Here is a 144,179-nt window from a genome sequence, read left to right on the forward strand (position 1 = left end):
GAAGGAAGGGGATTACCAGATTAGCAGGGACTTCCCCTCCTCACTTCCACTCTGTGTCGGTGTTGAGGAACTGTTGTTGCACTGGAAACTTTTTCACTACACAGTCAAAACTGTACTGTGTATGAATAGAACGTCAGAGCCAGGTGGTGATTTCTTGTGTAATACTAAGGCTATAATTATCTGCTGTCACTTCTGATGAGATCATAGTAGTGCTGATGGCTTTTTGATTAACAACAGTGCCAGCCCATCACAGATTATTAAATAAATACTACCTGTACCAAAAGGCCCCCATGAGTGGAATCACCCTGAATAATGCTTTGATTGTTATTTCCCATGGAGATGTCACTGGTAAGGCTGCTTCTATAGTTTATCAATAGAAAATAAATAAATAAATAAAAAGGGCTACATGACTGAGTGGTTAGCACTGCATGGAGTTTGCATGTTCTCCCTGTGCATGCATGGGCTTTCTCCGGGCTCGCCGGCTTCCCCCCACAGTCCAAAAACATGCTCAGGTTAATTGGTAACTCTGAATTGTCCAAAGGTGTAAATGTGAATGTGATTGTTTGTCTATGTGTAGCCCTGTGATAGACTGGTGACCTGTCCAGGGTGTCCCCTGCCTTCACTCTAAATCAGCTGGGATAGACTCCAGCCCCCCGTGACCCTAAGGATGATTAAGCAGTATATAGATAATGGAGGGATGGATAAATAAATATAAAAACAGATTTCATTAGAAAATAATGCTGCAGATTAACAATAAATTACAAGAATATATTTTCATTAGTCAGCAACAGTTTTAGTTACTGCAGTCAAATTTGGATAGTGTCATGGTAGTTTGATGTGTACAACTGTCAGTTCAAAAAATCCTGCTACTAATCTCACTCATTGTGTTTTATGCTGTTTATACCCTGCATTGTCAAAGGCTGCCAGTCAAAATATTACCTGCCATTTTAGACCCTGTTGTATTTTTTTCTGTCCATTTGTCACTGTTGGATTCATTTGCCTGTTCTGATCATGTGCCTGCCCCTAAAGCCTGCTTCATCCAACAAACCAGCAAAGATTGCTGTATCCTTTCAGTTTTTGTTATGCATTACCTTGTTTTACTAACATATTAAATACAATCAGGTGTATATGGACTCTGTATAGAAACCCTGTCTACTTAAACTAGTATCATTGACTGACACAAGCAGCAGCTTTCAGATGTTACTAGATGCCTAGAGGAGATCTCTTTCTGATTTAAACCCATCCTGGTATCAGCACGCAGTTGGATCCAGTCAGTGTTTTAAGCAGCAATCCTCTGGACCAGTTCCTTGTTCTTCTACAGTGGTTGAATTTCCCTTTTTCTTTTGAATAGTACATGAGATCAGGTTTTTGTTGCCTTATCCTCAATCAGTAATCCATCATTTTTAAACCGTGGCAAATTGTTGCTTGCATTATGTCCAAGCTATGGGAAGGTTGGACTGATGATTGAGGGCAGTACAGCATAAACATAACCTGAGAAGAGATTGTTGAAAAAGAAACTCGGTTCAAGAAAGCAGCTTCAGTGGTTAGTACTCAATTCAACCTTGCCTTACCTTAAGGCTTAAGGTAAGGCAAGATAAAATTCTCAACATGATAGTATACGGGTTAGTGTGGGTGAAGTGACACATAAAAGTGAAATAGCAATTTTTTTGTGTGTTTCAAAGAAACATACTACATCCGTTTTTACAGCGCACAGTGAGAGGCTGTAAATGCATTGTGCTTTATCTATTAAATGCTGCACATCACCCCCAAAACCACCACCCCACTGTCCTGATTTCTTCCATTTGCTCATATTGTCCCTGTAGGGGCTTTAGCAGTTGAATTTTACATTTTTTTGATTCTCCATTGTATATGTAATGCAATGAGCACAACTCTTGCAGACTTACTTTACCTTGCAAAATGATTTTAATTCAATTTCATAGCACCACAAGCACCACTGAAGTTATAATAAAATATTTTCGAATGTCAACAAATATTCCACAGACCAAAAAAACCCCTAAAAACTATTAAACTGATTATCAGTTACAATGAATAATTTACCACAATTTCTGATAAAGACATTCTTTGGAAAAACACATGAAAACACACACACACACACACACACACACACACACACACAAATATATATATTATTGAATAAATAAAATAAATATGACAATGTTATGTTAAATAAATACATAAATAAAACCACTTCTACCTGTTTCTGTCAGCCTGTAGTTACACATTAAATATGCAACAGTCATAGTAAAATTCATACAAATGCCAAAAGTGGTGCAAACTCAGCATGGGACTACAGCAAAATGTAACAACAATAAGGCAGTAGTACATAGTACATAACATTATAGACAAGCATTAAATTGCTTATACATTCTTTTAAAGTTTGGGTTTAAAGCCTACTCTTGGATATCGCACTGACTGGATAATACAGCATAAGGCTTCTGTTAACCCTAACATTCAACAATGTAAGTGAGTTTCAGTGGGGCAGTAGGCTGCAGGCCTTACAGTATTTGATGGCTAGCTATGTGCCTTCATATCTGTTACCTGTTTCTCTCAGTCACCTTTCCTCACAAGGCAAACACACCAAAGAAAGTCTTGCCAGGCTCGTCCTCCAGTTTCTCCAGCATCTCTTCCTCCATCACTGTCTTCAACCTGTCTCCTTTCCTCAAGTTGAAAACAGCTCCCATGTACACAGCAGAGAACCAGCTCCCATCCTTATCTGACTCACTGATGGCTATCTTCTGGCAGGCAGTGCGGACAGAGTGTAGGATAGTTTGATAGGACTTCTTGGCATCATCATTCCCATATGAGCTGGACCAGCGTTTCACAGTGTGGCTTAGGTGGACCATGGAGGCAGTGTCATCAACATTGTTACTGCTGCAGCTGACCCGAAAAGATGCTTGACTGTAAACAAAGTAGAGGCCATTTTCTGGAATCACAATTTCATTGTTATTGAGTTCTAGACCCCCTTGAAAGTGAGACTGATCCACATGATTCTTCCATTCCACTGAGGTTTTTATGTCAGCATTGTATTCTCCTGTTAAAGAGGACAGAAAGATCACGATGAAGTTTTTAGAAGTGGAATAAAGTTAAATTGGCTGTTAAAAAAAGAGTGTGCCTTTGGCTCTAAAATAACTGCAGGAAATTGCCTCAAATGCCATAAAATCAAATAAAACAATTCCTTGAATTTCTCTAACAACTTGAAGAATTTTTTTCCAAACTGTCTGAAGAAGCTTCCTCAACAAACCCCAGAATTTACTGAGGGACCACTAGCTCTAATCCCAACCTGCTAAATGTTCCTTGAATGGCCTTGTGGCCACAGAGAAGGTTGTTTTCAAGAACAGTGGGAGTTTCAGTCAAAGTATGTGTGGTATCTTTTTTCTCACTAATTAAATGTGCATTTTTTTTAAAAAATGTTGAATGGATTCATTGTTTTTACCTTCTAAATGAATGGCTGCTCTCACATTTGAAATTTGCCTCAGTGTATGACGAAGATCTGGAAAGAAAAGAAGAACAGACATATATAAAATCTGGTGTACCACAATATAGCCAATATTTTCTTAATAACTTTATGTTGAAAATCCATAAAACATTGGGTGCAATTCATACTAAAAGTGTTACTGTTACAATGACTTGACAACAGCTAAAGAGAAAGTGCAATATGAAACTTTTGAGAGAATCAAGAGAGAGGTATTCACCAAAATTGTCTTCATTTGGTCCTGAACCCTGTGTCAAGAAAAGAAGGATAAAGAAATGTAGGGTTAGGGTTAATGGTTGGTTCAGATGAGCTGGGCCACTCATTATTAGAGTCCCCAGGGCCCCTTGAATAGTTTCAGAAACCACTGTGAATTGTGTTCCCACCTTGACATCCTTGTTAAAGATGAGGGCAGCAGCAGCTGTGGCAGCAAAGCAGAGTGTGAATGCCAGCAGGGCTGTGGTTAGCTTTGAGCTCGGTTTGACACTCTGTGCTGCCTGTTCCCTGGCGCCTGTGTCGACTGCGGTGTCCAACATTACCTTGCATTCATCTTCCATTGTTTTAAATGAGTTCCTTCAGTCCTCTCAAGTCAAGCTGAGCACTTAGTAGCCTTAATGAGAGCTTTTCTCTTCTTCTGTTACTACTGGTTTGTTGACTGACGCTGAGAGTGGCTCTTTTTAAAACAGTTTCCTCCTGGGGGGAAACTCCACTGATGTCATTGTCGTGAGTGGAGATTTGATGAGGAAGAGAGACCCAGAGCTTGGGAGGATCTTACACACCACATACTCCTACACACATGGCATCTCTGTGACTGAGTTATCCCAGTAGTACATCAACACTTGTGTAGTGATTGCACCTCAGTGTGCACACACTCACACACAAGTCAGTAGATACTCCCACACTGACAGCGATACACACAAAATTGCAGAACAGCATACTCTTAAACCCAGATAAACTCACATCCTGCTGTACACTTGCAAATCAAATCACACAGACAAAACTACAGAAAACACATCTAGTCCAATATTTTAAACTAAAAAAGCACATATTTTTTCCAATAACACACCAAATGCTACGTGGTTACATATGTTGTTGTTTACCACTCATCTCTATGTGGGCCTAACATACTGAAACATTATGAAAGTGTGGAGGAACAAGCCATTAATCAAGACATCTATCAAGTTTGACAGCATTGCCAAAAAATAGTCACACTACTATGATAAGGCAGAAAAATAACTGCAAATGATGTGTCATTGTTAATGTCCAAACTGTACTGTGTCACACTTCCTTTTTATTTAAAGATAGGCAGGTTGTAAACTGGGGCTAATAGGGGCTAACATGAAGAGTTTAAGTGATTACATTTCTAGTACAATATCTGGCATCCTGATGACTGTGGAAAACAGAAATGAAGTATACTTTATTGAAACTACATATGATAGCTAACAAACACTGTAGCATTTTCCTCACTGATAAAACAATGTCACCAGAGGATTCTTACCTCATGGCCCATTTAGAAGCTGTTCATTGCTATCATGTGATCATCAGCAGATGGAGTTTGTCCAGTTGTTGTGGAATTGGAGATGTTAAAATTTCAGCTTTTTCAGTATTTATTCTTTAATAGCTTTAAAAATGTATGTTTTGTGGCGACTTGTGACTTTCTTTTGTCAGTATCAATAACTGCAAGCAGAGGGTAATGACCTGCAACAAAAATGCCTGGCTGAACTTGAAAAGAACACATTATGCTTAACAGGAATATATATATATATATATATATATATATATATATATATATATATATATATATATATATATATATATATATATATATATATACATATATACATCAAATACAGTACAATGTAAAGAGGAAACTGTCAAAACATGTTATTAATGTTAAGAAGTTATGTTAAATTGTAATTTGGACTCTTTATATAATATATGACAAAAACAGATAATTCATAATTTATTACAAATTCTGTAACTGTTCAGGTTAAACTGGTATCTATGAAGTCTATGAAAACATCAAAGTTGGATGAGTCAGAGTGAGTGTTAATGTTTCACGTCTATGAGCAGAAGGGAGTATGGGTGTGAGGGTTAGTCAGCAATCCCCCCAGATAAATGGTGATCAATACTAAGAGGAATTTATTCCCTTAGATCTGAACACGATGAAAGCTTGAGTGACATTGTGAAATGAAAAATGGGAATGTGCTGAGTCCAATAAAGTTGGTGTTTTCATCGTTACTGGCAACCCACACTCTGGAAAGTGTAACATTCATGGTGTGACAACAAATGTGCATTTACATTTACTGCCATAACTGTAAACTGCAAACAAATGACAATTTATATATTGACTTTTACACAATGTGAGAATAATACATACAAAGAATACATTTAAACCACAGTGCCAGCCCTTCAAAATCACACTGTACTAACCGTCTGTATATATTTATAGAGAGAAGAACAAAATTAGTAAACACAAAGACATCTGTGCTCCACGATCATTTCACTTTGAAGATGGCTTCACTTCTTGACAGTGCAAACACACCTGAGGATACAAAAACAAGTCTCTATCTCTGTTTAGTTTCATGTGCATAACAAACGATACTTGGTCGCAGGCAGACATCCCAAATTTCGATCCCTTACCCCAGGCCAATCTGCCAACATATTTCAGAAAAATTCCCTCAAATGAGCTTTCTATCCCAAAACATCTAGGCTAAAAATCCATACTTTCTTGGCAAAGAAAATATGGAGTAAAAGACATAATGTCACAACTGTCACTTTCTGTTTCAGTTTTACATGTAAATTTATAAAATTAGGTTTTTGCGAAATAGCATCAGTCACCAGATTAAGGAGGCTTTGTGGCTTTATCATAAATTACATATGAAACATATGATGCCATCATGGAGAAACAGGCTCTTTGTTCTTTATTAAATACTACAAACCTATAACAGACACGGCTCATTTCAAAAGGTGATTACACAAACTATATCTTAAGGCGGAGCACCACATTAAGGTGCTACATAGGCATCTATTAATAGAGTAACTGAATTAATGTGGGCCTGATCAAAGGTACCATTGACAACCCACACTGTATAAAGCTAAATCACTGTAAGAAGTTAGAGGACAGTGGCATTAATGTTCTGGTGTATACAATGAGCATAAAATGTAACATTGATAACATTTCACAAAATTTGCGACACATCAGGTTCTGCGACAATGTGGTGAGGGTAACTATGGCAAATATTAGAGGGATTTTGGGCTCAATTTGTTTTTACTTCTACCAAAGTATGTGGTTTTATTTTCAGAAAAATGGTGGTGGTGGTGGTGGTGGTGGTGGTGGTGGTGGTGGTGGTGGTGGTGGTGGTGGTGGTGGTGGGGGGGGGGGGTCATTATGGAAATGGTTTAAACAAATCATATAAATGTGGTAAAACGTTTGCAGTTGCAATACTGCAGAAGGTCATGATTTAGTCTTAGAATGAGGTGTGACACTAGAATTTTTAGCAGCTGCATAAAATAGCTGATAATATGTACTCATATGGTTACAACCAATTTACACTATCTTCTGTTACATGGATTTGCTACCCTGTGAAATAGATGTAGGCAAAATCCTAAAAGGTAACTGATCAGATGCTACATTTTGTGAATAGTCTGCATTTATAGCACCTTTTAAACTTAGATCATAAAGTGGTTAAATAATATGTTTTATTTGTGCTGATATAAACATAATGTGTTTTGCATTGGAGCATTCGACTTTTTTTTAATCACAAATAATTATGTAACTTTATCATGAATGAGACAGGATGGCATGTGGCAGCGACCCACACCTGCAGACATCATAGCACAGAAGAACAAATAAAATAGGAAATATTTTAAAAGTTAGTTGATTTTTTTTTTTTATTACTAACTAGCATGTTAGTAGTAAAGTGTGTGATAAGTGAAGGGGAATTTTGACAAACACATTTATATTAATGTTAATTATCACTTGACATCTCATTCGGTGAGAATGACTAGATCATGTGAGAAAGAGGAAGTCTTTCTAGAAATGGCCCCTCACATGGTCTACAGACTACTTCCATACAGAAATTTTGGCACCTTATTTTGCATTAGGATTTGACAAGAAAAAGTCCCCTCATTACAAACACCACTTGTCACATTTTTTGTTTGTTTGTTTCTAAAACTACCACAAGAACCAAAACACCCTTCATTTAAAGAAAATGACTTGACACTCTCCCCAGAGTTACTGAGAAATACACAGGGTTTTTGTGGACTCACCACTACTCAGCTTCCTCATTACAAGATGATATACAGTTGAAAAATGTAACTAAATAAAAACTCAAAGCAAAAACTCTCTGCTTTCAAGATCCTTCAGTAAGAAGAACGTAAACATACTTGATTACAGAACAAATATGTGAGCATTCTCACATAATTACATCTTGATTTTACCAGTTATATAGTAAAGTAACCTTTTAAAAGAATTTGACCCACTTAATAAAGGCAGACCACTGAACTTTGGAAAAGTTCAAGGTACTTCTTATTTCTCCCATATTAGGTTCTCTTCATTGGCTCTCTGTAAAATCCAGGGTAGAATTTAAAATCCTTCTTCTCACATATAGAACTCTTAATGACCAAGCTATATCTTATCAGACCTTATTGTGCCATATCATCCTAGCAGAGCCCTTCGCTCTCACACTGCAGGTTAACTTGTGGTTTCCAGAGTTTCCAGAAGCAGAATGGGAGGCAGATCCTTCAGTTATCAGCTCCTCTGCTGTGGAATCAGCTCCCAGTTTGGGTCCGGAAAGCACTACGATCTACTTTTAAGATTAGGGGTAAAATTTTCCTTTTTGATAAAGTATTAATGAGGGCTGCTCAGTTCACCTGATCCCTCCCTCCGTTATATGATTTTAAGATAATATGGTTTTAGAAACAGATGGAGGTCAAGCACAGAGGATCATAAGAGTAATTACAAGGGAGAGCTGTAGTTCTCAACTATGAATCCGGGAGGAGATCTGCTGGAAGTATATATACTGACTATTTATACCAAGGAATTAAAACTTTCCAAGGAGTTTGTCAAAGTCCAGGCAGGTCATTTAAACAAATTAAAAGGTGCGTATCACATAAGTATACAATGTATGGTGACCATAGTTGCTAGACCTAATTGTAGCTTTCTTTTCCATTATAGGGAAATTAAATATGAACTTCTCATACAACAAAGCCGACCACATGAAGCAGACAGGAAAGTTTCAGGTTGATGATGAGGCAGGTTATCTGAGGACTGGGGTGGGGGTGGGTGAACCGCACATCCTCCTTTATTGGTTTGACTCATTTTTCAAAGCAGAAACATTACAAAGTCAGTCAGTGAAATCTCTTTTGCTACTATAGTTTTTTGAACACCTAGTCTAGTTTTGAAAAAGACAGAAAAATTTGTAAGGTCACATATTGCAAGATCTGTATAACATGTTTCAGTCAACACTTAGAAGTGTACATTTGCACCTCATCATGGACCTGCAGAAGCAGCACCATGTCAAAAGTGAGGATCTCCATTAACAGGTCCACGAAAAACCATGATCACTGGTCACAGGGACTGGGTTTCTGGTTATGACCCAACAACCAAATGGTAGTATGCACACTGAAAGAGTCCAAAGTGTCCTAGCCCAAAGAAGATAAACAGATCAGCAGTGCAACAAGGACTTCATCATTTTTTCGAGATTCAGTTGTACACCGTGAATTCATCCTCCAGGGTTATGATACAAGGTGACTACTTATAAGGGAATGATGATAAAATTTAAATGAGTTATGCTTCTTGGGCTTTTTGTATTTGGACACCTGAACACTAAAGCCTTGTAGATTGTTGAACAGGTAGTTGAGACACATTTTGTATGTAATGCTGTAACAGCCCTCACTCCTCTTCTTTCAGGCTTCTCACCAAATACTGAACCTAAGGTGGACCTGATTTAGTTTGAAGCCACTTATGTTTTTTATATTTTACACTAAAATATCCTCTGAGCATACATACATTTAATCATGTCATCACATAGAGCTGTTGTTAAAGGTGACTCCTACACTTCACTGTTAAATGATAGTAACGTAATAGAATGTGTTCCATACTTCACAAACATTTTTCAATTTACGTAATTCTTACACATATGGCAAATATTAACTCACAGCCCTGTGCTGTGATTCACAGTCAGGCTCTTCCACTCTAAAGTGGGATGAACAAACCATTTCTTTATGGATCTGGTTTTGTGCATACCTGCCAGCTAAAAGAAGCGCTGTCCAAAATAGTAATTATAAACTGGAGCGTAAAACGTAAAACCAAACTAAACCAAATTACACGTGTTTGGACAAATCATGTATCTATCCTTACCCTTGCGCTTTCTTTTTTGTGTTTATGAGGAACCCACCTGAACTTAACAATAGCAGTGAATCCGCTGTTTTCTTTCCAATGAGGAAACGAAAATACAAATATTTCCAGAGGACTAGAAATGATTTTAGTCACATGGAGGACTTGTAACCACATGAATTTGAGATAATGCGATGTGTTGGTTTTGGAATAAAGGAAAGACCAAAATTATGCAACTGAGGCTGTATAATGAGGCAATGCTGGATTCCTTTCACACTTTAACTTTCTACCTGCCTGGGCAAAGCCAGTAGAAGCTCGGACGGAATGAGGTGTGTGTGTGTGTGTGTGTGTGTGTGTGTGTAACTGGATGAAACTAGGTACAAAGAAACTCAGATTGAAACTGGTGGTTTCCTGCCCCCTTTTCTAAACTAAACCACTAAGCTGTTGCGTATGAATAATGTTTGTTCCTGTTGCTGTAGGTTATTGCAACACAAAAGCATTTTCCACATTAGTGGAAGAGCGGTGTGTCACAGTTGTTTCATTTGTATTCAAAAGGTCACTCCTACCATTTTTGGACATGGATTGTAAATGCATTCAGTATTGCATGAATGTTTAATTGACAATGTTGCAATTGTAGAGCAGAAAATTGACACTAAAATTGCGTAATTGTCACCAAAGCGGAAAATCAAGACTGTCATGTCACTACTCTCCAATTAAAGCCAGGATTTTTCAATTAATAATACCTAATCAAAGACTACTATGACTACAAATTCTTTTGCTAAAATCCTAGCAGTTTCCAATAATGCTACAGCTAGTACTTGTTAAACATTAACAACAGTTTGTATTTGACTAAGGACTACCACATAAACTTTACTGTCCCAGAATTATCATCTTTAAACTGCACATCTTCAGGCTGTTCTTATCAATATTCATCATAGTAATGGGTCAGTAGTGGGGTAAGGATCAATATCAATATCAATATCTAATTTGAGGGCAGTGACTCTATTAAAGCCATAAAGTTGCAACAAGATTTACAGCATTCAGTGCTTCTAATTCAACTTTTGCTTCATTCCATCTTTCAACTCATTTTTCTCTGTTGTATATTTTTCAGTTAGTCTTGGTATTTTATGCAGATTATCCTGTATACAAAAGGCAAGTTTTGTTGCCAGACATTCTGTGCGGTTCTATTGCACTTATTACTTATTACTGCCTCCAAGTTTTCTAGAGAAACATCTACTGTTTAAACCAGAGCTGGGTGGCAAATGAAACACTAAGTGTGTTAAAGGTTGTTCGACATTGAGCCTCTAGACTGCTTCAGGAAATAGTATGTGTCTGCAGAGGCGGAGGCTGCACTCTCAGGACCCACACCAATAGGACCACACTTATAGGCCGGCACACTTCTAGGACAGCTGGACAGCACGTTTAGAGCCTTTTTTTCCTAGACAGCGTGACTCACGGATGATCACTGAAGTGGACAACTTGGGGTTTTAAAGGATGATTTCACTCAAAATATACTTAAAATTTAAAAGGTTTATTCAAGGTGTATTGGACTCGTCACATGTGGAATAACTGATAACTCAGTTCTATAAAGGTTGTTAGCACCGTTCCCTCTAATCTCCATATTATGTGTATATAACAGCCTATAGCTGTAGAAAGAGAGAGACAGAGATAAATATAAATTATTTGATTACCTTTACAATTAAATCTTTTGATCTAAAACATATTTTCTATATATGTGTATTTTTTTAATCTATCTATCTCTTTTTTGTTCATATAGCTATATATCTAAGTATTTACAATGTACATTTTACATTTATATATTTAATGGCTGAGCGTAAAAGATTCCCTGGCCTCTGCACCTAAAGAATAAGATAACTAAAATTGCAGGGTACATTGGTAGAAAGCCTTTTTCAGTTTTAATTTTTTTTAATCAAATGTTCTGTATTAATAGCACATGTTTTGACGTTGACAATAATTAAAACATGAACATGAAAATCGGTTGAGAAATGAACAAATTATGATTCATTTTCAATGTACATGGACTGCTTTTAATGGGAACGTTATGGCCGCCACGTAGGCACGTCGCTTAGCCGGCTGCTACAGCGCGCTAGCGTATCTAGTCTTCCATATATACACTGTAACAAATTGCTGTAAAAATACAGCATATTTTGTACAGTAATATACCGTTCTTTGTAAATACAGCTGAATACTGTAAATTCACGTGTTTTTCAAGAACAAAATATTAACAGCAAGCTACCGTACAATTTTACAGCAGATTACAGTATTTTTCTGGTTTGGGTTGATTTGAGTGTGACTGTTGCTGCAGTCCGATTGTTACTGGTCTCGGCAAATCTTCCTGCACATCACCACATTTAGCAAACAGTCAACACAAAGAAGTGACGAAATAGGTTTAAAATAGTATGTTTCGGGGATTTTACTCATTACTGAGGGAAAAACTGGGAGAAAAGGAAGAAGTGAGGACGACGATTTTCGGACCGGCTCAGACCTGCAGGGACCATCTGTAGCTGATCCATCCTGCTCTGGTTCACTTAACAAGGTAACTGTGATTATTAAAAAGTCAGCCTTATTTTTAATTCTGTCAGTCTATTTTATGTTTTATTCTTTGACAGTAACATAAATATAGCCAGGTTAGTTACTGCTTGGTGTTAGCCACGAGTCGCTAGCATGAATGCTAACGTTTCCCACACTGTTAGCTAGCAGCTAGCATGAATGCTAACGTTTCCCACACTGTTAGCTAGCAGCTAGCTAGCTAGTGTGACAGGTTAAAAAAATCGATTTAAAATAAATAAATAATCAAAAGTGTATTACACACAGGTTAAAAAGCAGAACTATACAAAGGTTTAAAAGCTGATAGAAGAATTCATGAGTAGTTTAAAAACGAGTTAAAAGGGATTTGTAATTCATAATTAACTTGTGGACATGATTGTTACATTAAAAACATTAAGAGTTTACAAAGCTTACAATATTTACAGATTATTGCGAGTTTGATGATGCATGATCGATTGCTTTTGTCTGGCACTGTGTTCCCGCTTGCACTGTCGAGCTCCGTGTTCTTTTGAATAAAGCCAAATGGAGGAAAGACGTGTGTCTCGTCTCTCTCCGGGTTTTTATCATAAAAGTTCCATAAACCTCTCCCAGACTCGTGGAGCAGAGGGCACAACACTAGCAGCTAGCATACTCTCCTTTGGCTGCAGAGTGGATAAAACTTTGGGTCTTTCTTTTAAACCAGACCAGGAAAATGAATTTCCAAGCAACCAGATCCAGCTAGGTTAGGTTAGCTATCTCTGTCTTTCGTGTAATTTTTGATCAACTATACAATGTGATGCTCCACTGATCTGTTATCAAATCTCCACATGTACTTGTCTGCATTCGACCATTTAGGTAATTTCATGTTTTAAAAAGGTTTGTAGGATGTGTCATGTTGCTTTTCTCTCCACTTAGGAAAGGTAAACTTGCTTGTTATGCAAACGGCTGCAAAAATTAGATTTAAATGTGTTCTGAACTAAACAGCTGTTATAAGTGGAAGCCTCTGTTTTGCTTAATAATTTGAGTTTCCTGTTTATTTTTGTTTGTATGTTTTTTTTGGATGAATGTGACAGAGTTCCATATTATGTTCAAGGGATCTTTGCCTACCACAAATAATATATTCTTTCTTTGTCATTTCGTTGTAGGCTCTTTCTTGGTAATCAACCCTGAGAGGGGAACAAAGGGCAGCCAGGAGAAGGTGATGTTCAAGAGGTCAGGAAGCTGCTCCAGAAAAAGACATCTACTGTAAATCCTCATGTAGTCACCTTTATAAAAAGACTCATGGACTCTGAGTGGGACTTCATGTGTTTACACAGCACCTCTCCACACAGAACCTCACTTTCACAAAGCAAAAGCCCAGTCTGCAACCAGATGTTCATGTTGTCATTTTAAGGTAACAAGTCTCAGTATTGTGTTGGGTTCAGTATAAAATACTTCAGTTCCAGGTTTGTTCCTTGACTAGGTGTTTATTGAACATGATCAAGAGTTATGAAAGACTGATTCTGAAGGCCTGAAATATTATATGCAATTTTTAAACAGATTGTTGACAACCTGTTAAACATCATTAACTGTTTTTATAGATTTTATTTTACAAGACTTGAATTACTTGACATTTGTTAGCTGCTGAATGTGTTCAATCAAACTCAGTGTACCTGAACTAGAACATGCACAATGGGAACCTGTTCAGCATGAGGAAATGATTGTATGTTACTGAAATTGAATGAGTTAGATAGGTCAGTTTTTGAACTATGTTTGATACAGAGTTGGCTTTAATAAAAGCTTAATGTTGAAAAGTCATCTCTTGTCTGAGCCATTTCTATGCTATGCTATTTCCTGGGGCTTTCATTTTGAAAGCCCCCGGAAATAGCTCTCTAAACAGCATAATACTGTAATATTTTTTACAGTAATAAACTGTTGTTGTAGAATACAGTAGGATTACTGTAAAATAACAGTGCGCTGCTGGCAACTTTAGCTGCCAGCTCTTTACTGTAAATTTACAGGGAAATTTCTTAGAGTGTATCTATGGGCGTCCTTATGTGCAGCCACCATTGCTCTAGCTAGCAGAGCGGTGTGATTGATGTGGAGTGAAGACACGCTGATGATGCTAAGTGTTGCTTATGTTGACCCTTTCTAATAATGGCAAAACGAACGAGCAGTGGCACATCCCCTCACCAAGCCAAAGTAAAAAAGAAATGCGATTCTTTTAAGATGGAATGGCTGTCGGAGTTAGGGTTGCCACCCGTCCCTTAAAATACGGAATCGTCCTTTATTTGACAATAAATCGTTACGTCCCGTATTGAATCAATACGGGGCGCAAACTGTTCCGTGTTTTCATAAATGCCCCATACATGTCTGTCACACAGTCATCAAAACTGTATAATGAACAAAATAAAACACAGGAAATATTAAGGGCAGCCAATTTCATCTTCGTAGGACCTTTGTAGCGAGGACCCGATGCCAGGTCCAGCCAGCGGATAGATATCAGACTTCTCTGTGTCTGGTCCTGCCCCAGGGCTGCCAACTTGTGACCAGACCTTAGAGTGAGATTTGGTTCGTGCAGGATGCTGACGGGGGTCTGGGGGCCCTCCACTAGAAAATTTTGAAAATTATTGATCCTATTCCCTGTATTCTGGTGTATTTTAAGAGCATTTTGCCTGTTAAAATCTTATCATAGAGATAACATTAACGTTTTGGCTAGGGATAAAAAAAAAAAAAAAAAAAAAACTGAGCTGGAAAAAAGCAGAAAAAAAACAGAGCAAGGGCAGGCAGTACTGAAAACGGTTCTTCATGTAAAATATGGATGAAAGTTCTGTGGCTGGATGTGCACATCACATTTCAGTATTTTCCATAAATATATGCATAATTGAAATAACTCCAGCAACCACTTTGTAACATTTGTCTTGGAGGATTTTAATGCACACAATTCAAATTGACCACATCAGCCAACTAAACAATAAAAAGTGCTTAAGCAAAAACAAAACATATCTTCATAACTTAAATTATCCATTTACTGAACCGAATTACAGTCAGACACTAAACTCTGTCCCACAGGAGCAGGGTGATATGAACTAAAATCAGGACTAAACCAGGTCTGACTTGACCTCACAGGAGCAGGGTGAATAACTTATTAACTAGGCCCAAAAATAAAAATTAAAGACTGTAAACTCAGAATAAATGGCACAACTGTAAACAGGAACAGGAAAACAACAGGAAAAATTAATTCTTGTGAGCCATGAATTACTCCCTGGTGGCCTTTTTTGAAGCCTTGATTATCTCTTGATTCTCATTTATGACATGGCTCCAAACCAGCCATTTTAATAGTCATAATAGAGGAGAGTGTTCCCTCTAGAGCCAGACTGTTCCTGGTCTTAGTCTTGTTCAGTCCAACCAGTGAAAACACTCGTTCAGCATTGAGTGGGGTACGCCGTAAAAAAAGAACAGTTGAGAAAACTTAGAATTTAAAGGCAACCTTCTGCAGTAAAATTTTTCAATTGTCTCAACAATTTGCTAGTTCATTGTCCTAAATCATATTTCATTGTTGTACCAGTTACATTTAAATTGTTCTGTGAATAGTCATTACTATTAATTCTTCATTTGGTCAATATAAACTTGTTTATTAGCTGAATAGTGTGATTCACGGAACTACCAAAAGCTAAGCAATCCCAAGTATTTTTTTCATTTACTTCTTTGACCTTTTTCTGGTTTTGTTGAGAGGCAGGACAGTGGGGAAAAGAATGGTGGAAGGACCTGCAGCAAAGGTACAAGCTGGATTCAAACCCATGACCGCGACATATAGCTCCTGTTTATGAGTTGTCCACTTAACCTGCTGAGCTACAGGGGATGGTAGCTAAGTTGTAGATCAAGGGAAAGAAATCGTGAGGACTTGCCCCTGCTGTGTATTCTGGGAAACCTTGTGGGTTTTTCCAACTGTGTTGTACCAACAACAAATTCCATTTTCAGCTTATTCACAATTACAAATTTAGACATAATGAGGTACACATGATTGGTCTGATGTGTATTTTCATGTCAAGTATAGCTATTTTAATTTTCATGTTCAAACAAATCAGAATACCAACTCTGCTGAACAGACTGTAGTTTTCTTTTTTTACAGTGTAGCACGAGCTTGGCAATTTTGGCAAGCCTTTCAAACTGGCATTGTCCTGTCACCTGTAAACAACAAACCAGAAACACAGAAGGAATAAGCTCTTGCAGATTTTTATGTTTAACATTTCAAATCCATCAAATTCTAAAATAAATAAAAATAAATTAACTTAAGCAGATCAGAGCTTATTTCCATTGTGTTTTTGGTGTATAAAAATGTTACCTTGTGTTTCCTGCTTGCCAATTCTGCACAGAAGTGCTTCATGTCAAAGTCTTCTTGGCTTTGAAGAGACACCATATATTTCATATTTAATTGTTTTTTTGTTTTTTTGTTTTTTTTAAATAAACGATGTAGCTGAAAATTAAACAATCAGATCACAATATCCAGCAGAATTCGAAACACAATTTAATACATGGAATGAAAGGGGCATAGTATGAAAAATGTTGACAATCAATGCTGTAGTGTAACAGGCAAATATTTTCACCCTTTAAACACCAACCTCTCAACAAAGTAGAGAGCATCCTCCAGCTCGCAGTCCAGTCTTTGACGCACATTATAACAACATTCTAAGCAGCTATGTGACACCAAAACGTTTAAGTATGTGACAGCGAGCAACCTTATAATTCTCCCGCTCGCGGGAAACAAATCAGTTTGAGACTACAAGCCCACTGACACAGCGATATACTTGTTCTAAAGCCTTAATACGTACCTGAAAAGAGGTTAATGTCAGTATGATGATCTGGAATCACTCCTCCACGATCATTTAAAGCTCCCGGGCAGCTACACACAGGCTTTCAAACACAGGTGCGTCACTCAGAGACAGCCAGCCTGACAGCCACCGCTACAGGGGACTGGGGAGCGTGTAGGACGGAAAATGCGGACCGGATTCTCACAAACCTGGCGTTCTCTGGAGTAAAAACGCGAACTGGATTTTCCCAGAGGTTACATATTCCCATAACAGCAAAGTGGAACTTTTTTTTTTTTTTTTTTTTGTCATTACATTTTATTAGTATGGTTTCACTGTTTAAAATGAGGCCACTTCTTCAGACAGAATCTGTGATCATAAAACAATACAATTTTTTTTGTTTCATGTTAATAAAGCACTTATAGCTTTAGGTATGGCTAAATGCTTTTTTCAAAATTAAACATGGTGGTAGTGGCCCAAAGTTCGGTAAAGTTGAAAAGATATTCACAGATTCAGACTTCCAGCATCAATAACTCGTTAGATATAGGTTGTCAAAACATAAACGATGCCTCTTTCCCATCGTTGTAAGGTAGACAATGTGCTACAAGCCCAGTTTGATCAAAAGTAGCCGTCTTTCAAGCTGCAGAAATAACACTGGTGTCTATGGAGTGAACAGGTACAGTCTGCAAATTGCAAAACCGCTGCAACAGCAAAGAGAGACACAAATATTTAATAACTTCACTCTTATACACTGTAGTGTCACTAAAATCACTGCAGCCTTCAACTGGCTCCTGTTGACAAAGTGTTTTAACAGAAATGTAAATGCTGTAATTTGATTCTTTTAATGAACCATGTAACTTGAATGGATGTGATGCTGGTGTGACCACAGTGCACACGTCTGATGTTGCTCACAGTGGTCCAAGGGACACTCAGGGAGTTTGTGTGTTTGCTCAGACCCATGAAAAATTAGAGGGAACATTGATTGTGAATAGTACAGTTTATAGAGAATCAACATTGATTTAGCTGAAAGTATGATCACATTACCTTGTGTGACAAATGTATCTGTATTTATGTTTTTATTTACTATGTGAATGTATCTGCACGCAACTGTCCCAGTAGAAGATACTTAATGCCAAATTACTCTTGCCACAAACATCTGATGACAGTCTAGCAGTCTGCATGGGCTCTGCAGGTAGTAATGAAATCAGTACCAAATCCGTAAAGTTGGTATGTGGTACCAACTTATTTGTGCCGATATAAAGACAATAACAATGTTATAGCCTTTCCAGGATATTAGCTTTATTAGTTTTTTCCAGAGATGCCAATTCACACGTTAGTTATCTTCAGGCAAAAAACTAAAATTGTGTGATGTGCTCATATTGGATCCGTCTGCAGTTAATATGGGAGTAAATGTATTTGTTAAAGAATGTTTCTTTGTTAAAAAGTGCATTTTAGTACATTTTAATATTCTTTTTTTCGCCTTTTAAATGAAGGGCTCGAATTTCACATGGATAGTTATTTTTAGCTGGTGTGACAGACAGACAGACATGGAACTATCCAAGTTTTCTTTTCAGTTCATATTACAGAGGACTGTGTAGTTAAATCCAGTGTAGTAGCCTTAATTTGCCAGCAGTCTCATGTAGTGAAGAGTAAGTAATGTGAGCTCAGTGACCCTGATCTACACATGCCTAGGATCAGAAGAGATGAGGACCTATCTTGTGTTCAGCTGATGGAGAAGAATTGCTGCCTTCCTTTGTGGCCATAGGTTGCGATCTTCTAATGGTGATTTCCAACAAGGCAAAACGCCAAAATGAAAGGTCTTCTCACAGTGGACATCAGTGGCCTTCTCTGTCATTACGACCTCTATATCAGTCTATATTGTGGAACTGTCCTGCAGAAGTAAAGCGCTGCAATAATATTTACAGAAACCAGAATATCTCAGGCTGTACCTACTATATGGCCCCCAAAAAAGTGCTTGGTAAGTGTGCTAGCATGGTTCACATTTTCATTGTGTGCACATTAGCATCAGCTAACACAGGCACTTCATGCAAAGAACAGCCTAGCAGACATGCCACACACATTGTTCTATTTCTTATCATGTCCCATTTAGCAACAAAACAGATGTATTTCTGTGTCTCCCCATGAGGATCTGAACCTGTTGTTGGAAACCCCTCTCTAAGGTGTACTGTAACTTCAAATCTGATATTCTCTGCAAAGAAAGCTGTTCAAAAACTCTGATTTAGAACTAGATTTATTTCAGTGACGTTAACAAGCACATAGAAACTGTTGACAGTTTGACAAACCTCTAATGACAGCAGCTGTGCTTCAGACAAACATCATCACAGCTTCACAAAGCTATGGCAGATTGCTGTGCTGTAGTGGAACACTAGGTAAACTACACTATCCATGTCTCTTGCTTTAATAGACACTCATGTCAATTATAAAGATAATGCTTTAAAATGCAAACTCGAACTAGTCATCAATGATTCACTGCAATATCCAAAGTTATAATGCTAAAAATTACAAATATGATGCCATGGACAGCAAGTTTGGATAACTGATTGAAACTGACAATACTCTATGATATCACTGCCCATTCACAATGCACAATCTGCACTCATTTACAATGTTGCCTTACACTAGTGTATCTAAAATAAAGAACATTGTAAAAAGTTCATTATTTCAGTGCATCAGCAGTCACAGACGTCTTCAGGAAAGGAGCTACAACTGTTATTCCCAATATTAAGCCTCCTTTGAACCAGAGACAATGTTTGTCAGATGAAAGTTTCATTTGGAAGTCGAGGTCCTACAGTCTGAAGGAAGAGTCAAGAAACAAATAATCCAAGCTGTCTAAAGTCCAGTGTGAAGTTTTCACAATCTGTGATGATTTGGGGTGCAATTTCAACTGATGGTATTGGTCTATTGTATGCTTTAAGTCCAAAGTCAACACAGCATCTACCACAAGATATCAGAGCACTTCATGTTTCCATCTGCTGATAAGCTCCATGGAGATGCCAAATTAATTTTCCAGCAGGACTTAGCACCTGCCTACAGTGCCAAATCTTCTACCAGATGGTGTGCTGACCATGATATTACTGTAATTGATGAGCCAAACAACTCACCTGAGTCCCACTGAATCTCATACTGAAAATGCCTGCTTGCAGTTGTATGACTGTTATGTGGGCAAGCATCAATGCAGTTTACATCCATGTTTGTCCAGACCTAACATTTGACCTATTAGATATAAAATTTCATCATTTTATCTTTGTAGATACTTCTGTGAAATTTTATCATAAGAGGTGTATGAAATTTTGAATTTTAGTTAAAAATCTGTTCTGTGAGATTACAGTGATCTTTAACCTTCGACCAGGAAAATCGAATGAGTTCACTGTTCAGGACATTGCTCAGTGGCACAAATTTACAAAATTTTTAGGGGGCTGACTTGGATCAAGACATACCTGAGATGTTGCAAGAACAGGGTGGACGGATGAATGCATGGACAACCAAAAAACATCAGCTGTGTCAGCTGTTGCCAATAGGGACTCAAAAAATAACCTAACTCACAATTTGATGAGGAAAAGACAGTAATATGGGAAAACAGTAATAGAACATCAAATGTCATGTTAATACAGTGGGCAGATTACATTGCTTATACATTATAGCATTTCCTGACAGTCCACACATTTATGTTCAGCTACAGCTCATATCTCTATGTTTGAGTGTCAGCAGTGTTACTGTTTACAAGACAAATAAAGTAATATTACCCCTTTTTTGCAACATTATAATTATCTTGTCATTGCTTTCCTCCTGATATTTATACTTGTCACAACAATATGACTTTTATGACTTTATTCTCAGAACATTAAGAATTGTATTCTTATATTTTCTATTCTTATAACAATACATAATTTTTTTACATCTTTACTCTCATGTTTCTCATAACATTTTAACTTTATTCTCAAATTACAACATTTTCTCAAAACATTTTGACTCTTCTTTCTAACAGTGATCCTAATACTACACTGTATATCCAGCTTTGGCACTTAGACTGTTTCAGAACTACCTAACTAAGAGGATTAGTTCTGAGATTAAGTCAGATAATTTTTATCATGTGAGTCTGTCCTCACTGACTTATTATATCTGTTCTTATGCTTAGTACTCTGACACTTCACTGATTCCATCAGTATCTTCTCAGATGTGTCAAAGAGCGAGAAAATGTTTTAAACATGATGTAATTCAAGTAATCTTAAACTATGTGCCTGTTCTGACTAAACTACAGCAGATAATGTAACACTGAAGCAGGAAAGGAGGAATTTTTCAGTGAGGTTAGCAGCTGTCATACTATCAGCCCATTTTCACAATGGGATGTTACCACAACAAATGTACCAGAGTTCCATACTACACTGTATATTCAGATTATTTCCTGTTCTAGACTAGTACCGCTCCTCCGTGGCACAGAGCTTCACAGAATTAGCAGTCTTCTGTTGAGAAAGCTCGGTGTGTGTTGGGGAATCTCTGGGCGTTGTAGTCTGGATTTTCTCTCACTCGTTCTTTGATGTCACTCTTTACCTGGCAGGGGGATGCAGACAGAGAGGATGAGCTATGCCTTAAAGCCAGTGAAGCAAATGCTTTGATATTAGAGCCACCAAATATGTGATGATTATATTGTGATGATAATATTGTTAGTCTATTTTGAATGCATTCTAAATCTGATCTAAAGAGACTCAGGTCACACAGTAATTCCTGAAGTGTGTGTGGAGTGGTGTGATAGCATTAAAAGGGATCAGAGTAGACAGAAGATGTCACTTAGTCCATTTTCTTAGCGTAATTGTTCGTAATTTCAGATCTTTTTAGTTTGTGCAGAGTCTGTGTTATTTTAAACTTTTGACAGAGCAGAATTATCCAATTTATGCTGTTAGTGTATGCTTGTGAAAAGTGGTGTGCAGAATTAGCGTTACTCCAGCCAATCATATGAGAGCTGCAGCTGCTGGTTTACACACTCCCCTCAGTTTACCTTTTTTTCAAACTAATTATACTGTTATCACAACATTAAACACTCCTCAGCCTAAGTCTGAAATAAGATAACAATCAACAAGGTCGCTGAAAGAGACCAATGTCATGCTGTCCTGGCCTAGTTCTGCAACAGCATATTACCTGTTTCGTGTACACTTCCTGCACCTCTGGCTTCTCCAGCTCTCCCTGCAGACTGTTTGGGGCCGTGACAGGCAGAACTCCAACAGCTCGTGCAGCTCGACTAACTGCATCTGACAGGGACAGGTATGGTCCTTCGCATTGGCTTGTCTAAGGATAGAAACACCATTATCACACTCCTCTGTGTGACAACAGCAATATTTGGAGTACCAGTTTGACATTTAAGGAAATATACAGGATTGCCTTCATACACAGATGAGAGACAGAGATAGGTCTGGGACCTGCTTAGCGGTAAAAAATGTTAGCTTAACTGTCTAGTCTCTGTCTAAGCCAGTGTTTCTCAAATAGTGGGGCGCGCCCCCCTGGGGGGGGCGCAGAGGCATGTCGGGGGGGCGCGGGCGACTGGGAGGAAAAGGTCCTTCAACACGGAACTAATGAGCAGAACTATTGTTTTAACGTCGGCCTGTTTTTCGCGGCGTCAAAAAATACTGAAATTGTGCTGACCCCATAGACTGTATATGCCATAGATATAAATAATAATAATAATAATAATAATAATGATCTTCTGTATATATCTATGGTATATGCACTGGCCGTTCAGACTCCGAAGTACAGACTCCTGAGAACGGGAAAACGCATCGTTAATGTGCAGTCGGAACACCAGCGTACTTGATCACGTCACATACTCGGCTCATCTCCTCTGATTATTTTTACTAGCAATGTCAAACATACGGCCTGTGGGCCAAAACCGGCCCACCAGACGGTCCATTTCGGCCCGCGGGACGACTTTACAAATGATAAGAATTACAACAACATTAACTGTAAATTGCAAATTTGTAAAACTGTAAATTTAAAATAATTTCTAGAACTTGACAAGTTGTTCACATCATGAAGTAAAAATACTAGATTGTTCAGTTCCAGATACCTGTGACTGAATATTTTGTGTTTTTGTAGATAAACTGTTATCTGGCAGTTACAATGCATGTGTAAATGATGAACTGAGGCATAATAGGCTACTGTTGAAATTGAACTTGTTTTCCTTAAGAAATTTCAGGTTCATAATATTTTGTAAAAAGATAGTTCATTAAATGTGAACATTTTTAGAATGTACTTTTTTTGAACTAAAACAAAGGGGAAAAGTTGGACTTGTGGTTATTTATAGATTATTATGCTGTGATTTTACTGGTGGGGCCCACTGGAGATCAGATTGGGCTTTATGTGGCCCCTGGACTAAAATGAGTTTGACACCCCTGATGTTTACTGTGAAAAACAACAAAGTGGAATCAGATAAAATAACACAGCCCTGCATATTCATGTTTTCATAGTTTATATATATATATATATATATATATATATATATATATATATATATATATATATATATATATATATATATATATATATATATATATACGCACAAAGTTATTGGGGGGGGGCGAAAGTTTTTTGTCCTGCGAAGGGGGGCCCGACAGAAAAAATTTGAGAACCACTGCTTTAGAGCAAGGCTGGCAAAAGCTAGTAGATACCCAAAGTCATGAGTCAGTTAAGTAAGACTAAACAGTTCTAAACAGCACTGCTCGCCTTCCTCCTCTTGGCAGGCATTCCATGCAGGTAGGCATCAGACAGCGGTGAATGGGCTTTGACCTTCCTCTGAGACACCATGTCCTGTCTGATGATGGGAACCCATTCCTGCCAAAGACATTATTATACAGCCATGAACCAGTGATTTGATATCCACTTTGTGTGCATTATTGCTAGGCAGCTTCATTATCTAAGGTGAAGTGAGTCAAAAAAGAAATTTGACTAGCATTGAAAAGTGAAAAAAAAAAGTAAACCACCTTTCAAATGGATGCTTTAAGTTCTTTCAACCTTTACATACTGTTCATATTTTATGCCTTCACAGTAAGAATTCCCGCATCGTATGTGTCTATACCAAATTTTAAACTACAGATCTATTTAGAATGTCTAAATAGCCAATGTCACATCAATAAATGTATGACTAATCCTTAATACCTTAATAAATGTTTCAAAGAACAGGGACAGTATATTTTTTGTAAGTTTTACAATACTCGTTTTTGCAGAAAAACATGTGCTATTACACAGCATCATGTCCTGTTTTACATAAGACATAAAAACAAAAAAGCCATATTGATGTAAATATATTTTTTTTGAATTTGAAAGTGGCATGAACATCATGGAACTGTTGGAATTTATAATATAACCATGTTTAACCACTGCAACCATTAAAGGCCCCCGCTGCTATATCATAAGAAATTATAATTATCAATACAAAATCAGGAGCAGGACAAGAAGATGGCTGCTCATACGCAAAGAAGGGGGTCAGATGTGTAGAAGACAACCAATCTGAAGAAAGACACCCTGAATGCTTACGCACCTCTGAAAACTAGATATAAGGCTGGGTCAGGGGAAGAATAGTCAGTCAGACTTCATGAACTGACAAGAACTCTGTTGTTGTCAGGGATAGGAAGTTAGACCCAGAGCTCTGTATGCTTTATTCAATCTATTTGTAATAAACATACTGAATGAGACCTAAATACCTTCTCCTATTGCTTCATTCAATGAATGCGCTGGAGCAATCTCACACATAGTCTGTTTATGGGTAGAATGAGGATCAGCTCCAACAAAATCTCAACCTGCTAATGTCACTTGACTGTTCATCATTCATTTTATGTGTTTGATTTTGTTTCCCTACCCTATTGTGGTCCCTTCCTGCAATGTTCTTGCAGAGTATAGTCATGTCTCATGTCTTATATGCCTGCAGTCAGCTGTTAGAGCCCAGTTAAGGAATAGGTCACAATTCATATATGAACAGTTCTGGTCAGATCAACAAAATAGTTCCATTTCCAAGCCTTGTGAATGCCAGAGTGCAGGAATATCATTAGCATTAGAACTATGTTGCTTATGAGAAAACCTGATTTCTTACAGGTGGAACAGCTGTCGCCCAAGGCTCCATCTCAGGAGCTGTATCCTCTGGTCCTTTTGGGGTCTCAGCAGGACACTGTGCGTTCTTTGGTGAGGTGGTGTTGTCGCTAGGAGGTGCTCCCCTCTTTCCAGTGTCACCTGATGAAGCCATGGCCTCCTTTACTGTGGTGGCTGCAACTGGGGACAAGCTGTCCTCCAACTGACAGACAGTTTGAGTGATCACATGAACTTCATTCTGAATACACTGATGAACATTTGTTCTTGAAATATATAAACTGTGTTGTATGAGTTGGTGAATTGAACAGAGAGGCCCTCAAACATTTGAAGGGCTCGGTGTTCCATCAGTGTTCTTTGCTGTTCCACCTCTGAACTTCATTTCACCTTATCTTTATAATCTGTGTGACTAAAATTGTGATGTGACAAAAAGAAGCAGCTAAAAGCATCCTAGAGCTACAAACAGTGACAGTAATGTGAAACAATCAAATAGACTAAATTTAAAATAAATTGGTTAATAGACAGTTTAAGTTTCCATGTTTGCATAGCTGATTTGTTAATGCAGCCCTCCAAAACATAGTCAGAAAGAAAAACTCAAGCTTTAACCATCTTAATTTGTAAGTCTGGTGCTATTGTATACTTCTCTTCTTGCCTACAGAGTTAAACTGACAATGAATGTACTCAACTAACAAGTATAATCCATATCAAAACCTGATACTGTATATCTCTGCCACAGAGATGCAATGCTGATAAAAAAAACTACAACTAATAAAACACGAGTGAAGTACATTGCTGCACGGGGTGACATGCTCCTTTCTTACGACAAACACACACTATTGTTTATTTGGACTTATTGTGACATACTATGCAGCCAGAAATACTCATTAAAGCATACCATAAATGCGGATGAAGACATCAATGAAAACAGTTTCCAACATATGTCCTACTGTCTGCTAATAAAAGCTATTCTGATCTATGTTCACAAGGTGTTCTTAGAGATTTACATCTTCAAAGGGAACCAAATAGCTGTTGATTTGAGAGGCATACACTGTGATCCAACCCAAATACCAGGTATACTGTACAATTTTGAACTACACGACTGCTGTCACAGCACCACCGCCCAAGTCAGTTGTGATTGGTCGAAAGAAATACAAACAAGTTAGATCATTTTTTTCCCTGAGGGGCTGCACAGTGGATGAGTGGTTAGCACTGCTGCCTCACAGCTAGAAGATCCCTGGTTGGGATCTTTCGGTATGGAGTTTGCATGTTCTCACTGTGCATGCGTGAGTTTTCTCCGGGTACTCCAGCTTCTTCGCACAGTTCAAAAACATGCTGAGATGAATTGGTAATTCTAAATTGTGTGTTTTGCACTGTTTTCCCCATATAGTATAATGATAATGAGGATCGGTTAGACCAATATGTACAACAGAATGAATTGGCTGAACGAGACTAAGGTGTCACTAACACTGTTTCTCTCAGATAAATTCACTTGCACAGAACACCTTTGTGGTTTTTTTTGTTTTTTGTACTATATTCTTGCTCCTGTACTAGACAGATCTGACCAAAAGGCACAGTGACTGCTCCCATATCGGCTGCTGTGATGCATTTGGATTTCTTTTTGTTAAAAGAAACCCAACCAAGTTTACAGTCTAAATTGAATAAAGTGAAACAGTATAAAAATGTGCTTAGTCAGAAAGCGGATCTACTAACACATACTACCAAGCTGATCCTTTACGTAGATGTATGGCTGGCAGAGATGAGAAAGAGCAATGGTAAAAAAAAAAAGAAAAAAGAAAAACTCACTTGGACACTGGAATTCTCTGATTGCACCTCAGTCTCAGTCCTCTGGCTCGACTCACCCTGAAATGACAGTGTAGTTTTCCAATGACAATTTGGCTCTCTTAGCAGAATCTGGACCTGAAAATTCAAACCTTGGATTTAAACTTAGTTAAACACTGTGCAGGCTGCATGGTGGCTTGGTTGTTAGCACCGTCGCCTCACAGCTTGAAACCAGGGATCTTTCTACATCGAGTTTACATGTTCTCTTTGTGGTTTTCAGGCTTCCTCCCCACAGTCCAAAAACATGCTGAGGTGAAATGGTGATTCTAAATTGTCCGTAGGTGTGAATGTCAGTGTGCTTGTTTGTCTCTATGTGTAGTCCTGGGATAGACTGGTGACCTGTCCAGGGTGTCCCTTGCCTTCACTTTAAGTCAGCTGGGTAGACTCCAGCCACCCTGCGACCCTAATGAGGATTAAGTGATGTATAGATAATGGATGGATGAACACTGTGTGGTCAGAGCAGGACACTATTGTGAAAGCAGTTTTACGATATGTGCATATTAATTCAGGACTTTGATCAGAGTTTGTTCCAGCTGACTGGAATTAAACTCTAACTTTCGAACAGAATTTCTTAAAAATCATATTCTTTTATAGTGACTTGATACTGTTTGTGTCACTTGCATAGAACAAAACTAATAAAAGACAATGTGGTTATAGAGGTAGCTGGAGGTACACTACCAGTAAAAAGTTTTATAACACTGCAATTTATGCAGTTGTTTATTGGAAATTATGCATGGTAATGTCTCATTTTACTCTGAAATTAAAGCATAGAAAAAATAAACAAATGAAGTTTTAAAAAAAAAAAAAAAAATCAATTTAGAAACCAAAATGTATTCTAAACTTGAGACATCAAAGTAGCCATTTTTAGCAGATATAACAGCTGAAAACACTCATGGAATTCTTTCCACAATGGAAATATTCTTCAGAAAATTCTTCCCAACTCTGCTGTAGAAGTTTAAGCCTGGAGACTGTGCTGGTCACTTCACGTTTTCAAGCTTACCATCTTGTTTTTTCCTAAGGTAGTTCTGGCATAGCTTGGACTTATGTTTTGGGTCACTATCTTGCTGTAGGATGAACCCCTGACCAACTAGGAACATACCAGAAGGGTACTGCATGGCGCTGCAGAATGCTGTGGTAGCCGTTTTGGTTCAGGGTACCTCTCACTCTGTACAAGTCACTGACCCTGGATCCAGCAAAAAAGCCCCAGACCATCACACTTCCTCCTCCATGTTCGACAGCTGATGCCACACACTGAGGAACCATCCTTTCACCTACTCAACGGCGTAGAAAAATCCTGCTTGATGAACCAAAGATTTCAAATTTTGATTCATCATTCTATAATACCTTCTTCCTTTCTTCAGTAGTCTATTCACGTTGTTTCATTGCTCAGGCAAGCCTCTTTTTCTTATTCTGACATCTTAGCAATGGCTTTCTTGTTGCAACTCAACCTGTCAAACCTGCAACTCCAAGTCTTCTCTTCACAGTTGAAACTGAGACTCACTTACTACGACCACTACTCAGCTGTGCTTGAAGCTGTTGTCCTGAGCCACCGATCAACAAACTGTTGACTCTCAGAAACTTGTTATCTGATTCTGTTGTGGCTTTGGGTCTTCCAGACCTCTTCCCATCAGAGTTTCCCCCAGTTTCCGAGTGCCTTTAAAAAACAAACAAAAAAAAATCTTTATTTTTCAGTTTTATCGGGTTTTTAGTGATGGGTACAATTCACGTGTGCCAACATGTGCACAATATTATCATCGTTCGTTTTTCTGAAGACAATTTCCCATCCAGAAAGTAAAATAAAATACAATACAATAAAATAAACGGAAATATGAACATATTTTTGAACAATAGGGAGTGACCATTACATTGTCTAAAAATTTGTAGACTCAAAATTAAATTGGGCTTTTTAATTTTTATGTACGCAACCCATTTTTCCCAACATGCTACAAACCAGTCTTGTTTTTGATTTACAAACACTGTCATCTCTTCCTTTTTATAAACATCCATTGTTATATCCCACCATGCTGACATGGTGGGAATATCCTGCGATAGCCATTGCTTAGTTATCGATTTGCAACCAAGAAAACACTCATCAGATATTTATCCTTTTTTCTCCAGTCCTCTGGTAAACATCCAAAACAAAGTTTTTATTCCAAATGGAATTCCACATTTAAAAATGTCTTGCAGTGCTCCATGAACATCTTTCCAATACTGTCTAATAAGTGGGCAGTCCCACAGGATGTGAAAATGGTTTGCATGTTGGTCTCCATACTTTCCCCAGCAGATAGGAGGAGTTCCATCATAATGTGTTTTTTGACATGGAGTGATGAAGTATCTTATCAAGGTATTCCATCCATAATCCTTCCATCTCTGTGAGTTTGTGCATTTCCAATGGAGTTTCCATATTGTGGTCCATTCCTCCTCTGATATAGTCATCCCTCCTTCTTTCTCCATGTTCAGTGGAATGACATTTACAATTCCTCAGGCATTTGTACAGAATTGAAATTGGCTTCTTATTCGTTTTCCCATCATATGAATTTCTAAACAGTTTCAGTAAGTCCGTGTTGCTCTCTGACACTGTATCTACTTTTGTTTCTATATAATGATGTATTTGTAGATATCGATAAAAGTCTTGTTTTTCCAGCGCAAGTTTATGTTTAAGTATATCGAAGCTGTTAACTTTGCCATCCTTAATCAACTTGCTGAAAATTGTTATCCCTTTAGAGGTCCATAATTTGAATCGTGAGTCTAATTTGTTTGGTAGGAAATCATAATCGTAAGCATACCATTTTAACATTACAATATTGTTTTTCGGGTTATATTCTTTAACCAAGGGTTATCAGTAGTGTCAATATATTTTTGAATATTCGCATCAGCCAGAGTAGCTTGTATTGGGAAAGGAAAGATTTGCTCCCCTATACTTTTCCATTGGGCATTTATATATCACACCAATTTATCAGTGCCTTCATCTGTGCTGCCCTAAAATAATCCCTTAGAGATGGCAGGCCCCATCCTCCCTTCTCTTTAGACAATTGCAACGTCTTAAAACAGACTCTTGGCCTTTTCCCCTCTCATATAAATCTCGATATCATCTTGTCCCATTCATTAAATTGAATTTGATCAATTTGTATTGGTAGAGTCTGAAACAGGTATAATAGTCTTGGTAAAACATTCAGTTTGTTAGATTCGATCCGAGAATATAAACTGAAGTAAGGCAAATTCCATCTTTTCAAATCTTCATCTATCTTTTCCTTCAGTGGAGTATAATTGAATTCAAAAAGACTTGTTGGATTTTTTGGTATACTAATACCCAAGTATTTTAAGGATTCACCCTGCCACACCATAGGGCACTTAGTTATCTCCACCGGTGAGTTATAATTATATGAGAGTGTTTGAGTTTTGTTTAGATTTATCTTATATCCCCGAGAGCCGACCGTATTGCTCAAATAGCAGCATAAGTTTGGGAAGGGAGTCTGTCGGGTATCCTAAGTAGACCAAAATATCATCCGCATAACAAGCTAACTTGTGCTCCCTTTGTCCGATAGTTATACCCTTAATATGCGGATTTTGTCTTATAGATTGGGCCAATGGTTCAAGATACAATGCAAACAGAAGTGGAGACCACGAGCAACCTTGTCAAGTACCTCTTTCCAAAGTGAAACTGCTTGACAAAAAGCCATTCATTTTAATTCTTGCAGTTGGGTTGGTATATAACGCCTTTATGGTATCAATATTTGTACTATGTAATCCAATCTTGTGCAATATTTTATAAAGAAGGTCCCAATTTACTGAGTCAAATGCTTTTTCAGCATCAACACTAATAAGTACGGCCTCAGTTTTGTTCTTTTGTATATGGTTTTTAATATGAAGAGTTCTGTGAATATTTTCTTGTGTCTGTCGGTTTCTTATGAAGCGTTTGATCATTGTGTATCAACTTAGGTAGGAATTCCTCCATCTGTCTGGCCATTATTGCAGTGAACAGCCTATAATCTATATTAAGAACTGATATCGGCCTATATGATCCACACTCCGTCTTGTCCTTGCCTTCCGTTGGTATTGCTGAAATAATTGCCTCTGTCCAACTTGGCGGTGTTTGTGCCTTTTTAAATAGCCAGTTAAGTGTAGGTAGTACTACAGGAATCAACTTAACCTTTAATTCCTTGTACCATTCAGCCGTATAGCTGTCTGAACCTGGTGACTTGTTTGTTTTAGCTGGCTAACGGCCTTTTTAAGTTTCACAGGTCTAAAGAATTTAGTAATCTTTCAATTTCGTTGTCACTTCCTACAGGAACTTTAGAGTATAATGATTTATAAAATATCTCAAATGCTTTGTGAATCTCTTGCAATTTATTCTTTATCTTTTTGGTTTTTGGGTCTTTCAGTTACTGTATTTTCTGCAATTTTCTTTTTTAATTTCCATGCTAGTATTTTCATTGATTTTGATCCACTTTCATAGTATTTTTGTTTAAGAAACATTAATTTTGTCTTAGTATCTTGCGTGGCTAGATTATTTATTTTGTTTCTAATCTTTTTAATTTCCTCAAAGACACTTGATGTTAGAAATTGTTTGTGTTTAATTTCTAATTCTTTTAATTTATTCTGTAAATCCTCCATTTTTTATTTTGTTTTTTTCTTATATGAGGCTATTGCTATAATTTCCCCTCTTATTACAGCTTTTATTGTATCCCAGAGTATAACAGGCGAGATCTCTCCATTGTCATTTATATCAAGGAAATCCTGTATTTCTTTTTTAATTTGTTCCTTAAAATTAGCATCTTTAAGCATACTCGAATTTAATTTCCATGTTATTATTTTGGGGCGTAAGTTTAAATTCACTCTTAAATACAAAGGTGCATGATCACTCACATCTATTGTCCCCATATCACATGTCTGAATTCTGTCTTTATCTTTGGCAACAGTTATGAAATAGTCTATTCTCGTATAAACAAAATGTGGAGCTGAGTAATGGGGTCTTGTCGACTGACTGAGTCTTGTCTACTTGGGAAAAGATCTCTCCAAATGTCAATCAAACTGACCTCTTCAAACTGTGCACATACTTTCTTATGTAAAGAACTTGAGTCTGTAACTTTTCTATTGGAACTATCAAGTTCCGGCCGCAAACGAATGTTCAGATCCCCACCACATATCAAGAAACGTTCTGTTTCTGTTACTATAATGTTTATGATTTTTTGGAAAAAACTTACATCGCTCTCTGGGGGTGCATAAACATTCATTAAAGTGATCAGATTACCATCCACTCTTCCTCTTACCAATATAAATCTCCCCTCTTTATCTTTTAACTCAAATGTCTTTTCAAAGTTTAATTTATTTGATATAAGAATCACAACACCCCGTCTGCGGCCAGATTTATATAAAGAGGAAAACATACTTGTAAATCCCATTCTCTTCAATTTCCCGTGTTCACTATCATTCAAATAGGTTTCCTGCAGATATACTACTTGTGCTTGACATTTTCTTGACTTTGGTTAAAATTCTACTGTTTTATTGGATTAGTTAACCCATTCACATTAAAGGAAATAAATTTTACCAGACCACTATCCATAATTTACTAACCACATGTATAAAGTGTAAGGATACAGAAATAACTGGTCTACTCCCTTAGTGAAAAGGAACATTAAACATAAGTGAACACAAACATAACAATAAAAAAAATTGAAAAATGACTCCAAGGTGGGGTCTCCCCTAACTGTCCCTGTGATCTGCTGGTAAAGGCGTCAGTCAGTAGGGGGAAGCCTCTTCTAAGAACCGAGGGCCCCTGTGGCAGTTCTGTGTGTCCATTTCTCAATAATGGTATCTTACCTCTCTAAATGTATTTCCTCATGTATTGGAAAAAGAGAAGCGTAGCATATTTACCCAACATTATTGGATAAACTTCTTGTCCTTAGTCTTCTGTGGTAAGTGATGTGGACCTCCTGTAGACCTGAAGTTTTTCCCGGATAGCGTGTTCCCGAGTCTCTCCATCGTCTCGTCGTTGTTGAGCTCCCACCACTGTCCATGCTGACCGTGCCAGCTGCTCTGCCAGGCCTTCCCTCATCATTATCTTGGTGACCGGCATTCCCCTGGCTATCATGTCTGTCGTTGCCTCCTCCGCTGATTGATACAGCCGGGTCCCCTTTTCATAAAACACCCTCAGCTTGTAAGGGAAGGGGGTCTGAAATCGAATGTTGTGCCGTTTCAAAACTTTTTTCGCTTCAGCATTTTCCTTGCGCTTCTGTAGGATAGCTGGGGGAAAATCCTGATCGAAGTATAGTCTCCTTCCTTCCCAGAGCACAGTCTTTTTAGCTCATGCTTTGCACAAAACATCTTCCTTGGTTATGTAGCGTGCAAATCTTATTATTATTGAGCGTTGCTTTTCCTCATCATCCCCGGATGGTTTGGGACCCAGCGCTCTGTGCGCTCTCTCGAGCCAAGGCTCGTACTCAGGGGAAAATCCAAACTGTCCCAAAGTAGTTTCTCCACAAAGACCACAGTCGACGATCCGTTTTCGGCCCCTTCACGGACATTATACAATCTTAAATTCACCCTGCGAGACCTACTTTTTTGGTCGAGTAGTTTATTCTCCTGCTCGCTCATGACTTTTATCATTTTGGTTAGCACTTGTTCCACGCTTTGGACCCGGTCCTCAACATTTTCTATTTGAGTTTCTGCTTCTATAATCTTCTGTGTAATGGTGGTTAGCTCTGATTTGAAGTCTTGGAAATCTTTACGAAAATCTCACAATTCCTCCAGCACCGGTCACTAGCGTTGTAACTTGGAGACTCGGGGCCTCGCCAGCGGCAGCTCTAGCATTAGCTTCTTCGCTAACTTCGTAGTTGCTCGATGTAGATTCTTCATTTGTTCTTTCTTCAGTCACACCTTTTGTCCGTGCATCTCTTTTACCCATCTTCGCACCGTTTATCACTTGGCTATTATTACGAGAAAATTTAAGGTCTGACACTTTTATGGGGCGATTTAGCAAAATTCCCCAGAGAGCTATCAGTCTAAACCCTCTAAACCCTAACCCCTAAGCTGCCATTCAGGTGGATGGCGTCACCGGAACCCTCTGAGTGCCTTTTAATGGTGAAGAAAATTGTACTCACTGACACCTTGACTTTCTTTGCAATTTCCACAGCAGGAAAGACCTATATTTGTGAGTGTTATGATGTTCTGTCTGTCTTCTATTGGTAATTGCCTTTTCCTCGCAATTTTTATAGCAACACAATACTTCTTGCAGTACAATACTGTTCAACTAGTGCTCTCGAAGGCATGGTAACATGGTGCGTTCCAACACTACTTTTATGCAGACAGAGGGGGTTGTAAGCAATCAAGAAAAGTTGGGACACTCTTAGGATTTGGTAGCACCAACTTTCAAGGCTTGATCAACCTCTGTTGTTGCAGAACAGCTTTAAGTTATTAACCCATTTTTTGTTCTATGAAAAACGCCATTTTTTTATAATTCTGAAATGTACATTATTTTTCTGTTTTGGGTAACCTTACCTTTGTTTAACCTCTGGCAGTTCACCACTTACCTTTGTACCATTTCAAGCTATTCATTGGACTTGAGCTACCTGAATTTAGAAAAAAAAAATTGGGGTGTTCTAAAACTTTTGATCGGTAGTGTACGTCTACAAAACGAAACATTTACTAAATGCACTGCAGTGTGTCCAGCTACAGTAGGTATTACTGCTCACTGACTGACTATGTTTATTACATGTGTAGAGATGACGTAGTGCTGGATTTGGTCCTCGGTAACTGGGTTCTGTTCCAGAATGACATGCAACCTTGTAGACATCATACTGGTTAGCCAGTTGACCAGACTGGGATTGACTTCTGCTGACATCCTCCTCTGCACACACACATAGAATCAAACAGTTACACAGTGCTATCAACTTTTGTCACGAGTAAAGCATGATTCCACGGTTCTAAGTGATGTATACTAACAATATGGTGGTTGATCACAGCAATTAAAGCGCTCTGTTCTCCTCTAAGGCAGTGTAGGTTTAGGGCCAGACACTCAAACAGGCCCTGAGTGCACAGCAACAGCAAACGGGGGCCAAACGTATGATCTGCAGGATGAAAAATCCAAATTACAAAACTACTCACATCTCGTCATCTTCACATCATTGTGATCTTACAGAACACAGCAGCATTCACGTTTTCTGCTTGCAAAATATTTTTTTTCACACAACCTATACCTACAATAAGTTGTGACAGCCCTCTTGCTCTGTCGGTCTGTCTGTTTTATGCTGCAATGTTTTACTCTTGTCTGCTCAAAAATGCTGAATAAAGCAAAAAGAATACAAAGGACTCTACATTTATGGGCAATTTTTCTCTTTTTTCCTGGGTTCCTGCATCTTCAGTAACTTTCTTCCTTTATCATTTTGGTGTGCTGTACCATATAGCATACGAAACACCATACTTTGACTGTTCCACACATGACAGACATCTCATAGTTGTTTAATTTTTGTGGTTATTGGTTATTTGGACTCAATTAATTACTGTTGGTATCTTATAGGATAATTTTGTGCAGAAGTTGCAGAGGTTTGAGGAAACAAGGAATAGCACCAATCTGCATATACGGTGTGACCAAAAATAAACACAGAAAAACAGTTGGTGATTTTGCTTACTGCATTAGGGAATTACGTGCCATAGTAAGCTTAGGTTGTTTGCCCTGGTTTATGATGTCTTGCGCTTCAGCTTCGCTCCTCAAGCCTTCATTCGTAAGTTCCTTATTCAGAATAAAATTGAACTAACTCTTGTTAGAATCTGAGTACACTTCTTATTACAATATGTGTCTACAAACCTAAACTGAACACTGCGGGGCCAAATATAGCAACTTAATCCAGTTAATAAAGCTTGAACCAAATTCGTATTTTCCTGATGTTTGGAACAGGAAGAGTCACATTACTCAGTTAAAAGCCCTCTCTGCAAAAACTTCTAGCGCTATGCAAGGGACCAGGTGGGTCTTACCATCCTTTATAACACTGAAATGTTCATTGTTTCAAAGCTGTAGCTTCCTTGTCACTGTTACTACTTTGCCCCCACAAAAAATCTAGTTCTTGAACCAGTGACAACCGGTCCATATTTTCACTGCTTTGCAGGAAAACCACTATGTAACAATACAAAATGGTCAACATGCTCAACACATATTTGTATCCCACACAAGAACTGCCAATATATATATATATATTTTTTTTTTTTTTTGCTAAAACAGCATTTTTTGATAAATTCTTTGATAAAAATTGGTCCCAAAAGAAAAAAAGCACCCACCTTCTTCCTGGAACTCTCTAAAGATTAAAGCATATTTGAATCATTTTGAGAAAAATAAAAGTGATAAAAAGTTTTTAATCATATTCTGAGAAACTCACTGAAACTCTGAGCAAGTGTGGGCCAAAAGCTTTGAAAAAATTATGACATAAAGGCTACCCGTTGCTCAAACCATCACCTTGAGGATCACTGTGCCATCAGCCATGCTAGGCAAATGATGACTGCTCTGTCACAGAGGAAGCTGAATATTGAAACTTTCTGCTGCCAAGGAGCAAAGGGGGATTGAAAATCAGTTTACTCTGGTAATCAGCCACTAGCTTACACTCTAAATGAACTTACCACTGCAGCGCAGGATATGTGAGGCCATCTGAGTGAACTGCTGTCTGAGGAAAGATAAGTTGGTCTGAACGATATCCACTCCCTCGCGCACGGTCACTGTGGCCTATAGACACAATACATATAGCTCTTTTATGTCCATCATTACACTACATACCTAACACTAAGCATAGTACATTGGTGCAATGGTGCAGTGGAATGATGCGGCTTGGGTATGTTTGCGCGTGAAAGTAGTTGCACTTACAAAACTCTCAGCTATATACTCCTCCAGTCCATTGATGAGGTCTTCAGCAGCCGTCTGCAGAGAGGACAATGTGTTTATGTTTTTATTGTGAAAAATCTATTCACACATATACAGATCAGACACTTTGCTCCCATATAGATAGTCAACAAGCAGGTGTCACATCATGGTGCAGTGACACAGGAACTGTGGAACACAGGACAGGAAACCTGACCAAAACTAAACCGATACACCAATAGCTAACAGCTGAAATACAATGTCTGAAGAATGAAGAATATGATGTCTGTTGAGTTCTTCTAGATTTCATATTTTAAAAATATTGGACTTGATAAACACCAGCAGATGACATGGAACTGCGGACTGCGAAAACTTCACACTGGATTTCAAACACCTTGAGCTCTGTGCCTCTTCACTCTTCCTCCAGACAAACACTTGGCTCACTGAGCAACAGTCCAGTTCTTTTTGTCCTTAGCCTTGGTAAGATTCTTCTGGCTTTGTCTCTGATTCAGGAGTGGCTTAATATTAGAAATATCACAGATGAAGCTCCTATTCTGAAGACGTCTGTTAGTAGTGGATTTTGATGCACTGACTCCTTGTGAAGCTCTTCCAAGTTCTTGAATTGACATTTCTTGACTATCCGCCCAAGGCTGTGTTCACCTGTGGTGCTTGTGCCCATTTTCCTACTGAACTTTTCCCTCCCAGTCAGCCTTTCACTAATATGTTTCTATTGTCAGACAATAGAACAAGTATGAAACAATGACTGAAACGCAGCCCAATAACACTACAGGTGAACAGGCAGTCTCAATCATGGATGATTGGCCTGGAGCTCCAGTCCTCGTTCTTTTCCCCACCTACTGCCCTGCTTAACTGGACCACCACCCAGTTGCCTTCACCAATCAGACTGCAGCGATCATCACATCTGCGTCTAAATCTGCAACCAATCACAATCAGGGTGGCTGTGATTTAATGTGAGCAGCTCAGTTTGATTCCTCTTGATGTCTTGTCTTCAATGTGAACTCCTAATAGCTTTGTATTTATGCTTTAGGTGTTACTCGTCCCATGTTTCTGTAGCCACCAAAAACGGTTACTAGCAGCTCTAAGCTTATTGGTATGTGCTCTGAGGCACTCGTTTGTAAGCCATCTTTATTAGCATGGGGTGTTGCTGCCTTGCTTTAACTTTGGCTAAGGAGTTAAACTGTTTTTCTTCTTTTGTTATTTTGCTTTAGTTAGTTTGTAACTCTGTTAGCCCTTGTTTGGTTTTATTTGGCTCTTTGATTTAGCAACACACAGCAGCTGTTTTTTTTGTAGTGTTATCACCTTTTCTTTTGTTAATTATGTCACTAAGCAATAAATTACTTTACCTAACCAAGCCAGGATTTTGTTACTTTCCTTGCTCACCTTAGACAGCTAGACTGTAACAATACCAAGGGCTAAAAAAAATCCTCCAGAAGGCCATCATTTGTTCCATTACAGCTTATCAAAAAACAATCAAGCAACACAATCAATCAATCAATCAATCAATCTAGTATCTCCACTATACTTACAGCTATGTTGGCATCGGTGGGCTCTTGACCCTGGAGGTAGTGTTCAGTGAAGAAGTCACAGAGCTGGGACTGGATGCGGCTCAGAGGTTGGGCATTCCCATGAAGCAACAGCACCACATCCACCAGAGAGATACTCTGACACACCATGGACAGCAGGTCTCCAAAAAACCCTGCCGGGATGAGATTCATTTGTTTACTAGAGATGTTAATGACTTAATGGCTGTTAATTGATTAATTGCTCTTAATAATTTACCAGCTTAAAAATATGTTAACCAATAAGGCAGAGGAGGGACAAGCAAGCCACAAAATGTATTGCAGACTTGCTGTAGTACCTGGTTGCAGCACCAGGGGTGCACTCCTACTGTTCAGTGAGATGGAGGACAGCAGCTCATTTATGCTTAATACTGTAGTGAGCTGAGGAAGTGGTCACTCGGACTACAGGCAGTTCAGTGTTGGCAAAAAGAGAGCATTGTGGGAGTTTAGCTGGCATGGGCCACCATAATAAAGACTTTTGTGGTGATTAGAGGCTTCCGGCCAGAGCTTACATTCTCAATAGAAACTGGAATCCACACAGATAGTGTTGGTATGGATGAATGGCTGATGGAAAAAAGCCATTTAATCCACAAAATGTATCTGTTCATGGTTAAAAAAAACTGTTTTATCATATGGAATAATGTTCATTGTACTCCATTCACATTAATTATCACTATTAATTTATAATATTGCCAACTATCTCTTAAGAAAATTATTTAAAATTTGCATCCCTATTTATCACACTAACAACAGCAATCCCTGTAATCAGTGTGAACTATGAATGGTAAACTCTGTTTAGAATTTGTTCTGAGAGTGGTGATAAGATGTCACTGTTTTGTTTTTTGAGGTTCGCGCTGAATAAAAGCAGCAATTGCAATCCTTCTCCAGTTTTAGGACTTACCCACAGCATCTCCAGAGCCAGGAGCAAAAAGGTTGCTGGTCTGAGACAGTCTTTGGATGAACTGGGCAATGCTCTCTCCACTACCCTGCTGTGCCCCAAGAGCACTCATCATGGTGGACAAAACTCCCTGTACAATGCCAGTGAACAGCTCCGGGCTCAGAGAATTTCCACCTACATTGCTGCCAGCCTGAAGCGGAGCAGGGCCAGTGGACTGAGAAGTGCTTGAGGCACCAGGGCCAGGAACAGGTGCCTGGTCAGAAACAACACTTTTTAATCATTGAATGACAAACAGCAGTTATGTTGGCTGTCTTCAATTTGCTGCAAACCTTCCCACATCAAGAGCTGTTCTAGCGACAGAAGAACTTAAAGTTAACCCTGAATCTGATGATTTGACTTCTGGTTGTGCATTCAACCAATTGTGACATTGCGATAATCTAAAAAGAACACAACCAGATGCCAGATAGGGCTGCATCTGTGGACTGTATGGTAATAGTGACCAGTTGCTTTTAAATGTGAAATTATATTTCTCTAATTTCTAATTCTAGTTATTTTGTCACTTGTCAATGTTACCCCATTGCATTAGCTACTTTAATCTAAATTTAAAATGTACAAAGTAAACTGTATTTTTATGCCAATGACAGAGTAAAATATTTAGCTTTTTTTTCTTTTACAAACATTGCTGGTTGTTTTATTTCTCTTTTCTTTTTAATTATCTCTTTTTAGATAGCTGCTGACACTGATATTTTGTAATAACTCAGGAGATAACTGAACTGTGAAAAGTTTTGAATGACTCTTAGCACAGACAATTTTGCTTATAGGAAGGTCAGGCTGATTTTGAACAGCAGAAGTTGGAGTTATAGGGTAAGCATCTTATCCACTAGGCCACCAGGACCTTGAAACTTAGGAATAAACTTCTTGAGAACATTTCAATGTTCAAATGTGCGCTATAGTTTAGAAGTTTGAAAGAATTCTCAAAGACTATATAAATAACTGCAGAATATTGCTTTGATGTCCCATGATTCTTCTTGTACAAAAAGAACAATCTGATTTTGTTTGTTAATTTGTCCATCTATTGACATAAGGTACCAGTGTATTTATGCCTAACTAACATTTAGTCTCTTGGAATCAACAGCAACTCTGCATGGCACTATATTCTGGCATTATGTAGCACTATAGAGAACTCACAGGTGTGAAGTCTGACATGCCGTGGAAGAAGCCAGGCGCCTCTGGCAGTGTCACAGTGATGGAGGGAGCCAATCCAAAATCAGGACCACTTGGCCCAGCTGCTCCCAGTAGAGAGGCCAAGAACTGAGCTACATTTGCCTCAGGACTGCCCTCTGCTGGCTGGCTTATGGAGGTAGAACTAGTAGTGTGGGTTGGTGTCTGTCCAGAGGTGTTGGCAGAGGGAAGAGGACAGGACATGGTAGAGGATTCAGATGACGAAGAGGAGGTAGAGTAGGAGGACTGAGGGTGAGTTGAAGAGGATATGGACAGGGGATCACCTGCAGGGTTTAGAACAACAGAACAAAAGAACAAAATTAGTATAGCCCAAACAAAACAGTCTTTTAGGGTAATGCTAATTATATTGGACAGCAGTTTTTTACATTTTTTATCAACTGTGACCAAGATATAGTCAAAAACCCCATCAGCTTTGGCAAAGGTATTCTGTGTAGATTTCATTCACTGATTTCAAAAATATATTAAACAGATTTTTTTTTGCCATTTAACCTACACTCAATAACCCATAATAACAACCTAAAACTTGAAAAACTAAATTATCTCATTTCAGAAAGTATTCAGACACTCTGCTATGGCACCCCAAATGGTAGTCAGATGCATTTGCTTTTAAAATCTGAGCCATGAAGTCCAAGGAACTCTCAGTTGGTCTCTCTGATAAAATTATGGAGAGGCACAGATCAGGGCAAAGGTACGAGTCAATTTCTACAGCTTTGAGTGCTCCCAGCAGCCCAGTGGCCACCAGAACTGTGTTTTGTGATGTTTTATTTCTTTCTGACAAATGGATTGTGTACATGGGCTTAGCATATGACCCAAAGAGAAATTTGGTCAAGTGATAACTGGGGGTTGTATCAAGGAAAGAGATTGAGCAAAAGTTCCATTTAAAGACTAAGGATCATAGTCAAAAACTCTACAAGTAGTTAGCAAGTGAACTCTGAATATAAAATATTTTGCCCCATACTATCATTAGATGATTAGTCAGTAAGAGTTGGTTCATAAACATAATCCTGGTCTGGTTTTACATGCATCTGTGTACAGTGATATGAAGTATGAAGCCTTTTTCACCAGTACTGTCTAACTTTTTATCTGTGTTACGGTGAAAACAGTGAACATTGTTAGCTGTTAGAATGAGTTGGCACAGACCTGGCTGCCCTGGCATCAGAAGCTGTCCAACCATACCACCAATCATCTGGGTAAGGGAGGAGGGAGCCAGAGATGTGCTCTGCTCATAGAGGGGAAAAGGAGGCAGATATAAACCAGCAGCTGTATGCTTACTGTACAACTCTGCTTTGACCTGTATTATTAATTATACTGTAGGATGCAGCTAGAGCTCCATCAAGCAACAACTGCTTGATTACTAATTAGGGTGTCAATAGAAATAAACTATTCAATGATATATTCATCTTAGGTATAAAAAAGTATTTCTTTAAGAACATGGCTGCTGTGCTTCTGTTCAATGTCTTAACATCATTCATTTAATATTTTAGTGTTTCAAAGTGTTGGTTGGATAAAATAAGGTGTTTAATGTCAGATGAGCTGTTAGAAATTTTGGTATGTATTTTTACCTGCTGGAAAATGGTATTATGAAAAAAGTCGCTACTTGAAGCCACAGGTGTCTCTAGCCACTCTGTGTTTGTATTACCTGTCCTGGCTGCTGGCCAGCTGTGGGTACTGTAGCCCTCAGGTTGATGGTTGTTCCTCTGGTTGCCACAGGCTGAGGGATGCGGGGTGAGAATGATGGTCTGGTGATGACCATCCTACCCTGGGGGGACAGTGGGGAAGCAGCTGCCTCGGTGCTGGGCATTGAATCAGCACCAGACATCATCTGTGCTGGGTGGCCTGCGGAGGCTGCAGCAGCCATGACAGGAGCTTGGTGAGACATCTGGTGCACAATGGCCTGCATGAACTCAGGTGGAAGTCCTGGAAAGTGGGCAGGTGCTGCTCCTGGATACAGATAAAGGTTTGTCCTGAAAACACATCTTTGAGTGTATCCATTTGAAGTTCTTCTTGCACGAGGTGTTCAAAAACATTAAGGCATCGTTAAGAATAGGGCAGCTAATTTGACAGCAACAGTTCACCCAATCACAGAGCAGCACTCACCTGGCTGCCCAGGACCTGCAACATTTGGCTGCCCTGGACCACGAGAAGCAGCAGCTGACTCACCTGTTTAAAACATCAATAGCCATCAGGTTTACAGTGAGAGTAAAGAAGACTTAGGGCTGTCTACAACTGCTGCTTTAAAAGCGATGTACGCATTCTAACCGTAAATTCAAACTAATTTTTATTCATAGAATCATATGCACCTTAGGTCCCATCATTTTATCCTAATCAAGTGACAGGACATGTTGGAGATCACTGCATTACCCAGTAGAGGTAAACTTGGGAAATTTAGCTTTTGCTATTTGATATAATCACAGAACCAATACACTAAAACATTTAATTGTCATAATTACTGTAATTGCACTGTTACATCTATAAAGCGAGAGAGTCTCCCCATGGCTAAGTGATGTTTTGATCAAAATAACATTGATCAAAATTAATGAATTACAGATATTGTTGATCATTGAGATTTTTGTCACTGCCATGACTGGGTTGTGCTTTGACATACACTACAAGCCCACAGTCTGAGTGCCGCCTTTGTCCTTTGTGAAGGTGACAAAAGCCTCAGTATCTGTGAGCTTGCCCTGCTCTATGGGTGCTGGTTTAGCAAATATTGCCACCTGCTGGAAAAAAATAAGAAGTGCAACAGAGCTCAGACATTTCGAAAAAAAAGTTAAAAAAGTTTTCTCAAACGGCACGTCATTAGACATCCTACTTGTTCATTCATTCATTTTGGTGACACCCAGTTTAATAAAGGTCTCAAATATAAATGAATAGATACACTGTATCTTTATATTTATTTCTGTATTTTTTAATCCAATTTTTATATTAATTTGTCTGAATGTATGCCCTAACATACATTTCACCACTTTCTTTCATTTGTACTTCCAGTATATTACAGATGTCCAAACGTTCCATTCTCAGCTCATTCACTCATCAGTTCATGCATCCAAAATAGTATGATACCGTTAGTTTAAGACCAATCACAGAAGTTCATGTGACCACAGCAGTAACATTTATAGTCAGCTTGGTGATGACACAGCAACACACATACCATTAATGTTCATCTGCATCATGACTACAGGCTCCATGGTCTGGTGTGTGATCCGGATCACTCTGGGTGCTCCCTGTCCTTGATGAGTGGTCCCGTTTGAATGAAGAGGTAGACCCTGGCCTGTAGCCTGCTGATTAGATTGGCCAGTATCCTCAGAGGGCTGGCGTTGTTCCTCAGCTGCTTGTCTCACATTAGACGTCATGGTTACTGTTGCCCCTAAGTTTATCTAGAAGAGAAAGAGAAAATTAAGTGCAAGATTGACTCCACATAATACCAGGTGTAAAATACACAGTGGCATGCAAAAGTTTGGGCAAAACTTCTGTAACCGCTAAAGGTTAAGTGAGCAGAAGATTACATGAAAGCTACAGATCCTTCATTCTTTTAAACATGTTACGAGTCTGTGGTTGTTGATTTAACCTCTTAACCTCTAACAACCCATTTGAGTACCAAAGCTACATATTTGCATTTTTTTTCCATGAAAATAATCCCTTTCTGCCTTAAAATGGCTCAGATGTAGCTCTACATCACTGCTTACTCTCAAGTACATGGATATATGCAGTCCTTGCCTCTCTTTACTATCACCGCACTTGGAGCACACTAATCTCTTGGTGATACCAATCAAACACTGTGAAACGTCTCTGAACTACACAATGTAAAGTTGTAATTCTGGAGTAATTATGCCATACTCCAAAAACTGATTCTGAAGAAGAAGATGAATACAGAAAGGCCCACCCTGCAAAAATACTGGATCGGTTTCTTAGGTTTGTTACATTTGGAACTTCAGAAGTCTGAATAAGTGTTTTTGAGATCGTCACGCCACACCACAGTTTCAAAATGAAAATGTAAAGTGATGGCACTGACTGTTTATTTGAGTAATGGAATATCTTCTAGCATTAAAAAACAAAACAAAACAAAAACATATGGCCATGTTAACAAGGTAAAACCCTTGATTTTTACCTGAGTGTCTTTCAGCCAGAGTGTTTTAATTTTTGTTTTATACAATTTTCAAGTGAAAACTAGAGGAGTCTAGGTCTAGAGAGATTTCATAACTCTCAGGTAATTTAATCACAGTCTCGGGCCAAGCAAATTTCAAAGCTTTCTAAATTCTCTGACTCCTCTGACAATCTGCAACCCTATACTACAGCAAATCTACAATACACTACCCTCAGATGCAGCCCTGTCAGTGAATGTATTATTATTTGGTTAAATGATTTCATTAATCATTAATCAGCAGCGCAGGAAAAAATTCACTGGTAGAGAGAAGACTGGATTGACATCAGCAACTGCAAATCCTGAAAGCAAACATCAGTGTCTGTGAAAAAGCTGGAGAAAAGGATGGCTTCAACAACAGGATTGTGATCCTACATGCACCTCAGAATCCACAATGGACTATCTCAAAGGATTTAAACTGAAGATTTGTCATGATATTCACAGTGCCCGGACTTATACATTGAAAATCTGTACATAGACCCAAAAAGAGCAACGTGTGTGTTAAGCTGCCCAAGAATTTCACAGAACTACCAGCATTTCTAAGAAAGGATGAGCAAAAATCCTTCATGGAAGAACTGTGGGACTCTCAGCTAACTAAAAAAAGTTCTTCTAAACTGATACTTGCCAAAGGGGCGTTTACTAAGTACTAACCTTGCAAAGTACCTAATAAACCTTAGCTAGGGGCCTTTTACTTTAAGTGTAAATGATTGGAAATAATATTTTCTTTAATACTATATATGTGAAATGCGTCATCTTTACTTGTTTTTAAATCAGGTGCACTTTTAGTGGTTTAGCTATTCATGTAACACAAACTTTGACCAAACTTTTGCATGCAACAAAAACAGTGGATTCAGCTAAATTCCTTCTGCTTGGAAAAAACATTGGTGTTTTAGACATGAGGCTTAAATTATAGTCACTTAACCAATCCTTGCACAACATTCTACCCTGGGGTAAACTGCTCTTTATGTGTAACAATATTAACATTTTCCCAACCCACTAACTTACAACAACTTACAGTCATGCACAAAAGTTTCCATATACTTGTAAAGACCATGCTTATCACGGCAGCCTTGAGTTTCCAATGACTCCTACAACTCTGAATCATTTATGATGATATCTCTGAAACACATGCATCTTTGGCACAAAAAACAAACAAAAAAACAATCATGCATTTTGGTTCTTTCATAGAAATATACATACAGCAACTTCAATGATCACTTTGGTGACATAGAAAGCTGAGGTAATCAAATTTTTGTAGTGGCATGGCCTCCTAACCTTATGAGTGATTAGGATTAACTACAACTGTTGACTCCTCTGAGACAATTTAAATAGGGTCTATTTTTATAATCTCATTAGATTCAGCCAAAAACACTACAGTATGAAAGTTTGTGAAGCTCAGCAAAGATCTGAAAAAGCAAATCACTGACTTGAACAAGTCAAGAAAGTCAGTTGAAGCCATTTCAAAGCAGCTACAGATCCCAAAATTATGTGTGCAAACAGTAATTTGTAATTGTGACATTCGTGGCACAGTTGTGTCACTGCAATTAACAGGAAGTAAAAAAAACTATTATCGGCTGCTGAGAGAAATCTGGTCAGAGTTAACCAAGAATCACCAAAAAATAGGTCTGAAATTAATTAAAAACTGGAGGAATACAGGTGTCAGTGTCCATAGTCAAGCTTGTTGTACATCATCATTGGCTGAGGCCCTGCCATGCAAGAATGAAGCCTTTCCTATAGGAGCAGCTTCACTAAAATTTGCTGCTGATCACATGGACAACAAATGGTCTTCTCGAGAAAAATATTGTGGTCAAAAGAAACAAAAATTGAGCTAGTTGGAGGAGAGCTCAGGTTTTGAACTGAGAGTGATGTCACTCATGTTGACATTTAGCTTCACTATTTTTGCATGTTTAAAGTGCTAAGTTTCATAAAAAAGGAAGTGTAGTCTATTGAAGTGAAGAACATTGATTGTTTCATTACAATAGCACCTGTGAAAAGGTATGATATATTAGACTGCAAATAGTCAGTTCTTTAAGTTCATGAAATAAAAGTAATAAAAATAGACAGTGTGACAATCTGAGAGACTTGAAATTGTGAAAGCTAGATGACTGGGTCAGAGAATCTCCACAGCAGCAGGTCTTATAGGTTGTTGCACAATGCAATGGTTTAGAGATCTTGTGGAATCCATACCTCAAAATGTCAGAGCTATTTTGGCGGCACAAAGAGGATCTACAGAATCTTAGTTAGGTGGTTTAAATGTTGTGGCTAATTAGTATATTCCATAAGATATATCTCATAAGACTCTGAGTACAAATTAGTAATTGGTTTAAATGATGAAATCCAGTAACAAAACACTGACCGTCAGACAATACCTTCCATGAAGGCATAATTCCAGAAGTGGTAACACTAACAGCACTACTTTAACTGTAGCAAAGTGAAAGATTTGCATGTGTGAGAAACTAAACAGATGTCAGGATGAACCCACCAAATAACTGATACATTCTCTTTTAAATTATAGCAGATAAGCAAAAAATAAATCCACAGAATTCCAAGCATATCTTGTTGCATGAAAGTTATTCTATTATCACTGTAACTTCTTAAGTCTTTGTATTTCTCCATAGCAGAGAGAAATCATTATCTATTCTACTCAGGAGATCAAGAAGGCGTGAACTTACTGGAATGGGCATGTGTTGCAAACCAGCCTGAAGCAGAACCGGGTGGGTGTAGTGGGCTATGGGGCGAACCACATATAGATGACGTGGGGGAGAAGTCGCAAGGTTACACCGTAGGTCACCAAGGACAACAAGGGTGTTTCCTAGGAGACGTACAGCATCTCCAACTAGGTTGAGAATGCGCTGATCCTCCTCTCTTTCCTGCATCTGTGAATAAAAACAGACCGTATTATCAATCAGCTACAATTACAAGAACAAAATCTTATGCTTTGTTAGACAGAAAAAAGAACAGACAAAAGAGAAAACACAATAGCAATTTGCCTTTTCTAATGTGTCTATAAACACCTAAGGATAACATCAGAGAAAAGATTGTGGAGTCACTCAAACACTCAGGAAAAGCTCAGTAGTTCATGTGACATGTCCACAGTGTCACACAAAGCGCTGTATATCAGAGGAACTCTGCTCACATGTAATATTATTACAGAAAATTATGTAAATTAGTTCAATAAATGTGACAGTTAATTTGCAGTAATTATCAGTGGTAATTTATTTTCCACTGACAATACCCTAAATGGATGCTATAAGTTACATTTACACTATAAAACAAGTAAACAAAACAGTAATCATTTTATGTAATTATTTTTGACATAACAGCTCTGAAGAGTCAGTGCAGCATTACTTTTGTAATACATTTTTAGTGTTTGTACACATGGTTGTGTTTAAAATGTCTGACAAACATCTGCACAGCTACTCAAAGCCCACACTGTTGATATACATGATTACTGTGCTCAGGATAGTCTTAACCACACTATTCAGATGCTGAGGGCATGAGTTATAGCAACTGCTAGTTAACACTTAACTGTCAAAACTATGCATTACTGTAGTAGTCCTGGTCAGGTTTGTATCAAAAGAGCTGGATGCCATCTGAGTTAAATACATTTATCCTGGTCTAATCTGAGACCACAGAGGTGATGTTATGCCACTTCTGAGCTGTGTCAAAAACTCTGTGCCAAGTCCAAAGCAAATGCCTTATTAATGGCTAGATGATGAAAATAGCACTTTCTGTGGCATCCTTTAAAGAAGATGACCACGGTGGCTCTGATTAGTGGTACTACGCCTCATTCTGTACCTCTTGATGCTGCAACCTTGTTTCCAGTGATCTTCGATTGGTCACTGATCTTATTGTTTATTTTTCCAACTATGTGAAGTTACACAAAGTCAGATTTTTCAGTCTGACTGGTAATTCTTTTTTTTTTGGTGCCATGGTGCAGACATGCGCACAGACTGACACAGTCATTCTGCAGTTCACACCTCATTTCACAACCATATTAATGCAGTTAGGCTGATTGAAAATCACAGCTGTACTGGTCCTGTCTTTTCAAGTAGTAGTCTTTCTTAAGTATTTGTTGTTGTTTTTTCATAGGAGGAAAAATTCTACTGGTCAAGTTAGAAATTATAGTTATTTACAGATGATGAAATTTTTAGTCATGACATATTTAAGTGAACCTCTATTGCATACTGCTGGTGCACCAGCAGATAATTTAGGTGCATCAAATTTTCCACCACACTGTTTGGTAACAAATAATACATTTTATAGATTACTTTTTTGTGAGTACCCACTGACATTAGTAATTTCGAACATACTATGTATACAACAGGAAATAAAGGTGCAGATAAATTTTTTGTTTTTCACGGAGACGATCTTAGACTTAAAGTAAGGAAAAGGTAGCTTGTCATTGGCTGTTTTAAAGCAGTGTTACATTTTATTGTAATCTCTGACTCCTCATTGCTTTGACTTGCCGTTGCTTGGCGCTGAAACACTGCATTGGAGGTGACCTGTTCTGCTGGCTACAGACCTGCCATAGCAAAGGACAAGTTCATGGAGACATTGTGAGCTTTAATGTTTTAATTTAGGGCGTGGATGGTACGACCTCAAATGTACCGTTCCCAGTCATGCTAAGGCCTAATGTTTACAATAAATTGGCAGCCTCTCTCCCACTCTCCTTCCCCCTCCCTGTCTCTGTGTGTGTGGTGTACCTAGTCTGTAAGTGGCTGTGCTGATTTCACTCATCACAAGATTATTGATTTTGTTACACAATCAGTATTTTCCTAGTCATTTACACATTCTGTAGTCTTCCATGATAACTGTGCTAAGTCATGTTTGCTCTGCCTGCAGTGTACCTGACTTTCCTGTTGCTTGCCCTGTCACCAAAAGACACACCATTCAGCTTCAACATCTACTGTGTCAAAAAATGTACTTTGGTATTTACTGCCTGGCCAGTGTCTGCGTTTCTGCACTTGGGTTCCTAAATTAGCTCTAACAAAGAAACACTTTCTATAACCACAGTCACTGCATGTGTGTAAACAACATTTAATTTGAAGAGTGAAATAAGGTCCTCATGTAAGATTTACCAAAGTTGAAATTGAATAATTTAACTGAACTGAATACTTAATCATATTTTCATTTAAGTATTCTATTAGTTATAACTGCGGAAACAATACACCATAATACAGTTTAGCCCAAACACAGTAATGTGAAATACAACTAGAGGAGTCTGTTTAAGAGCAAACATTATTGGAATAATCATAATCCCTATTTGCTTTTCAGTATACAGTGATGAGAGTTTTCCTGTTGAGCTGCAGAAGTTTGTTGCATGAGCATCAGTGGACATGTTTTAATATGCTCCTTCACAATTTTCTGAGGGCTACTACGGTAATGTTTTGTGTTGTAGCTGTTGCACTATCCCTTACATTGTTGTTGTAGTCTGCTGAGGTGGCAGCTCCGAGGATTGAGTGGGTCCTCTCTAAGAAGGGATGTAACCGCTCCTCCACCCTCCTTACCTCAGAGAGAACATCAACAAACTCAGCTGGACTTGGGTGGCTGAGGACAAAACAGTGGACAACAGGGGTCAACACTGCAAATACCCTGCTGACTCCTAACTATGCTGTTTGGTGACACCTGCAGTCAGTCATACTTAAGCTAAGAAACAATTATCCGCTGCAATCTGATGGTGGCAATGTTAGAAACCGATTTTGGTGAAAAAATTGTATGTATGCAGTGACTTGGAATATGCTGCAGATGTTTTTGGATATAGTGAAAGGTAATACCCAGATGATAAACAGGGCAAATTAATTTAAGTCTTTATAAAGTGGGGTCCAAAAGACTAAGAGTGTGTGGAAAGTACAGCATATTTTCATGCAATACTGGAAATAATCAGAAACTTTGAGGCTTTAAGAACACTGAAATACACAAGAAGTTCTGACATGTTAAAGAAAAAAGAAATATTTCAAATTTTGTATGACAGAGCAGCATTTCACAGTGATGTTAATGTTAACCGTATTTAACATACCAAATTCTCGCATGTTCTTTGTACTTTGTGGAAAATAACAAAATGAATTAAACATTAAATTTAAAGAGAATACTTATAAAGCTGTAATACATAACTGCACTTACATGCAGTCTGGATCTGGATATGGAAAAATCCATGCTAACTCAAGGTGGAAATGTGGCAGAATATATTTAGATCCGACTGTTACTGGGCAAGCCACATCTGGAGGTGGTCTTCTTCACACTGCGATCAAATCATCAATCTGTCATCTTTACCAGAGATAATCTGCCCAGCAGGTTGAAAGTTGACATGTTTCCACCTTTTTCCCAATCAATTTCTCTGACTCAGTCTGTCAATAGCTACAAGTAGCGGCTAGCAACTCTTTGAAGTGTAAATGAAACCTGGGGTTTTTCCTTCTATGAAGGACTTTTTAACCAGTTATATTAATTTGGGTTTCATTTTCTCAAGCATAACAAAAAAACAAACAAAAAAAAAACATTTTTGTCTATCAAATGGTCAGAAATAACAGAAAAAGGTATAGACTTAGGTTAAATAAATTAACACAGACTCATTGCATTTTTGTAGGCAAAGGAATTTTACTGATGTGTAGCCACCCCCTCCTCCAAAAGGCCTGTTCTGAGTCAGGAAAAAGTCCTGACGACACCCATCTGTGATACTGCTGCCTACTGGAGCGATTTTTGTACTTTATGAAGGATTATATGTTTGTGGTAATTTCCTCTTTTGCACAGTAGGAGGTATGCAGAGTAAACGGAAAGCATGAATAAGTCTGGCAGTAATCACAGATCAGAGCTGCAGATTAATGGAAAAGGCAATAATTTTTTGGACTGTTTTTGTTGTCTATCATCCAGTCAATTTTTGTTCACATGCGAAGACAAGAAATCAGTAAGGCAAGTCCTGTACGGTAGCCCCCAAGTAACTCATGTTTTTTTGTTTGTCAGTCCACAACTGTGACTTACTTAAGCCCAGTGTTGGCTGATCTCTCAGTTTGGCTGGAAGTGGAAGATGTCGCTGCAAGAGGAGAGCTTGTGTCCATGGGTTGTGATGCTTCAGCTCCTCTTAAAGAGGAGGACGATGGTGGTGGGGAAGAAGAGGACTGAGGTACCTCTGAATCGAAGTTGCTGTCGCTGGACACACCCTGTATCACATAAGACATGACTGTGCATACAAGTATACATAAAAACTGAGTACTATTGTCTGCAAGAATGAACCTGATCAATAATTTATATGAAATAGGATACATTTTGAATAAAGTTGCTAGGGCTGCAACAACGAATCGATAAAATCGATAATAATCGATTATCGATTCGTTGTGTCGCGCGATTCATGCGTCACTCGCCATGTCGCGGAGCGTCTACTTCACCTGCAGAGCTTTGTCAATGCTGGCTGACGGAAATAAAGTTTTTTTTTTTTTAAATAACTCCACCTGTAGAGCGAGTTGAATAGAACGAGGTGGCGGCAAAGCGAAACTAAATTCAGAGTAATTTCAACGAAACATGACCGACACGGAGAAAACAGTTAGACCGAAGTCCTCAAAAGTGTGGCAGCATTTCACGCTTCACAAAACTAAAAACACGCGTAACATGCAAGCTTTACAAAAGTGATATGATGTACGGGAGCACCACGATGATGATGCAGCACCTGAAACGGAAACACGTTGGAGTCTCCGATGAGGATGAAGGAGCTCAACAGCAGGTAAGTCACTACATTATCCTACGTTTGTTCTGTTTTACAGTGAGGAAACGTAACGTTAGTCTCTCTGGTAGCTCTCCTGATGCTAGCGTTTGTTAGCTGATTAATGACAGTGATAGGGCACGTGTGTGTGTGTGTGTGTGTGTGCGAACCTTTTTATTTCACTTTAATCAGCTTAAGCAGGGTTTGAATATGCTTTATAAATAAACGTAACTTGCCCACAACGGTGATAATAATTTAAAGATTAAGCCTCAAGTTTTCAATTCTCAATTTTCTGACAAAGTCTGAGTGAAGACACTGGTCTGTTTTGGAGTGAGGCAGGATGAACTGCATTTAGACCAAACAGGGGTTAAAGTAACTTATTACATTTACTCAATTTATGTAATGAAGTATTTTTTTATGGTGCTTGTCCTATCTGGCTGTCTGTCTGTCTGTCTGTGTGTGTGTGGGGTGTGTGTGTGTGTGTGTGTGTGTGTGTGTGTGTGTGTGCGCGTGCGCGTGCGTGTGCATGCGTACTTTGTGTTTTGCTCTTTGGACTACTTACATGCCTTAACCTAATACTGCAAATAAAACAAGATAATTACTGAGTTGTTGTAAATTGTGCTATAATACATACTCAAACTATACTATCTTTCTCATTTCATCAACAGCAAAAAATGACAGGCTTCATGATGAGAAAGACATCATGTCCACCACAGCAAGCAGCTGTTCTGACTCCTCAACATGATGGTCACTGACACGAGGCCTCTGTCGATGGTTGAAGACGAAGGCTTCGCTACAATGATCTTATTTGCTCTGTCAGTCCAAATCTTCTCTTTCTGAATAAAGCGGCGGAAATTAAAAATGTGTTGTTTTTTTAATCCGATTCATCGATTAATCGAAAAAAATTATTGGCCGATTAATCGATTATTGAAATAATCGTTAGTTGCAGCCCTAAAAGTTGCAATATTAAAATCCGGTGATGATAAAGTCAACTAAAGTAAAAAAAAAAAAAAAAAAAAAAAAAAAAAAAAAGATACAAAATTTAAGACATAAAGAACATTTTTCCACAATCAGGTCACAACTGTTAAAAGAAAGCCTTTCTGACATCAGATTCAGTTCTACTGTCATTATGCAATGCATAATGAAATTGCAGGACTGCTCTCCCTAAATGGAAAAACAGACTAATATGAAAGTGTAAGAGATATTATTGACATGTATTGTGCAAGATTGCATGTGAGGTAGATGAGTAAGGCGTGTAGATCAGTCCGAGTCGGTATGGTCCTACACAAGGTCTGGTGTGGGTAGGAGCATTATGATGAAGTCATAGTACTGTGAGAAGATGGCTATTTTGTGATGTACAATCAGGTCTATAAAATTTGGACACTGACACAATTTTCAGCATTTCTGCTCTGTACACCACCACAGTGGATTTGAAATTAAACAATTAAGATGAGCTTTAAGTTCAGACTTTCAGCTTTAAATTGAGGGTACTTACATCCAAATTTGCGACGAAATATTAAAAGTGTCGATTTGATTTATGACTAGTTTGTCCAATTTCTTTTGGTCCCTTAAAAAGGTAGAGGACACACAAAATTTCCTTCTGGGAATTAATAAAGTCAGTCTAAGTTGTAATTCCTACACCGTTCACCTGATTTGGATGTAAATACCCTCAATTTAAAGTCTGCACTTAAAGCACATCAGACGTTAACCTCTCTGAGAATGACAGCGACTGTAAGAGACTTATCAGTTTGTCTCCTCTTCTGCTTTGTTCATCTTTCTCTTTTCTTTCATTGTTTTTGCACACCTAGGCCCAGACCTTGAAGCATTATTAATGATTGTTTTCCAGACTCTGTTTTGGGATAATCTGTGGCTACCACCTAACTTAGCTGTTAGCATAGCCTTAGTCACTGTTAAAGTAGCTAATGTCCTGATTTGTGGCGATAGCGGTTACAACTGTTCTCGCAGATGAGTCCAATCCATACACAAAAACATCTGCTTTAAGTGTGATTTTGCCTCGCACCATGTCTCTTCACAGAAAATTGGTGAGCCACAGGTCAGGAGTAATGTTGCTGCATCAGGTTCCTAAACTGAGAAGTTATGCTTCCTCTGCCATAAGTAAGATCATTTAATCACTGAATATGCAGCTTGGAATTGTAACAACAGGGTCAGTTTTAAAATAGCCTAAAGATCAAAACCAAGTCTCCTATTGTTCACTCCACTGTTTAGAATGTGCCTGTTGACTGTTTTAAGCCATTCATTTTCCAAGGCTTTGTCTCTCTCACAGGAAAGGTTCAGATAAGCAAAGTTGCAGGTTTCTTGCTGATAGGTATCCGATCTAGTTTTCTTACTGATGGTGTTGGGGTTTGTTTTGGATAAATTTGAATATTGACAGTTTCACTAATTACTGAATGTAACTAAGAAAATAAAATTTCATAATTAACATTAATATTTACGCAGCACCACCCTGGAATCAGGAATCAATAATCAAAGTATCATCAGTCTCAAAGGAAAAGGAATTAAATAACCTAAGTTTGTTAATATTTGTAAAAAATATCAATACTTAAAGAAGGTGTGAAATTGAGCACTGTCAACCAGCTGCAGTCATAATAAACCATGCACCAATAAACACAGAATCTTCTTTATTAAGCTAACAAAATGTTGATTACAAAAATGTATTTACCAATGAATTCATGCAATAAACATCTGCTTTAACTATTACACAAGTAATAATAAGTAAATAAGGACAGAAGAACAACACAGCGCAAGCCTGTGTGTGTGTGTGTGTGTGTGTGTGTGTGTGTGTGTGTCTGTGTGTGTGTGTCTGTGTGTGTGTGTGTGTCTGTGTGTGTGTGTGTGTCTAGAAAGAGATGGGGAGCGCAAGATGGCGGATGTAGGTGCGTCCGGCCACATGTCAACCTCCAGAGATGGCTGCTAGGTTTGAATGCTTGCAACACCGCTGGCTCCACGTGTTCTTCTAAAGTACACAAGATGGCACACAGCTAAAATGAACACGTGTGTAGGTACACTACCTGGAGGACACATATGAAAAATAACTACGAGGAATCTCCTTAGAAGATTCGCCCGGACGGTTATTCTTGCTGCACAGCGTGCTCACTTCCGCTTTTGATGCTGTAACGTGCATGAGATACAGACAGACGAATACTCAATTAATCAATAGCTGCAGCCCTAAAAGCGAATATTGTGAATTCCGTCACGTTGTCAATCCGAATGCATGCAGGATGCTGTGGCATCCTACAGCAGTGTGTTCAGCCATCCTTTGCAGGGCAGGAGATGATCAGCAGCTGAACTCAGCTGAAGAAGCGAGGCCTCAGCAAATCAGTCTTCTTCTTTCGAAGAAAGGATTTTCTATAGCTAGAAATGTCTAGTGTCTAATAAAGAAATGTCCAGGTTGCTGAGTGTTCCCTGGATCCCAAAAGTGTGTTAAACACTTGAAACAGTCTTTTACTCATCCAAGCAAGTCAGGAACTACGGCCTAGGTTGGAAGCAGTGCAAACATTTAATTTGAATTGGTCCCTTATGGCAATGAATGTAAAGAGGTGGCGCTGCGGCTTCTCAGGGGTGCTTTGCTGTGTTTGGGGGTCACGTCCATTAGTCTGGGCATTAACAGAGAGCTTAGTCTGGCCAGGACTTCTAGCATTTGCAAGCTTACTGTTAAGACATGTTTATACTGAGGTAAGCAAATAAAGGGTACATTTAACTATACATATAACCTTAAAATTAAAGATCAACAGAGGTGAGAAAAAGAAATAAAAGAGCAAAACTTGTGGTGAGCAAAAAAAAAAAAAAAAGGTTAATAGGCTTTCTCTAATCCTCTCAGGGGATGAGGGTTAGCCTGTCACAGTAGCAGAGCAGGCGAAGGCAGATTGAAATTAAAAAAAGTTTTATTACAAACCAAACGAGATACAATTAAGGCTGAGGAACGAGCGGAACAAAACAATACCAGGAATCTAACTAACAAAACAAGGTGAACCAAAGCCAGGCTAAGGAATGACTTAAGTAACTAAAAATAAATTACGGCTTGACTCACTAACAGGGAGGGAATGGGGCAGGCACGCTCCCAAGGACCGGAGGTCTGGAGGCACACGTCGGCACCCACGGCGAGGGCGGAGAGTGGTGGCGGCAGCCTGCAAAGAAGCCAGGTCCTCTTGTGTGGAGTGGGGGTCCAAATGCCTGGCAAGTGGCTGGGCCGAACAATGCCGTTAAGGCTATCCAGGGCTTCTTCCAGAGGCAGAATGAAATTCCAGTCAATGGCTGGATCCTTAAAGTCCAGCCTGTAGAACTGTGGGCAGAACAAACCAGAGTTACCACAAAATTCCTCAGGTGAGACAGGTGAGGATATGGCCCTGAGCTCCTCCAGGACAGGCGAGGTGACATCAACCCCCTCGGAGACTGGTGAGTCGGCATCGACCCCCTCGAAGATGACCAGGATGTGGAACTGAGGTGGGAGGACCTCGGCTGGGGAGCGGCAAGGTCCGGCGCCTTCTGAAGCCATGCCTCCTGCGGGAGAGCTTCCCCAGAGGCTGGGGGGTTGGTTCAGGCTGGTTGCAGTGTGGGAGACTAGCAGGCGGGTTGGCAGGCAAATGGCAGGTTGGTTCTGTGATGGGGAGGTGAGGAGTCTGACAGATTAATGGAGTGTCCAGAAACTGACTCTCGCAGGTGATGAAGTAGCCAGGGCTTAGTGGCAGCCTCCTGACGTGCCAGAGACAGATAGGCCTCCGCCAGCTGAGGGTCCATCATCCCCCTCCGCAATCCATACCAGTGAATGAGGCCATCCAGCAAATCACTGAAACCTTAAAAAAATTTGGGTCTAAAGGGGAAACCAAACACTGGGGTCGACTTCGACAAAACTGTCCCCCCTGGCTGGCTACAGCCTGTTGAAATTGCAGGGGGGTTGGCACAGGCTCGGGTGTTAAGTCTGTGTGTTCTCTGGGTTCATAGTGGCGAGATTCTACTGTCACGGTACGTAGGGGGTGAACCCAAAGGGAGAACACACAGAGCAGACATAGCCAGTGGCATAGTTGCAAAACACAGCGACTCCAGGAGTCCAGTCTGACCTATAACTGTAGAATGTATATGTACACCTGCTGTCATGGTGATTGTTTGTGGTGTACTTGAGGTGTATATGTGTATTACCCCCAAATCCCAACATTTAAAACAAACTTCAGGTGGTAGACATTCTGCCTTTCAATAATCAGCTGCCAAGGCTGTATGTCAGATGTACCTGTTTAGGGTTGCACTACTGTGGTGGTAGCAGTTTTGAGAATTTGCTCTGCAAGGTTTAGTGGACCAGGTAAGATGGAAGTCTCCCTGAGGCTGCCGACTGAAGATCTAACTTCTTTGACCACACCCGATAAGGTCTCTAAGTCATGCACAGTGTTTTTAATCAAGAGATAGAGAAATTAAAGAGACACTTTATGACCCCTATCTGATTCTGGTGGAGGTAGGAGGTATCCTGTTGTCTCAAAGAGAGCCGTTTGTGGTCCTTTATTAGCAAACATCCGATCAGCAGATGTTCCCTTTGGAGGTGAATTTTGGGTTAGCTCTCTTCTGAAATGGTGTCTTACCAAATTTACAGCTTTGGGAAAGGGTCTTTGGATCTTTGTGGGTTGCTCTGGAAGGTTCTGCTCCTCAGTATGCTACATGTGTGACTCTCAGTTTGCTTCTGTTCTGCTAGAGGACAGGTTGCCCTCTGTTGCTCAATAGCTGAGCTCCCTTACAAGGGAGCCTAAAGGGTCAACTGCATTTGTTCCTAATATTCAGCCAGGCTGGTAATGGGTTGAGTCATATTTGTAAGTAGTGTAACTTTTAAAAAAAAATTGTCTATGACAATTCATGCAAACACTAACATGCTTTAAATAATAGCCCACATATTAAAAACAGACATGCACTGTACCTCCAGCCTGTGAATTAGAGCACAAGCATCTCTGAGCAGGTTCTCAGCCAGCTGCAGCCTCACCCTGGGCTCACTCTGCATTGACTGATCCAAGTTGATCTGCACATCCACCAAGCTGTTGCTCTACACAAATATGCGTACAGGAAAAGTGAGACAAAAAGGCTCAAACAGACTCATTAAAAACTGCTGATGAATAACAAGTCTACCTCCAAGCTGGAGCTCACCCTGGCACTTGCTCCAGCATCACCTACTCCTGACATCATCTGCTGAACTGACATCTACAAAACAAATTTTAGCTGTCAAAAAAGTATTGAACTGTCCTTTCCTTGAGAACAATATAGTGACATTTTAAATTTGCATGCAGTCAGCTCATTCCAACCTGTATTTGCTGTGGATCCAAGATGTTGACTGGCAGGTTGAAGGTCCCCAGCATTACGTAGCTGTTGCTATTTCGATCGTGTGGTGCACTTTGGGAGGTGGCGTGATTGCTGCTAGTTCCAGGCTCTGCCCCTCTGGTGTAAGCACTCATGCCCCCAGGGCATGTCATTGTGGCCTGAGGTGGAGCACGCTCCACCAGGTGGATTACCTTCCCATCTACGTCTAAAGCAAAAAGAAAAGGACAATGTAGAAACAAGGCACTCTCAGGTGTTACTGGCAGACCCCAGCTTATGTGGGCACTACTGCATAACTTCTGTCTCAGTTTTGGAGTGTCAACTGCATGTGTCGACGGCCTTAGAAGCTTTTCCCTATCTCTCTGACACAGTGGCAAAGCCCAGCGATAAGCCCACCACTGTTCATGCTTGCTGGGGGGGACATCAGGTAAAGACCCAGATGAAGAATTTCGGTGTTCATTGCAATCCACACTGGACTCACATTTACTCATTTCCAATCTCTGAAAATACAAATTCAGAACGTTTGGTACATAATGTTCTGTTCTGATCTGTTCAATCATATGACTTGCTCATTTTGATATGTCTAATATCACACCATTTCATTTATGCTGTCACTTGCTGTAGCAAGTGTGTCAAGGAGGCCCCAAACCTCTGTCACGCAGCGGATGTTAGTGGGCTTGCATATTTGAATGATATTCTCATATATGCTATACCAGCAGGGCATTGGAGCAGGTTTGAGATATGTATATATATATATATATATATATATATATATATATATATATATGCATATATATAATTACAGAAGAAATACACGTTAAATAAATTTCCACTTCTTAATCGCACCTTTCTCAATTTCCGGCACACCAGTAACATTGATGAACACTCCAGACCAGTAGGTGGCAGTAATGACCCTAAATCCTGTCTGCAGCATACGGTCTATGGTCTGCAGTGAAGATACACAGCACACAAGGAGGTTTGGTAAAGCTCCTACCCTCGGGCAGACGATGTAGACTCCCCAACTGCAGACTCAACCATTTTAAGAATTCATTTGTTCCAACTTCCATCAAATTCCTGAACAATGCTGCTTAGGCTGAAGATTGTGCAATTATTTTTAATAGTGTTTTTACTATGGTGTATGTATGTGTTATGTGTAATGTTTGGGGTATGTGCAATACTGTTGTGTAGTTGTTCAGATGGCATGGATGGCACAGCTTTTGAGTCCAAGATAAATTTCCCCAAGTAGGACAATAAAGTATATTGAATTGAAATGAATTGAATTGAATTGAATTGAATTGAATTGAATTGAATTGAATTGAATTGAATTGAATTGAATTGAATTGAATTGAAACAGTGAAGGAAGATGAGACTTATTGTGCTTGTTGGGAGAAAAGTTTTCTTTTAAAAATCTTCCTTATGTCAGCTTGGATAAAAGCGTGGCTGTTTGCAAATTATGCAACAAAGTTTTCTGATCACTGCAGCACTTCTAGCCGACGGCATCACTTCAATGCTAAACATGTTGGTGTTCACACCAGAGCTAACGCTACAACGGTCCTGCTAACGGCTAACGGTGTAGCCATCCCATAATAGACCACTTTAGAAGACATTGAAAGTGCTTTAGTTTACAAAAAGTCGTACAATGTTGAATATAATCGCTACAATGGCATTTTGAGATTGCAGTAATCTGTGAATGTAGTAGACAGACGAAAAATGCAGATAAATACAATACCTTTATTAATCCCCGAAGGGAAATTCAATTGTCTGGGGTCTCATCTGTTTACTTTAGAATTAAATAGCCTAACTGCTGATGGTAAGAAAGATTTTCTGAATCTTTCTGTCCTGCAGCGCAGGGATAGGAGCCGTCCATCACCGATGTTTCGTTGTTCATTGAGGTAGATATGAAGTGGATGATCCATGTTTGTCAGAATGGCCTCCATCTTGCTCAGTGCCTCTCTCTCCACCTCATCCTCCAATGAGTTCAATCTGATTCCAACCACAGAGCCAGCTTTTTTAATCAGTTTGTTCAGACGCCTTGTATCCTTGTTTTTCATACTGCCTCCCCAGCAGACTGCAGCATAAAACAGGACACTTGCTACCACAGACGCAGCATCTTACTGCAGATGTCTAATGATCAAAGTCTTCTGAGGCAAAAAAGTCAGCTCTGGCCCTTTTTGAGGATGAAGTCTATGTTTTTAGACCAGTCCAACTTATTATCAAGGTGGACACCTAAATATTTATACGATGTCACCACCTCGATGTCCACGCCACAAGTGTTCACTGGCTGAAAAGGGGGTTTGGATCTGCAGAAATCAATGATCATTTCCTTTGTCTTTGAGGTGTTGAGTAGCAGGCAGTTTTTGTGACTCCAGTCACTGAAGGCACTTAGCAGATCTCTGTATTCAACTTCATATCCATTTCTGATACATGCCATGATAGCAGTGTCATCAGAGTATTTCTGAATGTGGCAGGACTCAGTGCTGTATCTGAAGTCTGATGTATACAGTGTGAACAGGAATCGAGCCAGGACTGTTCCTTGCGGAGCCCCAGTACTGCTCATTAGTGTCCCAGAAACACAGTTCCCCAGCCTGACAAACTGTGGCTTTCCTGTCAGGTAATCTATGAACAAAGAAACACAGGAAGGATCCACTCCCATCTCTGTGAGCTTGTCTTTAAGTATGGTGGGTTGGATGGAGTTGAATGCATTTGAAAAGTCAAAGAACATGATTCTCACATAAATTCCAGGTTCCTCCAGATGAGACAGGGCACGGTGAAGTATGATGAGGATGGCATCATCCACTCCAATGTGTTCTTTGTATGCAAACTGCAGGGAATCGAGTCTGTCTTTGACCTCAAGCCTCAGTAGGCGTAGAATCAACCGCTCCAGAGTTCTCATGATGTGTGAGGTAAGGGCAATAGGTCTGCAGTCATTTATTTCAGCCAGACATTTGATTTTTGGTACCGGTACAATATATGATGTTTTCCATAGAGCAGGCACCCGTCCCAGCTGTAGACTCAGGTTGAAGATCCTGTGGAGAGGTTGACACAGTTGTGCAGTACAGTCTTTATGCAGCCTTGGACACACACCATCTGGGTCAGCTGTCTTCCCAGAGCAAAGTCTCCCAAGCTCCAACATCATCTCTGTCTCTGTGACAGTGCAGGGTACAGGTGCTAGAAGGGAAGAGGCTGCAGCTGTGGAGAGGTGTAGGAGACGGAGAAGGAGAAGAAGGAGCTATAGTGGGGATTTCCATATGTCGAGGAGAAGGAGGAGCAGCAGTGGAAGTAGGTGTGTCCACAGTGTCAAATCTGTTGATCAGGTTGAGTTCATCAGCTCTTTCCACATCACCCACTATTGGCTCCCTTTTCTTTTTATTGTTATGTCCAGAGATGGTACTAATTCCTCTACACACATCACAGATGTTGCAGTGTTGAAAATTCCTCTCCATCTTCTTTTTGTATTCCATCTTTGACATCTTCACTCTCCTCTTCAAATCATGTTGTACTTCTTTGAGTCGTTCTTTGTCACCATCTCTAGAAGCTTTTTTTTTCTGGTTGAGGACTCCCTTCATGTTGCTTGTGATCCATGGTTTGTTATTGGGGAAACAATGAACAGTTTTTGCAGGCATGACTTTGTCTCTACAGAAGTTGATGTACTCAGTAAAACAATCAACCTGTCTGTCAATGTTGATACTGTCCTCATCTCTTTCCAGCAGCACATTCCAGTCTGTTGATTCAAAACAGTCCCTTAGAGCTTCACTAGCTTGAGGAGTCCATCTTTTGATTTTGACTTTAGTTGCAGGCTGTCTCAGCACACAAGATTTGTAACAGGTCTGCAGATAAACCAAGTTATGATCTGACCTGCCCAGTGGTGGTAAGGCAGTAGCTCTGTAAGCTTCTTTTACATTGGCATACAGCAGGTCTAGGGTTTTATTTTCTCTGGTAGGGCAGTTAACTGTGTAAATCTGGTCAGGTGAGAGGAGAGGCTGACATGATTGAAATCTCCTGATATTATTGCAAGTGCCTCAGGATGTTGCGTCTGTATCCTAGCAACAGTATCATGCAAAACATCTCACGGAACCAAGTCAGTTACCTTGGCTGGGATATATACAAGTATTGTTATGATATGACTGAACTCCCTTGGAACATAATATGGCCAAAGGGCAACTGCCAGCAGCTCAATATCTGGACAACACAATTTCTCTTTAACAGTTATATGTGAGGAGTTATACCGTCTCTGGTTAACAAATGAAGCCAGACCCCCTCCTTTCATCTTTCCACTAGCTTTAGTATCTCTGTCTGACCTTATGAGAGTGAAGCCAGGTAGATCCATAGTTGAGTCTGAGTTGTTTTGATTCAACCAGGTTTCAGTAAAACACAGGAGACTGCATTCATGGTATGTTATGTCAGTCTTCACCAATGTCTTCAGCTTGTCACTTTTGTTTGGCAAAGAGTTGACGTTTCCCATGATGACTGATGGAAGAAAGGGCTTGTATCTCCATTTCCTAGCCTTCACCTTTGCACCAGCACGACAACCACGAAAACACCTCAAGATGTCAACTGGAATTGGATGTTGCTGTTCAGATTTGTTCTGTCTCAATGAAAAAAGCTCCTCTCTTGAATAAACTCTTCTCCCAGCAGAAACCTCCATCAGCAGCCGACAAAACATGACACAATATGGAAAAAAAAAAAACAACAAAAATACAGCAAAAATAGAAATGAAACAAACATTTTTGTGGTTTAAGTTTTTACACTGCCAAAGAGGCGGAGCCTCGGTGGAAAAATAGTTAAACCAAAAAAATGTCTATCTTTTAATAACTTAATTATAAACTTTTAGTTCATGAAAAAATGTTTTTGTTTATAAATAAAAATTTATATTCCTAAAAAAAAAAAGAACCATTAAAATGACACCATTTGTCAGACCCAGAAACTATGACAACAGAATGAATCTATGGATTTTCAACTTTTTCAAGGTCCTTGAACTAGTTATGCTTTTGTTATGTGCCATACAATGGGAAAACCAAACTAAATCCAGGCTTTAAATCATCCAAATCACTTTTTTTCTATATGTCCCATTTTATAAATTTTAAATTATAAATACATATATGTCTATTCATTGATTCAACTGTCAACCAAAATTTATTTGAACTGAACATAATTACCTATTGTGTCAAAAATTGCTGTTTGACAAAATGCGATTAATTTCGATTAATTAATTACAATGCCTGTAATTAATTTGATTTAATTTCTTAATCGTGTCCCTCCACTAATACACACACACACACACACACACACACACACACACACACACACACACACACACATATATATATATCAATAAAGATAACATTAAATCAATCAGAGACACTGTCTAGACATTGTTAATGTGGTAAAATATCTACACAGGGGTACAAGGCCCATGTCCAGGAAGCATCACTCCTGTGGTCTAATGGTACATTGTGTTAGCGAATCATGTTGAAAGGCTAATTAATGATTACAAAACCCTTGCACAATTATGTTAGCGTTTAGTTGAGCAGTCATTTATTTTTCAACAGGACAATGATCTCAAACACACCTCCAGGCTGTGTAAGGGCTATCTGATCAAGCAAGGGAGTGCTGCGTCAGATGACCAGGCCCCCAGTCACCTGACCTGAACCCAATCGAGATGGTTTGGGATGAGATGGACCGCAGAGTGCAGGCAAAAGGGCCAACAAATGCTCAGCATTTCTGGGAACTCCTTCAAGACTGCTGGAAAATCATTTCAGGTGACTACCACATGAAGCTCATCGAGAGAATGCCAAGAGTGTGCAAAGAAATAATCAAAGCAAAAGGTGGCTATTTTAAAGAATCTATAATACAGAACATGTGTTGACTTATTTCACATTTTTTTGTTTACGACATAATTCCGTATGTGTTCAATCAGAGTTTTGATGCCTTCAGTGAGAATCTACAATTCAATTCAATTTTATTTATATACAGTCAAATTGTCTCGAGACGCTTTACAGAACCCATATACCTGACCCCCAGAGCAAGCCAAAAGGCGACAGCGGCAAGGAAGACACCCTTTTAACAGGGGAAAAAAAACCTCGAGCAGAACCCGGCTCTAATGTGGGGGGACCCATCTGCCTGCTGACCAATGTAAACAGTCATGAAAATAAAGGAAAAACCTTCTCCCATAAGCTGACTATTGACTTGTCAATATGCATTTTAGCAAATTGCAGTCTTTTTTATGAGTTGCTTTCAATAGTGATGTGCTCCTCAGTCATCTTCCATTAAGTCCACTTTGGCTCAAACAGCGACAGATGGTGCGATCTGACACTGATGTTCACCTCTAATCTCTTTGGAAGTTGTGCTGGGCTGTTTGATTACCCTTCATGTATTCCTTGTCTAACAGTTTGTCATCAATTTTCCTCTTGCGGCCACGTCAAGGGAGGTTGGCTACAGTCCCGTGGACCTTAAACTTCTGAATAATATGTGCCACTGTAGTCACAGGAACATCAGGCTGCTTGGAGATGGTCTTATTGCCCTTACCTTTAACATGCTTCTCTTTATTTTTTTTTTTATCATCTCCTGAGACAACTCTCTCCTTAGCTTTATGTGGTCAGTGTTGTACATACCATGACACCAAACAGTGCAGTGACTACTTTTTACTCTTTAAATAGGCAGACTGTCTAATTACAAGCTTGAAGACTTGTAATGCTGATTATAGGAGACACCTTAGTTTAACATGTCCCTATGGTCAAATTATTTTCAATCTTTTCTAGGGGTACCATCATTTTTGTCCAGGCCAGTTTCATTAGTTTTTTTTTTTTTTTTTAATGATTCTGCTGAACCACAATTCATTAGTTAATTTTCAGTATAGTTTTATTTATTATTTCTTTACAAGTTATTTTAGTGACCAGTGAGTATCAGCGATTAGCACCAGGGCCGCAAGACTCCTATGTGCTCATATGCAATTGTCTGCCGCTTCTGAGGAATTATCATATTTTAATCAGTAAGACAGCAGTTGCTTATATAAACTAGCTCAGGGGCAAGAATCCATAAAAGAAATTTCACAAAAAATATCACTGTGTATCCCAAATGATGCTGCTCCACTATGTGTACTGTAGCCCTCTGTGTGTGTGAATAATATACTCCAGGTTACCAGGTGTCTTTACTCACTGTATTCAGTCAGCGTTCTGTCATCTTGCAGCACTCTGCCCTGATAGATGAGCCTCTGCTTGTGTACTGGAATGTCCACGGAGGATGCTATGTGCTCCTTAAACTGCTTCACTGTCAGCTGAGGGACACACATACACACAAGCTGTCACTGAGAAGGGAGGAGAAGAAGAGAGCCTAAGTAGTCACTGTTTGCATCTGGGAGTATTACCTCACTCCCGACCTTGTAGATCCTGCTCTGTGAGTCCAGAGTCTTCACTGTTACTTCAATCACACTGCTCGACTCAGTCATAATTCTGAATGTCCGAAATAATTATAGCGCATTTAATGTTTAATAGTGTGCATTGATACTTGGCTATAGTATTTGAAGCAGGAAAGGAACCAATCTGCAGCCATTTTACAAACTATTAATCTCTATCCGTCATCAAACTAATGATTGTGGTGAATAATTAGGCTGCAGCTAGACACGGAAAGCCCCACTGCCTTGTTGTTGTTATTAGCTTGTTAGCCAGCTAGCTCATGTTAGCTAATCACAATTACCGAGAGGGAAACAGTCCAATTTCGCTAATCTTTCCTGGGAAGACCGTTGTCAGCCTTTAGTGGAAACCCGGTTGGACGGCTTGCCTTTGAGCTAAAATCTGCTGAACTGCATCTTTAAATAAGAAATTGGTACTTTGAGTGTCAGCGCATTCAGGTTGATCCCTTAGCTAACTGGCACGGCAATAGACGCAACATTGTAGGACCCCAATGACGTACCACGAAAGCGTCTATTTCGTGCCTGAGCGCCTTTTCATTCCTCTCATTTTGCTGGTATGCAGTGTGTCGAAAAACTATTCAGTTTAACACATGCTAATTATGTCTAATTTCATCTAAGCATCGTGTGACATACCTAGAAAATTCTTGTTTAGTACTAGTAGTAGTATTAGAAAACGCCGTTGTAGTTGTAGAATTTGTTGTTGGGACTCTTGATGGCGGAATTTGATAGTAATGCTTGTATAAAGTCTTTTCTGTACATAGACGGACTAGATGCTCTTCTCTCAGGCAAACTGTAGAAAGTATCAGTGAGTTTCGCATGTGTGCGCGTGATTAAGAAGTAGGCTAGTTGTGTGGCGGACAAGTTGAGGCAGAGGTGAAGGTGTGGCAGAAGTCATGAGGAGGAGCCCCGTGTGTGCCATTGAAATGTCACGAGAAGGAACTAGAACATTTTCCTGACGGCTGTCCTCCTGCCGCGAGTATTTTTCCTGAGTGTCAGCGAGAGTTGACGGAGGAGGCAGACCTCACTGAACTAAGAACAGATCTGGAGCTAGCAACAGTTGGTCAGATTTCACTGTCTTTTGGTTACCTGAAATCTGCATTGCTGGGTCCGGAACCCTCAGTCCATGGATATTTTGCCTTTACAATCTGGATTCACCTAACAAACTACCATGGAGTAAGCTTAACAACTACTGAACGAACAGGTAAGCACGCACTGGCGTCCTGTAGTCACAGAGCGCTGGCACTCTGGACACCTTAATGAATCCAAATGTCAGGCCAAGTGCTACTTTTCCAAGAGCTGTGCCGAGCAAAGGTCTGTGAGGGTTGGAAATCATGAGCAAGTAAAACGGCACAGTGGCAATTCTTCATTGTAAGCTGACAGTTTTACTGAGAAGTCCGGTGAAAAGTGACATGTACCGTCTCTTCTTTAAGTTATTTTTCACTCCGTATTTATGGAAGCCTAATTCCACCAGGAAGACAGAGCAACTATTAGTAATGACAAAAATTAAGATACAAACATTCGAATAAAATACAGTGCAAAGGTTGTTGAGTTTTAAATGCAATATTAAGAGCCTCAAAATTGTGACTTGAGAAGTGGCATGAGAAATGTGTGATGATACAATAGATCTGTTTTAACCAAGCCTAAAGCATGACAAAGAAGTGAAAATGTAATCTATTATTTCTGAACAGAAATGGGCTTTCCTAGCTTTTGGATACGAACATGTTTTCTAAGTTTTGAATGAGAGGAAAGTCATTGCTTATCAAGATCTGTCTGGAGAAAGTAATAGATTAAAGGGTAATATGTGTTTGTGTATGCTTGTGATACCACTTGTTGGTATAGAATATTTAAATTATATCCCTTGAAATGCCTAAACTTCTTAAATTAAGGTAAGATTCTTGTAAAATTTCTGTTCATATGTATAAAATTGAGCGAAGTTAAAATGCATTTATAAACAACTAGAATTGTTAATATGAAATTGTCTACCTAAACATTTTTTAAATGATTTTCCAATTATATGACCTCTCCTAACCCCAGTCTTCTCTGCTTTTCTATTCAGGCTGTGCTTCACGGCAGCCCTGATCTCTGCTTTAAACTTCTTTACCTCATTACTGGCCTTTGACTGTCTTGTCTTTTGCTTTTTTACAGTACTGTCTTTCCCAACCTTTTCTATTATTTTTGGTACAGCTACCATGCGTAGATTCAGCTCTGAGGGCTCCCTCCTGGATCTTGACTTCCTTCCATGGAGGAGGGTGGCAATCAAGAACCCAGATTATGGAAGAAACCTGGAGTCTGGCACCTACACCCCTCATGTGGAGGACAGTGAGCTGGATGGGATTGTACCTGGTGTGGCTCCCACTATCCAGGAGCCCAGTGCAAGTCCCAGCCAGGTGGGGAGGAATGAGCTGACAAAGGAGCACAGCATCAGTGTGGAGAACCTGAGCGAGCTGGAGAAACTAGACAAGAGTCACCTTAGAGTTGGTGTCATCAAAGAAGGCTGCAGGGCCTACAGTGACAGTCAGCTGGCACCAGCCGCCCAGGGCAGCACTGAGAACATGGAGAGAGATGACCTGCCTCCCCCATCTCCTTCATCCATTTCCAGCCCTTTCTCCTTTAAATCCCAGCACGCACACCTGCATAGAGCCAAACTGTCAGCTGCCAAACTGTCAGCTGCTAAACTGCACCTCAGGAGCCTGTTTGGACAGGTGGGAAGCAATTAAGTTTCAGTCTCCACTGTAAATAAGCATATAAGCAGGTTTTTAAAAAACTCCTATCTCTAATTTTGATGATACATATTGAATGTTTGACAATTATTGCACTACTTTGGTATCTTCTACAGAGGTCCTAGACTTTTGAGCCTTCCCAGCCTTTAGTTTTTACTTGACTTGAAGAGATTTAAAACCTGTTTGAGGGATGTGATGATTTAGGTCAAACAATGATTTAAAGTGTCTCCATTGCTCTACTCAATTTACAGTGATAACTTGGACTAAAAGCAGATATTGTATTCTAAAATATTGCGATATAGACATTGAAATATTACCACATAGTTAACTATTTACACATTCAGCAGACACAGAGCAACATCAGCATTTATTTGAAGTCATGTTTCTGAACTAAAAACTGCTGCCTGCTGCAGATGATACCAGTGAGAATTCTTTATGTATGCATGACTACAAGCAGCATGTTCCACATTCCTAACAAGAAAAGCACTCAGAGAGTGCAGTACTCCGACAAGGCTGCTCAGTCTTTGTATCATTTCCAATGGATTCAATATTTAATAAAAAATTACCTTGTGCTGAGCACAGGTGTGTGTTATGCATGTGTACATTATATACAGGTACCAAATCACCTTACCTAAATATGTAGCAGGTGGCAGGAATTGATAGGACTCGGAAACACCCCTACAATTTAATCAATTGTTCCTTGTATCCTTAACAAATCCGTGGATCCAGACTATAAGCCACATCACTGACAAAATCTAATGAGGTGGTCCATGTGTCATTTCTGACCTTCCCTGAAAATTTAACCTAAACCCATTATTCTGTTTTTGAGTAATGTTGTGCACAGATAAATAGACAAACATACGCCATTCGTCACTCCCCTGCGTTCCTTGACGGAGTAATAATTCTTTAAGGATTTGATCTGTTGTTTATGTGAAACGCTGATTATAAATACTTTAATCGAAGTGGTTTAACATAACTCAACCATAATGTTTAACATTTTAACACACGCAGACATGATTTCCTGAAAATGGATGAATGGGCAGACTGATTGACCTATTATTGATCCAGCAGTGGGGAAATTTTCAATGTCACAGCAGGAGATGGGGAGTGGGGGGGACAGTACAAAGAAAAAAGCAGCATACAATGCACACAGTGTGCATATATAAATAGTCACTTTCTCCTTAGAGAAGAAATATAAATGTTTGTAATGTTTTATAGTTAATGTTTTAAACAAAGCGAAGCCTGGAACAATTTTTATTGAGTGCTGTTCTTCCATTTCATAAAGGGGAATAAGAGAAAAATTTCTGCTGAAAATCATTTGCCGTTTCTGTTTTAGAGTCCTCATTCCTCAAATTCCAACCTGTTTAATGCAGAACAGAAAGACAGGTAAGAATTGTTTTTTGTTGGTAATTGTTGCTAATTGATTGATGGTGTTGTCTCATAAAATAATACACATACTCACTGTTGTTGGACAGACACAAAGATGTCTTAAGTTTCAATCCATGATTGTGAAGGTAAGCCAATAATGTGAAATCTTGTCCTCATAAGACTTCTGTGAAGCTACACTTGGTTTTGAGGTGTGTTTTGATGACAGCAGTATCTTTAGGTATGATCTGTCCTCACTGATATATGCTTCGTCTCTCTCTCTCTCTCCTTGTCTGTTCTTCTACCACAGAGCTACAGACAGAAAATCTCGCTTGCTCTTCATGCGTCAGTGGAGTCAGGTGGGGCACAGTAAGAAAAGGAAGATCAGTCGAGATGAGCTGGAAAAGTGGGCCGAGTCTTTGAATGCCCTGCTAGCCAGTCAAAGTAAGTCCTGCTCTGTTCTGAAGTTGGAGCTTATGCTGAATTGGTGCTGAAAAAGCATGGAAATGACAAGAGTTCCCATTGGAAAGAGAAGTGAGAGAAATGACTGAACTTTTATACTAGAGCTTTATTTATGGTCCAGTGGATGAATCCCAATATGTTACTGAGCCCTTTCTTCTACTGCCACTGCCATTGCAAATTTTTACTTTTGTACTGAAATATTGAAGTCCAATGAACAGATTACATTTACGATGTAAAGTGCCTTGAGATGACATATGTTGTGAACGGGTGCTATATCAATAACTTTGAATTGAACTGAATTGAATAGATTTGCTTTGTGTTGCCATGAAGTTTACAGACATGAGCCCAGAGGATGAGACTTTGTATATTGTTCTTTCCTCAGCCTTTTCCGGAGTCCATACATCAGGACAATCTTAAGTGTTTACTTTCTCAAAAAATGCTCAAAGGTTCTTTAATGGATCTGAGGTGCTGCAACATATAATGAGCATTATAGCCATAAGTGCAAAATATACTTAATTCATGTAAATTCATGTAAATCATGAGCTTATGCCATCTGTGGTGCAGCACTGGCATTGGTTTGTATCTCAGTATTTAAGGCCCTCATTGCTGAATCCAACCAAAACAGTAGCAAAATTAATTTGTGCATCTTAGTAAAGATGGTGGTGATGGAAGTTTGATGGCATTGTGACTGCCTGTGCGCTCAGTTGCAAACCAGACAACAAATTATTAGCTTATTCAAGCAAATTAATTTACATCATCTAGTCCTCACTCATGAGCCTTGTCAGGATAGTTTTCAATTGATCCGCAACATAACTCATGTATTAAGGGTCACAAAAGTTTCAGATGTACTCAGTACTGTGAACAAATCCACTGGTCATAGTGAATTCCATTCAATTTGATCTGTTTTGCCTTAATGTCTGGTGGTTATATGGCATTGTAAGCAGGTTTTAATGGCTGCTCTTTCAGTTTGTCGCCAGACTTCTAAGTTTCAAGTGACAAATTATCTGAGTGGTTAGGACCCACACCCCTAAGGCCCAAATGCCTTCAAGCAGCAAATCTGTGGAGCAACCAGCCCAGACCTTTACTGCATGTCATTCCATGCTTTCTTTGCCCACATTTCCTGTGTCACCAACATTCTGAAAGAAGTTTCAAAGCAGCAAAGATATGAGTCAACACTTCTAGCCAAACTTTCAGAACAGAATCAGAGCAAAAACAGGATAGAGAGATTGGTGTGTATTAGTTAAAGTGACGGGCTCAGTGTACAGGCAGCCATATAAACAACTGACCAGTGTGATCACGGGTTCAGCTAAATTTGGAGGAGAGTTGCATTTGAGATCAAGGATGATGATTCTTCCCCATTAAATGGTCAAATGAACTTTTGGCCAGGTTGTCTACAGTTCTGTGATATTAAATGAATGATGCAGAGGTTTGTTGCACTCTACAAGTGAGCATATGAATACACAGTGTGTATACACTGCCTGACCAAAAAAAAACTCACCACCTGGATTTAACTAAGCAAATAGGTAAGAGCCTCTCATTGAATAATTACTGCAGTGATGAATATGTTTCAGCTGGCAACAACTTATTTAACCCATTGTTTAAGAGAAGCTTCTCATTTCTTAAACAGCCAGGTCAGAAGACATATCCTGTGGTCATGGAAAGGATGTTAATCTGTTTCAGAAGGGTCAAATTATTGGCCTGCATCAAGCAAAGAAAACAATTAAGGAGATATCTGAAACTACAAAAAAACTGGATTAAGAACTGTCCAACGCATTTTAAAACCTTAATGATAGTGGTGAACCATTCCTCCAGGGAGAAATGTGGTCAGAGGAAAATCCTGGAGGATCATGACCGATGAGCACTTAAACATTTGGTGAAATCAAATTGTAAAAAAAACAACAGTACAACTTAGGGCTATGTTTAATAGTGAAAGTAAGAGCATTTCCACACGCGCAATGCAAAAGGAACTCAAAGGATTGGGACTAAACAGCTGTGTAGCTCTAAGAAAACCACTGATCAGTGAGGCTAATCAGGAAAAAAAGGCTTCAATTTGGTATGAAGCATAAAGATTCAACTGTGAAGCAATGAAGGAAGGTCATGTGATCTGATGAGTCCAGATTTACCCTGTTCCAAAGTGGCCAGGGTGTGGCTCTACACACCTACCTGAGCCCTTCTGGTTTGGAGAGATGATTGTGCAGTAAAAAGTAAAATCTGTTTCAAGTTCGTTCTTCCTGCTTTTATCCAAACTGACTTGTTTCTGGGGTGATATTGGCATCTGAGCTATCACTGCTCACTGTGTGTAGTGCAATAAAGCTAAAAGAGCAGCACTTGTCCTGACCCCGCTGTGAGTATTAAAGGAACAGACATCAAGACTAATATAAATCACTGCTGTAGCAGTGATTGTCTAAACATCTCTCCAGCTTGAGAATATTTAATCAGTCTAATATGGCAAGGATTAGGGTTGCAAAAGTGTGTGATTAGGAAACCTAGTAGTACCTGGCACTACCTGGTTGTAGATTCCTTAATTTCATCTCCGTTTCCTGTTAGTATTGTTTCTGTTGGTATATTCTAGCATTCTCTGGTATCTAATGACACAGTAATGTTCTCATCTATATCAACAAAAGCTGGACAGACCCTGATAATAAAAAAAAAATCCTAATAGCACAGACAGAACTCAAGGATATTTTGAATGTCCTGAAATGTTCATGATGAACACATGCCTCCAGGTATGAAGTTGTGAAACCAGGTCGTCCACCACCAACAACAACAATCATGGCGATGGAGCTGCAAGTGTACACAACAAAAGATGTGAATCTGGCAAGTCAGGAGTGACTTCATACGCGCATGGCTCAATACAGGAGACCACATTCTCAGGAGTGAAGAAAGCCATCTATGTCAAATTGGAACAATCATCTCTAAACAGAGGAGGGGGTTTGCAACACCACTTATCAAACACCTATAATATAGTGATAAAGTTTCTCCCCAGAAAGTTTCACCATCAGTAACGTCTTGAGTCACTCCTGACTTGGATTTTGGAATTCCCCATTTGTCAGAACTGAAGAAGCCTCTTGGATGAGAGGTGAAATGTCTTGAAGAACCTACAAAAATACCTTCTTTGCCAATCCCTATGACTAAATTATCAATTTTATTTCAATGTTTTATGGTTTTATGTTATTTGAAGTTATAGGGGATTTCTAGGGAATGTAACTCTTTGCTGTGATTGTACTATACAGAGCTGGCATCAGGACCTCAGCACTTTGTGACTTGGCATCCTCATCAGTGCCATGCTATTTTCTGTTATTTTGGTCTGTAAAATGATACTCAGAGGTGCATTTATAAACTAAATTAATTATAAGTGATTAAATTTATTATTTCTTTTTATTTGCACTTGATTCATTGCTACAATCAGTATGAACACCTTAGATAAATCATCGATCATCCTTGCAATTTGTTTAACAGTGACTGGTGCCCAGTCTTAGTTCTTTTTGCTATTGTAGCTTTCTAACTGCCAAAGCTGGAAAAGTGTGGGAGGTTTCTGAAGCCTTTTTATTATCTGGCAGGCACTTCAGTGGAAGCATACTGACTTTCAGTGCTAATACATCTCTTTGCCTTGTTAGCCATGCTATTTTTCAGGACTGACCTCAGCACTCTGTGACTTGGCATCCTCATCAGTGCCATGCTATTTTCTAGTGCTGTCCTCTGTAGCTGACATGTGTAAACTGTATCATACTGTACATGTAGTGTCAGTACTTTGAATCTTTATTTTGTACAAAGCGGTCAGACTAAAAACAAATCTAAAAGGAAGGCAGCTCGAGCAGAGATGTCTGCTGAGGTTTTAGAGTGAATGTGTGGATCTTGGATGTGTTTGGCATTTCCTTATTAGGCCTGAGGAATTGTTGTCAGTGTTCTGTGCCTGGGTGTCCTCTTCCTGTAACATGCGTAATCTAATATTACATGGTGAGGTAAGCCCCACTTATTTTCCTCCTATTCCTGTCAGCTGGTGCTTCAGTGTTTGGAGCATTCCTGCGCTCTGAGTTCAGCGAGGAGAATCTGCAGTTCTATCTGGCATGTGAGCAGTACAGACACTCATCCAACAACTTCAGCCTGCAGAGGAGGGCTAAAGACATCTGCGCTACTTTCATTCAACCAGGTTCACCCCGGGAGGTACACACCTACTTTTATCTTCACTCTCAGTGCTACAAAAAGTTAACAAGAAGTACCTCTTCTATGCTTCTTTTTTTCCCTTGCAGTGCACTGTCAATTGCTTTGTTGCTCAAAGTATCCCTGTGTTTTTAAGAAGCTTTTTTTGGTGGTTCAACTTTGACCTTACAGCATTCCATTAATAGCTGCGTTCTTGTGGTGCATTTTTCCACTAATAAGACTAGAAATGGGCCACAAAGAAATAACACCCCAATTACAAGAATTTCATATGTAAAATGGCTTTCACCAGGAGAGTCTGTTTTATATTGCAAAACAGTTTTAACCAGGCTAAAAACAGCGAGTTAGAGAAAATAGCAACATGTAACAGATACTAAATAGGACTAATTTGTCTTATGCAAGATTTGACTGTACATCAAGTAATGTATAATAGATAATAATGCACTAATTAACAAAATTAATGGCAAGTTCATCAAAAGGTCCAAATATCTAAAGGTCTAGTTTATTTCTGATTTTGTAAACCAATACAATTCTGTCCATACTTTACTAACAGTGAAATAAAATATCCCAACAGCTGTGACAGACCTCAACCTGAGGACAACAGCTATGTAACAAATGACATAAATGGAAGTTTTCCCCTTTTGTTGTTTTAAAACATTAAATCATGGACAATTGAATAAATTTAGCTTTTTGACAAGATTTATTTTTTAATGACTTTTTAAGTCAAAATGAAAACAGATTTCTACTAAGTAATGTCTAGAAAAAATACAAAATGTAAAATAAATGATTGCATAAGTATTCTCCCCTTCTAAAGCAACTTATGTAATTCAACACAGGTGTGGTGCTAAAAGTCACACAATTAGTGATGTGGAGGTTGTACTAGTGCAGTAAATATGTCTCAAATGATCATAACATGCAGACTTCTGTGGAAGGTCTGGTCACTGGTGAACCCCCACTTTTGGTTACAAATACACCACGAAGACAAAAGAACACACCAGGAAACTCAGTGTAAATCCATTATTGAGAAATGACACGATAGGTCTGCTTAGAGCAGGCCGTGCTCCAACATTGAGTGAGTATGCAAGAAAGAGATGAGAGAGAGAGGCCACCAAGATATCTATGACTCCTCTGAAGGAGATAAGCTTCAGGGACTGAGCTGGAAGTGAATGTTCACACAACTGTTATACTGGTTCTTCACATGTCAAACCTTTATGGGAGATGGCAAAGAGAAAGCCACTGTAGAAAAAAGTTCATATTTAATCCCTACTACAGTTTGCCAGAGGTCCTGTGAGAGACTCAGAAGTCATCTGGAGGAAGTTTCTTTGGTCTAATAGGACCAAGCTATACGCTGTATTTGGCTGTGCAAATAATGCACAAAATCACAAACACACCATCCCCACCATTTAGCATGGTAGTGAGAGTGTCATGGGGATGCTTCTTGGCAGCAAGCTGTGGAATTCTTGTGGAGGTAAAGAGTAAAATGAATGCAGCAAAGTAAATTATAGTCTGCAAGACTTTGGAGAGGACTTGTTTTTCAGTAAGACAGTGACCTGAAGCATACAGCCAAATCTACACAAAAATGGTTTAAAGACAACAAATGTATGTTCCTGAGTGACAGTCAGAGCCCAGACCTCAATCCAGCTGAGAATTTGTGGCTGGATTTGAAAACAGCTGCAGACTCACAAGCCTATGCAACCTGAACTTGAACAGTTTTGCAAAGAAGAATGGGCTAAAATGGCAGAGTCCAGATGTGCGTGACTGATTGAGACCTATTTACACTCGCTTAATGCTGTTAATATGGGCAAAGATGCATCGACTAAACACTGACATGAAGGCGGTGAATACTTATGCTTTCACTTATTTTACATTTTGTATTTCTCATGAATTGACATTACTTTGTAGAAACCTGTTTTCAATCTGACATGTCCAAAAAAGGCAAATTATAGTCACAGCTGGTCATTGTTGAAAAGGAACTAAAGCAGAAACTTCTGAGTCTTTTGTTGTCTTTTGTCAAGTGATTTCTGTAAAATTTTTAGCTCTTCCTTTGCAGTGTGTGTAAGATTTCATGCTCAGTGGGTGAGCATATATTGTACTGCAAGACAAATGTACTAATTTAATGACACAAAGCAGAAAACTCGCCACTGTCCACATCTTCCAGTATTACACTCTGAGCAAACAATGAATTAAAGTGTTGCATGCTCAGTGCAGGTCAATCATTTTTAAAATAGTTTTCTCATAGAGGACCTCTGGGTTTACTATATTGAACATGTAAGAAGTGTACTTTTCTTAATGACTAGAGAGTTGAATCTGAATATACCCGTGTAATTTTACAGTATTTTTTTTCATTTGCTGCATTATATTTTGCCCATATATACTTACCTAAAAACAGTTTCTAGTAGACTTTTAATTTTGTCCTACTGTTCATTTAAAATTTTCCAAATTGTAATAGTTTGCCTTTTTTCAAGTAATACTTGAATTGATCTGAGTGCTGTGGCATTGCTGTTGTCTTGATGTAGGTGAACCTGGATAGTAAGACCCGAGATCTAACCATCCAGCTGCTGCAGGCTCCCTCTCACACCTCTCTGTCCCATGCTCAGAAACGCATCTACTCACTTCTGGACACAGACTGTTACCCACGTTTCCTCCAATCCAACATTTACCTGTCCTTACTCAGAGAGGCAGACTAGCAGCCACGCCTGCACTCAGGAAGAAGAACCATGCTCAGTCGCTTCCAGGACTTGCAGGACTTCCTAAACATGGTAGATCATAAAGATCTACGACGTCTTGAAATGATGGAGCTGCTGTGTAGAAAATGTATGTTAAAATATATCTGAAACAGATGTTGATGTTAGCTGGCATTCCAACACTGTGTGTAGGAATGTAAGATTCAATATCAGTTTAATTATCATTACACAAAATTGTATGATGAAATTAGAAATGTAGTCATTTTGCGCTACTCAGGAAAATACAAACTAAAGAATAAATAATCAAGCAATAAAAATAATAGCTGTTATAATAACTGTTTTGGTGTTTAAGTGTGGGAGATGAATGCCTGAGGAAGGCAATGGCCAAAGTTGGTACAGCAGGGGTAACCAGACTGTGGCTGGGGTTGGTATTCTTTAGACTCTGAGCAAACACATTGTCTCTTTGACATCACTCATGCTCAGAAGATGGATCCTGATGATCTTCTGGGTGGTTTTACTCACCATTACAGAGCCTTCTTGTTTTAGGCTGTGCACATTCGATACCAGTTTGTAATATTTCCAGTTTGGATGCTGTTACTCTTTTGTAAACTTTAACTAGAAGTTGGCACTGGAAACACGTAACACACATTGGCATACATGCATGGTATGAGAAACATAGATGATTCATACAAAGTGATGCATAATTCAGACAGAGTGACTGGGGACAGAAAAAGCCAACAATGAAACGGACTCATAAGTTTACTGTTATGGTGTAAGGCTATGGTATTAAATATACTACATATATAGCTGGTAGTAAGATGCAAACAGTGTGTAGATGAGCATATCAAGTATAATAAGGGCGATGCAGGACAGATTGGTGGAAGTGGGCAACTGGAAGCAGTGTGCTGGAGGAAAGTCAGCAGCAGCGTCCCACAGTGGACATGATGGAGACTAAGCCAGTTGGTGGGACAGCAACCACAGTTCAGGAGCATCCAGCTTTCGGACCAGGGACACTCGGAGAAGGGACTCAAAGTGAATGCAATGCAATAATGGTATGGTAGTATAGGTAACATGAAAAGCACTCTGAGAATGCAGTACTACCAAGACTGTTTATTCCCTGACTTTGCGATGAACACCGGCGCGTGTTATGTATGTGTACATTATGTATAGATACCAAATCACCTGACCTAAATATGTAGCAGGCGGTGGGAGTTGATGGGATTCGTAACACCCCCACAATTTAATTAACTGTTCCTTGCATCATTTCAGATAAGCTGGCAGGTGGATTTGTAGTAGGATTGCAATCATGTGATCATCAGCAGGCAGCTGAGGTAGCGTTCACTTGTCATAGTTACAGTGACGCCGTGCCATTATCTTGACATCCCTGACAAATCCGTGGATCCAGACTACAAGCCGCATCACTGCCAAAATGTAATGAGGTGGTCCTTGTGTCATTTCTGACCTTCCCTGAAAATTTCATCCAAATCCGTTAGTCTGTTTTTGAGTCACATGCATAGACGGAAGGTCGTCACATCCCCCCGCTGCGTTCCTTGGCGGAGTAGTGAGGAAAGGGCTCATCGAGAGAGGACCCCTAGCAGCCTAGGTCTGTAGCAGCATAACTAGGAGCATAAGCAAGGGACGTCAGAGAAGTCAGTTGTGCCCCGTACATGCAGACTCCCACTGACCCCCTGAGGGTCACCCGAGTTAGTCCTAACTATAAGCTTTGTCAAAAGGAAAGTTTTAAGCCTGGTCTTAAAAATAGCGAGGGTGTCTGCCTCCCGAACCCAAACTATAGACACAGGTATGTATTTTAGCTTCCTTTTTACTAAAATCCATTATCATCTCATTGGTTTTGGTAAGGGCTGCACAGTGCCTCGGTGGTTAGCACTGTCGCCTTGCAGCTAGAAGATCCATGGTTCACGTCCCGGACCTGGGATCTTTCTATGTGGAGTTTGCATGTACTCCCTGTGCATGTGTGGGTTCTCACAGGGTTCTCCAGCTTCTTCCCACAGTCCAAAAACATGCTGAGGTTAGTTGGTAACTCTAAATTGTCCATAGGTCAATGTGAGAGTGCTTGGTTGTCTCTATATGTAGTCCTGTGATAGACTGGTGACCTGTCCATGGTGGCCCCTGCCTTTGCCCTAAGTCAGCTGGGATAGATTCCAGTCCCTCCACCCCACTTTGTTGTGGTGTGTGGAGACTGGAGATGGCATCCTCTGTGGTTGTACTGGTTTTGGATGCAGACTTTTACTGGCAAACCTAAAACATCAATCAAAGATAATACACGCCATGCACATGGTTACCAACATCATTTGCTGACACAGATTTTCTTCTTTAGACTCCATAAACAAGGGGCTTAAACACATATGACTTTTTCTCTACACAAAATGGACCAATGTGTGCTGCCTACTTTATTTAAGAGCAATTGAAGCAAGAGAGGAATGCTGGTAGAAAAGTGTTGATCATGTAACTTCATATATTTAATTGACCACTTGCACATACAGTCTCATTTGCTCACTTATCACTTGACAGCTGCACATTACAGCTCTAAAAAATTTTCATTTATTTACATGATAGTCAGCCATTAAGTCTGACACTGCCCCATATTAAGGAATACGTGGGAATTACTTTAGTTTTAAGCCAAATCAAACAAACAAGAACAACAAACAAAAAAAGCTCCTATATTCCTAAATTGTTTAACTGTCCCGCTATTTGGCCTCTTGTTGACTGCAGCAGCTGCCACATTTGGGCTTGAGAACGTGAAAAACATACACAAGGCAGTTTTTTCCTTTTACTTCACATGAGCTTTGAAACTATGCAGCTTGTGTTTAAATCTTTAAACCTTGTCCCTGTCTCCCATGTCTCAATGGTCCAGTAAACTTAGTCTGAGTTTCCAGTGTTGGCTGAAAGGAAAAACAAGTTCAGCAAGAATGAGCTCTTTGATGAAAATGTTAAAGTACTGTATTACTCTGGTGACAAGGGTGAGAAACCTGAATAAATTTACTCTGATGGGTAAAATTACTTCATTTTACCTGTCACAAGGAAGATGAGTTCAGTCTGAATCTGAATACTGTTAAGACACACAATGGATTCATACACTGACATAAGAAAACTCCTATAATGAATATATTCAGTAGAATTTCCTGGAATGATGGTCCTCATATTGAAACACCCTTATATAATTTGAAGATATCTTTTAAAACAACTAAATAATGTGTTTGGCAGAATTTGGGAGGTTTAGAGGAAACAAAATCCTGTTCAGGGGTCAGACAGAGATGGAGATCAGTGTTACACAGTGCAGCCTGAACAACCACTACTCATGCAGAGTTTGCCAGGGTAATGATTGAGATGAAGAGGCAGGGGAGCACCAGATGTGTTATGGACCAGCACAGTCAGCCTGTGATTGGTTTCTCAATTCAGATTCTTAATTAAACTTACTGTTGATACATTTTAAAGGGAAGTACATTGTGGTGTGTTCATTTCTTTGATTCAATGTTTTGTTGAACAGAAATGTATTCTACAATACCACAGTAGTTAGTTTAGGGTCCACATCAAGTACAGCAATCATGTTTACCTTCATTTTTCCCTTTTCTGCCCCTATCTGGTTGCGAATCACAGCTGCAGCAGATGATGAAAAGTAACATTCTTTATCCAAGCTATTTCCTCCAGCTCCTCACTGGGTGACCCTGAAGGGATTATGCAATCATCAGTCTAATAATTATGATACTAATAATGATATGACCATCAAATGCACATTAAATCTCCAATGAAGCTAGTAAATTACACTTAGAACTATCCGTTACCAAAAAGCTGTACCAAACTCAGGGCTCATATTGCCATTAGTATACTCCGTGCATGTCACTCATACAGCAGGGGTCAAGGTAGTCACTGTTCAGTGAACAGGTGACTAGAGAGAGACATAATTATAGATATGGATTCATAGTACAGCACAGTCAGGATCTGTATCAAGATGAAAGCACTGTATCACTGCCTGCTAAGTATCAGCATTACAGTGAATAACTGCCAAAGGAGGGCAGGGTGGTTCAACAGCTGGTTGAATCTTACTACAAAACATTACAGTATGCACTGCAAGTGCTCGTGATGGGGCTATGATAATGGAAAACAAGACTTTTTCATGACTTTCCATAAATCAAACGAGGAGCAAAAAATGTTACTCCTGCCTCATTTTTCAGTTTTTCTCTGCGATTCTCTCTGGGACTATTGGGATCATTTTTGAAACTATGCTGAATAAACATGGGTCTGCCATGAAGAGTGTGTATCCCTTGCTTGTTTCCTTCAAGAAAATGCTTTCTTCTGGTGGTTTCCACAGCTCCCAGCAGCCCTGTGCTCACCACTGTGTATATTTCAGTAAATCGGCAATGCATCAGTCCATCAGCTGATACACTGCAGCTCATTCAATCTGATTAAACAGAGCCTTTATCCACAATGGGCTGTCTAAGCAGGACTACCACAGTATTAACTTCCATACTGATGCAAAACACATTTTATTATTATATGATGATATAAACACACACAGTTACCGGACACAGTCAATGCAAAGTGTTGTGCATTTCCTCCTTTGATTCGGTTTGTTTGGTTATTACATAAGAACACCTGCAAATCCTAGATTCATTTCTTTTTTGTTTTTTTTTTCTACAAGATCTCCAATACAGATTCAACTCGAGGAAATGATCCCAGAAAGGATTATGGGTTTTTACACACAGATGTTGAAATCTGATAAGCAGCAGCTTCAAGCTTTAGAAGTCAGAGTACAGGGTCAGTTAATTTGGAATGCAAACAAAAACATTTTCTCACCTAACCAAATACTATGTTACCAGTTGAAACAGGTTATGGTTATGTCCCTCAGAAATGTGTGCCTTTACCCCAATATGCTGGAAGAGAATTTCTCCGCATAGCTGACAGCATTCATTGGCACTATGTTTTTGTGATACATGTAGGAGGTAACTCTGTGGCTGTCTACCAGTTAGGTTATGTTGAGAATACCACTTTTTGTTATGTCTGAATTGTTACTAACTAATCCAAATACCATGGGTGAGAACCTAAGCTACTTACCAGTCCCACAACTTTCATACCAACTAAACTTCATTTGTAACTAAGCAGAGGGCAATTAAACCTTCCCAGTCCAAAAAATGGAGCAAATATTCATATTCTGGGCAAAAATCTTAGTATGATTCAGTCACACCATATTATCAAAGGTGGGGTTAAAAAGTCAGCTGCATTCCCAGACTCTCTCCAACAACAGACAAATCATACAAATGGTTCAAGTACATTTATGTTGTTGCATTTAGCCAACATGATGAAAGCAGCTGAGTAAAGAACAGAAAAAAAAGACCTTTAAGGAATATTTCTGTTTTATCTTAACCTGGTGTGTTCTCCTGGGATATGCAGTATTTTTTTTCTTGGTATCATTGAACAAAAATTCTCTACTAACCTTCCAGCATGTTGTAATTTAGGCTTTATAAAAGCTATCCCACACTGAAAGACTTTGGCCAATTTTAAAGTTAAAGCACATGATTGTACAACAGTGGTTTGTGGTTTTGGCTCAATAAAAAGGTAAATTCTTAAGGGGGCTAATAATTTTGACACTGGTAGTTCTTGGTTTTTGTTAAATAATTTTGTTTCTGTGTGCAAAGTAAAATAATGTCAGCATCCAAAATAAAACTAGGATGTTCGGAAAAGCTGTTAAAATTTCCTTGATCTGTTTACCAGCACTTGGGATTTAAAAAAAAAAAAACAAAAAAAAAAAAAAAAAACTAAAATTTCATAGGGTGGCTAATAATTTTGTCATCAATTGCATTACACTTTTTTTTTTTAAAAAATAATTTGAGTTGTCTATCACTAAACATCTTTAAGGATGAAGAAAAAAATACTACAGGTCAAATACTTACTTGGAAAATTACTGAAATTGTTCCGAAACAGAGAGCTGGGGGGTCAGTGGAAGACAGCCGTGTTACTTGGAATGTGCTATGTCTTACAGCATGAATGTTTTAATGCCAAAAATGTTGCAATTTTGCAGTTCAGAGTGTGGGGTGCTGGGAAATGTAGTGTTTGTCTACATTCAGTCAGAAATAGGTACAGCTAGACAGCCTTAAAAAAATGTAATTGCAAAATGTAATTTTGCAACTGTGGGCCTCAGAGGGTTAAATGGATTGCAATATGGCAGTTATGGTGAATCTGGCGGTTTCACAAATAAGTGATAAAGCTGCCAGTGTGGAAAGGCTATCACATCTTAATGTGCTTATATTAACCCAATGTTCATTTTAGTACCACTTAGGTTTGGTCACCTGAGATGGTAGCAATATCTGGTGTGGCCCATGAACTAGTTATGAGTATTTCCAGGAAAAGAGCATTCTGACTGGGTGTTCTACAAGGCAAATATGAGTGCACGTTCCTTCAGATGGAAACAATTCATCATCAGAAAATGCTGCAGGAAAAATTGCTCATCAAAGATTTTTAACAACTCACTCACTGTCGCGCAACCTCAAAAAAGGAAACCAAGAGGCTCAAACAGTGACATGAAAGCAATAAAATAAGCAATAAAACAAGGGTCAGGATCAGTGAAGTGTATCCATAAAACTGTACTTGTGTCCAGAAACTGCTCCAAGCTTGCAGTTCTTCTCCTAGACAGATAAACAGTAAACTTCATTCTCCTTTGTACTGTAGAAGTTGCTTGGGTTGTGTAGTAGATTTATCTGCAAGCTGGTGATGAGAGGCTACAGGGACTGTTGCTAATAATTTAGTACTTTAAATGTTTGTTTTCAAGTCTGACAGAAATGAGCTGTTTGCAACAACTACTTTGCAAACAAAATGATGCATGTGGACTAACCTGTCACTCTTTTGTGGAACTTCTTGTTTTCCATAATCTCTACAAAAGAGGTAAAGAGTGCAAAGTTAGCATGACGTATAGAGATACAACAATCACTTTAATGGGATATACAGCAGGTTGAAATAAACCAGAATTATCCTACTTTTACACCTGAACAGTCACTGCAAGTGCTTGAGACTGTTAATATCTTAGTTTTGGAAAACCGTCTCATTTTGATTGGATGTCAAGCTTCAAGACTTTTCTGAAACCTGCCAGAGGACAGAGGTCAGGAGAGAGCAGAAAGAGAATAGAAAACCTGTTTTTTGCTCAGATCATGATGGATATTGATTGGTTGGTTTAATTCCTATGTGCCTCTCTTTGTCAACCTAACTAAGTCAACCTAACTGAAACCTTGCAAGCTTAACGCATTGGCTGTTCAAATGAGAAAAAGACACAACAAGGAGTGACAACAGCGATGGCAGAAATTTAGTCAACCATTTTTGACAGAACAAAATCTGCTGTTTAGACCCAAGTTTCTAAGTGGTTTAGAGGCTGCTGGTTATCCGATGGCTACTGAAGTGAAGCAGCTCCATATTTGGCTAGCGCCAGTTTGGTCAACCAGATAAGACGAACAGATGGACATTTGACACCAGCCAAGACAGATATTACAATACCCCTCTTTTAAACCAGAAAAACTGGAAGCACCTTCAAACCTCCAAACAGAATTTGGGAACTGAATTTAGCTCTGAGCATTAAGAGTTCTCAGCACTTCATCAAGAAATCCCTATATCAATGCAAATGAGGAAGATCATGGTGCTTCAACACTTTAAGCACTGAAACACTCAAAGCAGTTTTTTTTGCAGCAGACTTATGGGTTCTGAAAAGTGTCTTGAGATAATCTGAATTGTAATTGGCACTATATAAATAAAATTGAATTGAATATCTAAATGTTGGTAATCAGCTGGCTCCTGATCACCAAGGTCAGGTGCTCCTGTATTCCTTTTTCTTTTCTTGAGAGACTGGCTCTCCGGCACATCAAAGACTGTCTCCCCCCCACACTCGACTCCCACCAGTTCGCATACCGAGCGAACAGATCCACAGAGGACGCCATCGCCATAGCTCTGCACGCTGTGCTGACCCACCTGGAACAACCGCAGAACTATGCCAGGATGCTCTTTGTGGATTACAGCTCGGCTTTCAACACAATCATACCAGACATCCTGATAAACAAACTGGACACCCTGGGCCTCCCCCCTCTCACATGCAGCTGGATTAAGGACTTTTTAACCAACAGACCCAAGTCTGTGAGACTTGGCCCCCACCTTTCCTCCACCCGCAGACTGAGCACCGGTACACCACAGGGCTATGTGCTGAGCCCCCTCCTGTACTGTCTCTACACCTATGACTGCAGACCAACCCACAGAAACAACATCATCGTCAAATTTGCTGATGACACCACAGTGGTTGGTCTGATCTCAAAGGGAGACGAGACAGCCTACAGAGAGGAGATCCAGAAACTCACAACCTGGTGTTCAGAAAACAACCTGACACTAAACACCTCAAAGACAAAGGAGATCATCATGGACTTCAGGAGGAACAGAACTGACCCCCCCCTCTACATTAATGGCGAGTGCGTGCTGAGAGAGTCCACACATTCAGGTTCCTGGGAGTCCAGATCTCTGATGACCTCTCCTGGACAGACAACATCATGGCTGTCATAAAGAAGGCTCAGCAATGGCTACACTTCCTGAGAGTCCTCTGGAAGAACAACCTGGACAGGAAGCTGCTGCTGGCCTTCTACCGCTCATCTATAGAGAACCTGCTGATGTACTGTGTTTCCACCTGGTACGGGAGCTGCACTGAGGCAGACAGAGCAAGGCTTCAGAGGACAGTCAAAGCAGCACAGAGGATTGTTGGCTGTCCTCTCCCCTCCCTCATGGACTCCTCCCAGTGCCTCAGCAGAGCTCAGAACATCATCAAGGACAGTTCACATCCCCGTTCTCAGCTCAGCAGATGTATTAAAGCAAAGACGAACAGACTAAAAAAACAGCTTCTTTCCGAGAGCCATCACCACCCTGAACTCTCATGTCTCATGTCTTACGCCCAGCCAAAAATACAGTGCGAAATGTGCAATATACACCATTGCCGCATTCACTCCTTTTATATTCACTGTTATTTATACTGTATACCTGTAAATAGACTGTTTGCACTATCTTTAAGATTTCTTTGCACTGAAAAGGAGAAGCTCACCAATCTCGTTATACACTGTACAATGACAATAAAGCATATTCTATTCTATTCTACCTACTGAGCTGTACGGCAGTTTATTTCTACAGTCCACGACCAGCCTTGTATCACTCTGTCACTCTCCTCCTCCAGCTGAGGTCTCTGGTTGCCTCCTGCTGGACGTTGCAGACTGTCTAACACCTCAATCTCCTCTTCAACACCACAGGCTTCAGAATCTGTATCCATATGCATCTCTCTGCAGTCTATGGAAGTTCAGCTGCTGATGCCATCCTTCTTGGATGCACAGAGACGTGAAAGTGAGAGAGGCTGGTACCTGTGTAAGCAGTATGACAGTACAGGGACAGAGGATTGAAGAGTGAATAATGAAGGTAGAGACAAACATTTGAATCAAGAATTTATTCTAATAAGTTTATGTGTAGACATATGTGACTGAAACAAACTCCCTGTCTTGGTCAGTGAGGATCATTAATTCAATTAAAGAATTATGAAATATCAGTGGAGAGAACAATTTATTTCAGCTTTAATTTCTTTTTTTACATTTTAGATGGGTCAAAAGTTTACATACACTAGTCAGTATTTGGTAGCATTGCCTTTAAATTGTTTAGCTTGGGTCGATCATTTCAGGTAGCCTTCAGCAAGCCTCCCACATTGACTTGCTGTAGTTTTGGCCCACTCCTCCTGAAAGCCGTGGTGGTCACGTTTGTAGGCCTACTTGCTTACAAACACCTTAGACTGAGGTCGTGCTGTGCGATGACTACTGCAACACCTTGTCTTTGCTGTCCTTCAGCCAATTTACCACAACTTTGGAAGTATACTTGTTATCAGTGTCCATTTGGAAAGCCCATTGAGGAGATGTTTTAACTTTGTGGCTGATGATTTGAGATTTTGCTTCAATATAGCCACAATATTTCATTCTTCACGATGCCACCTATACTGTGAAGGTGGCAACATGATGTTGCACCATTGTGCCTCATAGCTTGGAGGCTAGATCAATGCCTCGGGATTATTGTCATGTCACGCTGTTTCTAAGGAGTCTTTACAGTGCAGTGAGGTGCTGGCCTCATGAAGTGCATGCTATAGTGAGGTATACTTAGTTTGGAAAAATTTTGTTTAGCTGGATGGTATGAATACTGATTGAGTTGACCGTGTGTAAAATCTGGGGTCATAGCTAACATTAGTTTTTGACAAATATTCTTTAAGAAGGTGGTGTCATGTCGATTTTTGCATTGTTTTCGTCACGCAAATCTATGGAGCAATGTTTGAAGTGCCACAACTTCAAAATGTTGTAGCTAGAGAACTGAATTTTAGCAGGCTCATTGATATGTACATATGATCTTCAATGGTACAACCATGTGCAGTATCTGATCTGAGATGTGTTAATATATTTAGTAGAATGGAATGCGCTTCATCTGCTTTCGACTTTCTAGAATGGAATGTGCTTCATCTGCTCTTGACTGTCTAGAATGGTTCAATGCTGTGTTCAAATAAGGGTCCCAATCTTCAGGAGGTTGATCGATGGGGCTCTTTGGGGCCTTTGTGTCTAGGAGGATGATTGAAGGGGCCCTCTGTGTCCTATTTTGGTCTTTTAGCAGAAACATTTGTTGTGACCTCATACTTGACCTTCTTGTCCAAAGCATATAAAAGTGACCTCCGGTTGTTATTCTGGGAGGTTTATTTGGCTGAATCCTCCCAGACAGTCTCTGTCTGACCGATGCTGTTCTTCCTTATAACAAACATATTATTAACCAAGTCAGTGTCAACGGACGTTTTCTTCAACATCTGCACATCCTCGATGTCTGAGAAACCACGACACATGCTTTGACAGAACAATACATACCCGTTATATGACGTTGTAAATTTGGTCCAAAAAATGTCAATTTTTTTTGTCTCCATTTACTCCAATATTCCTCCAAACATAAAACCTTTGTTTTTCACCCTAAGAGGCTACATGTCTTTCCTGTGATTGGCACCAATAGGAGCTTTAAAACTATAGAGCATGGTGCCAGTCAGAGGCATACTTATTATTGAAAATATGGCCAATATTTGAACATGTATTGAGCATGTATGACAGGTGAAATCTCTCTAAAAGTGTTACTGGGCTATAACAAAAATCATACTTTTCCAAACCATAGTGCTTCAAACTATTTGGTAAGCATGGTAGCATAAGCAATGAATGTTCAATGTCGAATTTAACATATTCAATTAGATTTATTTTATGAATGTAATATCAAGTGAAACATCGCTTAATACAACACCAAGCAAAAGTGGTTCACAATTGACATACTGTACATATGAAGAATACACAATGCTCAAGGTGTGATGTAAACAGCTGGTACCTATCATTTCAGGTTTTGGTGTAATCCAGGTTGTGGCAAGGTTCACCACAACTAAGTTTATCACCAACAGAAAATGTTCTTACAAATTCTTCTGTTGAAACCATTTTGTGTAATTACAGATATTTACAAAACATACACCTAAAGTGTATGGCATCAGCATCTTTTGGAATATCCAGCACCATACTCTACAATATTAAAGCTCCTATTGCTGCCATTCACAGGAAAAACAATTCAGCCCCTTATGGTAAAAAGTAAAGGTTTTATGGTTGATGGAAAATTAGAGTATCCAGACCCATTCAATTATTTTTAATCAAATTTGGACCATCCTTTAACTGTTTTGGATTATTTTCTCAAAGTAGGGTTGTAGCACTGAAGATCAGATGTACATATCAATGCGTCTACAAAATTTCAGTACTCTAGCTACATTATTTCTCAAGTTATGGCACTTCAAACATTGCTCCATAGATTGCCACAAACAAAACAATGCACTCTTTATCTGTAGGTGTATCTGAGTCTGAACTCTGCCTTTCTACCTTCCCCCCCTCTCTCCTCATTTTGTTTTTTTTAGAATAATCAGCACCAGATCACTTTATACTTTATCTTAATTTGTGCAATGCATCAGGCAGGGACAGATTGACCGAGTCAAAAATATAGGTTATTTTAATAATAATAAGTATACTTAAAAAAAATATACACTACCTGTCAAAGGCTTTAGAACAGCCCAATTTTTCCAGTTTTTTATTGGAAATTATGCATGTTAATGTCTCACTGTACTCTGAAATGAAAGCATAGAACAAATACACAAATGAAGTAAAAAAAAGAGGTAGAAACTAAAATGTATTCTAAACTTTTGACTCATCAAAGTAGCCACCTTTGTCAGATATAACAGCTGAACACACTTGTGGCATTCTTTCCACAATGGAAATCAAATACAACATATAGCTGTGGCACTAATTCATAATTATGTGATCACCATTAAGGGATACCAGTTTTAAATAGGAATGAGTCAATAAATTACAGCCAGAAAATAACTGGCATGAGTGAGAGTGAAATAAATCAATATAGAAAGGCGGATTTATTCAGTGTCCAAACAACATTACTGGGGTTTTACTATTGTAAAAGTGGATAATGACAGCAGCTTCATTCTAAAGTGAACTATTTGTATTACAGAATTCAAATGAATGGCTGCGATTGTAATTATGACATTACACAGTGATGCTCCTAAAAAATGTATAATAAAATGTTTAGTAATAATATACACTAAATGAATGGCTGCACTACAGTTGGTTTTGAAGGTGAGTATATTAATGCTGCAAATTGATGGTTTTTGGTGCTCAATATATAAACATGTAAACATGGAAATTCCTTCTAGACTTTGAGGTCAGTATGTTAACCGCATACTTTGATTATAGGTCCACTCACTTTTTGGACATTATGCCACATTTAAGTCTTACTCAGACAAAACAATTGGCTGCCATATACTGTACAAATACTAATTGATGAAGACTGATTATGTGGTTGAAAGCTCTCACGAAGCTTGTGAATGGTCTTGAAGTAATGAAGACTGTTTTGTCACACAAACAGAGCTCAGTAATTCCAACATGATATGGTCCCTACATGAGTCTAACAAAGGTTTTTAAGTTCCATTAACATCTTCACAAAACATTACCTGGCAAGGGTCTGTCCAGCGGTCCAACAGCTCTGCTGTCCATATTCCAACTGTACAGGCTACATCTAGCAGCGAGACCCTGTTGGCTACCAGAGAAATGGCAAATGCCAGCAAGAAGGATGATAAGAAAACCAAAAAGATACAGAACAGGGTAAAATAGAGAGGACAGGAGTGCATGAGGGTTGGAAGCACAAGCCAAAAGAGTCAGAATGAAACAAAAGGAACAAAGGATAAAAATAACATATCTACACAACTTAAAATACAACAAACATAAAAAACGCACACATGGAGTATCAATAAAATCAAATGCATAAAATAAGAAAAATGGGGAAAAGACCATGAAGATACAGCCTCACCTAATACCAATCAGTTTGGTTGATATTAATTTATGTGTGTGACAGTTATATGACAAAAGGCAGTCTCACGTGTGCAGTTTTGTGGCAGATAGTTTAATGGGTTCTAAAAAAGGCAAGCAGATGAGACAAGCTATCATGTTACCCGCTGCTGGACAGACAATGACTAAAAGTCCTAAGAGAGCTAGTAATTTTGTCTTTGTTTCAGTCAAATTTTCATTCTAACAACAGCAGACTCCCCTTCTCCAGTAGCAGGCCATTTATCAAGCGAAGACACCACAGCTATTCCTTTAATGGGAAAGAACAGCAGTGCCAGTCAGAGGTTGGTCAATGGAAGCCCATCTGAGCTCAATTAAGAGAACTATTTGTATTACCACACGACGACAATGAAAACAGAACACAGAGTTAATCAAAGGGGCAAAAGAAGATAAATGGTGTGGAATGGGTGATAAAAAATGAAGGGAAAAGAAGAGAGAAAGAAAGAGACAGTGTTTATCAGTCAAGAAGAACCAACAGCTAGAAGAGCGTGAGAGTGTAGGGTTAGTCTCAGTGAGGTCTGAAATAAAACTACGGATCGCTACATGATGCTACTGCCATACACACACATATATACATACAGGTCATGCAGTAACATCCATCCATCCATTAGCTATACACCGCTTAATCCTCACTAGGGTCGCGGGGGGGGCTGGAGCCTATCCCAGCTGACTCGGGCGAAGGCAGGGGACACCCTAGACAGGTCGCCAGTCTGTCGCAGGGCTACATATACAGACAAACAAGCACTCACACATTCACACCTACGGGCAATTTAGAGTAATCAATTAACCTCAGCATATTTTTGGACTGTGGGAGGAAGCCGGAGTACCCGGAGAGAACCCACGCATGCACAGGGAGAACATGCAAACTCCATGCAGAAAGATCCCGGGAAAGCCGGGACGCGAACCAGGGACCTTCTTGCTGCAAGGCGAAAGTGCTAACCACTACGCCACTGTGCAGCCCCTGTATAATTGTTACATCACTTATCAATCCGTAGTGCAGTCTGCAAACACCAGCACACTGCTTGTCAAACAACTACTAGCTAGTTAGATGTTTTTTACGGAGCCCCTCTGGTGACATGGTTAAAAAAAAAAAAAAAAAAAAAAAAAAAAAAAAAAAATTGTGGCCACAATATAGCTATAACGTGCGCACGAAATATTAATTCGTTCGCACGAAATACTAATTCGTTCGCACAAAATACTAATTTGTGGCCATGAATTAGGTACAACGTGCAAACGAAATACTAATTTGTGGCCACGAAATAGGTATAATGTGCCAGTTCGGTAAAGTTGGAAAGATATTCACAGATTCGGACTTCCGGCATCAATAACTCAGGAGATATACGTTGTAAAAACATAAACGATGTCTCTTTCAAATCGTTGTGAGCTAGACAATGTGCTACGAGGCCAGTTTTATCAAAAGTCGCTGTCTTTCAAGCTGCAGAATAACATTGATGTGTATGCACAGCCGGCTGTGCGACGAGTGAACAGGGACCGTCTGCAAATAGCAAAACCGCTGCAAACAGCGAAGAGGGACACAAATATTCAATAACTGCACTCTTATTTACTGTAGTTTCACCAAAATCACTGCAGCCATCAGTTGTTTCCTACTGGTGATACTACAACTCTTGGTTTGATATTAAATATGAAAATCAGAATTTTAAGGAATTTTTATTATTGTCTTATTATTTTATTAAAGATAAAGATAAAGATAAAGATAAGATAAAGTTCTTTATTTCTCCCCACTCCAGGGGAAATTTACATTGTTACAGCAGCTTTATTTACAATATATACAAGGGTGAGAGATGAGGGTAAAGTGGCTTAACAGAAAAAATAAAAATAAAAATAAAGTTTAAAAGTGCAAAGATGTGCAGTGCAAGAGTGTCAGTGCAAATTTTATGGTTTGGGGTGGTAATGATATAGTCCAGTTTATGTTAACATCAGCCAGTGATGCTGATGTTGTAAAGTCTTATAGCAGATGGAATGAAGGACCTGCGATAGCGCTCTTTCTTGCAGGGTGGATGTCTCAGTCTGCTGCTGAAGGAGCTGCTTAAAGACCCCACAGTGTCATGCAGTGGGTGAGAGGGATTGTCCATGATGGATGTGAGCTTTGCCAACATCCTCCTCTCACCCACCTCCTCTATGGAGTCCAGGGAACAGTCCAGGACAGAACCAGCCCTCCTGACCAGTCTGTTTAGTCTCTTTCTGTCCCTTTCAGTGCTCCCTGCTCCCCAGCAGACCACTGCATAGAAGATAGCAGACGCTACCACAGAGTCATAAAATGTCCGTAGCAAAGTCCTGCACACTCCAAAGGACCTCATTCTCCTCAGCAGGTGGAGACGACTTTGGCCCTTCTTGTACAGGACCTCTGTATTGTGTGTCCAGTCCAGTTTATTATTGAGGTGAACACCCAGGTATTTGTATGTGTCCACCATGTCAATGTCCAAACCCTGGATGTTCACCGGTGCAGTCTGGGATGTCCTCCTCCTGCTGAAGTCCACGATCATCTCCTTCGTCTTACCGGCGTTGAGCTGCAGATGGTTTTGCTCACACCAGTCCACAAAGTCAGAGATGACTTTGTCATAAAATTCAATTAATTCACTCTTATGTACTGCAGAAAGATTACACTTTGTCTATCAGTTGGCTCCTGCTGATCATACTACAACTCTTGGTTTGATATTTAACTATTTTTCATGATTTTAAGGATTTTTTTTATTAGTATTGAAATTGTTGTTATATATATCAGATATTTTTTGTTAAACAGATAAAAGTGCTCATCCATTTTTTTTTTTTTGGTAGATTGTGGAACATTAATAACCAAAAGTAACTGAATTTTATTTTATTTGGGCTGTTTATTGCCATGTGAAGTTGTGCACACTATTTAGTGTGCATGCTTGTGTGTGAAGTTTAAGGATTATGAGTAAATTAGCTTTGATGGCTCTTCTCTTGATGTATGTGGTGCTATATTTTTAGATCCACAGTGTACCTGCTTGTCCAAATACATGATACTGAATAGTAATGGAACCTGGAATCCTCATCAAAGAGAGGATCAGATAACACCAATATACCAAACTAAACTGTTTAGACTGTCTCCTCAAGTACTGACGATTGGGAAGAAAGACAATAAGATGCCTTCTTACAAGGATGCAGCGTTAATTCATTCATTTAAACCATAATATTAAACCGCTAATAATAATTTCCAAGTTAAGGACTGTACGGACAATACTTGGAAGAAAAAACCTGATGGTATGATCATTAGGACCCCTTTGATGGTTGGATGGAGTTTATTTTTTCTGCAGTGTTAAAGAGGAAAGTGATTGAATTTTATTTACTACAAAAATTCCTTAAAATTCAGATTTTAATATTCAATATCAAGCCAAGAGTTGTAGTATGACCAGTAGGAGCCAACTGATGGCTCCAGTGAATTTGTGACATTACAGTGTTAAATTATTGAATTTTATTACTAATAAAAATTCCTTAAAATTCTTTTTAGTTTAGCACCAAATAAAGAGTCGTTGTATGACCAGCATGAGCCAATTGATGGCTCCAGTGATTTTGGTGAAACTACAGTAAATAAGAGTGCAGTTATTGAATATTTGTGTCCCTCTTCGCTGTTTGCAGCGGTTTTGCTATTTGCAGACGGTCCCTGTTCACTCGTCGCACAGCCGGCTGTGCATAGACATCAATGTTATTCTGCAGCTTGAAAGACAGCGACTTTTGATAAAACTGGCCTCGTAGCACATTGTCTAGCTCACAACGATTTGAAAGAGACATCGTTTATGTTTTTACAACGTATATCTCCTGAGTTATTGATGCCGGAAGTCCGAATCTGTGAATATCTTTCCAACTTTACCGAACTGGCACATTATACCTATTTCGTGGCCACAAATTAGTATTTTGTGGCCACGAATTAGTATTTCGTGTGAACGAATTAGTATTTCGTGCGAACGAATTAGTATTTCGTGCGAATGAATTAGTATTTCGTGCGCACGTTATAGCTATATTGTGGCCACAATTTTTTTTTTTTTTTTTTACTATGTCACCAGAGGGGCTCCGTAGTTTTTCACTGTGTATGCAGCAAATTAATAAAATTAAATTGTCATGGCCTCCTCCCTGGTCCCTGCATCAGCCCCCACCTGACCCCATCTCTCACCTCTTCCCTCTTTTTCTTTACTCATCCTCCTCTCCACTCCTTTCAGTTCTCCCTCTCTCCCGGTCCCCTCTGCTCTTGCTCTCTCTCCACTGTGCTGCTCTCTGCAGCAGCTGTCCTCAACACTAATCAGTCTCATCAGCAGAATTCCGGCGGCTGCGGCTCAGCACACCTGTTCCCCATCCTCTGCAATAAAAGCCGGTTCCATACTCCGCACCCTAACAGATTGTAGTTTCAGCTTCCAACATCACCTGCTGGCCACGCTGCCCGCTGCTGCATCTCAGAAATTATTAGAATCTGACAAAAGTGATAATAAATAAAAATTCTATGAAAATTAACCAATGAAAATCAGACATTGCTTTTGAACCATGGTTTAACAGAATTATTTTAAAAAATAAACTCATGAAACAGGTCTGGACAAAAATGATGGTACCCCTAGAAAAGACTGAAAATAATGTGACCATAGGGACATGTTCAATCAAGGTGTGTCTTCTAATTAGCATCACAGGTGTCTACAAACTTGTAATCAGTCAGTCGGCCTATTTATAGGGTTACAAGTAGTCACTGTGCTGTTTGGTGACATGGTGTGTACCACACTAAACATGGACCAGAGGACGCGAACGAGAGAGTTGTCTCAGGAGATCAGAAGATTATAGACAAGCATGTTAAAGGTAAAGGCTATAAGACCATCTCCAAGCAGCTTGATGTTCCTGGGACTACAGTTGCACATATTATTCAGAAATTTAAGATGTGACTGTAGCCAACCTCCCTGGACGTGGCCGCAGGAGGAAAATTGATGACAAATGGAAGAGACGGATAATACAAATGGTAACAAAAGAGCCCAGAACAACCTCTAAAGACATGAAAGGTGAACGCCAAGGTCAAGGTACATCACTGTCAGATCGCACCATCCGCCGTTGTTTAAGCCAAAGTGGACTTCATGGGAGACGACCAAGGAGGACACCATTGTTGAAAACAAATCCTAAAAAAGCCAGACTGGAATTTGCCAAACTGCATGTTGACAAGCCACAAAACGTCTGGGAGAATGTCCTATGGACAGATGAGACAAAACTGGAACTTTTTGGCAAGACACATCAGCTCTATGTTCACAGACGCAAAAATGAAGCATATCAAGAAAAGAACACTGTCCCTACTGTGGAACATGGAGGAGGTTCTGTTATGTTCTGGGGCTGCTTTGCTGCATCTGGCACAGGGTGTCTTGAATCTGTGTAGGGTACAATGAAATCTCATGACTATCAAGGTATTGTAGAGAGAAATGTGCTGCCCAGTGTCAGAAAGCTTGGTCTCAGTCACAGGTCATGGGTCTTGCAACAGGATAATGACCCAAAACACACAGCTAAAAACACCCAAGAATGGGTAAGAGGAAAACATTGGACTATTCTGAAGTAGCCTTCTATGACTCTTGATCTAAATCCTATTGAACATCTGTGGAAGGAGCTGAAACATGCCGTCTGGAGAAGGCACCCTTCAAACCTGAGATAACTGGAACAGTCTGCTCATGAGGAGTGGCCAAAATACCTGCTGAGAGGGACAGAAGTCTCACTGACAGTAATAGAAATTGTTTGATTGCAGTGATTGCCTCAAAAGGTTGTGCAACAAAATATTCAGTCAAGGGTACCATCATTTTTGTCCAGGCCTGTTTCATGAGTTTATTTTTTAAAATAACTGTGTTAAACCACGGTTCAAAAGCAATGTCAGATTTTCATTGGTTAATTTGCATATAATTTTTATTTATTATTACTTTTGTCAGATTCAAATTATTTCTGTAACCATTGTGGGTTTTTCTTTCATTAACCGAGAGGTACCAACAATTTTGTCCATGTGTGTAGTGTAACTGGGAACATATTTACCAACACTTTCCAAGTAGCTTCTCCAATACTGGCTGTGTCCCCAATAATTTGTGAATGCAACTGTAAGTCCCTGCTTGTAGTAATGGCACTACTACAATTGTTACTGCAATTAGGCAGATAGTCAGAGTCCGTTTTTATTGTCATTATACAAAGTATAATAAAATTGCACATGACTTTCTCCTCATATACAAATAACAGACTGATATGCACAATAATATAAAAATATACAATACCAGTCAAAAGTTTGGACACACCTTCTCATTCAATGGTTTTTATTTTTTAATTATTTTTTACATTGTAGATTAATACTGAAGACACCAAAACTGTGAAAGAACACATATGGAATTATGTGTTAAACAAACCAGAATATGTTTTATATTTTAGATTCTTTCAAGTAGCAAAACGTGGTTTTCCTTTGATGACAGCTTTTCACACTCTTGGTATTCTCTCAGTCCACTTCATGAGGTAGTCTCCTGGAATGGTTTTGAATTAACAGGTGTACCTTGTCAAGAGTAGATTTGGGGAATTACTTGCCTTTTTAATGTGTTTGAGAACATCAGTTGTGTTGTGCAGAGGTAGGGTTAGTGAACAGTGGATAGCTCTTTTTGACTGCTGTTGTAATCCATAGTATGGCAACAACCACTCAACTCAGTAAAGAGAAATGACAGTACATCATTACCTTAAGAACTGAAGGTCAGTACATCTAGAGAGTTTCAAGAGCTCTGAATGTATCCAAAAGTGCAGTCACAAAAATCATCAAACGTTATGATGAAAATGATAAACAGTCACCTCTGCTGCAGAGGATAAGTTCATCCGAGTTACCAGCCTCAGAAGCCACAAATTAACAGCACCTCAGATTACAGCCCACATAAATTCTTCAGCCCACATAAGTTCAAGTAGCAGACAGATCTCAACATCAACTGTTCAGAGGAGACTGCATGAATCAGGCCTGCTTTTAAACAAAAAAGGCCACTACTGAGGATGAACAACAAGAAGAAGATAATTGTTAGGCCAAGAAACACAAGGAATGGACATTAGACCAGTGGAAATCTGTGCTTTGGACTGATGAGCCCAAATTTGAGATCGCTGGTTCCACCCGCTGGGTCTTTGTGAGATCCAGAGAAGGTGAATAGTGGATAGTCTCTACATGCATGGTTCCCACTGTGATGCATGGAGGAGGAGGTGTGATGGTGTGGGGGTGCTTTGCTGGTGACACTGTTGAGGACTTATTCCAAGTCGAAGGCACAGTGAACCAGCATAGCTACCACAGCATCCTGCAGCAACATGCCATCCCATCCTGTTTGCGTTTAGTTGGACCATCATTTGTTTTTCAACAGGACAATGACCTCAAACACACCTCCAGGCTGTGTAAGGCTATCTGACCAAGAAGGAGAGTGATGGAGTGCTGCGTCAGATGACCTGTCCTCCACGGTCACCTGACCTAAACCCAATCAAGATGGTTTGGAATGAGATGGATCGCAGAGTGAAGGTAAAAGGGCCAACAAGTGCTCAGCATCTCTGGGAACTCCATTAAGACTGTTGGAGAACCATTTCAGGTGACTACCTCATGAAGCTCATCAAGGGAATACCAAGAGTGTGCAAAGCAGTAATCTAAGCAAAAGGGTGCTACTTTGAAGAATCTGAAATATAAAATATATTCTGATTTGTTTACCACTTTTTTCTTCATGACATAATTCCCATAAGTGTTCATTCATAGTTTTGATGTCTTCAGTATTTATCTGCAATGTAGAAAATAATTAAAATAAATAAAACCTTTGAATGAGAATGAGATTGTGCTCGCTCCGACGGAAAAGATGTTTGCTGAAAATACAAAATGCTGGGTTCATACTGGACCTAACTGCTTATTCCCGGTGACGTCACAGTAGATACTGTTAATCTGTGTAGCTCCGCTGTTTCTTTCTAGAAAAGAATTCAGGATGATAGGTCTATGTCCGATCACAGTGGCATGTCAGATGATATAAATAACTGCTGGTTACTGCTGCTGTGTCAACTACGTAAACGACTCACAGCCTCTCCATCAGCGATGAGACAGTATGGCTCATTTTACTGTGCGATGCTATTAGCATATAGCTAAAGCTTTGATAAAGTCAAAGAAAAAACGACATTCTACACTCACACACAGATTTCAAAATGTAAATAGTTATTGAGAAAACCCAAGAAAAGGTACAGATGCATACAGACAGAGACTCTGTCATTTATTTGTAAGATGACCTGTCAAGATATAGATTGCATTTAAAGGCTTGTAAAGTGGTCAGAAGGAAAGGGTAAGGTGTGTGTCAGTTCTTACCTGCTGCGTCTTTCCCTGTAGCGATCTATGAGAGGTGACTGTGGGCTCTGGATCCTGCTGCATCCAGGGCAAGAAGGCGGGACGACTTGAGGGGGCGCCCTGCTGGGGGAGGATCTCATGCTGAGGGAGTGGGAGCACTGGGAGGATACCAATCGCTGGGGGGAATGAGGAGGAGCAAATGGCCATGGGAGAGTCCTCTGTTCCTGACGTACCACTGGACAGGAAAAAAATCTATATAGTAATTCTAATTATATGCAAACCTGAAAAAAACTAAAATTTATTGTGATAAAATGTTCAATTGCAGTTGATGATCAATTGGAAGTTTTTTTGCAAAAGCCCACCAGAGAAAAGGTTTATTCCAAATTTACAGCGCCTATAAAAAGTATTGACCTCCTTACCTCCCCTCCACTTCCTATCGCTTTTCAACACTAAATTATGGTCAATGTATTTCGGTTTTTGACAATAAAAAAGCTTTCATGCCAAAATAATGTCAACAAATTGAAAATATAAAATGTAAAATAAGTATTTTGCATAACTACTGACGCCCATAGGGAAAGTGGTTCACGTAATTCAACTCAAGTGTAGCAAAAATAGTGCTACAAGTTACACAATTAGTGAAACTGGGATCATCAGAGTGCAATGAGTGCATCTCAAGGGACTGTAGTATAACGATACCTGTAACTGGAAGGTCAAGTGACTGGTGAATCCATACTCCTAGCTTTACCTGTAGGCCATAAGTTCCACATGTCCAAATATTTATGGACCTGACTGTAGCTACACCATACAGAGAAAAGATGACTCAAACACCACAAACATGCCATATGTATAAATCTGCCCACAGCAAGTCGTTCTCAAAAACTGAGTGACCATGCAAGAAAGAGGCTAGAGAGGGAAGCACTTATGACTCATCTAAAGGATACACAGCCAAATCTACACAAATGGTTTACAGACAAAAACAACTAATTATATTGACTATGATTCAGTGTTTAAAAGCAACAAAAGGGGTGAACTTCCAAGGGGGTATAATTTATCTGGAAACACTACAATCTCTGAATTCCATTTACAGAGACTTTATCAGTTCTTATGTCCAAGGCAAATGACAGTTTACCTTCTCTCTCCATTAAAGAGTAGGGTTTGATCTCTCCGTCCGGCTTTTTTAGGGGAACCTTTCTCAACTGGGCCACTGTGGAAGAGAACACACTCAGAGCGAGGACAAAAACAGAAGATTACATTGTCTCTTTCTCTCCCTCACCCTGTAACATAGCCCTACATTTTGTCCTTTAAAAGCTAGAGGCTAATTTAAGGAAAAACTTGAACCCTTGACCCCTACAGTGAGGTGACCTGGTGGCTCTGTTATGGTATGGGGGGCCATATTTTATGTCCAGTTGTCCATTTTAGAGGAAGGGTCACTGCAAACCAATGCAAATTTGTTGGTAGTAATGAAATTTGTTCTACAATAAAACATTTCTATTATGATGGCAGTGATCTCTTCAAGAGTGATAATGCCCCCATTCATAGGGCACATGGGGTCACTGAATGTTTCGATAAGTATGAAAATGATGTGAATCATATGCTATGGCAGTCACCATATCTCAACACATTTCAACGTCTTTGTAAGATTTTAATTGTTCATGTTCCCACTGTCATCACCCAAAACACCAAATGAGGGACTATCTTTGAGAAGAAGTAAGTTCCATCCCTCCAGAGACTTGGAGAATGAATGCCAAGGAGCACTGAAAGTGTTCTGTTGGCAGGCGGTGGCCCAAAACTTTACTAATTTGTCATCCGTCTGTACATTTGAATTGTGCTTCCTCTGGCAATACAGTAACAATATACCAAGGTGATGCTGGAAAACTGGTTGTTTGTGAAGGTTTAAAGGGAGAATCCACCTTAAACAGAATTAACATATTGGTACTGACATCTTTGGCAACTTAGGTCAGGTTTATAAATATGGGCAAAACTAAAACTAAAAGTGGACTGTCAACAAGAATACTTTTCAAGAGTACATAAATTAGTTTATTCAGCCATGCAAACTTCTTTGTTTTGGTCACAACTACTTCAGCAGACTACAATAACCACAATCCAATATTTAAATTCTGTTGTGAAGTAGATTTTGAGCCTGAAGATGCTGTTTAAAATCATCTGTCATATTCATGGAGGTTCCTTTGACCCAAACAGGTGACACTCTGGTTAAAACGATTGGTAGCTTCAGTCTGACACTAGTCATGTTGTTAGTGTAAATGTTTCTTACATTTACAACATGTCGCAAACATTCACTTGCTTCCTGACACCTTTTTACTGGTTCCTCTACTCCTCAGAAAGGGACGTTTCAGCTTTTCCACCACTTGTCTTTGTGTTTTGGCTATGTTGAGCCAAGTGCAGTACATACATCACTACTAAGCAGTACAAGAAACACTCCACACGTATGACACATCTAATATAGGGTGGTGCCAAAGGCCAATACAAAGAGCAATAAAAAAATCAATCAATGGTTTATTTGAATTATTGTAAAATCACTCTAAATAGTCATTCAAGGGACCTATTCCCACCACTTCATTAAATTCAGTGCTGCAAGATGAAAATTTAATTACTCATTTAGATAAACAATTTAAGTTCCAAAGAATACTTCAATGGGTTCGGTTGACAAAACAATGTTGGCAATTGCATCAACTTAATATTGTGTGCAATGTAAACTGAAATTTCTGTTAGTTGATTTAAAACTAACTTTCCAGGTAACATTTGGGTAATTTAATCAAATTTGCTGGGTGGCTTGATTTTTCTTCACCCTGAGTTCAGGATTTCAGTCCCCTACCTTATCTTAGACTGTTACGTAAAAACACATTTGATTATAGAGTAACACCTAATTCCCCTAACTCAGTGTAGTTTATTGGTTGGACATATTGTCATTAAACCCAAAAAGACTGTTGCAAATGTTTTTAGTTTGTTTTTGGGGTTTTTTTTTTTAGGTCAAACATTATTTTTGCAAAAAGTGTAAGAGGTGTATATTTCTGAAAGCCAATAATCAATTTAGTTAAAATCATGAAAGTTTGTTATTCTAACAGCAACAACTTGTAGATGATTTTTTTTTTTTGGACTGAGCAATAAACTCAGGAAATGTAGTTTAGTTTTCTTGGAGATTTTTCTGAAACCCTAAACAGGGATTGTGGTAAGCTACAGCAGCCAGTGCAACAGCAGAAAAGGTGATGTCCAGACTTGAGCTCTCTTTTGCGATATTGAGTTTTATGTGAATTAAAATATGCTAAAAACCTATTAAAAAAAACAAAACACAGCGACATATTTTCTATGCTTCATAAAGTCTGTTCAGTTTTCTGCTACTAATATTCTAATCTTCTATTCCAGTTCTTATTAAACAATAAAACTCTGTGTGTATCTGTCCCTACAGGGCAGATTTGTACCTTGTATTAGCCTGTTGTCTGGGCTGCAAGCTGCAGATACTCTGCATACATTGTGTGGGAAGAATGGCACCTCTTTCTGTTTGGCACTATAAAGAACACCCAGCTGATTGGCACACATACACATAACGCAAAGAGGCTACCAATCCTCTTAACCACAGTCTTACTGTATAGACTCATCACATTAATTTGTTTTGTTGATGGCACAGTGTCACACAAAGCACCTTTAACAGGCTTTTAACAAACTGACAGACACTGGAGGCTCACAAAGCAGAGAGGTATTTCCCTATCAGTCAGGCGGTGTTGTGGCTCTGTGGATACAGCAGTCTTCTGACACTCAGAAAGGCATATTCAATATATGACACAATAAACAATGCAAGACATATATTGTAAGTATATAGGTAGATAAATATAAGTGAGGAAGTGGAATAGAGGGACAGAAACTGGCTAAAAAATGAAGATAAAGAAAATAAGTGAGACTAAAGGCAACATATAATAATATGGAGGTAATAATGGGACAAAGGAAAGAGGGGTAAGATGCTGGAGATGTATGGGAAAAGAAAAGAGAGAAAAGTCCTTACAAAAAGCCGTCCATCCCCTGATCCGTCAGAGGAGAGGAGGATAAGCCTGGGAGAGTTTAGTTAAACAAAAATTTTGGAACTGGAATAAAAGCATAACAGCACTCTTTTGGGTTGAGTGACCCGTTGAAACTTATTTAATCTCTAATGAGGATGATTTTCTTTCTTCCACATAGACATATGTAACAAAAAACAAAAACATCTGTTGTGAAGCCAAAAAGCAAAAGTTCACTTCAATGTTGTCACATGCAAAATGTTATGTAACTGAACTTGATAACATGAAACTACAAAAGCATGTGGTTTTTCAAAACAACAGCAAGCAGATTCAGCATTGATACAGAAATACCAAGAATGCTAACAGGCACTGGTTCAGCTAGTAAGGATGTCATGTTCCAATGCCTGCTTGGCCACACTTCATAGCTCATGTTACCACAGGGAAGAAAAACAATGACATAAGCCCTTTCACAGCAACAAAAACCAAAACAATAATGGTGGCAAAATAGAGTAGGGGAAAACTTACCTGATCTGTTGAAGAAGAAGAAGCCCTCAAACACCACAAAGTTATTGACCTGCACAGAGTAATGAAAAAGACAAGATGCTCATGATTAGTCCGTAACAGTTTGTGTTCAGCTTAATTTCCCCTGCCTTTTTGTTGTAGCTGTAGGGGCATAACAACAAACTTCACATAGTATCAACATCATGAAGGCATTTCCAAACAGGAAAGCCATTGGCTCCTGCCATTATTTGATCCTCCAACTCGACATGGTCTGACATCTCAATAACAAATTGAGCATGGAGCCTCTTTCTATTTTAAGAAGTATAATTATAGGTTGGATATTTCCGCTGCATTTCCCTGTATTCATTTAGAAATCAGAATGTTAGCTAGAAGTGGCTGGCCCTTGGGGCTAAGTAGAGGTTTCTAAATACTTCTTGTACCTGCTTTTGGCAGCATGTACAAAGAGTGGACGACAGCTGTCTGAATGTAGATTACCAGAAACCGTTCAGTGGCATTGCCTTCAGCAGGACAGAGCCTGACTAAACCCTAAACCTCAAAAACACAATTAAACGCAAACATGAATAAAGTGTAACACTAACATAAACCAAAATAATGACATTTAAACCTCCAACATCCTGAACTCCCATGGTGCATTGCAGCACAATAGTTCGCGGGTGGGTTTGGGTGGGGGTCTGGAACATAACCCCGCGATAGACAAGGGACCACTGTATATGTTCCAAATAAGTAAAGAAACACATTTGATGCATTGAAATGCAGTTCACGTTAATGCCCACCAATGTGTGTGTTAGGGCTAACCCCAAACCCTAATTTAACATCAGTCCAGAATCCACTATATCTCATTATTAGATCAGGCTAAGATACAGTTATACATGAGTGAGCATTGCTAATGTGACCTATGCACATATGTGGAATTTGGACATCTCGTCTTGTCAAAAAAAAAAAAAAAGTGACAGATATGCTTCCAAACAAATGTTTCATTTGTAATAATGAAATAGAAGGCTAAAACAATAACCAGAATTAACTAGAAACCAGAGGGAGGAGCTGCTGTCTAAATATAACAGTGAAAATTGGAACAGCCACCCTGAAAGTCACACATCAAACTATGGACCATTTTCTTTGGTTCCCAGAGGAAAACTAATCTAAGATCTCATTGCTAAAGGTGGAAGAGAGACAGATTTGTTTATGTACAGCATGCAGTCGATAGAAGAGAACAAACCATTCACATACAAATGTGACACTAAAGTCCAGCCCATACCTGAGGAACACTCTGTGTCAGGCTGTAATGCTTTGCCAAGAAAGACAGGAATTTGGGTGAGGGCCTGTCATAAGCCATCAGCATTGGCTCTAAATTCTTGTGCTGCAACAGAGAAAGAAAAAACATGAAGTTAGTGACAGTTAAAACACATATGGGAGTAGATGAAAAAGTTCTCTGCCTCACCAGAAAACATCACAGGACAAGATTGTTCTTGCATTATTTTCAGCATAGTCTTAAGTTCACATCTAGAGGTCTCAGACACTCCTCAACAGCATGGATAATTTCATCAATACTCTGAAAATGCGGCAAAGCAAGTGGGATTGCAGTTTTGAAAACAGACAGAAGTCAGATGACTAAGGTGCACGGAGCAAAATTCAAAGTTGCATTTGGCCGTTTCTGGATTGTCGTTGAGCAACAGCACACCAGCTTAAGGCTTTCCTCTCCTGTTTTTTTTTTTTTTTTTGCTTCAAACATTTGGGGTTTTGTGGACAGTGAAGTCAGGCTTTATTATATCCGGTTATGTCCCAAAATGAGAATTACTTCCCTTGTTTCCAGGTGAGGCAGAGAATTTTTCTGAAGCACCCTCGTAGCAATGGCCTGTGGGAAACAGCTGTACTTGCAAGTAGGAGAATACTGATATAACATTATTCCAGGTTTTATTTTTCTTTGAGTTAAACTGTGAAGAGGGATATGTTTTTCTGACATCTAGGGCTCCTAAAGTAACAAGTGATTTCAGCACTGACAATGCAGGTGAATGACTTTAAGGTTTGGATAATATGGAGCTTTGGACATTGTTAGACAATCGAAAAAACATATTTGAAACATATTGAAGCTTTTTATCTCTTCACTCTGGGTTCTGGGTAAATTTGGGATGAATTTGATGACTACTGACTAATATTCTGATCCAAAACACAAGAGCAAAGCATTCTAAATATATTTAAGCATTCAATGAGACCATCTGCCTGTTGTTTTCTTGAACTTTGATCTTGATCTTATTTTCTGATTCTGATTAGTTCCAATCTTCCACATTGCATGAAAGGACCTCTGACCTACACAAACAGATCCCTTACGCATGCCGCACAGAGTTTGTTTCCATCACAGCATCAATGATGCACATGCTAAATCCAAACCAGTGCATTACTGCTTATCTTGACACTGTTCTGGTGTCCGCTTTGAGACCTGTGTGCACAGAACAGTGTTGAGATAAGCACTGGCTTCCAGAGGCATCTTTATATAAAGGTGGCAAGCCAAGCTGCTGATGGTGCTGTGGCAAAAATTTAGCATTATTTCCAAGATCAAGACCAGTATTAAGAAATATGAATCTGCTGAGAGCAAACTTAACTCTAAAATTAAGCTTAATATTCTCATATAAGACTTTGTCTTTCATACCACAAAGTACAGTGTCTTGAAGGAGATTGCCAGTATCAAAGTGTATGTCACCCTCTCGTACTAGCACTCTTGCCTCCCCACATTACAGGGGGGTCACTTGGAACAGGTATAAACACTTTTGCCTTTAGATGAGACCTGAATCAAAGGTTTCACATATGAACATGAAATTAAAAAAAAGCTCACGGCCATAATATCAACTTATAGATCTATAAACTGGGGACAGACACTGACAGATGAATGGTCAGGTCAATATATCTATACACTCTCCAAATTCTCAAAATATCTCTATATGTATAGGTCTCAAAAATCCAGTAATGGTTAGGTTATAAATGGGAATATCACCAAACAAAAATTTTGCAGGTATTTAAAGCTGCTATAATGCTTGGAAACCAGTCACCCTTTGCAGTCACAACATTCCTCATATCACAACACAGCACATTTGTCTTGTCAAACAATCAAGCCCACAGACTGCTCATGTTTTGAACTGAACAGCCTGGAAAAGTGACCATAATAACACCCTCCACTATTGTCAGTCTGGTTTCTAGTCATTTGAGAAGAATGCTTCACCTGCAACATGAAATCAAATAGCTCCAGTCCATAGCCATGTCGCTGCAAGTTCTCTGTTATGTAGAAATCCAAGACACACAGGGGCTCTGCCTCTATATGCACACCTCCACGGTCCTGTGGTAATACAACAAGCAGATGAACAGTTGACACAGAAGGTTCAAATAGACATAACATCAATAAAGCACATGGAATTATAGCTGGGCTAGACTGAAATTATGTGAAAATTTGAGACAATCAGTGACTCACAAGCAGAAATAGCTTCTTGTAGCCAACTTTCAGAAATCCCACGACCACACCACGCCCTCTGTATTTAAAAGAAAGGAGAGGTGAGTCACTAAGTTTGCATGGCAAGGGGCGCAGAGGGAGCAGAATGAGTAGGACAACTATCAACCAACTTCTCCATTTGGGTCATGCCATCAGCATGAAACACACTGTGTTGTATGTCTCAACACTTCAGTAGATGCTTTTCAGTATGACTCAGTGCTGATGAGCTGAGCAGGTCCAGGTGAAGAGTATCAGCTTAGTCAGAGAAAGAGTCTGTGTGTGTGTGTGTGTGTGTGTGTGTGTGTGTGTGTGTGTGTGTGTGTGTGTGTGTGTGTGTGTGTGTGTGTGTGTGTGTGTGTGTGTGTGTGTGCATGTGTGTAATGAGTGAGAGCTGAGGGAAGGATGTGAAAAGTACCCGCTGCTCTCTCCATCCTTCAGCAGGTAGAGCTGATGCCTCTGAGATTGCAGCTTGGAAGCACTCGTTATCGGTGCTGTAAGCTGTTGGGCCTGAGGGGAAAAAGGATGAACATTATTAAACATTGACATATTACACTATTTTGTTATCTCAAAGCTCAAACACCTGTAGATATTACAGGTGTTTGTGCTTTGAGCATTATTTACTTCCACCCAGTTGCCAGTGCCAGCTGACGGAGCTTCAATCTTGATTTAAAAAGAGTTGGCTGATATATCATGCTGTATATTTTCTAGCTTGTAATCATATTACAAGCTAGAAAATATACATTTTGCTTGTTTGTACTTCAGTGTAAAACATTGCTGATTTCTCTAGTCTATGTTTTCAGATTATGCTCCAATTTTTCTGATATTTTGTCCATTATATACTGCCTCTACACATAGAACATTTTCAAAACATAATGCATGTTTTTCATTAATTGTTGGTTTAGGGCGGGTCTATTCAATTGGCGGCCCGCGTGCCCCTCACAACTGGCCCACCCCCCGATGACCCCTTTCCAACCATCTAAAGCAGCCCTATTCAACTAGCGGCCCGCGGGCCACATGCGGCCCGAAAGCAACCCTCGAGTGGCCCTAAAGCAACTGCCGAGTGACTGGGACTTGGGTCCGAGAAAAACAGAAAAACATCTTTCGGTAACACTGACAAGTTCTTACAAAAATTCCAACATTATTGCGAACACTGAATGCAACACTTGCCGTAACCTATCAACTAACCCACAATGCATTGTGTTGAGGAGACGCATTTGAAAAATTAACATTAGCAGTTCTATACAGGTGAAAATAGCATCATGTCTTTCTCTATCCTGAAACGACAAATCGGCGAGGTTTAATCCTGCGTGGACTGACAAGTATTTATTTATTTACCACCAAGTCCGAACGCCAAACCAATGCGTTTACTCTGCAACGAGTGTGTTGCAGCGCATGTGTTGTTTTTTTAATCCGATTCATCGATCAATCGAAAAAAATTATTGGCCGATTAATCGATTATTGAAATAATCGTTAGTTGCAGCCCTAGTCAGCTTTATTTCATTTCAAAGGGATAGTAACTGTGTCACTGTGCCCACTGTTTATTTTTTTTGATTATATACACTGAAGATGTGACTGTCTCAGATGAGACCAAATATGGACAGGGACAAACTCTGTTTTTTGTTATTTCAAAAGAAGAAAAATGTCTCAAGTTCTGAAAAGTTACTGTTAACCAAGTTAATTTTTAATGCACTTTCAGATGTAACCAAAAGATGGTGTTTCTAATCTGCACTTAGTTTTTATGTTCATATGCACCTTAACCTGTGCTTATATTTACCTATCAAAATGTGTTGAAGTTGTGTGTTTGAAATGTAAAATTTAAAGAAGCAGTATTTCAGCACAGGCTTAGTTTAAGTACTGCTCTTCTATTATGTTTATGTCCTTTTGGATGTGGCAATACGTTAATAAACATCCAGTGTCTTTGTTGTCTTATCTGTTTGTGTTTATTTTAAATGGTTAACTTTGCTCAGTGTCTGCTAAAAACGTCCGGCCCAGCTCATGTTCTTAGTCTGAAAATCCGGCCCCAGTGAATTTTTAATTGAATAGCCCTGGTTTAGGGGCTAAATCAATGCTTTAAACCACTGAGAGCATCCAACCGGGAATCATAAAAACGTAATAAGCTTAATAACCATACTCATGAATGAAAGTCCAATTCATTTTAACTTGCCTTGAACACAGTGTCTTTATTCGTTTCTCAAAAAACTCCAAAGTGCATAAAATTCCCATTCCCAAGTTCAGCATTCAGTGTACAGCTGTCCGCGTTCGGCATTAAGCAGTCAAAAACTGATTTGTCCCTTCCGGCTGGAAACCCTACCTAGCCACAAAGGTTCCTACCTAATATAGGTAAAATCAACAATCAATTAAGTACGAGTGAAACCCACTGACACCAACATAATTACAGAGCAATTTCAAATCTGCTCCTACAGTTGAAAATACGTAGGAAACAGATTTTGAGTGTCACTGAAAATTCCAGGTCTGCTATGAAGTACAGAAAACTAGATAATTCATTTGTAATATCTAGGCCTCTATTATAACTCCTTATTATCAGGATGCCCTCTCTTGAAAAGTAAGAGAAGTAAGAAAAATCATATTTCTCCCGTATTATCTTCTCTTCAATACCTCCCTGTACAATCCAGAACAGAATGTACAATCATGTGACCAAAATGACCAAGCTCCATCTTAGCTCTTTTCACTTTAATTGTCTCCAATCCTCTATCTGTGCCCCAAACTTGGTTTTACAGGGTAAATACATTTTTTCTACATTTTTGTAGAACAAACAGAAAAAGATGGCACTCCTCACTGGCACATTTTTTTTTTTCACATTTCTGTGAATTTGGGGATATGAACAGATAAGATATGGTTCCTGGGAGGAATGTCTCTATCATCATCACCTCTTTCCTAAATCAAAGTTACATAATAATGGAATCAAATGAACTCTTTGCACTTTTATTTCATGAGGCAGGTGCGTAGGAAAGGGATGAACATATTCAAAAGTTTCAGACTCCTGCAGACTAATAGCGATGTGTCAGTCAAGAACAAAATGGCTCATAGAAATGGCTCTTTGAAGTGAATCATCAGAGCTGCTTTTGTTTTCCCCTCTATTTTTTTCTGTTCAAGCCAACGTGATTGGTCAACTATATGATGTGTGAGAGAGAACATCCACTACAGAGACAACACTGCTGCTGCTGTGTCTGCAGTACATCCAGTAACACCAAAACTACGTGGACCTAGAACCAGAGTCTATGAGATAGACAGTGCAAAAGGCTATGACTGACTATGAGTGATTCTCTAAGCTTCTCTATGTTGTTTCACCGTAACTAGTTAAAAGTTTATAAATATTATACAATCAGAGATTGGATCTTTTGTCAAATTGAGATGGGTATTTGTTTTTGAAGATTTTAATGTGAATGGCTTCAGATTTTTGCTCATTTTTTGGACAAAAGACGACATAAAGCCACATTGGACTTATTTTCTTCATCAAAGAAAAACCAGCTCCAGTTTGAACTTTTTGTAGTTTATTTTGTTGTATCATCACTCTGCCTAAGGTGTCACCATTTCATCTATACACAAGATCGCTATCGCTTGTCGCAGAAACATAAAACTGTGATAGCAGGTACAACTCAGCCATGACATGTATGGTATGCTTGAATAGACTTTTTACAAAGTGTAGAATTAGTTATCACAATCCAAGCAAACATGTAGAACAGACGAACCAGTAACAGTACAATGTCGCGAATTCTAAACAGCAGATAATCATGCATGAAAAAAGACAATCTAAGTATGATTCCAACTGAACAACCACTATAGTTAACCAAATGTGGGCAAATATCGCACAACTATATGGGCTGGAGTCATGGTTTTGTGTGCACTTAATGCCACACAGCATATTCATAGTCACCACGTATCTCCAAGTAGATACGGTATTATAGGTATGGGTATTTTTAACATAATCATGCTTGCTGTCATATATTACAACACAAAATCAGCACAGGAATTGCTTTGAAGCTTTTATCTGAAATGATGATGAAGTGACCAAAACACCAATAAGATTAATTCCACTGAAAGTTTTTGAGGGTAAACTTGATTGCAACAGTCCTAATAAGAGGCATCCACTTAACAAAATGGGCAGATGCAAAATTTATCTGCAGGAGTTAGCTTTAATGACATGATGACTAGTTGTGTCACAATAATACTATTGGGGATTTTAGGTAAAGAAGAACAAAGGTTTCTTCATCTGTGTGGCTCCATGTAACTTAAACATGAATCTTTACACTCAACAATAAACAACTACAAAAAAATAGACAAAAAAATCATACTGACTCCCACACCGAAACAGACTTACCTTTGCTGAGGCTCTGCCAAGTTCATCAATAACTGTGGCTATATGGCCTTGAAGATCAGGCCTGCAAACACAGTCACAGCAGAGCAGAATGGGATCAGATAAGCAGTGGCTGATCATCATTGTCAAAGCTGATCATCACTGTCAAACAGCAAAGAGTGTTTTTTGTTTGTTTGCTTGCTTGTTTGTTTGTTTTCAGCAGTTTACTTTAGACACTACACCTCCTTGTCGCAGCTCAAGGTGGACGTGAATTAGCCTGTGTGATAGTTCAGTCTGAGTGATGCTGCCAGGGTGTTTCCCAGCTTTCTCCTTATCGCACGGTGGAACAGTAAAGTTAGTGTGAGGCACACTGAAGTCATTCCCTGACCGTTGTCTCGTTATGTTTCTACGGGCGACGACAACAAGACGCTCAAATGAGCAGATTTCTTAATGGAGAGTAAAGTTGGCTTCTCTGTAGAGATCCGGAGAAGATACTCTGTGTTGGGACGTCAAATGTAACACTTCCACTGACAACAAAGACAAAAGCAAACTTGATTTTTTGACTTACCTTTCTGCTGATCTGCGGCCTGCAACAAGGGTCTGGTCCAAGATGGAGACCCTCTCGGAGAATATTTGGTTAATATCAAAAGGAAACTCCATTGTACAAATTAGCTGGAGAGCTATGATATGTAGTAAAAGATTAACAGCCAATCCCAATGGTGCTTAGCTAGCAGGCTAGATAACGGCGCACTGGCAGTTTGCTATCTCACCTACAAAGCTGATTCGTTGGCGCAATAAACATCAGTTAGCTGACTGAAAGAAGACAGCAACACTTCAACATTGCACGGACACAATTTGCATGACACTAAATAATGCTCTGTATGAGTGGCATGAAAAGGCACTTGCTAATTATATTGTCAATGCAGCTTCAATGTGTCTCTGAGGATGCGTGTCACTCCCGGAAACATAAACCGTAATGTGAATAAAAGACGGTGGAGTCAATCCGCTCGATACCGACAGAGCTTCTGTAACGTTAATTAACATCCACCCCCCAAAAAAATCATAGCGAGACAATAAAGGTCAATATATGTAAGATAACAATTATATCACTAGCCAACTTTTAGGCCCTTATATAATTTTATCCTAATTGTTAAGGAGCAGCTTGTTTTAGTTTTACGGTAAAATGGTCATAGAGGGCTTTAACGTTTCTATGACAGCAGCACTGTCTACAAATTACCAGAGGGCTGAAACGCCAAGCGAAGTTGTTGGTGAGCGAGGTTTGCTGAGCCCAAAACCACAGATGTGACAAAACTGGTTCGACGTGCAAATTAATTTTACAGATTATGGCTCTGTAAACGTACAAGTCTTTAACACCGGACTGTCACACAGAATAACATCTTTGTTTCCAGCTATCTAGGACTGTTTCTTTGTAGTTGATTACAAACCTGCTGCACCAGACAGTAGTAGGATCCACGAGTGTCGCAAAAGAAAGGGGCTGCGTGCATTTACGCAAAGAGCAATAGTAGTAACTTCATGAATTAGCTTTAACGACAAATGATCCGAAAATGGAGGACGGGCCCATCAGGATCTAACAGCAGATCACCCTGTCTACTACTTGTCTCAGACAGGTGAGCTCCTAAACAGAGTCACAGTTCATCAGTTACAGTTAGATGTTTTGTCACATCACTGCTGTTATATGTATTATTATGGAGCTAAAGCAGAAACAGTATGGGTTGTCATTGAAAAAATAATTTGTCATTGAAAATAAAATTTGTAACTGAAAAAATGTATATTTTTCATTGAAAATGCAATTTGTCATTGAAAAAAGAATCTGTCATTGAAAATAAAATTTGAATTTTCAGAGTTTTTTTCACGTCTGTGCTTTCAGGGAAATTTTTATTGACACTCAAAGTTCTATTTTCAATGACACCTTTCTGTCTCTTGGTGTTGAGGGGAAAAGTCTGAGGGGAGGGGCAATGAGCGCGTCATTTATATATAGTTTGCATATCAATGAGCGCCGTCCAGAACCTGCTGGTCTGTGACTGACCTGACCAACGCAGCCCTGCCTCTTTATGTTTTAATATGAAGATAATTCATATGTATATATTTTGAGGTTTCTAAGATCTTTATAAATCTTTATTTAATTTTTTAGAGGCCTTGATTTATTGACAGCTGTAGTCTGTGATACACTCGAACTGTACCGTCTAATTCTCAGTTATATCAGTGGATCAACAAAAACTTAGCAGAAACTAATTACTGAATAATTACTAAACCTTGACGAGAATGCCTCGTAAGGCAGGACTGCATTATATGACCACATGTTTTATCTGAATATCTGACAAGTTTTGCAGCGTTTTTTGTCACTGTTGGCCGAAATCAAAGAGTTCATGCAATCCAAAGGGGAAGACACCTTGCTGCTTGAGAACAGAGTGGATTCTTGCGCTTGCATTTTTAACGAACATCACTGGGAAACTGAACCATCTGAACTGTGAGCTGCAAGGCAAAGGTAAGACATGATAAGCTCTGCAATGCCAGGCTTCCCACTAACACACATTTACAGACAAAGAAAGAGGTAACCCATGTTGTCATTCAAAACACCGTGCCATTACACAAAAATGTGAAAAATAATTTGTTGAAAACATGTAATGATTTGTTGTTATGATCTGTTAAAAATGTTGGAATGCTGGTAAAAAAAAAAATGCTGGTGATTAGTGCTAATGTGATAGGATTCATTTCAAAATGTGAAAGTAGATTTTTTTCTTACATAACTGATAATTTGTATAAACATGAGACAAAGTTCATGAATTGTTCAAAAATGCTACAAAGGTAGTGGTTTGCACAAATGAAGCATGATCTGATGACAGTTAATGATTTCTTAAAAATGTTAGAAGTGACAATTTGCACAGAAACGTAGCTGGTGTGATTTTGAACAAAATGCTGCAAATATGCTGATTCATACAAACTGCAAAGTTTCAGAGATGGGATACTGACTTTTAAATATTGGAACAGATTTCCATATACGTGTGTGTTTCCTACCGTCATTGTTGTGGAAATCGTTGTTAATAATTATTGTAAAGAATAATTAACATAAATGTGATCAGACAGTCTTTTTACATATTATTTTCATTATTATTATTATTGTTTAAAGATGATGGGGCAAGTTTGCTATTGAGGAAGTTTGTATCAAACAAGGTGCCCTTCGTACTACTCAGTACCCTTGAAGTTGCTCTCAGGTTAAAACAGGTTGGTGACCCCCGATCTAGAGTATTTCAACTCAGCCTTCTCAGAGGGCTGTACAGTGGCTCGGTGGTTGGTACTGGTGCCTTACAGCTAGAAGATCCCAGGTTCATGTCCTGGCCTGGGCCTAGTCTCCCTGTGCATGTGTGGGTTTTCTCCAGGTACTCTGGCTTCCTCCCACAGTCCAAAACCTCCCACAGTCCAAAAACATGCTACTCTAAATTGTCCATAGGCGTGAATGTGAGTGTGATTGTTTGTCTCTATGTGTAGCCCTGTGATAAACTGGTAACCTTCACCCTATACCTTTAAATGACAACTGTCTGTAAAGTGGTGCTGTGGGTGATTGAATAATTATTAAGGAACTTAATTTGAAACTAAAAAAGTATAAGATATAATCAATATAATATGGCCCGAGACATTATCAGCAATAAAAAAAATTACTGTATAGTGGTTAGCAAAGAAAACATTTTGAACAATATTGATATTAGAGAGCTGTTGTACTGCACTGCATTCAAGTCCCTCAGTGTAGCAGTAGTGTAGCTGTAAAACCACATGGTGGCACTGCGAGCATATATATTCTAAAGCATGTAGGAGGAAGAGTTGCATACCGCTGGCCAACGGTAGAAGCTTGTTACACAGAATGGAGAAAAGAAGCAATAAACTGAATGAAGAGCAGACTGATATAATGAATACTAGTTTTCCGTACTTCGATTTTAATATGAACCATAAGCTATCCCTTAGGAAGTGTATGTTAGAGATTTGTGAACTACATGTTTGAAATTGTTATCCACCAATATCATCAAAACATCAAATGAGGTATCTATAATAAGAGGCCCTGAAGCAAGTAGGGTATGTCAGCAGAGAGTATGTCTGCGTGTATTAATACTGCATACCTCCTAGTAGAGCTGCTGCTCTTGTGCTGCTGGTTCTCCATCATAGTTTACTAATCACAATCATACTGCAACAAATAAAGATATCTACGGCCTGGATGCTCCACCAATACATTTATATTCACACCAAAGTGGTTAACACAGGTCAGTGGCAGTGGCAGTGGCAGTGGCAGTTCGAGAGGTCCAGGTGATTCTTAGTCTCACACACTTGAACTGGACAATCACAAAAAAAGTTCTGTTAGTTGTATATCGAAAACCTGCCCCTTACTCTGACATTTTATCTGAAATCTCAGAGTTCTTGGCTGATTTAGTGCTCAGTACAGATAAAGTCATTACAGTAGGTGACTTTAATATCCATGTAGATGATAACGAGAGCCTCAATTCTGCTTTTAGCTCACTGTTAGACTAACCACGGCCTTGATCTTGTTTTGCCATATGGCATAGAAAATGAACATCTTACTGTTTTTCAACAAAACTCTATTTTTTCTGATCATTTTTAATAACATTTGAATTTACAATAATGGATTACATTAGCATCTACACTGATCCTTCAGATAGTTTTATTTAGCCAGTTTTACAGTATTGCAGATGACCTCATTTGTACCAGAACTACTATATATATATATATATATATATATATATATATATATATATATATATATATATATATATATATATATATATATATATATATATATATATATATATATATATATTAGTGGTGGGACGCGATTAGAAAATTTAATCTAATTAATTATAGGCTTTGTAATTAATCAATTGCAATTAATTGCAGTTTTGTCAAAGCAATATTTGACACAATAAGTGAAGTTTTTCAATTCAAATAAAATTGTGGTTGACAGTTGAATCAATGAATAGACATATACGTGTTTATAATTTATAATTTATTTTTTTAAAAATGAAAATGGGACATACAGAAAAAAGTGATTTTGATGACTTAAAGCCTGAATTTACTTGTTTTTTCCACTGTATGGCACATAAAATCAGCATAAGTAGTTCAAGGAGCTTCAGAAAGTTGAAAATCCAGAGATTCATTCTGTTTTCATCTTTTCTGGGTCTGATAAATGTATAATTTTGATGGTTCTTTTTATAGGAATATCATTTTTTATTTATGTAATTTTTTTATAAACAAAAACTTTATAAGGGCTGCACAGTGGTGTAGTGGTTAGCACTTTCGCCTTGCAGTGAGAAGATCCCTGGTTCGCGTCCCGGCTTTCCTGGGATCTTTCTGCATGGAGTTTGCATGTTCTCCCTGTGCATGCGTGGGTTTTCTCCGGGTACTCCGGCTTCCTCCCACAGTCCAAAAATATGCTGAGGTTAATTGATCATTCTAAATTGCCCGTAGGTGTGAATGTGTGAGTGTTTGTTTGTCTATATATGTAGCCCTGCAACAGACTGGCGACCTGTCTAGGGTGTCCCCTGCCTTCGCCCGAGTCAGCTGGGATAGGCTCCAGCCCCCCCCGCGACCCTAGTGAGGATTAAGCGGTGTATCGCTCACGGCTACAAACAGACATCAGGTTCATTACCGCCACCTACTGGGCTGGAGTGTTCATCAGAGTTACCCGTGTGCCAGGAATGAGGGAACCGAGGAGGGTGCAATTAATTTATTGCGTTATTATTTTGACTTGACTTTGACATGACTCGTAGCTAACTAACGTTAGCTACGAGTCATGCTAACAGCTAACGGTGTAGCCATCCCATAATAGACCACTTTTCTAGACAGTGCTTGAGTTTACAGAAAGTCTTAAAATGTTGAATAAAATCGCTATAATTGCACTTAGATTTGCAGTAATCTGTGAATGTAGCAGACAGATGAAAAATGCAGATAAATAGAAATGAAACATTTTTGTGGTTTAAGTTTTTACTCCGTCGAGGCTCTGCCTCCTTGGAGGAGGAATAACCTAAACAACAAAAATATCTCTTTTAATAACTTAATTATAAAGTCTCTGTTTATGAAAAAATTACATAAATAAAAAATGATATTCCTATAAAAATTACCATCAAAATTACACTTTTATCAGACTCAGAGAAGATGAAAACAGAATGAATCTCTGGATTTTCAACTTTCTGAAGCTCCTTGAACTACTTATGCTTATTTTATGTGCCATACAGTGGAAAAAACAACTAAATCCAGGCTTTAAGTCATCAAAATTACTTTTTTATGTATGTCCCATTTTCCTTTTTTTAAAATAAATTTTAAATTATAAACACGTATATGTCTATTCATTGATTCAACTGTCAACCACAATTTTATTTGAATGGAAAAACTTCACTTATTGTGTCAAATATTGCTATTTGACAAAACTGCAATTAATTGCGATTAATTAATTACAAAGTCTGTAATTAATTAGATTAAATTTTCTAATCGCATCCCACCACTAATATATATATATATATATATATATATATATATATATATATATATATATATATATATATATATACACACACATATATATATACATATATATATATATATATATATACATATATATGTGTATATATATATATATATATATATATATATATATATATATATAATATATATGTATATATATGTTAAGAGGGATCTTTTTAAACTTGAAAAAAGAGAGAAAAAGAGAAAACCTACACTCTATGATCACTACTGACTAAATCCGTCAATCAAGCCAGCCATGTCCCAAAAAACGTCATGCACTCTTAGGCTTTACTCTTATTAAATATGTACCACCAGAACACAGATCAGAAGGAAGTAATTAAACACAAAAAATCAAAGCAGCTTGTGGTAAAAAAAAAAATTTTAAACATAAAAATGGACATTTTTTTGCTACATTTGGTTTTCAAGATGAGTTTTGAATGGAACCTGTGCTTAGCATCATTCAGTCTTATTCCACTGTAAGACACTTAGGCAGCGGCTTTATGTTTAAAAGCCAGTCACTACATCATTCTCTTTTTATACAGTCTATGATGATGCAAACACACTACAAGGGCAATTATGCACATGTTCTGCAGCAGTGAAGTGTATTTGTCTATTTGGTGACGTGTGTATTTGCAGCACATATGTTGTCAAGTGATAAAGATGTTGACCTTCCGTGGCCATTGTAGTTTAAATTTAGGAAACAGGACCATACTTCTTCTCCCTGTCCAAGCCTATATACGTGTGTTTAAAATTTTCAGGTTTTTTCTGTTCTCTGACACTCTCTTTCAGAACAAGATCCACAGGGGGATTAAACAGAGCCTAAAGACTCCCTGCAGTGACACAGCAGCCTCATCCTGGAGCCTGAGTCACAACTTCCTCTGTTTGCAGGTGTTTCTCTCTTCCTTATTTTCATTAAACCATCACCAATATTAACCTTCCTGGTGGTGAGGTATTTGTGAAAATGTTTAAATACATTGATTGAATAAGATAACCTCAACTTTTTAAAATTGCTCATGCTCACTTCAGGCAACAATTTATTCTGCACTCTGTCAGCGGGGAAACCAAACATTCATACTGCTTTCCTGGTTTCTCAGAGTGACCAGAGCAGCACAATGTAGCACAGCAAATCATGGCAGAGACTGCTAAAAGGTTAGTCTGGATCAAAGGACTGTTTGACATATGCCATTCATTTTTCTGAGTTTAATACAGACCAAATTACTGATTTCATTACTCAACTAAGGGCATAATAAAAGGACGATACATACACAAAATATGTATATTTGTAAGTGTATACGAGGGTAGTTCTCGGCCTCACCCGGAAACAGGAGCATACAGATAAAACACATAATGCAGTTTTTAAATGAGGATTTACTGAAGATTTATTGAATATCTATATCACCCTTGTGAAAAAGTAATTGCCTCCCTAAACCTAATTGGTTGGTCTCTTGGTGGCAACAACTCCAGTTAAACATTTGCCATAGCTTGTAATCAGTCTTTTATATCGGCATGGAGGAATTTTTGGTCCACTCTTCTTTGCAGAATAGTTTTTGACCTTGAATGGCCCTTTTAATATTTTGCCACAGCATCTCAATTGGATTTAGGTCTGGACTTTGACTTGGCTTTCACTGTGGTTCGTTGGAGTCCCGGAGCCTCAGCAAAGGCTTTGTAACTCTTTCCAGACTGACAAATGTCAATGTTTCACATCTGTTCTTGAATCTCTTTAGAAAAGCAGTGTCAAGCTTAGTCACAGAAGGGCCCGGAAAACATGCATTGGGTCACAGAATCAAACTAAATATTTTGCACAGAAATATGAACTGACAGACAGTACTAATAAAAGTAATTAAACATTGATTTTCATTTATTGTGCTTATTCAACAGAATATCCCCAGACAGAATGAGCAAATTTCAAATATGAACACATGCTCAAAAGTCAAAACTGCTTGTGATTTCAGGAGAAACTTATAATCCAAAACATTCTGTTTTCTCTGCTCTTGCACCAACTTGTCATGGCAGGATGCATGACATTTTTTTTCTTGGCTACTCATTCGTCTATGTTTGTCAGGTTCTGGAGACCATCAGGATGCAATGGAGGTATGAATCATCCAGACAACTTCTGTGTGTTGTTTTGTTCATCTACACTGAGAAAAGTTCCTCACACAGACATGTGCCACCAAACATCCAGAGCATTGGAGCAGCTTGTGGATGTGTCACATGGGAGCAGTCGGAGAACCCAAGTGCAGGCACAGAAAATGGCAGACAAGAGGTAAATTGGGGGAAAAGGGGTTTTATTAAACAAGAACTAAACCAATGCAGAAAAGGGAAAACCAAACAGTAGGGGGAAAAAAAACCAAACCAGCTACCCAACAATCTTATTCAACATAAAACTTTATCTAATTAACAAAAATGGAAAAATATCATTAAAGGGAAATTACAGACACAATCAGGGATAACTGGTGAAGGGCAGGCCTGAACTGAGGCTAACTGTACCTCATATAAAACGAGAAGAAATCACTAAGTTTACTAAATACGTAAATTAACTTAACAGGACAAGAGCAAACGAAACCAATCTGAATGAACTAAAGATACACTAATGAAACGGGGAATACTCACAACAATGGGGGAACTAAACTAAGTAGGTGTAAAGGGTTAAAAATGTTTATTTTAGAGATGAATGGGAATACAGTTAAAAGGTTAAATATGTATTAAGAAAAGATTAAAAAGTCATTGAGACTGATACAGCTAATTGCTAAAAATAAGTTATGTGAAAAATGCGTTTAAAAACAGATACCCTTATATAGAAATTTTTTTAAAAACTATTTCATTGTGTTTAAGTATGCTAAAAAAAAATAATTTTATGGTGTATTACTGATTTCTGTGTCAAAGCAATTTTCAAACAGGTCACTAGATAGCACATGGTGATAGCCAGAGAGGATCATAAAACCGCCTTGAGGCACTTGCTGCAGAATAAATCCTGCAGCCAAGCTGAATGGAGGCTAAAACGTGTGTCTCTGTGTTTACACGTATAGGTGGGTTTATATTCCTCAAAACCATATGCATGTACCCCAGAATAATGGCATATTGTGTTGTGAATTCTTGGATATAATGTGCAATGTTTAGAGTCGAGTTTAGTCGAAGTCATGGGTAGAGATATAGCTGTTTTGTCGCACGCGACCATGCTAGGCTGGCGGGCCTATTGCTAGTAAGCTAAGTTGCTTACACAAAATTAGTAAAGTTTGACACTGTTAGTTTAAATGTTGTTTCATGTGTAATTTGGAGTGAAATCAAAGACTATGTGACAGTGACAAGTTTGTATGGAGAAATGTTTTGCAATTGTTTTCTGAAGCCCACAATTATTTATGTCAGATTCAAGATACTGTCTATACATCTGGTATTATTGAGTAATTTCCAAATTAATAGAATATTTTGTGTCATTATTTCTTTGTTGAAGAAAGCAGAATAAATCCTGCAGCCAAGCTGAATGGAAGCTAAAACGTGTGTCTCTTTGTTTACAGATACAGGATTTATAAACACACCCCACCTGACACCTGCCAGGGGGGTTACATAGGCAGGCAGGGTCAGTGAATCCGGAAACAAATGAGAGCTGAGACGGAGCTGGTGGTAGACAAGGCAGGGAACAGCAGGAATCCAGGGGTAAGAACAAACTCTAAATGTGAGGGATCTGAGTCTATGGTCCAGCAGAGAGTGAATGGATAAATAAGCCTTATGTGACGGGAGGTTGTGTTCCTCCTGGCTGCTGCTGGGCGCCGTGCCAGCGGTGCATGTATCATGATTGCTGGGCGGTACTATGCGCCCTTTATAGCCAGGTGCTTTTCAGTGGTGCTCCCCGTCCTCTGCTCTCTGCTTGTTCCGGTGGTGACTGTGGCTCTGCGTGACAGTGCTGCTGGGCGCAGCTGCTTCTTCGGTGTGGCTGTCCAGCATTTGTGATCGCTGTCAAGGCACACTGTCTCCAACACCTGACCACTGACTGGGGCGAAAGAAGGATCGGCTGGAGCCCAGCTGTGCATCAAGTTATTGACCCGCTCTGGTTGCATGTGTGGCGCCGCACTTTTTTTGTGGCTCACATTCTCTGGTCATCGGTTGTTTACCGCCGGCTCGGAGCCGACTCTTCCCGGCCCAGCTCGGCTGAGGCCGATCTCCTCATTTTTGCATGGCCTATAACAGTGAGGCAGGCAAAGGATTAAAGGCCTTGGGGGTTATTTTTTTTAATTTTATTTTATTATCCCTTATTTATTCCATGAGGGGAAATTCTGATTTTCACATATCTCACCAATTGGGGGAGTCAGAGCGACGGGTCAGCCGTGGTACAGCGCCCCTGGAGCAGGAAGGGTTAAGGGCCTTGCTCAAGGGCCCAACAGTGGCCACATCGGGGCTTGAACCTCTGACCTTCTGATCAGTAGTCTATAGACTTAACCGTTGCGCCGTTGGGACTCACAGGTCTTGACTGGTGCGACAGCTGTTGCGCTGAATTATGGGACTTGTCGTATGAGTGGAGTGAAGGCTACATATTGATGGGTTATCAATAATTACAAAATCACCTCGCGGGCTGGATATAATTGGATCACAGGCCGGATGTGGGCCGTGGGCCCTAAGCTTGACATGTCTGCTTTACAACGTGGCATCATGTGCTGCTTGGTGAGATCCAGTATTCTATTCTATTTCACAGTACCAGACGGGTTCTATTTAAGTGATGTTTAGGTTCAACAAGCCTGGCAGTAATTATATGTAGGCATGGCTGGTGAAATTAGTGTTTGATGTCTTTATTGAAATTTTAACAATATAGAAAGAATAAAAATAAAATAAAAAAATAGGATAAAAATAAAAATACAAACACCCACCCGCATAAAACAAATTCAATCCCTACTGCCACTTACAGAAAACACTGTTTAAAACACAAAACATTCAGACCGTCAGTAAAAAAATCAACTAGACTGCTGAGCCTAGTTATTCTCTTATCATTGTTGATGGTTGGCTGAATAAGGTCAAAAAAGGCCTCCACACCTGATAAAACTTTTTCTCAGAGCCCCTCATTACAAATCGTATTTTTTCCAACTTAAGATGAAACAATACATCTTTAATCCAGTGTGATACTGTGGGTGGGGCAGCATCCTTCCATTTGAGTAGAATTAGACGCCGTGCTAGCAAGGTTGAAAAGGCAGTAAGTTTTTGACCCCCGGCAGGAAGTCCGAGCTCCACATCAGTAATCCCAAAAAGAAACAAAAGCGGATTCAGCTTTAAACGGACTCCTAGTATACAAGAAAGTGCTTCACGTATACCTTCCCAATATTGTTGTATTTTAGGACAGGACCAAAACATGTGTATTAAAGTGGCCTCTGCTGATTTACATCTGTCACACGTTGGGTCAATATGGGGATAAATCCTAGCCAGTTTAGACTTGTGGAGATGTGTTCGATGCACTACTTTGAATTGAATAAGAGAGTGTCTTGCACACATTGAAGATGAATGAATTTTCCTAAGAATATCAGCCCATTCTACTTCACTAATACTCATCTGGAGATCCTGCTCCCATGCCTCCTTAATAGTAGACATAGAGAAGACATCCATTTGGGAAATCAAGCGCAGCATTAAAGAAATAACTTTCTTTTTTGTTGGGTTAAAAGACATCAGGTCATCGATTACATTATTGGGAGGTTTGTCTGGGAACCCCGGGATGGAACCCGACACAAAGTGTCTCACCTGCAAGTATCTAAAAAAATTAGAGGGATGTAAATGATATTTGACTGACAGCTGTTCAAAGGAAGCAAATCTATTGTCTATATAAAGGTCACTGAAACTTTTCAGCCCCTGTCTGAACCACGTACAAAACGTGGTATCCTGCAATGAAGGAGGGAAAAAATTATTAGACATTATTGGACTGAATAGACTCATATTTTGGAGATCAAAATGTTTCCGAAATTGTGAGTATATTTTAATTGAATTATGAACTATAGGGTTATTAATGGTTAAGTTTTGAAGCAGTGGAACTGATGCCCCAATTATAGCCGGTAGAGACAAAGAGCTACAGGAAAGTTTCTCCAACTCAACCCATGCTGGCCCATTATTGTCAGAATGATAATATACCCAGAAGGACAGACAGCAGAGATTGGCTGCCCAATAGTAATGACGAAAGTTTGGGAGAGCTAGACCACCATCTTGCTTAGATTTCTGCAGGTGTTCTTTACGCAGACGTGGCTTTTTGCCGTTCCATATAAAAGATGAAATTATCGACTCAAGTTTTTTAAAGTAACCCTTGGAGATGAACAAAGGGAGGCTCTGAAACAAATATAAGTATTGGGGTAGCACAGACATTTTAAGAACATTCACTCTGCCAATCAGAGAAAGTGGAATGAGTGACCATTTCGACAAGTCCTGTTGAATCTTAATTTGTAGTTTGTCAAAGTTGTTTTTAAAAAATCACTAAAATTTCTTGTCACACTAATGCCAAGATAGATAAAGCTATGTGTAGCAATCTTAAGGGGTAATGTAATATTTTCTAGAGCCGAATCAGACAGGTTTAATGGCAGCAGTTCGCTTTTATGTAAATTTAATTTATACCCTGATATTTCTCCAAACTCTGTGAGGAGCTCCAGAACAGAGGGAATAGTTGTCTCAGCCTTAGACACAAACAGCAAGAGATCATCAGCGTAAAGAGATAATTTATGCACAGTGCCATACCTTTCAATGCCATGTATAGAGTGGTTATTTCTTATGGCTATGGCAAGGGGCTCAATAGCTAAGACAAAGAGCAAAGGGCTAAGCGGACATCCCTGCCGAGTACCACGATGCAACCGAAACAGTTTGGAATAATGATTATTTGTTAATACCATTGCTGAGGGACAAGCGTATAATAATCTAACCCATGACATAAATGTATTACCAAACCCAAATCTACAGAGAGTCTCAAACAGATAGTCCCATTCCACTCTATCGAATGCCTTCTCTGCATCCATGGAGAGAAGGCATTCAGAGTCTGACTGACTTGGTGTGTATATGACATTCAGCAGACGACGGATACTAGAAAAGGAGCGTCGATCTTTCACAAAACCCGTCTGATCCGGACATATTATATTGGGCAATACCTCTTCTAAACGACGAGCTAAAACTTTAGCAAGAATTTTATAATCGCAATTCAAAAGCGAAATTGGTCTATAAGATGCACATTCCAAAGGGTTTTTATCTTTTTTCGGAAGTAGTGTTATACAAGCTTGAGTCAGAGTGCTAGGAAGACATCCCCTGTTAATGGACTCTGCACATACTGCTGTAAAGATGGGTGTTAGTTGTTCAGAAAAAGCGGCATAAAATTCACTCGGCAGGCCATCAGGGCCAGGTGATTTCCGAGGTTGTAGTGATTTGATTGCCGCAGCAATCTCCTGCTGCTGTATTGGTGCATCCAGGGTAGACACCTGATCTGAAGATAAGGTTGGAATTGGTAAATCCCTAAAAAAGTTGGAGAGGAGAACAGGCTCACTGGAATTATTAGAACTATACAAATCTTGATAATAGCGCTGAAATGCTTCATTTATACCTAACTGATCAGTCACCGTCTCACCATTTTGGAGTGTCACCCCGTTAATTACTTGTTTTGCTCTGGCGCCCCTCAACTGCCTTGACAGAACCTCCCCTGCCTTGTCCCCATGTTCGTAAATATGACTACGATTCTTTAACAGTAAATGTTCAATATGATGTGATGTAAGTATATCATATTCTGAACTAAGCCTTAACCTCTCTTTGTAAAGATCTGGAGATGGAGTTTGTGTATTTCTATTATCTAAATCAGCTATTTGTTTTTCCAGTTCCGCTTGTTTTAATTTAGAGTCCTTCTTTTTTTTAGCCATAAAAGATATTACTTGGCCTCTTAAATATGCCTTAAGGGCTTCCCAGACAGTCAAAATAGAAACATCTGGTGTGATATTTAAATCTAAGAAGAGAGAAATTTGGTCTGACATAAAGTTCAAAAATTTTTCCTCAGATAATAGAAGAGAATTGAATCTCCACATTCGTCTGGGAATCCCAGAATCTGGAATGTTCAGTTTAAATAAAAGGGGAGCATGATCTGACACTACTATGGGTTGGTATTCACATGACTGAACATCTGATGTCAGTTTATTATCAGTAAAAAAATAGTCAATTCTACTATACGTTTGATGAGCATTCGAAAAAAAGAAGTACTGTCTGTCTTTTAAGTGCAAAAAACGCCAGGTATCCAGTATGCCATAGGTAGAAAGAAATGACTGCATATAAGTGACAGATTTAGAAGTTCCATATCCCGGCCGAACAGATGAACGATCCATCTCGGGGTCCAGACAAAAATTAAAATCCCCGCCCATAATAAGCAAATGTGAATTTAAACAAGGGAGCAGACTGGTGACGTGAGAAAAAAAATTTGGGTCGTCGCAGTTTGGAGCATATACTTGGTTAATACAACATTAACATTATAAAGTTTACCGGTTACTATGACATACCTTCCATTTGGGTCAGCTATGGTTGTGGAGGGAACAAAAGAGACATTTTTATTTATGAGTATTGCAACGCCTCTAGCTTTATCCTGAAAGGTTGAATGGAAAAGCTGCCCCACCCATCCACATTTTATTCGGGCATTATCTAAATTCTTCAGATGCGTTTCTTGAATAAATGCTATTCCAGCACCCAAATTTTTAAGGTGTGTAAGGACCTTCTTCCTCTTAACAGGGTGGTTCAGCCCTTTAACATTCCAAGTGATAATATTCAATGAGCTAGCCATTAAAAATCAAAAGAAGGAGTGTAAACAACAACAAAGATAAACATTAAATCAAGAGGTATATTATTAGAAGCCTTAATATTCTGGCAGAGAGGCAAGGTTAACATAGTGCAATACTTTGGTGTATTACCAGCGGCAGTGAGACAGAATAACCCTTCCCTGAACCCCCAGGTGACACTAGCTGCTAGAACAAACAGTACACCTACACTAACTATGTGTAATACTCCCGTGACTAGCTATCTACGTAAAAAACTCCATCCCGCCTTAAGAAATGTAAAACCCACCCGAATAACAAATGACTTTGTAAGGCAGCATCGCTACTGTAAAGTGCGAATTCAAAAACACTTCTGTATCAAAACAACATGGCAAAGGTAAACATAGCACGGTCCGTGCCACAACAAGCCAATACTCACTTCTTCAAACTGAGATAGTCACATCTGGCAAGCATCAAAACTAATCAGTCAAGAGTTTTTAAAGTCTTCAACAAATTTCTCGGCGTCTACCACAGAGCCGAACGCGATGCGTATGCCATCTTTATTGACAATACGAAGCCGCGCAGGGTATAGCAGCGAAGGCTTCAGCCCCAGTTTGTACAGGTCTGACATGACCGCCGTGTATTTCCTCCTCTGACTGACCACCTCTGGGCTGTAATCCTCGTAGATCCTGAACGGGTTGTTTTGGTACTTCAACGTGCCCCTTTTCCTGGTCTCCCGGATCACCAGCTCTTTGTGTTGGTACCGATGAAAGCAGATGATGACAGGTCGTGGTCTGCCGCCGGGACCTAGTTTGGGGGCCAGGCTGCGGTGCGCACGGTCCAGCTCCGGGGGAGAAGGGAAGATGTCACGTCCAAAAACATCCTGTAGCAGTTGCGAAAAGAACTTGCTTGGTTGTGGACCTTCACTACTTTCTGCTATGCCGATTAATCTGACATTACTTCGTCTACTTCTCCCTTCCAAGTCGGTTAGCTTAGCCCTTAGCTTGGTGTTATCGGCAACAGTCCTCCACTTTAGCCAAACGTTGGCTAAGCGAGTCCGTGTCGCCTTCTAGAGAATCCAGACGCTCGCCGTGACTATTAACAGTCTCTTGAAGCCCATCTAGCTTGTCATTCACTTGGCCAAAAGATTTCTTCAACTCGGCAAGCAATGATGTCTTTAGGTCGGCGAGCGAGTTTGTTAGATCAGCTTTGCTAATGCTGCTAGTAGCAGCAACAGGCTCCTGCTCGGTTTTTTCGCTTGACGTTGCAAGTTTTGGTGGCATAATGGGACAAAACACGGCCAGTCAGAGGAAAACGTACTTGAAAATAAGCGTTGTAAAAAATAAAAAATAGATGGGTATAGTTAGAGTTAAAAGTTGCGGGAGCTGGTGGAGAACGTGACCTACTCCATCTTGAACCGGAAGTCTCCATGGCTGGTGAAATTAAACTCAACTGCCAAATGAATTTGGTTATTTGGAACATTGGTGGCTCAGGGGACAATTACTTTTTCACACAGGGAAATAGGGGCTGGACAGCATTTTTCCTTTAATAAATGAAATCACTATTAGTTGAATGATCTGAAATGTTTAAGTATGACAAATACGCAAAAATAGAAGATATTTGTAGCAGGCAAATACTTTTCCATAGCACTGTAACTCCTTTATTGGGGATTAACTGTACACTCTAAAGTTGTACATCACAGTCCTCATAAACTTAGATGTTTCCTATCATTAGTCAACCCAAACTATGAGGTCAAAATTTAACATGAAAGATTTGGGGAAAATATCTTACTTTTTGGGCATTCAGCTTGAACATAAGGGAGAAGAAATCAAAATGAATCAGACAAGGTACATTATAAAAATGCTTGAAAAATGCTTGAAAGGTTTGGAATGTTAGAATGCAAACCCAGATCCACCCCATGTGAACAAAAGTTGGTGGGAGACAAAAATGAAGAGGGCATCATAAATGATGTTAATCCTAAAGAGTATCGAGAGATTGTAGGCAGTCTAATATATGCCATGACATGTACCAGACCAGACATCAGTTGGGTGGTAAGCAAACTATCCCAAACTCTAGCAAACCCAAAAACAGAAAACTTAGTAGCCGCTAAACACGTCTTGAGATACTTAAAAGGTACAAGTGACTATGGACTAACTTTCAAGAAAAGTAAAGAGGATTTGAACCTGATAGCCTATAGTGATTCTGATTGGGCATCTTCTGTAGAAGATAGACGCAGCACCACAGGGTACTGCTTCAGCCTAACAAAACAAGGCCCTGCAATTTTCTGGAAGTCAAAGAAACAACCTACAGTGGCTTTGTCGACTTGTGAAGCTGAGTACATTGGTCTAGCAACCACTACCCAGGAAAGCATGTACTTAACTCAGCTGTTAAGTGGCATGGATAACAGAGTACACATTTGTACTACGATTCATGGAGACAATCAAGGAGCCATAGCACTGAGTAAGAATCCAGTGAACAGACAGAGATCAAAACACATTGATGTAAAGTATCATTTCATACGTGATGCACTGAGTGAGGGGAAAATAGACATTGTTTATTGCCCATCAGAAGAAATGATTGCAGACATATTAACAAAACCTGCAACAAAGATTAAGATTACAAAGTTCAAGAAATGGTTCTTTGGAGACTAAAACCATGGTTTGGGATGATGAGAGCAAGAGGGGGTGTTAGGTTTTATGTTCTCATTTGGAATGCTTGTTTATGATACAGTTGTTATGTGAAGTTGATGTGTTACCACGTATTATCAAATTATTATGTATTTACTCATGTTTGTTAATGCTGTGGATTGTGTGCCCTGTCAAGCATGACGTATGTACATATAACGCCCGGCCGGCTGTCGTAAATGTTGTGATGAAGCACTTTACGTTACTTCCCACACTATATCTTTTTAGCGCAAAGCTGAAGTTGTGACCGATGTATTTTCTGGTGCCAAAATAATAAATGAAGCGAACGTAAACAGTAATGTGTGATTCCCTTCCTCAATATGGATGCTGAAGCTGGAAACGCAACATAGGTGATCAATGGCTATCTAACAAGTGTGGGCAGAAAGACAGGAACTCTGATTTTGGACTTGTATCTAATGACCTCAGCCTGGCAAGGATCTGCTAAAGGTTTTAGAAAGGTGAGATCAATTGGTAGGCAGATGGCTCAGCTGGCTGAGCGGGTAACTTATAAACAGGGGCTATAGTCCCTGATGCAGCAGCCTGGGTTTGATTCCAGCTCACGACCCTTTGCTGCAGGTCTTCTCCCTATTCTCCTGTCTGCCTCTACTAACCTGTCTAAAGCCAAAAATACCCTCTTTTTTTTTTTTTCAAAAAAGGTGAGGGTATTCAAAATAAAATGTATGTTTAAGGTTTCTATCTGATATTTTGCAGTTAAATCTACTACAGCATGATGTGGCAGCTGGAGCAGTCTGTGATAAGGCACACTGGACTGTTAGTAATCTCAACATATTTAGACACACAATAAGATTTTTTTTTGTCATGAGACTTAATTGCATTTTTGAAGATCGTGTATCTGAAGGAAAGGAGGGCACTGTACCTGGATCCATTCAGGGCAACAGAGGAACAGATCAAGAAGTGCAAAGATGTAACAAGGTGACATGGCATGAACATGAAACAAAATGGTTGCATTTGATAAAATACTTGTTTACACATAATGTGGATAGTATCTGGGAGCAAGATGGCAGTTTTTTTTATAGGATTTTTTTTAACATATTGCATTTTTTTTTTCTTTAATTACCTTGTCCCTCTGAAGTCAACTGCTAAATTAAAAATACCTTATTTGGACTAGCATTAAAGTTGGTCAACTGTTAATGTGTTGTGTGCAGAGCACTGGTCCGCACAGTGTGTCCTGCAGTAACAAAGTGGATGTGTGCAACACTGCCCCATCCAAAACAGCAGGACTCGACATCATGTGGTGTATTCGTGTGCAAGGTGAGTATGTGATTATGTGCACACCTAGCACAGTAAATATTCCAGTTCATATTTATCATGAATTTCTTAGCTTGCAGAACAAATTCTACAGAAAAGGAGATACAGTATCCTGTAGACCAGGAGGGCGTGGCCAGGCTAAGGCTCGACATAGCAATATCATTGCTGAAAGATTCAGGTAAACCTGAGGAGGTAGGTGACCATGTATTTGCATTTAACTACCTTGCATGTTTCCATTTTTTTCAACATATTTTTTCCAGATTATCTATCTCAAATATGTCGGGCTTTTGGGGAGGCCAGCTCTGGCACAAAAGTGGATAAATGGGTACAAGCATTCTGATTCCAAAGATCCATAGTTCAGACTTCAACACTGAGATGTGCAACACGATACAATTATTATTATTATTATTATTATTATTATTATTATTAATTTTTGTTTTAATTGTTGCATTTAGTTTTACTTGTAATGACACATTTTGAGTGATATGAACATGCCAAACACTGGTTAGTATTCTAAGGTCTATTTTCAAATCTCCTTTCAGATTGAGTGCACCACCTGTGGGAGGTGGTACCATATGTCTTGTGTGGGGCATCCACCTACAGATGGGGACTACCACTGCAATAGCTGCCAATAAATATGTTAAATCAAAAGGAAATGCTGTCTTTTCTCAATGACATCACACTCGAGTATGACACAATGTACTTCTATTACTGATTTGAACATGAACGTCCTGTGATTTTTTTTTGTAAATTGCTGCATTTCGAGTTCAATACGTTAAATACTGCTGGACTGTTTTGGTAAGATTTTGACGTTTGTGTATTTAAATAAGACAGTGTAGCTAGGATGTGATCTAAACCTGCCAATACGGTATCAATATATTGTTATACTACAACATTCTGGCCTTCTACCACACGGTTTGGTGAACTTATTAAAATAACGTGTACACCATGTGCTGGTCTGCTGCTTTAACAGGTTTTAACAGGAATCGGTGATCACAGCTCCACTGGTTCCAACTGCACTGACCTAGTTTTTCTTTCTTGTTGCCTGACAGCGCATGACTCTTACGATGAGAACGCGTCTAATTTCCAGATATTTTTGTCAGGACCAAAATGAATAAAACAGCAGAAATCTCATTTTTAGAAGCGAAGTTGTTCCATTGTTTATTTCCTGGTTCGTCGGTAAGGGGTCCTGAAAAGCCACGCCTACGAAACATCTGTCTCAGAAACGCTGCTATCACCAGTTGATCGGAACACCAGTTAATCTTGAACACCGGCAGCTCCGTAATCACACGTCTGGCAGGTAGTGATGGCGAGATGAAGCTTCATGAAGCATTGGTTCACTCATGGTTCGAAGCTTCATGGTGTTTCATTTGCTCTACTGCGCCATCAACTGGACAAATAAAAGTAAAACAGGCAGAGTGCTTATAATGACACACTAGCTTTGCTATGTGAAGCTTTGAATTGTGCTTAAATGATAATGCCAATAAACAAGTAATATCCTTAATATAGTGTCTGCTTTTCCTGATAGCAGGAACAGAGGAGGAAATGGAAACAAAGAGAGATTTGAGATTTGTAGCTTGACTGCTTGATTGATGTCAGGTTCTGGCTTTCTGTAAAGTGCTTAGATACTTTTAATTGTAATAAGGGCTATATAAATAAAATTTATTGTGCTTTTGTTACTTGTTGTTTTGTGAATGTGCATGTGGTACCAGTGACAACCTGTAAAACAAAAGTAGGGACAACATTTTATTTGTTTTTATTCAAAAACCTCAATTTTTCCACAGTGCTGGGATTCAGGCGACTTCTTTTTTTTTGGGACAATATTTCTCTAGCTCCTTGGAACACAACAGACACTTCACCTTTTAAAATACCAGAAAAAAAATTAGAACAAGCGGTGTGTGGTGTTGTGACAGTTATTCATATTACACTTCACTTATGTGCCTGCTTTATTAGAAGAAATCAGGTCAAAGTGTTCCCAGACAGGGGAGAATCTTCTGTTTCTGGCTGGTTCTATTAAAAAAAAAGAGTCTCAAACCAATTGAATGCAAAGATACAGCAGGTAAAAATCTAACAAATATGAACGGGTAATCCATTGCGTTTCGCTGCCCCTTATATTTTGAATTGCACGTCAAAACTGCGAACCAGTTCCCGAACCAGTCACGCGGTACGACCGGCTTGCGAGGCTTCGAACGTCATCATTTTTGGCTCCTCCCCTAAATGAAGCGTGCCTCGATACGCGCTTCGTGGACACGCCCCCTCCATTACTCGACGCACGCTTCGAAGCCTCGGCACATCTCGTAACATCACTACTGGCAGGTAAAACGAGGAGGATGAGGAGCATCACGGCTAATGTCATGTTCACTGCTGGATTGGCGATAGGATTCCTCTCCTTTCGCTTTGTGTTGGACTCGAACCTCCCGACAGGACAGGTCAGGTTTTCAGAGAGAGAGACGGACGGCTCTCAGCATGAACACCTAGGTAGGCAGCAGTTTGTCACCTGTGTTATCTCACCTGTTCATGGCTGTCTGTGTGTGTCGCTACACACCTTAGAAACCTACTGCAATCCAACACGACAGCCCTGACAGAAACGCTAAAGTTTTTCTATTTTATTCCCCTTATGTTAATCAGGTATCTATTTACATATATACAGTGCTGCGAAAAAAGTATTTGCCCTCTTCCTGATATCCTCTATTTTTACGTATTTCTCACACACAAATGTTCCAAATAATCAAACGAAGAAATCTTATATTAGACAGAGATAACTCATAAAATGCAGTTTTCATATGATTTATTGAAGATTTATTCAAAACCTAAATAACTTGTGAAAAAGTAATAAAATCTATTAACTGGTTGGTTCCTTGGTGCAACCACTGCAGTTAAATGTTTGTGATAACTTCATATCAGTCCTTTAGATTGCCAAGGAGGGATTTTTACACACTACTCTCTGTAGAATAGTTTCAATTCAACCACATTAGATAGTTTTCAATCATGAACTGCCATTTTATGGTCTTGCCACAGCATCGGAATTGGATTCAAGTCTGGACTTTGACTCAGCCGCAGCAGAATCTTATTTTGTTCTTTTTGAGTGACTCATAGGTGGACTTGCTTGTGTTCTTTCGGTCATCGTCATGCTGCATAACCCATTAGTGTTGAGCTTTAGGTCATGAACTGATGGTGGATATTCTCCAGGAGGATTTTCAGATAGAGAGCAGAATTCAAGGCTCCATCAATTATGACAAGTCATCCAGGTCCCGTGGATGACAAATACCAGGCAAGCCTTTATGTTCTTTTTGGTCAGGAGTAAAATGGCAACTCTCCATGGATGCCATTTTCTCCCAGTGTCTGTCTTATTTTGAAATCATGTGGACGGACCTTAGCTGAGGCCAGTGAGGCCTGCAGTTGCATTGATGTTCATCTGGGTTATTTCACAAGGATGAGATGTCGACTCGCTCTTGGAGAAATGTTGGTCATTGGTCCACTCCTGGGAAGGTTCACGACTGTTCCATGTTTCTCCATTTATGGATAATGTCTCACTGTGGTTCACTGGAGTCCCAGAGTCTTAGCAATGGCTTTGTAACTATAAATGTCAGTGACTTTCATCATGCTCTGGTTTTTGAAACCCACTTCACAATGCCAGACAGGTTCAATTTAATGATGTTTAGATTCAACAGTCCTGGCAGTAATCATATGTGGATGTGGCTGGTGAAATTGAACCCAATTGCTAAATGAATTTGGTCATTTGGTAGATTGGTAGCTAGGGGAGCAATTACTTTTGGGGCTGGACAGCATTTCTCCTTTAATAATGAAATCATCATTTAACCCTTAGGTGTCAATTTTTAAAAAAGTTACAGCGAGGTCTTTAAGGACAAAAATGTCCACATCAAAAACAAGGCCAAAAAACCCCCCACAATATAATTATTAGAATTATTTTTTGCTTTCAGTGTCTTATCTCTTTTTGAGCTGTGAACTTTCTCTTCATCTTTCCAGGGGGGATATGAAATGTCTGCCCCCTTAAAGCTACACATATTTATAGTTTTGGTTGTAATAGCATCTGTGGAAACTCACTGATGGTCTAAAATTTACTAAACCAGATAAACTCAGACTTTTTTTTTTTTTTTTTACTGGTTTTCACATCAGCAGCATCCTTGAGGTACTGCAAGATGCCCTAGGGTTTTATTACTCCAAGGAGTGGGTGTGTAAGAACCCCTGTATACAATACAATACAACGACTTTATTAATCCCCGAAGGGAAATTCAGTTGTCTGGTCTCATCTGTTTACTTTTGAATTAAATAGTCTGATTGCTGATGGCAAGAAAGATTTTCTGAATCTGTCAGTCCTGCAGCGCAGGGATAGGAGCCATCCACCGATGTTTTGTTGGTCACTGAAGCAGATGTGAAGTGGATGATCCAGGTTTGTCAAAATGGCTTCCATCTTTCTAAGTGCCTCTCTTCTAAGTGTCTCTCCACCTCATCCTCTAATGTGTTCAATATGATTCCAACCACAGAGCCAGCTTTTTAAATCAGTTTGTTCAGACGCCTTACATCCTTGTTTTTTATACTGCCTCCCCAGCAGACTGCAGCATAAAACAGAACACTTGCTACCACAGACTGATAAACCATCTGCAGCATCTTACTGCAGATGTCTAATGATCGGAGTCTTCTGAGGCAAAAAAATCGGCTGTGGCCCTTTTTGTAGATGAAGTCTACATTTTTTATATATTTGTATAGGTGTGTGTGTGTGTGTGTGTGTGCGCGCGTGTGCGCGTGTGTGTATTTATGGGCAGGAGAAACTGTTGAGAGCCTTTTGAACTTCTCTGTCAAAGTCAAGCTCATTATATCTCTGTACAGAGCTGTGTGTGTGTATGTGTGTCTCTGTGTGGTACCTGGAGAAGAGATGACAGCAGGTTGCACTACAGGAAGAAGGTGGGCTGGTGGAGGCAGTATGATGCTCTGAGAAACTTTGGGTCCTGCTTTCATGTGGATGTGACTTTCACATGTAGCACCTATCAAACATTGTTGTAATCCACACACAACCCATTGGCAGCAGTATTCCCTGATGGCTGTGGCCGCTGGATGGTTGATCTGACAGTCTTATATGGCGGAAAATCTATATTTCACGTGAACTTGTCCTCCTGTAGAAATTTGTTATGGAAGTGGATGGCGATGCCATGTGTCATGGAGGCTGAGCTGCAGTACATCTGCTGAGGCAGAGACCCTCAGGTACCATACTCTGTGTAGGTCATGGAGAGTATCACCTGGCAACATAACATAGCATTTGCTGATGTCTTGGGGTCAGAGATTTCAGGCAGTTACTGACTTCAAGAATTGTACACTAATCATTACATAGGATTGTTTTGGGTGACTTTATGTGTATCGATCACTCCAACTAAATTTTTGACACTTGACTTTTGTTGAAGGGCCAGTCTCCCACACAGCTATTTTCTACACTGATGTAAACCTACTCAGTTTCAAGATGGCACTTTGAACTTTATTGCAATATCGATTATTTCATGTCTGAATGTAGAAGAACCAAACATGTAGCTGTCTAGATACATGTAATCTGAAACTTGAGAAGAATATTTTCAAATAGAGTATAACTGCTCAAAGTTTTTATACTAGATTTTTGTTCTGAGTTTCTTTATCTAGTTAATATTAGCAGGGGTCTGAATGTCACAAGAACCATAAATAACTTTTATCATCTTTAACTATAAAATGCAGCTGTATGTGTCATTTTTCCTCAGTCAGATGCACAATGTAGTCACTGTTTTGCAGTGTTTACATAGTAGTAATTGTTTCCACAATGTATAAAACATTCTCAATTTGACTGTGGATTATTAAAAAATATATTTTCCGAGCAAAACATCAGTGAATGTTGTTTCTTGCTTTTGTCTTGCCATTTCTTCTTGGTTTCTTTTGGAGGAAGGACTGGGATGTGAGAAAAACGCACATGAAGGGAATAAGTTTACATACAAAAATGTCAGAGCTTATTATTAGCAGAACAAACAAAAGGTGCACCTTTTCTAGTGTGTGGTGTTGTTTCAAGGTTGGGTCAGGTCTTTGAAAATGAAATGCTGTTGACTGTAGTACAATGATGGCCAGTCTTATCAACTGCCAATCAGAAAATATGTAACAAACTCCTTTGCAATCAAACAATGATGTATGCCTGTGCCATTTAACATAAAACACAATTAAATAGATTTTAATCTAATTTTATTCTAAATTGCTTTTTCATTTTTTAAATTCATATATGAAAAATCACAACATCAAACATAGTGTAAATACTTAATGAAATGGACAATAAATAGCTCTTATGTTATCCTTGTCCTCAAAGCATCAGGAACTGCAAACCCATTTTCAGGCTGGACCAAAGTGTTCCTGTCAAACTGACACTGCTTTTCCATGTCATTTAATGTAATTTAGGGTTGTATTGGGTCATCCAGTATTAGAGTTTGGTGTGGATAATTGTTCCATGCAAGGAAATTAGTTTACTTATTAGTCAACAAGCCCAAGTTACATTTGCTGCTGTTGGGTTATATCTGTATTGATAACCTCATAGAGTTGTACCCATGCACCACATGGCTGACATTCTGTGTTTGTTCAACCACCAGGTCAGAACAACAACTCGGTAATTAATTCCTCTCACACAACACGGATCTTATGCTGGATCATGACAGGACCAACGAACCTGGAATCTCGAGCCAGGCACATCCGGCAAACATGGGCCAAGCGCTGTAACAAAGTGCTGTACATGAGCTCAGTGAAGACAGACTTCCCCACTGTGGACCTGAATGTGAGTGAGGGGAGAGACAACCTGTTCTGGAAGACAATCCGAGCTTTTCAGTACATCCACCAGCACCACCTGGATGACGCAGACTGGTTCCTGAAAGCGGATGACGACACATATGTCGTCATAGAGAATCTACACTACACCTTGTCAAAATACGATCCAGAGCAGCCACTGTACCTGGGCAGGAGGTTTACCCCTTTTATCAGTAAGGGCTACATGAGTGGAGGAGCAGGTTATGTCCTCAGTAAGGAAGCACTAAGAAGATTTATCAAAGGGTTCAATACAGGGGAATGTACCCACTTCTCTTCCATAGAGGACATGGCTCTGGGGAAATGTATGGAGACAATGAAAGTGGAGCCAGCAGACTCCAGAGATGTGAATGGCAGGCAAACCTTTCATCCTTATCCTCCAGACTATTACCTGGTCCGACAGGCCCCAAGACCACGGCCTTGGTATCTGCTTTATGACCACTACACTCCAATTGAGGTACACGACTCTATACACAAACTCCTACTGGAAATCTGAATTTAGCCTTGTCTCAGGAAATGTCAGTGAGCTAGTTCAAACTAGGTGAATCTGTACAACCCGACTTACATCCAACATCTTTTCAAGTAGGAGTCGGTTCATAGTTTGTCACAGCTAACATTTGCTCAAAAGCACTAAATGCAAAGTAGGACAAACAACTGATAACAATAAATTTAGATATACAGGTGTGTTGTTATAAAATATACAGCTGGATTAACAAAAATGTTGACATGACAGAAGGGCTAGATGAAAGTTATGGGATTAACAAAGCCATTATACATAATATTGGGGCAACCATAAATATGCATAACAAATTTCATGACCGTATGTTCAGTGTTCTAATGACAACAGGATAACTACCTTAGAGAACTGTCAGGAGCCTAGACAGGACTGAGAGGTTAGAAGAATAACTTTGGGGTTGAATCTAGCTTTAACGTCAGTTTGAGTGTTCAAATTGCAACAGATGCTATTGGTACATCACCAATCACCCAGTCAAATCATAAAATAGCCACCCTGGCACAGATCAGCTTTGACATAAGAAATGATGTAAATGTTTGCAGCACAGCAAGTATTGCATTCTGGCTGTAAAACAGGAACTCTAATGTTTAGTAGGGGGATTATAATGTTAACAAGAAAAGCACTCAGAGAGTGCAATACTCTGCCAAGGCTGTTCAGTCGTATGATTTCTGATGGCTGAAATCTTGAAAAAATTCATGGCAGATACCACAATACCATAGAATGTGGGTATTTAATATAGATGTACCCACAAACAAAATGACCTTGCACTGAGCAGAGGCATTGTGTTACGCATGTGTACATTTTGTACTGATATTGAATCACGTGACCTAAATATATAGCGGGAATTGATGTGACTCGGAAACACCCCCACAATCTAATCAGTTGTTCCTTGTATGATTTCCGATGGATAAGTCCCGATAAGTCCACAGTGGTGGATTTGTAGTAGGATCAAAGTCATGATCGTCAGCAGGCAGCTGACATAGTGTTCACTTGTAGTCATAGTTACGGTGACGCCGTGATGCTATCTCGCAATGACACAGAAATCTTTAACAAATCCTTGGATCCAGACTATAAGCCGCATCACTGCCAAAATCTAATCACTTGGTCTTTGTGTCATTTCTGACTTTCCCTGAAAATTTCATCCAAATCTGTTGGTCCATTTTTGAGTAATGTTGCTAACAGACAGACAGACAGACAAACGTACGCCGATCGTCATATAACTCCATCTTTCGTTGGCAGAGTAATAATCGCTGTAGACCACAATAATAACACTGTGACTTTCACTTTGGCTGTCTTATTTTATGATGCAGTATTTGTTTTAAATCTGTTATCACTTCATTACACCGCTTAGTTCTGTAAAGCGTCTCGAGACAATTTGACTGTAATTGGCGCTATATAAATAAAATTGAATTGAATTGAATTAGTGAGCACTGCAACCATTTAGACATTTTACAGCAGAACATCTTATGATTAACATAATACAACATTCTTGTTTCTGATAATATTATGTCATGCGTTCCTTAGTTTGTTCTGTAAGAAGCACAGAGATAAGATGTCTATGAATCTGATGAAGCAGAAACATCTGGACACACACTTGCTCAACTAAATTCTAACAAAATGCTAAGGTTTTTGGTAATATTACCATTCAAAAGTCTGAGGTCACTTAGAAATGTCCTTATTTTTTGAAAGAAAAGCAATTATTTTCAATGATGATAATATTAAATGAATCAGAAATCCGGTCTAGACATTGTTAATGTTGTAAATTACTATTTTAGCTGGAAACGGCAAATTTTTAATGGAATATCTACATAGGGGTACAGAGGCCCACGTCCAGCAACCATGACTCTGGTGTTCTAATGGTACATTGTGTTAGCTAATGGTGTTGAAAGGCTAATTGATGATTATAAAACCCTTGTGCAATTATGTTAACACATGAATAAAAGTGTGAGTTTTCATGGAAAATAATGAAATTGTCTGGGTGACCCCAAATTTTTACATGGTGTACCATCTGCAACGTAGCGCTGAAGCAGACACAAAGCAACACCCTATGAGTCTGCTGTCATTTGTATCCTGAGTTTGATTTATTCTACTGTGAATCATATTTTAACATTTGTATGAAACCTCAGTAACCTGTTTACTCATGGGTTTTGTACACAGTGATGTGGTAAATTAATTGCTTAATTGGGACAAATGGCAATGAAAAATTGCAATGAGAATCAGCCCCCAGTGGTGTGCCCTTCTACAATATGGACAGCCAACATAGAATGTGATTGTTCAGTGTCTAAAACCGGCACAAACAGGAGGCACCCACAGGCAGCATGCAGCCCCAAACAAGTATGTTTTGGTAATAAATAAAAGCAACTTTTGAAGCTTAAACTGAATGCCAGGATGCTGAAAATGGTGGTTGGGTTTGAACTGAAAGTCTAGGAGAGCAGAGTGTGAGCTGTGTTTAGTGCACAGTAGTGCTGACATCTCTCCTGTCAGTCACCTAATACTCAAACCTGCAAAACCATTTGAGCACACAGTCTGAACATTGGATTTTTACTAACCTCTAATTTGTATCCCCTCTCTCCAGGGTCCAGGTTGCTGCTCAGACTTAGCTGTGTCCTTTCACTACATTTATGCCACCCAGCTGTATGTGTTGGAGTACCTGACATATCATCTGCGGCCATATGGATACAAATACAGATTTAATCCTGATGAAAAAGATGAACTGAACACTACAGCTAAGTCCATGTAAAACCCAGACAACCTTTACAAAAACCGAAGAAGTCAAGAGTATCTGCAGGTTTCAGAGCTGAGTGGAACTTAATGATATAATGTATTTAAACTTCGTTTATCAAAATTGATGTCTTTTCCTATTTAGACATGTAAATCATCTCTACCTGCTTAGATATGTCTACCAGCATCTAAAAATAACTGAAAACTGTGATTTGATGTTTGGAAATGAGAATGGGTCTGTTACCAAGCTACCACTTGTCTGGCTAATAATAAAATGAAAAATTGAATGTTAGGATGGTTTGTGTTTTAAATATAAATCCCAAAACGTACTGGGGGATTTAAAAGACATGTTCTACAAAAATTTGTCAAAATGACCATTAATCAGCAAGAAAACTTGTAAACAGAAAACTCATTGAATTTACAACTTTTCAACACTCCTTGAACCTAATCATATCTCATGCTGTCATGTCTTCCATCTGTGTATAATATATGTAGTACATATCAGAATGCATAAAGCTTTTTACTGAATATTGCATACTATTAGTGCATAAAGTTTACTATAGAGAAAGCAGCATTCAGTACATATGACCATGCAAGCATTCAAATAGAAGGTACTGTTTACTACACCATTGAACAACCTTTGTACATATTTAGGATTCCTATTGCAAATACAAGCTACAGTACATCTTCTTCCACAGACTGTCTGTTCAGCTTTGATATTGTACTGCTGAACTATCCTTTGGCCAAGGTGTTGCTATGTGAAGGTTGGTTCAACATTATGGGAAATATGCATATTTTCTATCTTGAAGAGACCAGTTCCACTACAGTCAGTCAGACTACATTCGGTGTCATATGAAGTGATTGTATTCAGAAATCCTTGCTGTCCTTCACGACCTGTGTTTCACCAGGACAGAGGTGTCAAGGACAGACCTCTGGAAATCAAGATCATAACCAAACAATGGAGGTCTCAGTGGTGTATGTGATACTGGCTGTCTTGGCTAAAGTCTAAAGAGAGGTTTTTAAAATGTGTGGGTTATCGTAAGTTGTTTCTGCGTAAAGTCCACACAAGATTAGATGATCAGTTGTTTTTCCCTCAGTTTTAATCCCAATACCTGTCCTTTAGGTCAGGCTATTTTTATGTGGCCCAAAGCCATCATTACATGTTCACACTGATACTACTGTATATGACAAATATGATGCTACTGCAAGCAGCTCATGATCTTAACACAAAGAATAGAAATTGGGAAACAGCTTGTCTGACTCTGTGCAAGTGTACAACAAAACCCACCTACCAACACCTGTTAATATCACTACTAAACATCCATCTTTCCGTCATCTATACATTGCTTTATCCTCTGTCGGGTCGTGGTGGGGGCTGGAGTCTATCCCAGCTGACTTAGGGTGAAGAAAGGGAACACCCCATATATTCTGCTTAATTAATTTGATCTATATAAAATGCAAAGTGTAAAACATCAAATTGTGGTATTCTGGGGGATTATGTGTCAGGTTATTTCTTAACCAGGCCCAGCAACTTTGTAGTTTTCCTGTAATTCCAGAAATCTACTGCTCCTGGCCCAGAAATAGTCCAACACATTAACCCCAAAACTAAAATTTTCCATTTTGTATGGCTGCTGGTTATGTCCGAATATGTACTGGGTAGGTGGGGGAAAGAGTGTTCTCAGTGTACTCAACAAACTCTTATAGGCATATTTCCTAAAATGTCAAAGTGTTGCCTTATAATAGCAATACATTTCTGGGTGATTCAATGGAATGAGGAGTTCACACCCCACAACTGCAACATCCACATTTGCTTGTTGATGGGACCTTTTTGCTGCCTCACTTTCTAGTAGACACTGCTGGAGCTGAACTGACATCTCAGAGTACTGGATGCCAAAGCTCAGTTTCTGTTGTTGAAATGAGCAATCCCACGAAATTATTTTACTTATAAAAAAAGTTTATTTTGTTTCTCTACTTATTATTCCTTCTGATACGTGGACAGTGTTAAACAAAATATATTTTACAGTAAAGTGTGGCTCATTTCATACAACACTCTTTGTAATGGAGGTTAATACATTTAATTAAGATGAAATAAAACAACTACAATGTAAGAAGTGGAGATGGAAATAGCTGCAACATGTGAAAATTCTCTAAACAGGTTAGAAATGCATACTCTTTACTGACCAAGATGCCCTCAAAGGGTCAGTCATGACCATGGACATCTCTTCTACAGACATATAAAAGGATATATCCCAGAATTTGCCCTAAAATAAAATATAAAAAGTTTTATACACTGTTGGGTCCATAAGCTACATGTGTAACAACAGTACATACAGTAGACTATATTCACATTGCAGGTGTAAGAACCGAAATACTTATGTGTATTCCTTTATTTATTGTTTGTTCAGTAGTATTTTGTGGTACATACATTAACAATTTTATTTCAGAAATGAGTTGTCATAGAGACATAGATGTGCTGTTTTTTGTGCAGCAAATATGTGTCATGCAACAAGCTGTATGGAACAAAGAATTTCCTGATTTGGATGTGAAGTCATTGGACACACTGTGCTGACACGTGAAAGCTCCTAAGACATGCTAACATCCTCTGAATAAGCTGCACTTTCAGACCTCCTACTTAAATCACTGTGCAGTGTAGTTCAGATGTGTTTGGACGTGCCTATAAAGCAGAGGAGGCAGTAGTCAACAGCAACAATAAGATCTAAAAGATCACAGTCTTAGTCAGCTACAGTTGGTTGTTCTGTCATGGTTGGTTCATTTATCTGTAATTGATTTTACACACAAGTCCCCTGACTAAAACCACTATTCAGCTCTTAACTGTCCATCCAAATCATTGGCTATCACATCAATTTAATCTCTAATAATAATGATTAATACAGAGAGTAGTAGAACAACTGAAAAAGTTTTGAGACTAAAGTCAGAATTTTGAGAAAAAAATCTTTGAGAATGAAGTGGTAAATTTGACAAAGCTTCTGTGAGCTTACAATGCTGGTGTTAAATACTGCCCCCTCGATATCACATTTCTATCATTTCTATTTCTAACTTTCTATAAATGTCCAAAAAACATTAGTCAAGTGCAAAAACCTGACTGGTGCTGTTATAAACTCATGAGTCTGTGTGTCTGAGTGATTACGATCAAACATGGTCCCAGAGACACCTGCTGGAGCAGGAACTGCCAGAAAGGGGGTCTACGAGCTCTGGAAAGTGTT

General features: G+C 39.2%; 5 protein-coding genes and 2 long non-coding RNA genes across 24 annotated transcripts; 4 read left to right on the plus strand and 3 right to left on the minus strand.

Annotated features, from left to right (window-relative positions):
• Positions 1 to 1,918: 1,918 nt before the first annotated feature.
• Positions 1,919 to 4,107, minus strand: tnfa (tumor necrosis factor a (TNF superfamily, member 2)). Its single transcript, XM_023280136.3, has 4 exons — positions 3,877 to 4,107; positions 3,714 to 3,741; positions 3,455 to 3,511; positions 1,919 to 3,052 (listed from the first exon to the last, which is right to left on the minus strand). The coding sequence occupies exons 1-4, from the start codon at positions 4,045 to 4,047 to the stop codon at positions 2,583 to 2,585; spliced, it is 726 nt and encodes a 241-aa protein (XP_023135904.1). The 5' UTR covers positions 4,048 to 4,107; the 3' UTR covers positions 1,919 to 2,582.
• A 15,290-nt stretch (positions 4,108 to 19,397) lies between these two features.
• Positions 19,398 to 66,665, minus strand: bag6l (BCL2 associated athanogene 6, like). Of its 11 annotated transcripts, XM_055017973.1 has the most exons (26): positions 66,482 to 66,665; positions 66,153 to 66,237; positions 65,945 to 66,062; positions 58,777 to 58,997; positions 58,604 to 58,675; positions 58,398 to 58,520; positions 56,532 to 57,098; positions 51,769 to 51,947; positions 50,214 to 50,343; positions 47,466 to 47,669; positions 43,804 to 44,029; positions 42,750 to 42,812; positions 42,292 to 42,593; positions 41,793 to 41,871; positions 40,599 to 40,915; positions 39,414 to 39,663; positions 38,480 to 38,649; positions 36,939 to 36,992; positions 36,698 to 36,800; positions 35,033 to 35,157; positions 34,803 to 34,937; positions 27,056 to 27,112; positions 25,260 to 25,457; positions 23,897 to 24,004; positions 22,319 to 22,465; positions 19,398 to 21,733 (listed from the first exon to the last, which is right to left on the minus strand). In XM_055017973.1, the coding sequence occupies exons 2-26, from the start codon at positions 66,231 to 66,233 to the stop codon at positions 21,635 to 21,637; spliced, it is 4,128 nt and encodes a 1,375-aa protein (XP_054873948.1). In that variant the 5' UTR covers positions 66,234 to 66,237; positions 66,482 to 66,665; the 3' UTR covers positions 19,398 to 21,634. The 11 variants fall into 11 exon arrangements, with proteins under 11 accessions (XP_054873948.1, XP_054873952.1, XP_054873951.1 ...); XM_055017977.1 differs by lacking the exon at positions 66,153 to 66,237; XM_055017976.1 differs by lacking the exon at positions 66,153 to 66,237 and having other exon boundaries at positions 65,945 to 66,092.
• Positions 52,157 to 53,345, plus strand: LOC129350687 (uncharacterized). The gene is made up of 2 exons (XR_008604171.1): positions 52,157 to 52,504; positions 53,152 to 53,345. It is a non-coding gene; the product is annotated as an uncharacterized LOC129350687 (long non-coding RNA).
• Positions 66,666 to 66,819: 154 nt separating the features above from the next.
• On the plus strand, positions 66,820 to 77,921 carry si:ch211-152p11.4 (regulator of G-protein signaling 8). The gene is made up of 6 exons (XM_023280118.3): positions 66,820 to 67,398; positions 68,382 to 68,899; positions 70,254 to 70,303; positions 70,593 to 70,726; positions 74,742 to 74,908; positions 77,419 to 77,921. The coding sequence occupies exons 2-6, from the start codon at positions 68,387 to 68,389 to the stop codon at positions 77,587 to 77,589; spliced, it is 1,035 nt and encodes a 344-aa protein (XP_023135886.1). The 5' UTR covers positions 66,820 to 67,398; positions 68,382 to 68,386; the 3' UTR covers positions 77,590 to 77,921.
• Positions 77,922 to 82,075: 4,154 nt separating this feature from the next.
• On the minus strand, positions 82,076 to 112,644 carry atat1 (alpha tubulin acetyltransferase 1). Of its 8 annotated transcripts, XM_055017983.1 has the most exons (13): positions 112,248 to 112,644; positions 111,704 to 111,764; positions 107,780 to 107,871; positions 107,347 to 107,404; positions 107,101 to 107,214; positions 105,145 to 105,246; positions 103,893 to 103,941; positions 100,490 to 100,564; positions 99,382 to 99,595; positions 90,665 to 90,750; positions 89,695 to 89,770; positions 84,434 to 84,472; positions 82,076 to 84,227 (listed from the first exon to the last, which is right to left on the minus strand). In XM_055017983.1, the coding sequence occupies exons 1-13, from the start codon at positions 112,337 to 112,339 to the stop codon at positions 84,089 to 84,091; spliced, it is 1,197 nt and encodes a 398-aa protein (XP_054873958.1). In that variant the 5' UTR covers positions 112,340 to 112,644; the 3' UTR covers positions 82,076 to 84,088. The 8 variants fall into 8 exon arrangements, 6 of the variants coding, with proteins under 6 accessions (XP_054873958.1, XP_023135899.1, XP_023135900.2 ...); XR_004848181.2 differs by lacking the exons at positions 82,076 to 84,227; positions 84,434 to 84,472; positions 89,695 to 89,770 and adding exons at positions 84,512 to 86,972; positions 103,376 to 103,421 and having other exon boundaries at positions 112,248 to 112,643; XM_023280131.3 differs by lacking the exons at positions 82,076 to 84,227; positions 84,434 to 84,472 and adding an exon at positions 84,512 to 86,972 and having other exon boundaries at positions 112,248 to 112,643.
• Positions 112,645 to 126,116: 13,472 nt separating this feature from the next.
• On the plus strand, positions 126,117 to 132,466 carry LOC118470978 (uncharacterized). Its single transcript, XR_008604097.1, has 3 exons — positions 126,117 to 130,907; positions 130,978 to 131,096; positions 131,447 to 132,466. It is a non-coding gene; the product is annotated as an uncharacterized LOC118470978 (long non-coding RNA).
• Positions 132,467 to 133,174: 708 nt separating this feature from the next.
• c1galt1a (core 1 synthase, glycoprotein-N-acetylgalactosamine 3-beta-galactosyltransferase 1a) lies at positions 133,175 to 141,247 on the plus strand. The gene is made up of 3 exons (XM_023280125.3): positions 133,175 to 133,382; positions 137,513 to 138,177; positions 140,810 to 141,247. Exons 1-3 carry the CDS (start codon positions 133,235 to 133,237, stop codon positions 140,972 to 140,974), a joined length of 978 nt encoding a protein of 325 aa, XP_023135893.1. The 5' UTR covers positions 133,175 to 133,234; the 3' UTR covers positions 140,975 to 141,247.
• The last annotated feature ends 2,932 nt before the right edge of the window (positions 141,248 to 144,179 follow it).

This window comes from Amphiprion ocellaris, chromosome 15, assembly GCF_022539595.1.
Source record: "Amphiprion ocellaris isolate individual 3 ecotype Okinawa chromosome 15, ASM2253959v1, whole genome shotgun sequence".
In the NCBI taxonomy this organism is placed as follows: domain Eukaryota; kingdom Metazoa; phylum Chordata; class Actinopteri; family Pomacentridae; genus Amphiprion; species Amphiprion ocellaris.

Coding starts and splice junctions, on each gene's coding strand:
- tnfa (XM_023280136.3), bottom strand. CDS start 4,047: ATGGAAGATGAATGCAAGGTAATGTTGGACACCGCAGTCGACACAGGC. Junction 3,742..3,876: donor TCTTTAACAAGGATGTCAAG/GTGGGAACACAA, acceptor TTCTTGACACAG/GGTTCAGGACCAAATGAAGA. Junction 3,053..3,454: donor AGCAGCCATTCATTTAGAAG/GTAAAAACAATG, acceptor CCTCTTTAACAG/GAGAATACAATGCTGACATA.
- atat1 (XM_055017983.1), bottom strand. CDS start 112,339: ATGGAGTTTCCTTTTGATATTAACCAAATATTCTCCGAGAGGGTCTCC. Junction 111,765..112,247: donor GGCCGCAGATCAGCAGAAAG/GTAAGTCAAAAA, acceptor CTGTGTTTGCAG/GCCTGATCTTCAAGGCCATA. Junction 105,247..107,100: donor TATTTGATTTCATGTTGCAG/GTGAAGCATTCT, acceptor TCTCTGTTGCAG/CACAAGAATTTAGAGCCAAT.
- c1galt1a (XM_023280125.3), top strand. CDS start 133,235: ATGAGGAGCATCACGGCTAATGTCATGTTCACTGCTGGATTGGCGATA. Junction 133,383..137,512: donor CTCTCAGCATGAACACCTAG/GTAGGCAGCAGT, acceptor TTCAACCACCAG/GTCAGAACAACAACTCGGTA. Junction 138,178..140,809: donor ACCACTACACTCCAATTGAG/GTACACGACTCT, acceptor CCCTCTCTCCAG/GGTCCAGGTTGCTGCTCAGA.
- si:ch211-152p11.4 (XM_023280118.3), top strand. CDS start 68,387: ATGCGTAGATTCAGCTCTGAGGGCTCCCTCCTGGATCTTGACTTCCTT. Junction 68,900..70,253: donor TCAGGAGCCTGTTTGGACAG/GTGGGAAGCAAT, acceptor TTTCTGTTTTAG/AGTCCTCATTCCTCAAATTC. Junction 70,727..74,741: donor TGCCCTGCTAGCCAGTCAAA/GTAAGTCCTGCT, acceptor TATTCCTGTCAG/CTGGTGCTTCAGTGTTTGGA.
- bag6l (XM_055017973.1), bottom strand. CDS start 66,233: ATGACTGAGTCGAGCAGTGTGATTGAAGTAACAGTGAAGACTCTGGAC. Junction 41,872..42,291: donor CTGGCCAGCAGCCAGGACAG/GTAATACAAACA, acceptor CTCTATGAGCAG/AGCACATCTCTGGCTCCCTC. Junction 25,458..27,055: donor CAGAGAATTCCAGTGTCCAA/GTGAGTTTTTCT, acceptor ACTGTCTGTCAG/TTGGAGGACAGCTTGTCCCC.